Below are 144,179 nucleotides of genomic sequence, written 5' to 3' on the forward strand. Positions count from 1 at the left end.
TTAACTTTTAACTAAGGAAAAATTGGTTTAATAATCCCAACTTTATCTGATTTTCTATAAATAATCACAACTTTTGATTATTTTGGAATAATATCAATTTTAGAGGAATTTCTTTAATAAGAAACAATTGACCAGTAACTTTGTTAAACAAGTAAACTTTTTAAACCACCTAGTCACCACTTTGACCTCCCGCTCAGCCACCACCTCTCTTCATTTTAAACTAGCAACCCACCCTTCCCCTCTCCCTTCCCCTTCCATTCCCTGCCTTCCCGTGACCACTAGAAGACCATTCTCCCTTCCCAATCACCGGATTCCCCTCTTATTCCCTACCATTGCACTGAAAAAGATAGAGAAAGATAGTGTGCATGGTGGCTTCTATTAGGGCTGCATGGTGGTTTTGGCTAATTAAGGTAGGGATGGTTTTGAGGCTGGGGTAGGGGTGGGGTGGTTTTAGAGATGTGGTAGGGGGAAGGTGGTGGTTTCGGGTTGAGAAAGAGGAGGGTCATGGGCTACTTTGGAGTTATGGGTTTCCAGGATGGGGTTTTGGGAGGAAGGCTGTTTTGGGGTGGGGGTTTGGCAAGGGGAGATTGTCGGGGGTCAATTTGGGGAAATCGGTGGTAGGGGTTAAGGAGGGGGCCATCTTTGGGGTGGGCTAGGGAGGGGGGTTGTTGCCGATGGTGAAGATAGGGAGGGGTGGGGGAATATTTTTTTCTTTTTGAATTTGATTATTTTAAAAAAAAAAAATTGTGACCAATCACGCGTTGACAATCGTTGTTACCTGCTATAATAGGTTAATAATCGATTGGGACTGACGAAAAAAATATCCCCTTTTATTTCAAAAAAAATCCAAAGTTGGGATTATTCCAGAAAAAAAATCCAAAATTGGGATTATTTGAAGAAAATCGGCCAAAGTTGTGATTATTAAAACCACTTTTTCTTAGAACTTATTTTAGTTGTAATTTGTACTTGGCTAACCCTTATCAAAACTTATTTTTTCTTAACTGAAAATATCTAGATTTATTAGACATAAAATAAGTGAAAATAAAGGTCCTAAGTTATATATGTTAGGTAAAATAAGTTAAGTTCAACAAAAATAAGTTCAGGTTAGTAAAATAAGTTAATATCAATAAAAATTTAGTAATTCTAAGGCCCCGTTCACTTCACCTTATTTTTGTTGAATTGAAATTATTTTTACTGAAACAAAATTATATTTGTTGAAAAATTATTTTCACTGAATTTAAATTAATTTTACTGAACTTAAATTTTGCTGAACTGAAATTATTTTTACTCATTTTCTATTATAATTTTTCTTTAAGAAAACTGAATTTTACTGAAGTGAACTTATTTTTACTAAACTGAAATTATTTCTACTGAACTAAAATTAATTTTACTGAACTGAACTTATTTTTACTGAACTGAAATTATTTTTACTTAATATTATTTTTTTAAGGTGAAGTGAACAAGGCCTAAGTAACAAATATAATAGAGAATCTGTAAAATTAAATTTTAATCAGTAAAGATAATTTAAGTTCAGCTAAAATTCAATAAAAATAATTTTATTTTTGCAAATTTAAGGTGAAAAGAACCTAGCATTAAGTCCCATTCTCTTCACCTTATTTTTGCTAAACTATTATTATCATATTTAACAAACCCAAATTATTTTTGTTGAACTAAAATTAATTTTACTAAATTTAAATTATTTTTATTAATTAAAACTTATTTACTAATCGTATGTTATATTTATTCTTTGCAGCGCATTCCTGACCAAGTAACCCCTCAAGTATCCCCTAATCGAGTAACCCCTAACCGAACCAACCCCTCAAGTAATCCCTTGATCGAACCATTTAAGTAACCTCTTACCGAGTAACTCGAGTAACCATTGATCGAGTCGAGTAACTCCGGCCACACTGTGTGGCCAACCACATATAAAAATTTGTGAATGTTTTTCTCCCCCCCCCCACCCATCATGAAAAATACTCCATTAATTTTTATTTTCACATACACTTATTAATTTTTCACAAATTTTTGTATGCAGCTGGCCACATGGTGTGACAGGGGTTACTTGTATTTTGAAGTTACTTGTATGGGTGTTTCTGGTTTTGTCAAGGGTTACTTGTAGGTGTTACCTGTATTATGGGGTTACTTGTATGGGTGTTACTGGTTTTGGTCAGGGGTTACTTGTAGGTGTTACTTATATTATGGGGTTACTTGTATGAGTGTCACTGGTTTTGGTCAATGGTTACTTGTAGGGTGTTATTAGTTTGGTACGAGGTTTTGGTTTGGGGTTACTTGTAGGTGTTACTCAACCCATTCAAGTAACCCATACAAGTAACTCTAGAATACAAGTAACTCATACAAGTAACTCCAGAAACACAAGTAACTCCAGAAACAAGTAACTCAGAATACAAGTAACCCTGCCGCACCATGCGGCCTGAAAAGCTGTAAAAAGCTCTATTAATTTTTACATATTTTTCGCAATTTTTTTGTTAAATCATATTTTAATATTTTCACTAGTGTGTGCCCCCGGGCGATGTCCCGAGACCTGGATTGATAGTTTGTGTACTTTTTTTTTTTAGTTTTTTAATTATATGTTTGTATAGTTAGTGTGTGGTTCGGGCATTGCATAAAGTATTACTTTTTTTTCCCCTCATATGTATTTATATTCTATTCTTGTGAAAAATAAATGAATAATATTACCTCTAATATACGTAATAAGTGGAAGGAATATACAATATTGTATGTGAAATTTGAAACATAAATAAAAGTTGGTTGAGATGGTAAATGCATTACTATTATGTATAGGAGGTTTTGGATTCGAGTCTAGCTAACTTATGTGGTGAATATACTATTGGATGATGACATGACACTTATACTTTGAAGAGTGCCACGTGGCACCGTTCCTTTAAAAAGAACGCCTTTTAATAGTACTAGGTTTAGATCCCGTGCCATGCACGGTTTTTCACTCTTGTTATGGAGCATCAATTAAAACTATATTTAAATATAAAAAAAATTTGGTCCAAAGTCTATTTCTTATTTTATCCCAAATCTAGCAACTTAAAATACTACTTTTTTTTTTATGACTACATATTGTACTTTTAATTCAAACTTTCTTTTTTATAATTTTTGTTTCACATTTTAAAAAAATTTCATTAGCTAATTATGTTAGGTTCAAAGATTATATTCATGATTTTTTTTAGTATAAATAATAATTATATACATTAAAAAGCAATTACTTATATAGAAATATAAAGATATGATTAGATATTTAAGTTGGTAAATATATTATTGTACGATTGTTTTCCTAAATTTTGGTAGATAATATTTTACGTATATTCTCTATCATTTTTTTCAAAAGTTTTTATATAAAAAAAAATTTTTTTTTTAAAGACACACCATAAGATGACACGTGTCATTGCTGGTGTGTCTTTTAGTATATAGTTATTGATAGATATTTTACTTACCTTCACTTTTACCTTTTTAGATTTTTTTTTTTAAAATACGGAGGGAGTATGCCTAGGGATGTCAGTGGGGGCGGGTCAAGTAGGAGACCCGCCCCAGTGGGGCGGGGATGGGTCTCGGTTTGGCGGGTGGTGGGGCGGGGATGGGGATAAAAACCATACCCGCCATGGGTGATGGGGCGGGGGTGGATTTTAAGTTGTACCCGCCCCATCCCCGCCCCGCCCCACTTCATACCCGCCCCATCCCCACCTCATACCCACATCTATATATCTTTTAAAGCAAAATTGCATACTTTTATACTATTTATAAAATAATTACGTGAAATACAATATTAATTATAATACTTTGTATGACACTTATATTATAACACAAAAATGTGTGTAGAATGTTATATTTTATAATTCGTATTAATTATGTAAGATTGTTTATTTGAGATACGGAGATTAGGTGGATCTTGGGTGGGGATTAGGCGGGTCTTTGGTGGGGATAAGGTGGGGATGGATATCCAAGTGGGGGGTGGGGCGGGGATGGTTTTGGAGTTGTACCCGGTGGGGCGGGGATGGGGATGAAAATTGGACCCGCCGCGGGGATGGGGATGAGAATGGGGATGGGGATGAAAATATTAGGTGGGGATGGGGATGAGAAGGCCAACATCCGCCCCGCCCCATTGACATCCCTAAGTATGCCCGAATATTGCAAGTATTCGGAAACGGAAGAACAATACTCGTATTCTCACTACGAGTGCTCGGTGGTTTGGTGATCTCATTCCCATATACTAGTATAAATTCCAATATTCTCTCTCCTCATTTCTTTTTCTTGTAATCGATCAATGAATTTTCATTTCTAACACCGCGTTTTCTCACCTCCTTTCATCATCTTCTTTATTTTCTCTCTCTAAAATCCCTAATTTCTCAGCTATAATCCCCCAATTCTGACCTCCTTTCGTGATTTCTTCTCACTTTTCTCGCCGCGTTTGTTTCTCAGGTATAATCCAATTTTATCGCTTTTTTTTTTTTTTAAAAAATCATTTTTTTTTAATTTTTTTTTTTGTCGAATTAATGCTTGTTCTTGGCTCTTCTATGAGTAAATTGTTAATTTTTTTTGATGAAAATTAGTCTTGGTTTTAGTAAAGTTTAGTTTTGATTAGGTTTTTGTTTTTTCTTGTTCAACCCTAATTTGATATTTTTTTCAATGAATCATTTTTCTCTTTTTTCTGTAACGGGTGTTATGTTGTTGGGAATTAAAATTGAAGCGTGTTGTAGATCTGATTGTTTGTTTTTGATGATAAATATACAGAATAATTGAATTTTGAGATGATTAATTAGCTATTGAAAAGTAAGCAAATTCTTGTTTACAAGAAGATTTTCCATTTGAATGATGAAAACCTAACTAGTTATTACTTTTTTCCAGCTTTTGTTTGCAAGAAGAGTATATAACTTGTTGGAAGATTGTGATTTTCCGCTTTAGTAATCATTTTAAAGTAGTAAATGATCGAAATTCATTGGAAAAGAGGTCATTTTAAAGTAGTAAATGGTGCATTTTCATTGAAAAAGAGGATTTTTTGGTATGACTAAATAGTGATCTTGATTAGCTTATCACGAATCGAGGCTGGAAATTTTCTGATTAGCTACCATTTCAGCTTTTTTTTTGAGGGTTTTGTTGTTGGCATATTGTGATTGCTCATCATGGGAAAATAATTAATGCTATTAGGTTAAAATTGGTTAAAGCCTAGGCAATAGTTCTTGTTGAATTGAATTGCTTCTTTACACATTTTGTTTTTTTTTTTTTTTTTTTTTTTGCTAAACCTATTCCCTCGGTTAATGTTTAGGCGGTGAGGATGTCTACTCCAGCAAGAAAGAGGTTGATGAGGGACTTCAAACGTCTGCAGCAAGACCCACCAGCTGGGATTAGTGGTGCTCCTCAAGATAATAACATCATGCTCTGGAATGCAGTTATATTTGGGTAGGCATAAAATGTTTTAAGAGATTTAGCAGGTTTTTTTAATTTGCGACTTTGCAAGAGAGAAGCTTGAATATTGTCTAATTGTTTTCTCTTTTTCAATTTGATTGCAGTCCTGATGACACCCCTTGGGATGGAGGTAATGAGAAACTCTGGACTTTGGAGCAATCTATTTAATGTGGATTATCCATGTCATAGTTTAGTTATTGTTCGTTCAACGTACAATCAAACGTGCTGATTACGTTGTTCACAAAATTTATGCCATTTGTATCTTCTGTTATGTTACTTATTCTTTTCACTTCTGAACCACGATAGCATTACTAAAGACTTAATCTAAAGAGATGGGGTCAGCCACTCAAACCCAGATGTCACAATGTCACATAAACAAATCCTTCTCCATCATTCACTCCAATCCAATGCAATGTGATTTTGAAGACCCTGTTGCTCCATTTACTTTTTTTTTTTTTACCCTTTCCATCCTAGCCATCTTGGTCTATCTCAACTTTTTTTTTTCTATTACCAATTTATTTGAAGTCTCCGTTTGCCAGACTTTTGCATGCTGATCTTGGCGTTGGATATGCCTAAACCACATCAATTTGTTCTTTGTTTCATCCTCAAATAATTGTCCTATGACCTTATTGCAGAATGTAAAAAATTACACCTTAACTTTCGCATCATTACCACATTCATCTTTGAACACAGATGCACATCGGTTTATGGAACTCCTATTTCATAAGAAAGATCTTCTGAACCTGATCTTTCTTCTCTCTTCTAGTTTGTGATATTGATTAGGTTTGATATAGTTCCTAACTTCCTAAACTGCAGCATTCTCATATTGAATGCATGACTTACTCGTGGGACACGTGATGCTGTGCTCATTAAATAATGTTTTATTATAATTGTTGATGTTCGTGTATTGATGGCCGTTTTTGCTGGTCATTTATTGTTTTTGGCCTTTCCTAAATAAAACATCTAGTATATGCTAGATTGTACACGTGTTCTAGTGAGGAGAGGATCTAAGTTGTATCTTGTTATTTATGGATAACACTTTTTCATTCTTGAAGATGTTTGTATTAGTGTGGTACTTCAAAAAACTGCTGAGGTGTTTAGCAGAAGTTTTTGTTTGTGTTTGACCATGATTTTTTTAAAAACTAATCTGTCTTATCTGTGCGCTTTTGCTCATTTTCTTAACTTCATGAATTCTATTCCTACTTATTTTCTGTGATTTGTTTTGAGTATGTCAGGCACGTTCAAATTGACACTTCAGTTTACTGAGGACTACCCAAATAAGCCTCCTACAGTGCGCTTTGTCTCTCGGATGTTTCATCCAAATAGTAAGTGCTAATTTTAAAATTTTTATATTCAAGATGAATGCTTGTCTTCTTGCAGTGTATTACGCTCTGCTTGTTACTGTTAAATCCCAGTTCTGACTGTTCTATCTAAAGGCTTTTTGATGTATAGTTGTATTGTTGTCAATTGTGTTTTAAACTGCCATTTGATGAATCAAATCTATATATTACAATTTATTTTTGGCTGCCTATTAAAAAAATTGTTATATAATTGTTACAAGTAATTTTAAAGCCTACATCAATAGAAGGTATAATATCTTGGAATAATTAGGAAGAAACATAGATCTTTAAAATTAAATTGTGAATAATTTCATTCCAAACAGGGATTTTAGCCTTGTATCACTAATCATGAAAGACTTGATACCGCAATGTAGTTTCGTTGTAATTTGGCCAGCTTGCTTTTTAATGGTTAATTTATAAGATGATCTCTCATAGAGCAAGTAAAAATTAATTTCCTTTTTTTAGTTGCGATTTTGCAAAGCAGCACTAGCAAGCCATTCATATGTAGAGGATGCGAGCTAGATGCTTAATTACTCCCTCCAATTTTGTATTTGGGTGACTTTCACATTTGCCAATGCACTATTTTATCCTTGTATCTTTAATTATGTTAAAAGCTGTAAAAAGGTTGTATTTTAAAAAACATAAATGGAGACATATGACACATTCTATAATATATTACATGATAACATTTATATTTATTTATTAGAAGAAATAAGTGGTCAAAGTGATACGCGTGAATAGGGCCAAAGTCAATATAGTACAATTTTAAAAAGGGAGTATATAATTTTGGTTTGCTGGTTGGGGCTCAGCTTACTAAAGATTATTGTTCTTATCCAATTAGATAGCGTGCCTAATGTTTGTCTGCTCACTTTTTTCTTTTAGTACAATCATGCCATAAAAGATGATTTCTTTTTCATCGTATTTTGACTATATTCTGCATGTTTCTATATGTCTGCAACTGCAATTTATATATATGCTAATAAGCTTGTCGATTTTTTGCTCTAACCTTGCAATGTGTTGGGTGTTTTTTTTTTTTTTTTTTTTTTGGGTGGAATTTTATTAGTCTATGCAGATGGAAGCATCTGTCTTGATATACTACAAAACCAGTGGAGTCCTATATATGATGTTGCTGCGATCCTAACCTCAATTCAGGTAATGAGTTAACCTTAACATTTGTAACTAGTTTATATTTCCTTATTATTATTTTTTTTAATTTTATTTTTTACATTGGTGATCAAACTCTTCTTGTTAATGCTTTTGATCCACTTAAGATTATATCTTCATCCATGTTGAGTAATAAGTGTTGTACCATTTTGGGAGGCAATACAACCTCTTCTTTTGTATCATTGTTGCTGTAGAATTTCATTATTTCTGATGCCACAATACCATGTGTGCTGAAATTTTTTTAGCTGTGCTTTATCTGTATTTTGTGTAGTTGCATTACATTTTGATTCCTTGCTCTGGGGGATGTCGTACTATCTGATATATGCCCGTTCTAGTTTCTAATGAGAAAGAGTTAAAGAGAGATAATTAAATAGAGAGTCAAGAAGTTACTCCCTCCGTTTTTTTTAAGTGATACACTTTGACCGGCACATAGTTTTAGGCAATTTAATTGACTTAAATAAAATAAGAGGTAAGTGGGGTAGTGGAGTATTAAAAAATTGTTAAAGAAAGATAGTGGGGTTAATAGTTTATTGAAAAGTAATGAATGTGAGAGGAAAGATATAACTAAAAAAGTAGTAGTGGGTTTGGGTGGGGACCATGAGAGGAGAGATATAATATTTTAATGTATTTTTTTGCCAAAAAAGGAAGTGTATCACTTAAAAAAACACGGCCGGAAATGGAAAGTGTATCATTTAAAAAAACACGGAGGGAGTACCATCTTTTTAGGTAGAAAGTTTGATGATTCGATCATATGAGTCTCATGTGAGCTCGGTCTTGTAGTATTGGCCCCAATTATGATTTATGAGAACCTCTCTAGGTTCATGTAACAAGATTGTTGGGTCAGAGAGATTAGAATCATACATGTTTTGAATCCTCATTTTACTTAGTGTTTTGAAGAGTTTTGTTGATGAGAAAGGTGTTTGCTTATTTCTTAAAACATGAGAAAGAAGTATGCTTATTATATTTTTTTAATTTTTTAAGAAAAATGGAAAGTAGCATAAAGACCATGGTAATACTGCAGTACATTTCTGATTCCAGCAAATATTTAAGAATCTCATCATCCAATTTCCCATATCCAGCTTCCTTGATACGCTTCTCAAAAGCAAATGCCCTTCTTATCTACTATGTATAAGTATAATAATCACACACCTTTATATAGTTATTAAATCGAGAAAATAAGGGTTTTTTTGGTAAATTCTTAAGCAAATACCCCATCTTTCTCTCCTCTTTCACCACTGAACCACCCACTGGCACCACCTTCTACTGCCGCACAACCACTAACACCATCATCTGACTGTCGCACATCCACGTACTAGCACGACCATTCGACCACCGTACTATCTTTAATTGTCCACTACCACCACCAATCGACCACTGCCACTACCAATCGACCACTACGACCATCAATAGACCACTGTCACACCTCCGCAAGCACCACCCTTTCCCTAAGGGGCTAGTATAGGCCCATGCAACGGTCTAGCGTGAACACACAAAAACAGGGTCGAATGGTTGATTAAAAGCCTCAAGCTTGCAAAAGTGATAAATATGGCTTTAGGCCATAACTCTCCATATGTTCCTTACAATTTTCTGGATACCATTCTATTTGCTAGGCTGCTCTTCTTATACTACTACTACCAGCATGTAATTGGCAATACAAGCCTTAATTACTACATGTACCATATTTGGCACTTTACTACTTTAGGCTATTACAAACAACAGATAAAAGCAACTTGTCTCCTGTTCCCTCTAACGGCCTTCTGCCTCCCTTGCATCTGCTGCTGCTGTGTTGTTGTTGTTGGTGTGTTGCTGTGGCTGTCTCTGTCTTCTACTGTAAACCATGGTCACATGTGGTGGTTGATGGTGCGTTGCAATACCCCCCCTAAAAGCGCCACCTTGTCCTCAAGGTGGAAGGTTGGGAATTTCTCTCGAATTGCTGTAGCGTCCTCCCAAGTGGCCTCAAAAACTGGCAGCCCTTGCCATTGAATAAGAACCTCGAGCCCTTCCTCAGCACCTCTCCTGGTTCCACAATAAGCTCCAACTCGGGTGTGATCTGAGCTGGAATACTTGGAGCACTATGAGTGTTACCCAAAGCTGCCTTGAGTTATGACACATGGAACACGGGATGTAATTTACACTCCTCGGGCAAGGCTAGCTTGTATGCCACCTTTCCCACGCGTTAGATTACCTCGAACGGTCCATAGAAACGCGCGGCTAACTTCTCAAATGGCCTTCTTGCAAGAGAGCGTTGCCTATAGGGCTGTAATTTAAGAAACACCATGTCTCCCACTTGAAACTCTACCTCCCTTCTCCTTAAATCTGAATTTGCCTATATGACCTGTTGTGCCCGAGCTAAGTCGAGCTTAAGCTCATCTAACATCACATCTCTCTCTTGTAAGAGTTCCTCCACGGTGTCCACTGATGTCTGCCCCAACCCCACTCTAATCAGTTTAGGCGGGTCACGCCCATACACTACCTTGAACGGAGAAATCTGAGTCGATGAGTGAACAGTTGTATTGTATGAAAATTCTGCCAGGCAGCCACACAGCCCATGCCTTGGGTTTTTCCCCCGCAAAACACCTCAAATAGGTCTCCAAACGCTTGTTGACCACCTCAGTTTGACCGTCGGTTTGTAGGTGGTAGGATGTGCTTTTCTTCAGATTAGTCCCTTGCATTCGAAAGAGCTCTTTCCAAAATTTACTCACGAAAATTCGATCTCTATCCGTGACTATACTGCTGGGAATACCGTGCAACCTCACCACTTCTTTCACAAACACCTCCGCGACACTATACACTGTGAATGGATGTTTTAGGCCTATGAAATAGGCGTATTTTGACAGCCGGTCGACAACCACCAATATGGTGTCCACCCCTTTTGACTTCGGCAATCCCTCTATGAAGTCCATGGAGATCAAAATCAATCAATCAATCAATCAAAGCCTTAATCCCAAAAGTGGGGTCGGCTAACATGAACCAAATTTGATTATTCCGTGTAGTCATCAACATAAATCTTTCTCCTCCATCCCTTACGATCCAAAACTTCATCCTCACGTAAATCCATGCACTTCATATCCTTCCTCACTCCTTCCAACCAAGTCATCTTTGGTCTCCCTCTTCCTCGTTTAATCCCTCCATGGTCCCACTCTTCCACATTATGAAGTCCATGGAGATGTCCTCCCAAATTTTGTCGGGAATCGAAAGTGGTTGTAAGAGTCCCGCCGGCGATTGTTGTGAATGCTTATTCCTTTGACACACCCCACAATTACGGACATAGTCAGCCACGTCCCTGCGCATTCCGGGCCAAAACCACTCTCCGGCCAACCTCAAATAAGTCTTGGTATCTCCGGTGTGGCCTCCCTCCGGTGAATCGTGATAAGCTCTAAGTAAGGTGGCCTTCCACTTCGAATTTCGCGGGATAGCACGCCTTCCCTTGTAGAGTAACTGACCATTTTCAACAGAGTACCCTGCTCCTCCTACCCCTCTTTCGACTTCCTCTGTAATTTTTCTCATCTCCCCATTTTCGCAAATTTCCTACTCCAGTTCTTCCCAATTCACTCCCTAAACCGCCAATAGCGCACTCAATTCCAGCTTCTCCGCATCTCCCCCTCTTCGCGATAGGGCGTCAGCCACCCTATTCGCTATTCCCGGTTTGTATTGCAACTCAAAGTCGAAGCCGATCAATTTCCGTACCCATTTTTGATATTCCGAACCCACCTCCCTTTGTTGAGCAATGTATTTCAAACTTTGTTAATCACTTCTCACTATAAACCGCAGCCCTAAAAGGTAGTGTTTCCATTTTTGCACGGCCAAGCAAACCGCCATCAATTCTTTCTCATAGATGGATTTGCTTCTACCTCCGGGCCCAAGAACCTTGCTGTAATACGCCACCGGTCTCCCCTCCTGTAACAACACTGCCCCGAGACCATACCCAGACGCGTCAGACTCCACCACAAAGGATTTCTGGAAATCCGGCATCACCAATACTGGAGCAGAGGTCATGGCGCTCTTCAATTTCTCAAAAGCAGAATCAGCCTCCTTGGACCACCCGAAATTATCTTTTCGGAGTTGATCAGTTAGTGGCTGAGCAATATTTGCATATTGCCTTATAAATTTGCGGTAGTAGCCCGTGAGGCCCAATAAGCCTCTTAAATCCCTTAGAGATTTTGGAGTGGGCCAATTGGTCATGGACTTGATTTTCTCTTGGTCAACAGAAACTCCTTCCCTTGATATAACGTGGCCCAGATAGGCTACAACTTCCTTACCAAACTCACACTTTTTCATATTAGCAAATAAGGTGTGCTCTCGTAACTTGGCTAACACGAGCTTCAAGTGTTGAACATGATCTTCCTTGCTAGAAGAGTATACAAGGATGTCATCGAAAAACACAAGTACAAACTTGCGTAAGTAGGGGCGAAAGATATCGTTCATTAACGATTGAAAGGTAGTCGGTGCGTTCGTTAACCCGAAAGGCATTACTAAGAATTCGTAATGACCCTCGTGTGTTGGGAACGCGGTCTTGTGGGTATCTTCCGGCTTGACTAGAATTTGGTGATAGCCGGCCTTGAGATCGAGTTTGGAGAAAACCCGAGACCCGTGCAACTCATCTAGCAACTCTTCAATCACGGGTATGGGATATTTGTCCGGAACCGTCTCTTTGTTGAGGGCCCGGTAATCCACGCAAAAACGCCACGATCCGTCCTTCTTCTTCACCAAAAGGACCGGGCTAGAAAATGGGCTTACCGAGGGTCTAATAATTCCGGCCCTTAGCATATCCCCAATCAACTTCTCTATCTCATCCTTCTGAATTTGAGGATAGCGATACGGACGAACACTCACGGGGTTACTACCGTCCTTGAGCACGATAGCATGCTCGTGTCCCCTCACCGATGGTAGCCCTTTGGGATCTTCAAACACCTCCTTGGACTCACTTAAGACTTCCTGTAAAAATTCAGGAAGCTCTCCGCTCCCACTCCCATCTTCCTTCTCCGCCTGTTTCATCTCAATCAGCACTCCCTCCTTCTCTTTCAGCAACGTCCTTATCATTGCCTTTAAAGTTATGCGTGTCCGAGCTAGGCTAGGATCTCCCTTCACCGTGATGGTTCTTCCTCCCACCGTGAAGCTCTTCACCTGCAGTTTCCAGTTAGTCACGATCGGGCCAAGCTTTTCCAACCACTGTATTCCGAGAATTACATCAGAATTCCCAAGGTGAAGGGGCAGAAATTCTTCTTCGATCGTCAACTCGTCATTAAGCTTCAGCTTCACCCCCATACATTGCCCCTGCCCTTTAATAGTTTCGCCATTTCCCAAGGAAACCCCGAAATTACCGTCTCCGATCACCGGAATCTGTAATTCCTCCACCGCTCTAAGAGAGATAAAGTTATGCGTGGCGCCGGGATCAATCATCACCACGACCGGCTTGCCCCTGATTTCTCCGGTTAGTTTCATCGTCTTTGGGTTAGTCAGCCCCATTATCGAGCACATAGTGATGCTCGCCGGAGTTTGCACCGCCTCTTCCACCGGATTCTCCAAGGCTGCCAAATCCCCTGTCTCTTCTTCATCGTCTTCTTCCACAAGAACACTAAGCCCCTTCGCCGCACATACGTGGGTGGGCCCCGTCCAACGCCCGTCACACCGGAAACAAAGTCCCTTGGCCTTCTTCTCTTGGATTTCCCGGTCAGTCAACCACCTGACTTCACCGCTGAATCGAGTTGCACTTGGGTTGGTTCGGGTCTGATGGTTCATGGTTGGGAAATTAACAGAAGCTGTTGAGGTTTGTTGGGTTTGGCTATTTTGTGGGTTAGAGTGTATTGGGTTGTTGGTATAGTTGGTTTTTGGTGGGTTATGGATCGGTGGAAATGTGGGGGCTGCGGTTTGGGCTGGCCCAATTCTTAAAGTTGTAGCGGGGCTCCGATTGAAATAGGAGTAGGGTCCGGGTCTTGAGAATGCCCCACCCGTCTTCTTGAGTTGGTGGATCCGATTTCTCTCCTCTACTCGGATCGCTAAGTCCATGGCCTCTTCCAGTGTAAACGGATTGAGCATGCGAATCTCCGATCGAATTCCCTCCTTCAGGCCGTTGATGAACTGACCCTTCATGATACTCTCCGGTATATCCGTTAGCGGCGCGGCCTTTTCAATGAATATCCTTCTATACTCCACGACCGTGGTGGTGTGGGCCACCGCCAACCACTGCTCGTGCAAGCTCCCCGCATTCACCGGTCGAAATTGATTCAAGATCCGAGTCTTGAAATCTTCCCATCCAATCAAGGGTCGTCGACGACTTTCCCACTGGTACCACCGGAGGGCGTCTCCGTCCATCGCCACGATCGCCGCCTGCAATTTCTCCGTTTTCGCCAATCGGTAAAATTGGAAGAACTGCTCTCCCCGAAGGATCCACCCGTCGGGATTGGAGCCGTTGAAGGTTGGCATCTCCAACTTCCGATATCGCCAGCTCCTGTTCCCTTCGCGGTTGTCTTGGTTGAAGTGTCGAATCCCACCTCCAGCTCCGGCTTCCCAATTGCCGAACTTAATTCCTCCTCCACCTAACGGCGTTTCACTGAAGTTTTCCCCAAAAGGCTGGTTCACTTCATCCTCCGCTCCGTTTCCCTTGTTCTGCAGCGCCGTCACCATGGCCCTCATCTCCTCAAAAAACTTGTCCTGATTCCTTGTAAGAGTGTTCTGAATCGAGTTTGCACCATTCCCAACCTTCTTGAGAATCTCCTCCACTCGCTCCTCCAACGCGGCCACCCTCTCTGGGTCACCGTCAGTGGCGTCGGAGGCATGTCTGCTCTGATACCAACTGCAACGGTCTAGCGTGAACACACAAAATCAGGGTCGAATGGTTGAATATTTGATTAAAAGCCTCAAGCTTGCAAAAGTGATAAATATGGCTTTAGGCCATAACTCTCCATATGTTCCTTACAATTTTCTGGATACCATTCTATTTGCTAGGCTGCTCTTCTTATACTACTACTACCAGCATGTAATTGGCAATACAAGCCTTAATTACTACATGTACCATATTTGGCACTTTACTACTTTAGGCTATTACAAACAACAGATAAAAGCAACTTGTCTCCTGTTCCCTCTAACGGCCTTCTGCCTCCCTTGCATCTGCTGCTGCTGTGTTGTTGTTGTTGGTGTGTTGCTGTGGCTGTCTCTGTCTTCTACTGTAAACCATGGTCACAGGTGGTGGTTGATGGTGCGTTGCAGCCCACCTTACATATGTCCTACTAGGGTGTCTTTTGTTTGGCGGCCGACCGGTTTAGACTCGTGATGGTGGTCGGATGGTTGACAAGACCATGGGAGGGGAGGAGGGAGAAGGAATAGTGGCCATGGAAGGGGAGGAAGGACAAAATTGAGTGGCCATGGGAGTGGGGGGGAGAGAGAAGTACTATTATTTACGAGAATGCCACTATATTAACAAACAATGTTAATATAGGATATTAATGGGGACAACCTCAATTAAATCCATTTTTCTATAGGCATGATCAGTTGTATCCTTTGAAATCAAGTTTCTAATGATTGCTATTGATGAAGGAGGTGTTTCCAGGTGGAGGGAATGTATTGGCTCCAGATCTGGTGACAAATGCTGCCTGCCATAGCTATTGTTGTTGGTAGTTAATGTTGGTAGTGTTTTCAAACAATTGGATGAAGTAGCCTATTATGTAGTGGGTTATTAGTGAAGCTTATGGAATAAAGGAGATGTGGTTTTCATTAGTGTAACTACATTTTTGGTTAGTGTTCTAAACTATTTGATGAAGTGACCTATTATTAAGTGGGTTTTTAGTGAAGCCTATGGAACAAAGGAGATGTGGTGGTTTTGGTAATTGCAATTGCATTATTGCATGCTGAAATTGTAGTGTGTTGGATTTTTTTTTTAATTTTTTTTTTAATTTAATAATAAAGGGTAGGAAGTTATTTTTATTAGAGTTGCTATGAGATTTAATGCTTCCCTGACATCTGAAGCTTTAGAATTTGTGTATTAAGTGACCTATTATTAAGTGGGTTTTTAGTGAGGCCTATGGAATAAAGGAGATGTGGTGGTTTTGGTAATTGCAATTGCATTATTGCATGCTGAAATTGTAGTGTTTTGGATTTTTTTTTTTGAATAAACGGTAGGAATTTATTTTATTAGAGTTGCTGTGAGATTTAATGCTTCCCTGGCATCTGAAGCTTTAGAATTTGTGTATTAATCTTTTGTTTCCCTTGAGTAATAGGAAAATCACTCTGTATAATGAATTGGAAGTGAATTATCCAGTATAGGTTTCAATGTAATGTTGCTGGGGGGATGAGGTCAGCTATTGATGGTGGCTGGTCTTAGGTACAAGGACTTTGAGCTGTAAAAGGGGTAGGGATTGTTTTGGGTTCAGGGAGATTAAATAAGAAAAAGGCTAGATAATCAATTGGATTCTTTGAGCAGCTAGAATTAATACAAGTTTTGTGAAGGAATTAAGTCATTGATGACGGAGGTTTGCAAAAATTTGCAATAGTAAATGAAAGCGCAACTCCACTGTGGTTATTCCTTGTAAATGCTTCCCATAGATTGCTTGGGGATCTATATTTGTAGGATGCACTCAAGAATAAATGAGTCTAAATGTCAAGAAAAGTAATTGCAGACAATTTAGAGCATTCTAACCTTAATTACTGAGCAGGAATTTGTTCTGGTACTTCTTTTAGATAGGGCATTTGCTAAGATCAATGAAATTATTTAATAATGTATATGAGCTGGTGGAATTTTGAAAATTCTGCTCTTTTCCTTGATTTCTAACATCAAGTGAAAAGCTTTTGTTGGAGCCTATCAATCGATTGAATGTGGTCAACATTGCAAGCTTTGGCTTATGATTTATCTCAGTGTATCATGGTCAAGATAAATATTGATGCTTATCTGAGATAGAAATGTTTACATTTTTTTTGAGAATGTAGGACCAGGAAGCCAAGGTCCTTTTTTTTTTTTTTTTGGGTATTCTGATTTGAAGGGTTTGATACACATTATTTTGAGATTAATAAGGTTGCCTAGTTTTGGTGCATCCACCTTCCCGGGTAAAACTGATTTGGATCACTAACTACACCTTTTATGCTATCCCCTGGGAAAACCAGGGTCTGGTCGTCCTTTTTTGTTGCACCGTTTCGGCAGCAATTGCTGAAAGCTTTTTTGTAGTTGTTTTTTTATTTATTTATAAATAATTTTATTTGGGTGGTTTGAGCTTAATGGGTTCCTAGCATTTTTAGTTCGCATGTGGTTTAATGTGTTATTTTAATTAATGATATGTGAAATGTTAAAATTTTTGTTTCTTCATTTATACGTCACATGTTTATTATTCATACAATTCCTTAAACAAATTATATGTCTTCCTCTCACTCGCCTGTTTTGAAATCTTGTAGTCTTTGCTATGTGATCCAAACCCAAACTCTCCTGCAAATTCAGAAGCTGCAAGGATGTTCAGTGAGAACAAGCGTGAATATAATAGGAGAGTGCGTGAGATTGTTGAGCAGAGTTGGACTGCTGATTAATCCTGTGTTTGAAATGTACAACCTGTGAAGAAAGTTCAGTGTCCTGTCTGAGACAAGTGACTTCAGGAGACTAGAACAAAAGGCTGAAATTGGAAAACAAAAAACAATTTGTTGTGAAACTATCTGATTTATCTTATAATATTTGAACTTCTGAAGTACTTGTTCAGAAAGGAATGCTAGATCTTTGTGGATGTGTCTGTTGAACTTAACATTGCAAGTTATGTAAGTTCTGCTTTAGATTGTGTTTGATTGTATGTTCATGTTTTAGGTTTTAATCTGAGTTTTTAGTTTTTGTCTTGTATATGTGAATGAAGTATTGAGCAGAATCCTGTCATGTGGTTGCTTCTGCTATCCTGTATTTTCATAAAAAAAGAAAGTGTTAGCCTTGCCGTACTTAGAACAAACGCCTTACTTTTGGGATACAAGTGCTATATCCTATTACATCTGTAATTTAATGTTGTTCATAGGATGGAGTATTGTAGTATAATTTTGGCAAAATACGAATTACGACGGTAAAAAAAAGTGTCAAAATTTTGGTTGCTAGGACCTTGTTTACAGTAATTTGTCAAGAGTACATAACAGGGTTTGCAGTGATCGTTATAACATAGTAGAACTGATCCAAATTTAATGTACTCTATAATCTAGAACCTGAAAGTGACCCAACACGTTATGCGACCAACAAATTTGGACTGAAATTTACTACTCCATAGTATATACGTTTATCGGTCTATGCCTATATAAACATAAATATGGCCCTACTGATGTTGAACGTATGCAATCTGAACTAAACCGAGTATGTTTGCCACCTCTACTGTCATGAATTCATGGTACTATGGTAGGTATTAAGTATTCATGTGCGATAATCGTGACAAGATTCAACATATCTAGTTACCTACCATTTTTAATTTTGTTTGTGTTTTGTTTCATAAGTGGCGTAAAGGCTAGTAAAACATTTACAGTAGGTACGGGTGGATTACCCGCCCAGTAGTCTGATTGTGTCAAGACTTAACTGGCCTATATATTCATCACAATCACTAGTACAAGATAGCGTTGATGAGTTCGTAGCAGCAGCGATGATGACTTATTACTGAAACAGACAATTTCTTCAAATGTCTCATTGCTGCAAATTATTGAGGATTCATGTACTGGTAAATTGAATTGCTTGTATTGGACTACAATGCTTAAACTGAACTGCTTGAATTTGACTACAATGCTCTATCACGACGATTTCAAGAAGAATAAACACAGGTTTGATCCCCAATTTATTATGATTGACGAGTAATTAAATAACTAGAAGTATAGGAGTATTATTAACTTTGAACAAGGCTTCCTTTTTTCTTTTTTTTTTTTTTTTTTTTTTGTGGGAGGGGGGTGGGAACTATTTTACAAGGATCTGTGTAGAGAGCAGGAGTCACCATATTTACGGAATTTGACATAAATCACTTATGCAACCCAAGATTTCCGCTGTTGAGAGCAAGATTCCCACTGCTAGTCCATGTTTGTTGTGCCTGAATCGAGTACTGCAAATGCCATACAACATCCTCCATGGGTGGCCGTCTGCTGGGATCACTGCATAAGCAGTTGACAGCGAGTTCAACAGCAGTTTTGATGGACTGGTAAGCATAAGTACCCTTCATTGACAAGTCAACTGCGTGCTGAAGTGCTGATGCAGATTCTGCTAAGCTCCTTTCCAGCTGCAATATCAAAGATGCCCAACAACAAGTAAAAAACAAGTGGGTTATGATTGAATCGACTTTTCACATAAAAGAGCATCTGTATGGAAAGTTCTGGGTATGTAGAAGGGGCGGCGGTGGGGGTGGTGGGGCTTAAAATACCTCTTGCTTTAGTTCATCTACTTGGCTTTCTGATGTGATCTGTCTACTAGTTAGTAACTCGAGCAGGATTACACCAACTTCGTATATGTCATCTTTATCTGGGTGTATCGAAATAGCTGCGTTTTGGCCATTTGGTGTCTCTACCTGCAAATTTCAAGCAGTTTAAACCAACTTACCAAGAGAATAAATTAAAATATCATAAATGAGGCTTGATTACATACACTGCAATATTCTTTAGCTTAAAATTGTTCAGAATAAATTACCTTGAAAGGTAAGGGAATCCTGTAGTTGCTGACTTTTGGAGTAAGGCTTTCATCCAACAAGATATTCTTTATACTCACTTCATTTCCAAAAACTCCAGGTACCATTCCTGTGTGAAGGAAGTGAACTCCTTTTGCAATCCCCATTGAAATTGTCATTCTCTGCGGCCACTTTAGACGATCTTTTCTTCTCCAATCTGCCCGAAAATAAGATGTTATCACAATTCATGTATAAAAAATAATTCTTGGTATAAACTTTTGAATGGAATCTTGTATGAATTTACCTGTCAAATGCTCCCTCAATGAACCATTTGTTACATGCTCGAAAACAACAAAGATGGTGCTACCCTGATGTCGATCCTTGTATGTAACAACACAGTGTCCAAGAACACAAACCAGATTCTGATGTCTTAACTGTGCTATTACTTCTAACTGCTGGTTCAAAATCTTGGATGAAAGCTTCTCTTTCACTTTTATACATCTGACCAAAATCGCGGTACCACTTTGAAGCAAACCTCTGTAAAGCTGTAAACACAATGGTTTCAACAATTAGTTGATCATTTTATTTTAGCCAAGATTCCAACCTAGAGTGTGAGATTATACCTGTCCCTGAGACCCTTCTGCAACCAAGTTTACTCGGTCGAAGTTGTTTGTTGCTTCTTCTAGTTCTTGTAAGGTAAATGACTGATAAGATGGAAGACCAAGGGTTGGCATCCTCATTGATTTCGGCCCATACTCTGTGTAACAAAACATATACACATCAATAACTCCCATTTTATTGATCATTTATGTGGGGTGTGTGTTATCATTGATCCATAATCATATTTTTGAAACAAAATGTCAAAATTCAACATATATCACAGTGCTAATTATTTTAAACTATGTTCCAAACTATATACAGTACAAAATTTGATCTTAGGACACCCAAAAAATTGAAAAAAATTTATAATATTCATAGAAAACAAAATTTTGATCCAAATGCAAAACAAGTGATAATTTAGCAAAGATAGAAAGAGGGAGATCTTACTTGCATCAACAATGGGTGAGGGGCGATTCGTCAATTTCCCACCAACAGATTTATCATATTTGTGTAGATATTCAACATCTCTTGATTTCCTCTTACAAATCAACCACAACAGAGAAACAACAGTACCAGCAAACAAGATAGTTCCACCAATGATTCCAAATATCAGCCCAAATTTAATCCCTGAATTCTTCTCATCATCTTGTAATTTACCGGTACTACTTTTCTTAGGAGGTGGGATCACGGCTAGAGCTTGTCTCTGGCAAAATTTAGCAGGGTGCTGAAATTTCGAACCCGAAAGACAGTTCCACACACTCAACACCTTCCTATACTTGCCAGCTTCCGAGCTAACACAGCTCGGAAGCTGTCCAACTAACAAATTACGTGAAATATCGACGAACCACAGTCGTTTCCCACAGGTTGTGCTCTTAGGGAGCTCACCAGTGAGCTGATTTTCTGCCAGATTAAGGTACCATAATGCAGGAAGAGATAGAACAGAAGGCGGTATCGGGCCAATGAGATTGTTTGAGGATGTATCAAATCTTTGAAGCTTATTAAAGCTCTTAATTTGGGGTGGAATTTGTGATCTTAATGTGTTGTTTCTTAATATGATGCTTACTACGTTGCTTCCTAATGAAGGGAAATCTGGTCCTAATTGGTTGTTACTCAAGTCGAGCTCTTGGAGAGATTGTAAGCTACTTAAATCTGGAATGTTTCCATCCAACAAATTATCAGACAATACAATACTTTGTATGCTTTCCATTGATGAAATTTGTGGCGGGATTTCGCCGTAGACGAAATTCGAGCTCATGTTAAGGACTTCAAGGGTATGAAATCTGCTGATTTTTGGAGGTAAACTTCCCCAAATTCCTAATGAAACTAAGGAAAGTTTTTTTAAACTTGTGAGTTTTGTGACAACAGTGAATAATGAATCAAGGGAGAATTTTTGGGACAAAGTTTGATCAGAAACAGCAAATTTGCCTGATTTTAGTGGGATTGAAGAGTGAGATGGAGATGTTCTGTTTCCAATGACAGTTAATTCTGTTATATGCCCATTTGAACATACAACAGTAACTGAAGGTGATGGTTGTAAGAAGCAGAAATCAGTCCATTGTTGCCATGATTTTAGAGAATCTGGGTATTCTAGATACTTCTGAAGTTGTAGCAGGATTCTTGCTTCTGCAGGGTTAACCTGTGCTTCTGATATTGAGACGAATCCAACAAGAACCGAGCCGAGAAACCATAATCTAAAACAAACCCAGAAATTGAAATTCTTTTCCATCATTTTCAATTTCTGGGTAGTTTTATTTTTTGTGAGTTGCAACTGAAAGTAACTCAAATGGCCATATAAATTGGCCTAAAAACAGAGGAAAACAGAGGAAATTGGTGAAAGAAGAGTAAAAATGTCACCTTTAAAAGAAATGAAAATTCTTGGAAATTTGTTTATCTGGGTATTGCCTCAAAAATTCCCACCTAAGATTTTTTGATCAAAAAATTGGCACAAAATGTGATAGCTAAGAAGTAAATGAGCCAACCAACTAAAGAAGATGTACATATATGAACATTTATTATAACATGTTTAAGAACCAACTAACCCAGTTTGTTTGTTTCCTTGGTAAAAATAAAAATTAAAAAAATTATATGCACAAATTGCAACTAAAATATGGAGAAAATTAGATAGCACAAAAATCTAAACAGAGCAAAAACAGAGGAATTATTATTTATTCAGTGGAATTATTTATAGTTGTTTTATTAAATAAATAAGAGTAGAATGGTGAGTTATTTTTGCCAATCTGTCAATGCACTAAGAAGGTAGTGGAGCAGTAGCTAGATTTGATCCTCTGTAACGCAGCCTATTTTAATTAACATGGATTTGTGTGTTCATCACCGTTGATTTAAGGAAGTCAAACATTGGGTTTTGTCAAGTGAGATCTTAAGGGGTTGACTAAAATTACTATTGGTTGATCTTGGAGGTAGTGGTATCTCGAAGCACGTGATATGATCATGGATATATCATGAAAGCTATATAATAATGATTGTATTTCTTACAAAAAATTAATTAAATAATGATAGTAGTAGTACTCCATTTGTCCCAGTTTACTTGCAACATTTTGACTGGACACGCTTGTCGATGCATATCTTTGACCGTCTATATCTTTTATTATATATTTATAAAAGGTATAAAAATTTTATATTAAGAAACTATACATTAAAATAGAGTCAACATTATCTTACATGATTACATTGACTTTTATATAATAGCTAAAAAAGATGGTCAAAGTGAGATGTGTAAATAGTGCAAAAAGTCAAAACGTTGTGAGTAATTTGGGACGAAGGGAGCACATATTAACGTTATTGTTAATGATTCAGTGTGTTGACTATATAGACTTGAAAGAGCATACCAGCAAAAAAAACTCATTATTTGAAGGTGGCAATTAGATCGTTTTGAAATGGATTAATTCAAGTCAGGTCATGTTTAATGAACAATAGTATGAGTTAGTTTTGATTTTTGATTTTTGATTTTTGATGTGTTTGAGTCCGATTATATTTGGTTCTCTTATCAATACACTAGTTTTGATAAGATGATCATCATGAATAATTGTGTATTCATGATCAAGTATGTCTATTCATTAATATTGTAAATTCATAATGATAGTGAAACAACATTTGGAAATTTCGATTAGGACATTTCAAATTAATATTTATATAGTACAAAATTAAATGTCATTTCGTGTTGAAAATAATTAAATAAGGACTTAAAATTTTATTTATTTATTTTTGAATAACTTAAATTTTTTAAGAAAGACGCTTAGCTTAATATTGAATGATAAATTGATGGTAGTATTATATTTTAATAGCATTCCATTAAAAAAGAAATAAATAAATAAAATAAATGAATAAAACTCCTACTTTTGTATTCTCCAACATATATTCTTGCACAGTATATACTCCAAAAATTGTACTTTACTCAAATTAAATTGATCTGATCTAATAATGTGAATTGTCTACTGAAAGCTTTAATTAAAGAGAAAAATTAATAAAGTGGACATGTCTTAAAGAAATTGTCCTTTTATGTGTATTAATGACCTATTAGCGATGGTGGTGACCATCGTACCACCTTATACTGTCAATTTATCAAGGGATAACTGGCTAAGGTTTGTTCTTGCCACAATTTAAAATATCTTAACTAATGGATTTTTTTCCTCTTATTCATTTCATGTTACATACGAAAAATAAAGAATAGAGATAATCTATTCAAGTGTTACGGAGTATAAGCTCATATATTACATTTATTTTACGATTATTCATGAGTTCGGTATTGTGGTAATCTATTTTCATTACATGATACTCGTATAGTCGTATATACATAAAGAGTATTGTATATTTGTATTTCACAATACTACCTCTGTTTCTTTTTAGTTGACACGTATTCCTTTTTAGGAAGTTTCTTTTTAGTTGACACGTTTCCTTTTTGGGTAAATTTTTTACCTTGCATTTACAAGCTACCCCACTTGCTTTTTCATTCTCTATTACTCTCTCTCCTCTCCTTAATATATGTGCCTAAATCAAACGCGTCAACTAAATAGAAACAGAGGAAGTATATGATATGAAAATTATTGAGAATTGTTTATGGATCCCAAATGATAATGGTAATGTAACAATAATGTGAAAGATGATGGGATTTGGAAAAAATGTGATTAGGACATAACTCAAATAATTGGCATGTAGTACAAAGAATGTCATTTCATATTTGATAATAATAATGGATAGACAGAAGACAGTTAGTGTGGGAAATAGTGCCGTGTCGGTGCTGTGCTACAAGTACTTTTTTTTACTCGTTAATTCACTTTTCTAATCGTAGTGGCTCAGTAATTAACAAGCTTTCCATCAATATAGAAACGGTAACTTTTGTCTCTAACATGGTTTAATCATCATTTGCTGATAGCTTAATAGTAATATCACTACTTTTATTCTTTTTACAATTATACTTTTTTAAACAAGACTTTTGTGTTTTACCTTACAAGTTACAACATTAGTTTTAGAGCATGTTAGTGTTAACAAACTATACTACTACAGGAGTATAGGGTGACTTTTAACCTACATTGATTATTTTAGCACATTATAAATGATTTTTTAAGAGAAACGTTTATTAAATAAACAACTACAAACTTTGTTCAAATGATAATTATTTGACAAAGTTGTGAATGGTACCAGTGGCGGAATCAGAATTTTTTTAAAAGGGGGCCAAGTGTAATATATGTACTAATAGGTCTCGTATAAAAATAGTATGAGGTATATTGAAATATTAAAATAGAATGAGACCCAAAAAAAATGTTAGGGAGAAGGTTCGTTCTAACTTGGAGCTAGAAATTAAAAAGATCTCTATATTCTCACCCAAAACCAATTCATTTATGTTACAACTAACATAAATTAATGCAACATTTATTAGATAACTAAAACCAAGGGGGAGGTCTTTTAAAATAATACAAGTATAATGTTTCACAAAATCTTTTAGAGTAGTGTTTTATCAAAAGCCATTAAAATTTTTCTTTATATTCTATTACTAAAATTTGTTTTACTATTTTAACAGCTAGTTTGTGCCGAACACATTTATTAAACAAGTTAACATCTATATACTTACACAATTATTAATCACTACAACAACTAATTTTACCAAACACGTATTTACACGCTAATTAATAGATTACTGTAACTGTCATTTTAAATTGGGGTGACTTGATCTTGTTTAGGATAACTTTACTCCAATTATGCAATATTTATCACACAATTGCCTTAGTGAATTTTTGCTTTTTAAACTACTCTTATCTTTACTCTTTTGTATTTTGTTTTGGCATCTTCACATTTGTGGTTATTACTAATAAGGATTTTAATGAAAAGGACAAGCATAATTCTCCAATAAGCTAGCTTAATAAAGAGGGCACACCACAACATCTGACAGATATGTTGTTGTGGATTTTATAATTAATGTTGTGGAGCTCATTATAAAATGATAAATATGAACTAATATAAGAGGGGGTGTTTTTGAGCAAAGGTAAATGAAAAATAAATACAGTAAGACCAAATAATTTTTGTCTATCTTTAAATTGGTGGCCTTAGTATTCTCTTCACTACTTATAACATATTAACATATATACAAAGTATTTTTTATTGAAGGAAATAGTACCAGAGTATTGGAACTTGAATATTTGGTATGTTACACATACACAACAATATTAAAACAAAAACAAAATAGGATAAAACCAATATTTTTGCTAAAATATTTAAAATAATACAATCTGTGTTATGGCCTGTATATGTACTTTACTACGGAGTAATATTTGTACAAATAGTGCAATATTTTAGAATAATAAAATTAAAATAATTTAAATAAATAACTATTCATTTTAATTTATATATAAATAAAACCATAAATCATTTTTTTTTACTCTTTAATATTATGAGCATTTCAAAATTTATCTTAAATGATTCGGTTACTATCTATTCAACGCAAGCGATTATTTGGAAACAAACAATGCCTGATCGAAACATGAGGCGATCAGTTACAATTGCTTGAACAAGATGTCGGATAATGTTCACAAAAGTTTTCATGTGCAAACTATTAATAACTTTTCCGAAAATATTTTATTTTAGAAATTTTCTTTTATGAATTAGGTTCACAATAATGAAAATGCTAGAGTATAGAGAGTTGAAGTCTAGGTATTTGGATTACTTAGATGACACATTACAACTTTACAAGTCATCTTTCTTGTTTTGATTTGGAATCTAGTGAGGAGCTAAATTTTTAATTTTGTAGTTTTAGAGTAAATGAATTTATATAATCGCAAAATTTGTAAATTTACACATTAATTAAATTCAAATATATTGTGCTAAATTCACTAAGCTAGTAGCAATTGGTGTAATTGGTAGGGATTTCATTATATGACCTTTAGATCACGTTTTTTAAGAGTTCAGTCCCTATCAACCGTGATTCAATCTTGGGGCAAAGATTTTATATCCTTTCATGATTTTAATTAAATTCCATTGTTATTAGGTAATTTTTATAAATTTCATTATTAATAGGTAATTAATTTATTAAGTAGCTTTGCATGGTGCGATTGGTGCCCAACCAAATATGATCTATAACAAACTCCATTTGGTATCCTTGAAAATTACCACATGAACTAACTTCTTCCTTTGCAAATTTCTTATGGAACTAACTTAGAGAAATAGGAACACCAGATTATTATTAAATTATATCCACATTCCTCCAAATAAAGGAATGCAATTAATAACTACTTTTTAAAGTTTTCAAAGTGGATGTTATTCAAAACAAAAAGATTTTAAAGTCATAATAGTACTAATTAATAGTCCTAAATTAAGTAAAAGTAGAACTAGGTAGAATTTAGTATTAACTTTTAGTGATAATAAACCTACAAGTCAAAACTTTTGAAGGCTTTGACAGCAAGATTAGTGTGCATAGTAGTATAAAATAAGGTTATAAGCATGGACTCACCTTTTCGTAAGATACTAAGCCAACGAATATATCACATGGTAGACGTAAACTCACTAACTGGCGCATCTTTATCTTATATTATACGAATGCCATAAATAAATACAGAGAATCTATATAAAATTATGTTATATGATATGGAGTTTACATACGAGTACAATTTTCTCAAACCATAAAAAAGACAAAGTATTATACTAGAAAAAGAAATAATGTTTGAGTAAAGGGTTGTTAAATGAGATATAACAAGGTTTATTTTATATATTATTGGGTACGGTTGCTAGGATCCAAGCATTGAAAGTGGGTTTTGTTAGCCAAGATAACGACCGAGTGCCTTCGAGGCTACGGCGGCGCTGCCTCCATGGCATATGTAACTATGCCTGAGTATGAGCTTGTTTGAAAGCGTTTGTTGATAGATGTTGAACGTCGATTCGAGAGCTTTTTTGTAGGCCTTTTTCGGTATTGAGTAAAGTTTAGAGATGTACGAGCGAGTAAGATTATTTCACCATATATTTATAGTAAGGCTTAAAAAGTTATACTTTCTCCATTTCTTTTATTTGAAATAACGCTTTGACTTATACACTATATACATGTACTTTATGTTGAGGTTGACTAGATTTGATGATTTATATTGTGTTAAAAAAATAGTTTCATTGAATTCTTTTCATTTTCTTTAGTTCATCTTTTAATACCCATCATTCCTATTAAAACATTATCCCCAATGTAAGTATGCCCTTAATTATAGTCAAATGAATCAAATCAAAGAGCTTAGTTATGTTTATAAATGTTAAAGTAACATTTATAAAGCTTTTACATTTAAGAAAATCTAAGACAAAATTATGCTCAAAGTAAACGTCTTGGTTATACCGTACCAAGTAAAAGGTAAAACTGATTGACAAATAAAATTGCTATGCTCAAATATAATTGATATGATTAGCTTGAAACTATGCTAAGGAATTGGCTAATTGATAAGGCGATTAATTGGCGATGTGCTCTAACAGAGTAACAGATGGTAGATAAATTCTAGGTTTTGCAAAGGAATTTGAGGGAGTAATTGATTGTTCATCATAATAATGTACATGCATAAGCATAAGTGCATAACTCTAATGTACAAGTAACTGTGCATACGTAATAACCAAACAGGCCAACAGTACACCAAAGGGAAGTACAACACATTAGCAAGGCCCATTAAATAAGGTAGGTGGACATAGAACAACAAAAACTTTGGGCTGATCGACACTCCTGACTTCCTCAGTCCTGATTTATTTGAACTTAAACTTCCTAGGATTGTTAAGGGATACAATGTACATTGTGATTGATGAATTGATATCAAGGTATTATGCCATTATTTAAGCAACTTTTTGGGTCAGCTGATCGATGCTGCTAGCGTCTTCCGTCTTTCAGAATCATACTTCAATGATCTGCACAATTGCAATTCAATTTCTTTGTCTTTTTTACATTGTATATGACTGGACATTGTGAGGATTTATCTAGGAAAACTGTTAGGGGGCGTTTGGTATAAATTCCGTAAATGGAATGGAAAAGATTTATGTAAGTAAGGGAAAGAGTAATGATACACGTTACCTTTGATATATGTTTGGTATCTTTATGGAATGGAAACAAATTGAGGAGTTTATCAGTGATCCCCCAACTCTTCAAGAGTCCTATAGAATTGAAGAGTCTAAGGGAGTTCCAGACTTCCAGGTTGCATATATTTAATTTAATGGACTGCAATTTTACCTTCCAAATATTTTCTTTCTTCGAAAACGCAATGCTTAGTTAGGATTAGTATGGATTAGCTTTTGGTAATTAGCCATTTCTGGACTCACTGATGATTAATTTACAAAGAAAGTTATTTATTAATTCATCTTACACAGCACTTTTAACATGCAAATGTGAATTTGCATAGTTGAGCATAGATTGCCATTAACTCTGTTGAAGATTTAAGCCCTCCAGCTTACATAATCCTTAACATACAGAGTAATAATTCTTAATAAACTGCCACATGATTCTACATATCAATTTTTGTTCCTGTCTTATTGTAGTCGCGTTTATTCTAAAGGGAGCGTCTTATTGTAGGGGCATATCATATCAGATATGTTGGTTCCATCATGGAAGATGGGGAGTCTGCACCTTTCGATGAGAAGTTGGTGGCACTCGTGAGTTTATCCCTGATGTTTGTGGCTTCGGTGGCACTCGTGAGTTTATATTTGCTGTTGGTGGCACTTGTGAGTTTATATTTGTTGTTTCGTATGAGCATTTACACTGCTGATCAACACAGGGACAGCCTGTTATTCTGCAGTCATATGAGCTGGAACACGATTGAACCATTGTTTCTGAGGATCTGACTGTCTTCAGTCTTCTATTTATAGAGGATTGGATTTAAGGTTGCAGTACATCATAGTAAGTTATTTTTACTTGTTTGGAAAAGCACCCGAAACGTGGTAGAACACTACTCTTTCACGTATCTTTTAATTTAGGCTTGTAAGTTACATTGGTAAATACAAGTTTCTGGTATGTTATGTTGGTTTAGGGAGATGGGAACTTCTCGTTTTGTATAAAAGAGCTGTTTGTTGGTGAACATCAATGGAAAAGTGGGTTTTGCTTTTAACTCATGTCTTCAGAATTCTGTTAGGAAGTGAGAAGAACGTGAAGTATAAAGACTTGAGAGGTCATATGTGTCCTGTGCAGATTGGACTTTAATCCTACTTTCTACACTAAGATACCGGCTTTCGTTGTCAGTAGAAGATATAACCACCACAACACCCCTACTATGAGGTCCGAGTGATGAGAATCGAACCCCGAACAATGGAGAAAGTTCTATCATTGAGTTCCCTCTTGAGTACTGTCTATTCCTGTAAGCTAGAGCTCTTCACTTCTAACCCTTTGTCCCATTGTAACACAACAGAATAAGACTTAACCTCGGAGAACACTCTATCATGGAGCTCCCTCTTGATTCTCTTACTGTCTTGCCCTGTAAACTAGAGTTGTTTAATTTCAAAATTTTAACCCTTTGTCCCATTATAGCACAACAGAAAAAGTACCATTGGTTTGTAAGTGCTCTTCTTAGCCTTATTTGACCAAGCTTCAATCCAAGAGGGACCGCGATTGTGGGTGTGCTAGGCCGTTGCAACAATTAAGGGTCAACAAAGAAAGTGTTTTCTAACTCGATGTGGTTTGTATGAGCTAGTAGAGCTCATTTTAGTCGCTTCATATGTCTGAGGGATTTGTATACCCCTCAAAGCTTAAGAAGTGCTGTCTTATTGTACATTGTCCAAAAATAAAAAAACGAAAAAAACACACAACAGAAAAAGATTGAACCTTGTTAATGTTGACCATCATGAGTGATCGATCACTAAGAAACACTTGTATATAAGTTTGAGATGAATTTATGATGTTTTTATTTTTTAAAAATCCGTATATTTTTTCGGAAATTGATGTTTAAAGTTAATTTAATTTCAAAACAGAATTCTTTGCAAAAATATACTGATACAACAACTTTCCCATGCCAAAATTTGGTTCAATTTGTGTCTTTTATTGTCTTTATTATTAGCCTAAACGATACTTAATGCCAGAGTAGTATACATGAATCACAAAATAATTTTACAACAATGTGAATACATGCATATTGTTGACGTTCATTGTTCAATGTGAATATTGATGTAAAACACGTATCGATTTCTTGATCTAATATTGCCTTTCGTGTTCAATGAGGAAAGGTCACAATGTTAAACCAAAATTCCAAATCTATCTACAAATTCAGCTGATCAAATCTTGTTAAGATGTAATATTTTGTCTGGTGGCTCACATCACAATTGGCTGTACTGTTGCAATGCAAATGTGCAGGTATAAAAGCTGGAGATTGTGATTTGTGAATAAAGACGCATCGGCTTCTTCTGATGTAGCAACTTATTTTCCTTCTTCTTCAGTTGAATGATGCAGAGTAACTGTAATTGATCTTCTGATAACGCAAGCCAAACATGAAAAAAAAAAAAATGAAAAGTAAAAATTAAGCTGCTGATATTCATCATATCTCTGCACATTACTGTAATGCCTTAGCTTTACCTACTTCAGAGTGAGCTGAATGCTAGATACTTCACCAAGCCTTGATACTTTCGATTAATATAAGTGTTATCAAATGAACCCGGGAGTTCCCCCAAACGCTTCAGTAGGAGTAAAGAATTTTTCACCTAATGAAGTGCTCAGAGGAACTCTAGGGAACACCTGATGTGTTCAACTGCCAATGCTTGATGCATGAGATTTTTTTGCTCTTGCTATTTATAGCAACTTGTTTGATATTTTGTTCAGTGAAATATATATTCTGATTCGACGATCCAAAGAGAACCTAGCCGTTTTCCTGGGCCAAGTTAGACATACATAACCAGAACAACAGACTTACAGTATTGAGTGGTCAATATACTCATCTTTATTTTATTTTTTATTTTTTTTTATGTTAACTTGATTCACATTTTTTTTTTTACCTTTCTGTTTTTCTTTAAAAACGCGACTCTTAATAATTTATTTATTTTTGACAGGGACTCTTAACAAATTGTATTGTTGCATCCTGTTTTCTTTAAATTGTTGAACAATGTGGTTGTGATATAAAAGTTGCACGGTTAATGTTTCCTTACAAGTACTTTCCGTAATGCTAATATTTGGTATGTCTCTTTCCTGTTTGCTAGTGCAGATTTTCTTACTTGTATAATAATCAACATTAAACGCAAATGTCATTCAGTAATTTTTCGAACCTATTTGAAGCCAATAATGCCATTAATAGATTACCATGTTGGGTATACTTCTATATATCTCATTATTCACTTGGATAGATGTTAAGGAGTGATATTCTGTCACTGTATTATTTCAAGAACTTCCTTGGGTTCTCCCTAATTAAATGGCTGTAGCACTATTCAAGTGTTTTGAGGACCTTTCGAGAGCTCTAGGGGGCACTTGATTTATAAAACTAAAGGATTACCAGAAATATGTTTATCTCTTCTTTACAGTTCAGATCACGCTCACTTTCAACTTGGAACCTATGGTTTATTCCCTCCGTCACAAATTTAAGGCCACAGTTGGAAATCAGCTCGGAGGGATTAGGACCTGTTCTCATTGACTGAACTCAGCTGAACTGAACTGAAATGAGCTGAAATGAACTGGACTGAAAATAATTGTATGAGAACAGGCCCTTAGAATAGTTGTTATGTGTAAAAATTGAAATGGAAAAGAGTGGAAAAAACAACAAAGTTATAAAAAGTGTTGGTTTAGATAGAGGAAAGGACAAGGAAGAATAAAACAGAAGTGTCAACCTTTTTCTCTCGAGACAAGCTGAAATGAAGTTGATTTTTGGATAGAATTAGTATGAATCTTGTTAGAAAATACATGTTAGATGAACTAGCCGATAAGCTGCCTTGGCAACATGGACAAAATAAAATTCCTTTAGCTCTTCACCTTGTAACCTTTTTTCTTTTTTATGTAGCTTGGTATTTGGTCAGAACTGTGGGTTATATGAGTAACAGAATAAATCAACTTTCCTAGAATATTATTCTGAATTTGTTTGGATGAGCTTTCGCATAGCATGGAACAAAATCATGCTTTTTCTTGATGGATATTCTTAGTGTAAGACTACCTAAGATATTTCCCTTTAATTCTGGTTTTGTATAAACTGCATTGATTCAAGTATTAGTGGAATAAAGATGAAGAAAAGGACAGGAGATATACAAGGTGGAAAAGTTTTATGTACATGATTCTCTACATTTTACTTTCTGTTCTGTACCTTTTACCAAAGCCGTATTACTGACTAGATACAGTTTTTTTATGATCAATGAGCTAAAACAAAGCCGTATTACTGACTAGATACAGTTCAGAAGAAACAATGATCAATGAGCTAAAACATAGTGAAGTCTTTTGCCTTATAAATTTGTTGTTGCGATTCTTCTGGTATCAGCAACCAATGAAGTCAGGTATCCTCTGGAGTTCCCTCGAAACACTTCAATGGAGACATTAATGGCTTTTCGAAAGGAAGCTTTTATCTACTGAAGTGTTTGGGGGAACTCTAGGTGGTACTTGACAGCGTAAGGTGGCATTGCATTTTGATTTTTGAGGCAGAGCAGCTATATGTTCTGTTGTAGTATTAAGCAACTTTCAAAGATTTACCATGAAACTTTGCCTTTAAAAATGTGGTGCATTCAAATGCATTTGATATTCTCAAACAAAAGAAGTCAGGTGTCCTCAGGAGTTCCCTCGGAACACTTCAATGGGGATACATGGAATATGGCTCCTCGAATTGATGCTTTTTCTCTACTGAAGTGTTTGGGGGAACTCTTGGAGGTACTTGACATTGTAAAGTGGCAATTTTGAGGGCAAACCAACTATCTACTCCTTTCGTTTTTATTTTTATGTTTTATAAGTGACAAACTAGCTTTCATGCGGAGTTGAGTTGGTGCATTTAACAAAACATTAACAACTTTATTGAACTATGTGTGTAGTAAGAATATAAGATATTACTTACCTATTGAAATTATGGTTGCTTATAGTGTGTCGAATGATAATGAGTGTTAGTGGACTTGTGGTGAGCTTTCTTTAAGCAAAATGCCTATTGCTTGAGCTTTAAATTTATGATTATGCGTCGTAGGGTAAGATATTGATGTGAGGAGTTTGATTTATAGACAAAACATTGTTGGTGTTTGGGGTGTTTCTCGTGAGCAACTTCAAATTGGTCCCTTTGTTTGCATGCATGAAATATAGTTGGAGTTTCTTCTGAACAACTTCATATTGATCTTACACGCTACCAAACATTATTCTGTTTCAAATTAAGGATACAAGACCAGTAAAACAACACTTAACTAATAGTTTCTTTTTTTAGGCTTATGAGTGTGATTAGGGTGGTATATTAAGCGACCATAACAAAAATACGAAAGGGACTAGAAATTTACAAGGTGGAAAAGTTGCATGTATGAGTAAATGCATGCTTTTCTTTCATTTATCATTGTTAGTACTGGTATTATAAATTTGCTATGAAAAAGCATTATTGCACACATCGCGTATAATCTTTGCTTCTTTGAGTGTCTGTCAAAGGCAATACAGTTTATTTTCTTTCACATGATTGTACTGATCCAATTGACATGTACTACGTCTCACCTCTTTATTCATTCTCTTATTATACAATTCATTTCCTTTTATTTGATCATACTATACATACATGATGCAATAGTAATATGGACTGTCAGCTGCAACAGACTTATATATCGGCGTAGACAGTGACATAAAATAGTTTAGATTCCGGGAGAAGGTGGAGGTTGCCCGGGACACGTACAATAACCATGTAAACACAATGGTGCTCTGCACCCTGTAACTCTACAGTCATATTCATTGAAGCAAGGTACCTTTTGCACATCATTGTTTGGATTATTACCGGACTTGAGAACTTCTGATGTCGTTGCTGTGCTTGATATGATCAGTGTTGCCAATAACAGCACCAGCACTGCTTGTTTCGACGAAGCCTGCTTCCCCATTTCTGCTAGCTAGACTGCTATTCTATCTTTGTGTTTTTGTTTGATTTTTTGATGCAAGGTATAGATTAGACGGATGTCACGTTATATATAGGGTAGATATTGTTGGGTTAAATTCAACAAAGAGATGTATTTTTTTTTTTTTTGTGGGGGATCAGTAACTTTGTCAAAATGTATTGTTTGCATGAGTACGAATTTGTGGTGTTTGTAAGCAACTAAATAGGTCATTGATAATGTATGATTTGCTTTCAAATTGAAAATTTATCACAACACAATTGAAATTCTTTAGGAAATATTGTCACCCTTTTGGAACACATAAGTCGCATACTCCTATCTCACAATTATTTTTATGAAATCTTCCTAAGACTCCTAACAAGTGTACCCTATCACGAAAAAGTATTCAAATATACAGATTATAAAGTTTTCAAATGAAATTTGTTATTTTCAGGGGGTTTTTTTTTTTTGAATAAAATCAAATTCTTTGAAAAAGTTAAACGACGTCTACTAAGGAAATTTAATTAAATTAACAAATACATTGAAAGATAAGTCAAGCAAAGATTTCTATTATAGGACAGACTATAACTGCTTTGTTTTTTGGTGCTTGACTATAATTTCTTTGTGAATATTATATTGTGGTACATCTCTTGTACATATTGTTGTGATAAGACAATACGTGCTCCATTAACAATATTGTTTGATCAATTGATGTCCTGAATAATATAAGTCGTTACACCTTGATTCAAACAACAAACTCAAACAAATCAAGCCGGTTAAGGTTAATCCTCTATGATCAACTAACATCAATTGTCAACTAAGATTCCAGGATTATAAGGAGGGCATCTGCAAACATGATAAACACAATTAGGAGCAAGACAACCAGCAAATCTGCAGTCATGTTCTGATTTACAAGGCATTACAGGCTCACGCCATCCGCCTCGACGCCATTCATGATTGAATTCATTTGCCAAGCCTCTTGCAAACACTAGTAGAGGTGAATATACTAGCAATAGTAATGCCAATACTAGAGCCCAAAATGCTGGTTTCAACAAACTCTTCTCCATGCCTTGTAATATTTAATCTTTTTTTGTCAAAAACGTTTTTCTTAGCTTAAGTAATATAATTGTGAGTTTGTGACTAATAGTGGATGGTATTTATATATATATATGCTTTATTAAGTGTTATGAAGTGTAAATTTGTAATTTTTCTCTAAAATTATTACAATGTATGTGGTGAAATTTTGGGGCTCAAGAGTAAACTTAGGAATGATTAAGAACACTAAAATAGGTGAAAATGCGGTGCTCTTGTGAGTGAATTGTGGAAATCTTACAATTATATGTTACTTGAAAAAGTCAGAGTGTTTCTTTCTTCTTGGGAATTCAATTATTTTTCTTATTTCCCTTTTACTTTCTAGGTCATTCCATCATGTGTTTACTTTGATCACATTTATATTGACATTAGATTTATGCCCCGTGCGATGCCCGGGTTGTTTATTGAATTGTAAGATAAATTTATAATCTATATGTCAAAATTTAAAATATATCACTGATGCAAAATTAGTTAAGAATTAATGTACTTTTTCTGACGATTTGCTATCAAGTAGACATGTAATGAATAATAATAATGTTGGTGAAAATGTTCAATTTAATACATTAAAAAAATAAAAAAAAATTAGCAAAAAATAAATGAAATAAAATAAATGTTCAAAGCACGTTGGATTGACCCGAACCCAAAACTTTGGGCAAGGATTGAACATTTCTTGACTCGTAACCTGAAGTGACCCAATACGAGATGACTCATGACCCAACCCTAATCAACAGGTCTCCATTCTATTAGATTGTGAAGTATAAAAGTTTAACCGATTAGTATATAGTAGAAATGGATGTTTTATGCTTTGAACTACTTTCTTCGCTCCAAAAAATATTATGATATAAAAAATAAATTTATATGATAATTTTTGAGCTGTATTTTATCGATAATAAAACTCTAAAATAACAATTTTATCCTAAAATTCTATCTAAATAGAATTCTAAACTAACTTTTTTTTTATATATTATAAAGTCTATTTAAATCTATCCAATGTGGCGCGACACTTGACGAAAAGTTAGAACGCTAAGTGTTGCAATCTCGTAACCTGGCTAAAAGTTTAGTTTTATATATTAGTTATATGATATGATATAAACAACAAATATTATTAAATTAATCTTAATTTGATATGAAACCTCTTTTGAGCCTAAATCATATAATTATCACTTACGCTAAATAGCAAAGAAAACGTACGTGTAAAAAAAAAAGCACTTAGGTTAAATAATCATACGCCTCTACAATTTGCCATAATAATCATACGCTAAAAAAGCACCGTTTTCTTTTATATTTTTGCGTTTTCAGTGTATAATTTTCTTATCAAATTTTTTATTGTGTCATGGTAACTAATGATCAAGATTGAACAACAAAACATTAACCGCTAAGATACAAAGAATTACAATTCATCGAAAAGTCATCCAATTATGGAAAGATTACAAAAATTTACTTTTGATCAAAGATTTTTTCATATATAAAAATAACTAGTTTAGTCCCCGTGCTTTGCCCGGATTAAGTAGCTATTATTTGTTTAAATAATTGTCCAATTTTATATTCAAAAAAAGTGTAATCATAATCTCATTAATTAATTTAAAAAGAAGTATTGTATTTATTTAGTTTAGAATAGTCCTAAAAAAAAAGGAATATATGAGATAAAAAAAATAAAAATAAAAATAAAAGAGAGAAAAAAGGATGATGTCAAAAATAGTTGAGGCGGGAAAAATTTTAATAAAAAAGTGACATGTGTCTCTTTATGATGTCAGCGAGTTTTGTTTTAGTTATAGTTAATAGATTAAAATAAAAGAAAATAAAACCAATCTAAACTTAATTCCATATTCCTTTCACAATACAACTATTAGATTCCTTCAAAAAAAATACAACTATTAGATTCTTAATTGGAAATTCTAAACTAACCTAAGTTAGGAAATAAATAGCTAGATTAATTGGGAAGCAAGGCTCAATATTTACATCATCTAGAAATCTATATATACATATTATGAATGTTTTCGACATCGACTTTTCTTCGTTGGTCTCAAAAAATAGTCTCATGTTTAGCACATACAACAAAGCCTAATTTCCAAAACGATTTGGGTTTGCCTAAATCAAATCTAGCACGTAGTTACTAATTAATGGCATCGTACAAACTTTTCGAGAAGAAAACCGAGTGGAGAATAATAGTAGGTGATGAACAAACCAAAGAAGAAGCAAAAAACCACCCTAGTCCGTTTAAACAAAACAAATTTCACATCAAATTGCAACACTCTAAGCAACGCCGATGCTACGTCCGCACCATCGAGGATCGAAAGCGTAGAAGTAACGTACCTCAATTAATTCATGTGGATAATAGTGACAAGCAAGTTCTTACTCATAGGTTTTTGCACGTCGACCCGAGTTTTAGGTACATGACTAAGGAAGAAGTACAAACTACAATTACAGATGCTATCTCTAGATTATGTTCAAAGGACATAAAACCTAATGATGGTATTATTATTCGAGTTATGGAACATTGTTGTAATGCTCGTCGTCTTTGTGATCATCTCTACATGTGCGTTGAATTCGTTTCGCTTGATGTTTTTATCTGTAATGAAATGGTTGCTGATAATTTTTGAATATTATTATCCGACCAAATTTGTAAACGGGTTATTAAAATTGATTTAAAATTTTGTATAACGAGACCAGAGTTTGAACAAGTATGAAAGATTGTTCTACGTAACATATATTGATTGTATTTTTTTTTTTAAATAAACATATATTGATTGTTTTATGAGGGGATGTCCTAGTTTCTCATAGCATTTTCATAAGTAAACCAACAACTTTATCACAAAGTTTCATATGCGGCTGGCTGCACCCATACAGCTAGCCACAATATAATTTTTTTTTTAAAAAAAATTCTTCTCTCTCTTCTCCATCTCTTCTTTCTCTCTCCTCTTTTCTTCTTCTCCAGTTCGCCCACCCAAACCCCCCCCCTTCACCGAGCTCTCTTCTCTCTCCTCTTTCTCTCTCCTCTTTTCTTTTCTCTAGTTAGCCCACCCAAACAAGCTAAATGGAGCAGCGGTGGTAGGGGGTAAGGGAGCTCTCGTACTCTGTCGCCGAAAAAAAAAAAAAACCCCCTAAAGGTTTTTAAGGCCAAATTCATCCATGAAAACTCTAGGAATTCATGGTCGAATTTGGCCTTTTTAGCCATATTTGAAGTGAAATTCGAAGCCAATAATAATGTTAAGGTATTTGTTCGATATAATAATTTATTAACGATTTTTAATTTATTTTTTTATGGTTGTGGGTTCGGTTTGGTTGGATCTGGGCGTAGTTGCTAGTGGTACAGGAGTTGGTGGTGGCATGGTATTTGTTCAATTTGGGCGTGGTTGCTAGTGGTACAGGAGTTGTTGGTGACATGGGTGCTGGTGGCGTGGGGCAACGGGTACAGGAGTTGGTGGTGGTGTGGTGGAGTTTAAGGCTTTGAGGGAGGCTGTTGAGAAAGGTTGGTGGTGGTGGTGGTTACGGTGGGTTTTGGGTTACTAGGTCGGGGGTGACTAGGTCGGTCAGGGGTTACTAGGTCGGGGGTTACTAGGTCGGTCGGGGATTACTAGGTCGAGGGTTACTAGGTCGGTTGGGGATTACTAGGGGTTACCAGGTTGGTCGGGGGTTACTCGGTCAGGGTTTACTAAGTCAGTCAGGGGTTACTGTTTTGGGGGTTACTTGTTTGCTGACGTGGCACCCTGCCACACCGTGTGGCTGGCCGCACCAGAAACTTGCTGCAACTTTATTCAATTGTAGAGCCCATAATAATGAAAAAGTTGTTGATTAATCCACAAAAATGCCCCCATGAGAAACAAATTTCGTTTCTCACTATGACAAAAGGAAAATTTTCCCTTTTATGAGTCGTCTATCTTGAAATTGCAGTATTATTTAATTTCATAAGTTATTTTTTGAGTAAAGAGATTGAACCAAGAAAGGATTTAAATCTTACTTCTATAAAGTATAGCGAACTTACACAATACAAATTAAATCAAGTGAATTGTCGATTAGGGTTTTATTTAAACATATTTTTTATTTAAACTACCAACAATTATTAAATTTGTCTTATGAACAATTTTAGATGAGTAATTTTAGATCTATCTTGATAATCAGTCTACGTAGATGACGAATGAGAATGAAAGGGAATTAGACTGTTGATGCTAGAAAGATATTTAGTTGCAATATTATGAACCTTGATCTAATTTGATATAATCTTACAAAATCCTACAAAATCATACATATTTATTACAAACCATCGTCGTAAACTCATAATCTACTATTATTACTTGTATCAAACTAAGCTAGTCATTAATCGAAGTAAAATTAACATATATAAGAGACAAAGAAAATAATAATGGAAATAAACACAAATTAAAGTACCTGATTTCAAAATATTTTAGAAGGTTTCCATCAACGCGCTAAAGCTCCATCGATTATTCAAATAAATCAAGTGAATCCAAGAGTTCCCCCAAACACTTCAATTAGGGCAAAATTTATGGCTATATATAGCTTGATTTGTTACCCTTAAGAAGTGTTTGGAGGGAACTCTAGGAAACAAGTGATGATAGACATTTACGAACTCCATTTACTGATGAACCCTAGATTCATATAATTTGTTAATAGAAGCAAGAGCCGCCAATTCAATTATTTATAGCAACATTTTTTGATGATAAAATTTAATTTGTTGTTAAAAAAAAAAATCATTCAATTCACACCAAAGCTAAGTAAAAATCTCAGATGTGTGAACCTAGCCATCATAATAGGGTAGGTTAATTTGGGATACAACAAAGAATAACATGCCATTAATTTGGAATCAGGGTTCATTTGCTAATAAGTGGCTCATATGCATGCCACATTTTATTATTTTACCTTTATGTATAAATCCTCTTCTTATTGTCTTTTTCAAACTTTACTTTGTTCAAATGTTCAATGTAGAATGAAAAAGACCTTAGCTTGCATTTACCCTAATTCATCGAAAGCTTAATTAATTATTAGGTACTTCGTACTACATCTCCTTAATTGGCTTGTTCTGTATGTATCTTTTTTTTTTTTTTTTTAATCTCTTATGTTAGAAGGCAGCGGCAATTATCGATCAATGGCATAAAATAAATAAGGGTGACAATATGATTAGTTAAGGTTGAGTTTAATTTAAGCATGCTCAGTCCATCTTAAGAGTCATGGCTAAGTTATACTGAAGTCGTCGAGCTCTATCGATTATAGACTAAGTGACTAGCGTGCATTGATCTAATATTGTTGTTCTAGTACATGTTTGATTAATTTAATACATTTTGGGGTTTTTTTTATATTTTATTTTTACCTAAGCTAATGCAATCATACATTAATAATTAGAAGTGTTTACAGGAGTATATGTAACAAGTTAGCACAACATAACATGGCTAATTAAAACCCTTACACACTGATACTACATACCATCACAAACTTTACTACCTCTTATAAAACATAAACGCGTAACATTAAAAGCCAACTTGCATTGACCCTAGATCATTGAAAACAACTTTTACGCAACAATATTAGAAATTTAGTGTGCCAAAGTATGCAAAACATATGCATGCATTCCATAGTTCCTACCAATTGGGATGACCCCCCATTCCCCCAAAAAGCTATGGAATTTGAGAGGCAAAGAAAGAAATAAACGAACGGGTAGTAACATACATGTATATATGTTGGTTGTAATAAATTGATCACAAACAACTTGAGTGACTCACTGACTCGGTACCCTCTTCAAAGGACACTCGATTCTCTCCATAGAATTGAAGAAAGTTAAACTTGGGTGACATGCTATGAACCCTCAAAGTTTGGTGACATTTTCAAGTCTCTGTTAAATCAAACTCACTGCAGTATGATTTTACACATTATGCTTGTCATAAAATATGAGCTGGTTATTGGTATATCATTGCTGTATGTGTTGGTTTTATTGAGTCCAGTTTAAATTGATTTATTTTCATTTTCACATATATATATATATTGACACATATAATTGATTAAATGAAATTAAACTTGGTATTAGAGTACAAGCTAATAAACTAAAGTCGTTTTGAATAGTGTTTCATTCGGAGTCAAATTGCATTCACGTGTAGAATGGCTTGTACGTATATCAAACAGAAATTGTTGCTACAATCACTTCTTATTACTCTTATACAAGTATATATATTTCAAAATGAAGGGAGTACAACAAATTTTAACATGACATATTGACATACAAATATTTAAAAATGTACAGTTAAAATAAGTAAATATAATTGTATAAAATTGACAAATTATAAATATTACATTGGTATATTAAGCTCATAATTTATACAATGTTCAAAAGCTACTCAAATTAGTTTTTTTCGCTATATCATGCATGCATTTTATGTCACAAATCAATTTGTTGCAATTTGCCCCTAAACCAATTCTAATTCTTACAAGATATATATATTGAATTTTAATTTATTATTTGTACCTTAGTTTATCATATACTACCACGTACTTTTTATACAATTACAATGTTAATGTTTGTGACAATTGACAAAACTGACAATGCAGCTAGATGGTCTTCAGCCTGGTGCGCTTTCAATTAACCTTGCCTTGGATCTGACCAGGTTCATTCTACACATGATATGTGTTCGTTGTTGCTTTATAAAAGAGGAAAGTTTAACAAGAATCAAATGTAACTTCACTTCTTTACTGAAACTATGATCTTATATGACAGAGTATAAAACATATTCCTGGGTATCAACCATCAGCTTAACCTTTTGGTTGAGTTGGTCCTCTAACATGGTATCAGAGCTAGCGTGACACAAAAGTCACGGGTTCGAATCTCATCCACCCCTCCTTTAAAGTGGAATTAATTCGCACCAGGTATAGGTGGGCCTATGTTGCATCCACATTTCAAGCCCAAAGGGTCTTTCATGTGAGGGGGAGTGATAAGAGTATAAAACATATTTCTGGGCCTCAACCATCAGCTACTATATGTACTTTCTTTGATACTATACCCTTAAGGTGAATAGGTGATAGTGTGATACCATGCGTCTATGCATAACACTAATTAGGTTGTTTTTTTTTTAAACCTATTTTTTTTTTACTAATTTCAACTAATTTGAAATTAAATGAATCATTAGAAGTTTAGAGCCTACTCCGTTTCTTAATTAGTATAAAATTGAACTTGGTTAGCACCATTAGAGCAACTCCAATGGTTGTAGCTAGAGACTTGCTTGCAATTACAATAATTCCCTAGCTATTAGCTTGACCATTGGAGCTAGAAAACTTAATTAGCTTGGCTAAGCAAATTAGCTTTGCCAAGCTAATTTGCTTGGGAATTAAACTTGCCAAAATGAAAATGCTCATTGCACCAATTAAGCTCTTTATATGTATTTTCTATCCAACAAATCCAACAACTAGTACCTAAGCTAATAGCTAGCCATTGGAGAAAAAAGTAGCTAAAATGATAATTAGCTTAAAAGCTTATGTGGCATGATAAGCTAATTGTCAAATTAACTTGCCATTGAAGTTGCTCTTATTTTTAACTTATTAATACTCTGTATATCTGGACATTATTTATTCCTTGTGTTTATTTTATTCAAATTTATCTACACTTATTAATTATTAACACATACCTATTTGAACTAATGTAAACTTGGGGTGTGTTTCATCATATCCATTCGATTTTAAATCATCGATTAAATTCTAATATTATACACTCAGTTTACAGTAATATTAGTGTACATCGAATATTTTTAGGGAACTTTTTAGCCAGTTTGTGATAATATAATGTATAACCTTCTTTTGAGGAAACTTTAAACTTGATATGATTTTAATGTAAATAGGCCATGGTATAAGTTTCCCGTTATTAGCCAATTTGTGTACATCGAATAGGTCATGAAATCATCTCCCAATCCCTAGCATCAACACTCTGATCCCCTTTCATTCTCATTCATTCATCTTCGTAGATTGATTACTTATCAAGACGACATATCTATAATTACTCATGTATAGTAATTACTCATGGAGTAGATACTCCGTCCCTCCCTTAATACAATAGTTCTTTCTCTTTATCATGTGAGAAATAAATGCTCAAAAGAGGCATTATATTAAGGGACGGAAGGAGTAGTATATACTATACTATATCGATATAAGAGTATAATAGAAAAGGCAAAAGTTTCATTTATATTTGGAGAAGGCGTCCCATGCATGTCTCAAACCCAATGTGACGTTCAACATGCATGAAAAATTGAAGACATAAAGAGGCGAATCTTGAAATAGAAGCGAAAATGACACAACAAAAAGAAAAAAGCTAAGACAATTTGCACTAAATACATACATAACCTTGCCAACAGTTGCGGCTAGGTTCAACTATACTGAGAGCCTCTTGGCTTGATGCATAGCCAGATACCATTGACGTCGAAAATAATATTTCATCTCTTCTGAAAGCGTAGGAGAAAAATGCTTAGCTTATTATAAATAGCTAGACATGATACGTGCTAGCTTAGCTTAAGAGAAATCGACATAATATGTGAATAAGCTAAGCCTTAAGTTGGTAACTTCAAGTGTTCCTCAGAATTCCTCCGAACACTTCATTAAGGGGTCGGATTTTGCTGGCAATAGACTCTTACTGAAGTGTTTGGGAGAACTGACAAATTAGAGAGAAATAGAATATAATGGCTTTTGTATTGCTTGTTTATTATTCATCAATAGGTTGAGTATTTATACAAAACCTAGGCTCATAAGATAGGAAACAATCTTCCTAAAGATATACTAGCATAACAATAAACCATAAAAATATATTTTCTAAATAATATCTTAACATAACATAATACTAAATATATTATTCTCATAACAATATCTATATGGAAAATATATCACACATATATTTTCCGATATTATCTCTAACACCCTCCCGCAATCGTAACGGCAGTAACACGAACGTTGCGATTGAAAATTCTTCAAATTGTTGAAGCCGAGATGCACACTCTTGTGATGTCGCCTTCAATTTTTGGTTTTTCTTTTTCATTGATGAGAACGTTTATCTTTTCGAACTCATCAATCATCAATCAAGCAGGAATGTCATTCTTTTCGAACCTGCAAATATAACAATTTTGGTTTTTCTAGAGCAAAACCGAGCTCAATCAAATATTGGTTTTTTCAGAGTAAACCACACTCAAATCTTTTATTGGTCTTTCAGAGTAAACCACACTCAAATCTCTTGGTCTTTTAAGAGTAAACCACACTCAAATCTTTTACTGGTCTTTCAGAGTAAACCACGCTCAAATCTCTTGGTCTGTCAGAGTAAACCAAGCTCATATCAAAAGGAGCAATGTTAATGCTCGAATCAAGTCACAAACCTCGTCTCACGGCACAAGGAGAACCAAATATATTTTGTCTCACGACACAAGAGAGCCGAAAACCTTTTTGCGTTAAGCATAACGCTATTTAATTTCTTCATCTCCAAAGATGTGTTATAGTGGAGGAAGTCCACTCACATACTCCCAAAAAAAAAGAAATTCACATACACATATATGATGATTAATCACGTGTACCAACCAAAAAAAAAAAAATAAAGAGTATTAATATTGCATAGCGGAAGCAAAATTTTGAATTCCACCGGTGGGTTAAACTTTCTAACCCACCGGCAGGGGGAAAGTTTATGTGAGCGGTCCCAAGACTTAACCTGCTTTTGATACCATGACAAATTAGGGTGAAGAGATAATTGAATGGCTTGTATATTATTGATCAATAGGTAAAGTATTTATACAAAACTTAATCTCATAAGATAGGAAACAATCTTCCTAAAGATATACTAGCATAACAATAAACCATAAAAATATATTTTCTAAATAATATCTTAACATAACATAATACTAAATATATTATTCTCATAACAATATCTATACGGAAAATATATCACACATATATTTTCCGATATTATCTCTAACAAGAACTCCCAGGTTCATTTGATCCATGTTATTTAAGATTACAATATCTATTAATAATTCATTATCATCGTCTTATCATTATACTTGATAGAGTATAAAACGTATTCCTGGGCCTCAACCATCAGCTTAAGCTTTTTGGTTGAGTTGGTCCTTTTTTAAAAATTTGACTAAATGTTAAAATTTGATTGTTCAACTATAATCATGTATACTCTATGCATGTAATTCATTATATTCTCCGCTAGTTATTATTAATTCGTGTTGGCTCCATTCCACGTTTCTTAAATTAATCTATAGATTATAGTATATGAGAATCTACTGATTTTATATATGCTACGTATGGTCTGCATTTTCCCCAAATTAGTATTGCTTCTACCAGTAAGGCCCTGGCATGTTCCTCTTCACCTTAAAAAAAATAATATTAAGTAAAAATAATATCAGTTCAGTAAAATAAGTTCAGTTCAGTATAATTAATTTCAGTTCAGTAAAATTCAGTTTTCTTAAAGAAAAATTATAATAGAAAATCAATAAAAATAATTTCAGTTCAGCAAAAATAATTTCAGTTCAGTAAAATTAATTTAAGTTCAGTAAAATTAATTTAAGTTCAGCAAATATTATTTTGTTAAGGTAAAAATAATTTCAATTCAGCAAAAATAAGGTCAAGATAACGGGGCCTAAGTCTTGTATAAGGCGGGATTGCTAAAATTTTATTGTAAGACGGTTAATTTAAAGATAACTTTAACAAATTTTATTGCAATAATATTTAAACACGTTCTCTCATTACCTACCTACACTGCAACAATATTACCTATTTACTATAATATTTACATAATTCCAAAGCAACTATTCTCATTTATCAAAATATTTACCTACTCTTAAAGCATTTTTTTTTTTCATTTACCAAAATTTTTACTTTTTACTCTCAAAACAAATATTCTCATTTTACTTACTTCCAAAACAAATATTCAATTGATCAGAGACTTCACATGAATATATTAATAGATATAGACATGTGTCAAAAAAAAAATATTAATAGATATGGACATGTGGGAGATATAAGCATGTGTTGGGAGTAACAGATATAAGTACATATCCCAAAACAAGTATAAGGCCGTCTTATACAAATTGAGGGCCCTGTGCTATCTTTATTACAATGTTTTACAATAACGTTTTAGAGTTTAACATATCAGTAGATCGGTAAATATAAAACGAAAATGATATAAATATTTAAGTTTTTTAAGTAGAGGATTTGATGGTATATGATTAAATAGTATGTAATTTTGTAAGTGATATACAAGTAGGACATAAGAAAAAAAAATCATTAAGGTATTAATTTTTTTTGGTAAATTATGTGAAAAATGGTAAAAGTAACATGATAATTTTATTTTTTTTTTATATTTTATTAGATAGGAAGAGTGAAAATAATTACGGTATGAATGAAGGCAAAAGATAGAAAAATGAGAGTGCATTAGCCCAAAAAAAAAAAGAAGAGGTTGACTGCTTTAAGATTCGAACCTCACAACCAAGTGTCATAAAACAACTAAGTCTATCTATTCCACCACTAAGCCATCAAGGTAGTCTATTCAATATTTGCTACAAATGTATTATTGTTATACAATGTATTACAATTTGGGGCCCTTGAAATATATTGGGCCATTGGGGCCCTGAGGACCAGCTTGCACAGGGCCTTAGCCGGCCTTGAGTATATGCGTCTCAATTTATATCTTTCATTGCATACAATTGAATACAGTATAAATAAAGTATTCATTGAGACTAACTAAACAAGACGCCACGTGACTATACTATGTCTTTTATGTATTGGGATAAATTAGAAGATTCCCTCATCTTCTGAAAAGTATAAAAAATCAAAACATAACCAAAAAAAGAAACATAAAGAGTATAATTATAAAAATGTGATATATGCAAGTATAAATCAAGACGAATATACTACATATTTCCATACATGTAAATCACCGTAGGCGGTCAAATGTAAGCATTTGAATAGTATTACTAAGGCCCTGTTCTTTTCACCTTAAAAAAATAATATTAAGTAAAAATAATTTCAGTTCAGTAAAAATAAGTTCAGTTCAGTAAAATTAATTTCAGTTCAATAAAAATAATTTCAGTTCAGTAAAAATAAGTACAGTTCAGTAAAATTCAGTTTTCTCAAAGAAGAATTATAATAGAAAATCAGTAAAAATAATTTCAGTTCAGTAAAAATAATTTCAGTTCAGTAAAATTAAGTTCAGTTCAGTAAAAATAATTTCAGTTCAGCAAAATTAAGGTGAATCAAACAGGGCCTAAATTGTCAATATTGCAGCTAAAATTGAATGCAAGAGGTTACATACTTATGTGAAGTATAAAGTATTTTTGGAAGAATTTTTGCAGCCTAAGCCAATGTTGTTCTTGTACTTAATTTATTAGTCATTTAGGCCATGTTCACTTCACCTTAAAAAATTAATATTAAGTAAAAATCATTTTAGTTCAGTAGAAATAAGTTCAGTTCAGTAAAAATAATTTTAGTTCAGTAAAATAAGTTCAGTTTCGTAAAATTCAGTTTTCTTAAAAAAGAATAATTATAGAAAATCAGTAAAAATAACTTCAATTCAACAAAAATAATTTCAGTTCAGTAAAATTAATTTACTCCCTCAGTGTTGTTTTTTTTTTTAAGTGTTACAGTTTGAACGACACATAGTTTTAGGCAATTTAATTGACTTAAATAAAATAAGGGGTAAGTAGGGTAGTTGGAGTAATAAAAAATTGTAAAAGAAAGATAATGGAGTTAATAGTTTATTGAAAAGTAATGAATGTGAGAGAATATATATAATAAAAAAATAGTAGTGGGTTTGGGTGGGGACCATAAGAGGAGAGCGATATAATATTGTATTGTACTGTAGCTTTTTGCCAAAATAGGAAGTGTAACACTTATTAAAACATGGCCGCATTTGGTAAGTGTAACACTTAAAAATACACGGAGGGAGTAAGTTTACTAAAAATAATCTAAATTTAGCAAACATAATTTTGTTTCAATAAAAATAATTTTAGTTCAGCAAAAATAAGGTGAAGTGAACGGGGCCTTGGTCTTTTATGTGATATGAGGCTGGTAGATTCTAATAATCCTTCCATGAGGATTATTAAGACTTTTATCTTACTTTCATAAAATAAAAAAAATATATATATATTGTAATAAAGTATATTTAGAAGTTTGATTTTTTTTTAATTTTTTTATCAATGACCAATTTTTATTTACCTAATTTCAATTTATTTACCCATGTATTAATTTAAAAATCCGAGCATAGAAGACGGTCCAAAAACCAAGTCAAATGAACTTTCTTGAACGAAAATAGTGAAATATTTAGATACACCTATGAATCTATGATTAACGAACAAAAAATAAGATAAGTACTCAGTATTAGATATAGACATGTGGGAGATTTAAGCATGTGTTAGAAAATGCAAAAGATAAAGAAAGTAGTATTAAAAAAGACAGAGATCAGAAGCATAAATAATCCCAAAAAAAAAAAAGGGTTAAAGATGGAATATTGACCCATTACATAATCAGGAGTAGTATAGATCTGTTAGTTGTTCTGTATGATGATATGTCTAACTTAGCCCAAAAACACGACTAGGTTCTATTACTTCTCTAAAAAGCCTTAAAATGTGACAACCAGAATATATTTCTTACCAACTTGCTATAAATAGCATGACTATGTTAAGTATCATGTATTGCTAAATTCAACACATTAGATGTTCCCTAGAGTTCCTCTGAACACTTCATTAGGGAAACGTTTTTTCGACTCCCTACTGAAGCGTTTGGGGGAACTCCCGGGTTCATTTGATTTCGGGTTATTTATTTTTCATTCCAAAAATATTCATGTTTAAAATCAACGTGAGGTGAAATGTGCATTGTAGATTTGCAGTTTAACTACAGAGATGAAAATTTTTTGGCAGCTAAGTTTTGTTCTTGTTTTTTTTGTTGCATGTAACAATATTAACAACATGGGTACCTGCATTCTGCATCCATAAGCCAATGCAGGTTTACTCATGTTCTTCTGTGTTTCTTCTGGATCCGTTTATTCTGCTATCGCCTATCGCGTTCTTCGGGTTCTAGGTTCATTTTTGTATAACACTTGCAAATATGGTCTACAAAACAGAAGGTAACATCTTAAGAAAATTTAGTTATGTAACATCATATAATGAATTACTTTCAGATTGCAACACTAATTATAATTTTTGTCAGGCAACATATTTAGTTTGTTTCCTTGTTAAGACTCCTAAGAAACAAACTAGAAAAATCTTAAGGTACATTTTAGTCTCCCCTTAACGCGATAGTATATACAAAAGAAAACATTTTAGTAACACTACACCAGACTGTAATGGATGAATGTAATTCTATACAACACTTTAAACCGAGCACAAGCCCGAAAAAGTTTCGAAAAATAAATGTTGAATCAGTAACAAACCAAAGGCAGAGTCAAAACAGAGCAATTGTTAACCAGCAACGCCATCATCCTAAAGAATACATATCAAAAACACTATAATTTGCCTGCACAGCATCTTATATATATTCCCTTATATTATCAAAAACACTATAATCCGTTGTAACAAAAATAATAAATATGGTGCTAGGAGTCTAAGAGAAGAAACTATCAGCTCTCTTTGATGTTCAGCTATATGAGTAATACTGGTATGACACCAACTAGAGTCAAACTGTATTGTGCTAATGCACGGGATATATCTTATCAACAAAAATAGAAGTTATTAATATAAATTATTTAACGATTATGCAGCCTAAATAAGATGTATGGAAATTGGAGAGTTTCTTATGTATTAATTTAAAGACTTGTGGTTATAAGTTTATTGGATATATCATAATAACATTTATAAGCAAAAATCTTCAAAATGTTATATTGGAGGAAATCATGCAAAAAAAAAAAAAAAAAAAAAAAAAAAAAAAAAAAATCAATTATGTGATGACCATGTAAAGATGTAATAGAAGCTAAACAATCTAAAAGTTAAAAAGCAAAATTTTATGAAGTTTGGATAACAAAAGGCAGAAAGTTGGCAATCAAAAGAATGGTTAAGTCAGGCACTAAATGCAGAATCTGCCTCTAGACCCTCTAACCTGGCACAAGGGCATGACCAGGTTCAAAACAATCCTAGATTTGGTTTTTAGACATGAAATTGTTGATGGGAATATTCCAAAAAAGAGTAGACAACCCCAAAAAAGAAACTGAATTTGATGCAATTTTAATGCATTTTACCAAATCTCACCTCTAATTAGTTGTATAAATGATATGTTATTTGTTGAATTTACTTCAAGAAGTGTTGATTAGTTGTAGATTTGATACACTATTTGTTAAATGCACTGCAAGTAATCGGATATGTGCTGCTTGTTCTGATTTGGGCTGGTTTAAGTCAAGTAATTTGGACCCGCAGCGGATGGCACAAAGTGATCGAGGCCAAACTATAGGGTGCATGTGTTCTGGTTCCGAAACACTATTACAGCAAGTTTTAGCATAGCCTAGACTTATTTCCCAGCACCCAAAGGCTCATGCTGTTTATGGAGGGCATAGCACAGTCTGTGTTCAAGGTTTTAAGATGATGGTACTTGTCAAACTGTTGATTAAAATTTTAGGATGGGTTCGTCTTCATTCCTTCCAACCTAAACATCGCCCTGAGAAAAACTTGTAACCAAACTTAACATAACTGATTTTACTTTACAAATATTACAATATTGCAAATCTTAGCTGCAGTACTTCAGAACGGAACTTTACAGCGAATATCTTGCTTACTTTCACCTCTGAAGAGAAAATGCAGACAGGAAGCATGAAAATTTTAGAAGTAGAAGAATGGGATATTGACACTCACGTCTTCAGCATAATCGTTCCCTTTCTCGAAATGCCTCTCTAATATAGCCTACAGTTGCAGCTAGGTTCAGTGATTCTCTGCCCAGAATATTCCTACTCGATAATGTGAGGGTATGGTTTGGCATCAACCTTCAACAGTAAGATATTTACCCTGTCCTGTCCTGTGTGTAGTGACTGCAAATTTTATCATGAACATACTACAGAGAAAGGGGGAGGGGAAAACCTCTTCATGTCAGTCAGCGAAAATTAAATGTGATGTTTGATACTGATGAATGTGATGATACCTTGTGAACTAAATCGTTTCAACAATAATCAATTATTGCTTAAGAGAAGCTATATAATCTGTGTACTTAGATAATGATCGTTTACATTTATTCACCTCTGGGCTGGACTAAAAGACCGTCTTTTGCTGCACGTAAATGAGTACAAAGATGCATGGATAAAATGGAAATCTAGCATTTCACTCAATATAGATATTAATATAGATACAATAGAAGCATTCTAGAAGCATAAGCTCCTAAATACATGGCGAATTTCATAAATACATACAACAGAGAACTGGCACCACACCCCAAAACTATTAAGAGATTTAAAAAAAATACAAAACTTTTCTTTCTAGACCAAGTCAGAAAAATAAAGGGGGCAGGTGACAAAAACATTACCTAAGATTGAAGCTTTATGCCGCCTTCTACAAGGATGTACTACCAATATTTACACACTTTTAGTAAAGATACATCAACACTAAAGTACAATCTCACCATAATCAGCGAACACGGGGAGATTGTCGATTAGATGACAAAGGGGATGCCGAGGGGGTATAATGCATGGGAGAATGATGGTTTTTCATTGGTGACCTCATGGGGCTGGAAATGTTTTTGTAACCACCCAGGGAGCTTTTATTTGCATTTTTGAAGTCCTGCAGCTTCTTGAGTTCCTCTAAGACTTCGGACATTTTAGGCCTTGATCTTGGTTCAGGATTTAGACATCTTAAAGCAAGTGTAGCAACTGTATAAGCAGCTTTTTGGGGATATTGGCCTTCCAGTTTGGTATCCATGATTCGAAATAATTTTCTTCGGTCCCCTAAATATGGCTTTGCCCAATCAACCAGACTCTGCTCTACACCAACTCTTGATTTGTCAAGTGCTCGTCGTCCAGTTAATAGTTCAAGCAACACAACCCCATAACTATAGACATCACTCTTTGCTGAAAGGCGACCTGGTGAGAAGCCAGTTGATTAGTATTAAGCTATGCAAATTTGTCAATATAAATAGTTACATGGAAAGCTTTTGCCAACAGCTTATTATTTTTAAAGCTCTTGAAATAATGAAATAAAATAAAAACTTTGACTTTGACAATGACTATGAGTATGAGTCTATGACTATGACTTTGTAGCTCACACCAACTCCTTGTACTGAAAATGACATATACATCCCTCTTTCCCAACTTTCACTTGATGATACAGGGCCTTTTCGTCTATTAAGAATTATTTAACAGCCAATTAGTCAGAAGAGGTATCTTATGACATACCCTTTAACCAGATGAATATTTACATAATTCCGGCAACGGCAGGATATCCAACATACTACAGCCTCAATTTAAGTTCTTATCCACACCAGACCTCAAGTGTTTCATAACTTTATTGCATCAGGGGCTCAGGGGGGTATTATAGAAATTCAGAATGATTGGAAGACCTCAAAAATCTTTAGAGCCAAAATTATGTAATTTTGTGGACGGATTTTTATAATGGTGATTGGTGAAATTGTAATCATAAGATCATATTGGTTCAGGACATAAGAGACAATACAGATTTGACAATTTGAAGGCAGTCAAGGGAAGAGATGTAATAGCCGAAACTAACTGGAAGGACAAAGATTATATAATCAGGAACAAAAACCAACCCCAAATCTCCTTCCCCTCGCCCAAAAAAGGGGGGGGGGGGGGGGGTGGTAATTTTTTCAATAATGTAAGTTATGTGACTAACAATTGCATAAAATTGAATCCGGTTTTAAAAGGGGACCGACATATACACACTTGGTTATCCTACCAGATTTTAAACACCTGAAAATTGGTGTTTGACAAGTTGTAAAAAGAAAACATGTGGCTGGTCAAAGGAAAGCCAGAAAACAAGGGGTGGTTTTGTGCAAAGTGACACAAACAAGGAGTGAACTGGATAGGTTATGTCATAGATTTTCAGACAATAAGGATAGACAATCTTGAGATCAAATAGGTAATTGCCAAACCTGTAGCTACATATTCTGGTGCTGCATAACCCTGAGTTCCCATGACCTGAGTTGACACATGAGTACGATCTCCGGTGGGCCCAGCTTTTGCTAAACCAAAATCTGATAGCTTCGCATTAAACTCCTGCAAACGTGAGAAGAGGTATCAGAAAATTGCTCAGCATATGTAATGAGATAATACAACATAAATGCTGAAGTCTGAACATACAGCATCTAGCAAGATATTTGATGCCTTGAAATCACGATATATGACTTGTGACTCAGCATCATGAAGGAAGGAGAGTCCTTCAGCAGCACCAATTGCCACTTTAATCCTTGTTCCCCAGGAGACTGGCTGAGGACCCCCTGCAGATAGTATACTTTCCGTCAGATCATCAAGACATCAAAATAGCAAATATAACACTACAATTTTATAGGGAAACCTACATTGATAAGTACAATTATGTGACTATGTCTAGGACCAAAATGCAAGTGGAGCAACAGCAACATGAAGTAACCTGATGCACAAAATTACATAGCCAACAACCAACCTAACAAATGGGCTTAAAAGACAATGCTAAATAAGATGCAGAGAAAAAATAAAAAAACAGCAGATGCAAAGTTGATCATAAATTCATAATCCAATGGAAACTATGATAGGCTAAGAGAATTGATTGTAGCTTTTATAGGTATTAAAATCTGCACATGCATGTCAGCATAAAGTAAAGAGTAATCTCGCAACCCACCGAAAATGGCGAAAAATAAACCTAAATTGCTACTCAATCTCAAGGGATTAAAAATAACTGCATATAATAGTTGTTAATGAAGTAAATTCAGGTAATATCCCAAGACATTTAAAGAAATATTTCTTAAAAATTTGTAAGGATATCTTTAATATAAAAAAACTATCACCCAACTAGAGCCACTTACGTCTAAACAGATGATTTTCTAGGCTTCCCTTGGGCAAAAATTCGTATACCAAAAGCCGATTTTCACCTTCAACGCAATATCCAATAAGTTTCACCAGATTAGCATGATGTAGTTGGCCAAGATAGTTTACTTCTGTCTGCATAAAATTAGCTATAAGGAAACAGGCTAAGAAGTACCACTGAGACGTGAACGGATGTTAAAGGTGGAAAAACTCACCAACCACTCTTTGTGACCCTGGAAACCTTCAGGTTTAAGCTTCTTGACTGCAACAACCATTCCAGATCCAGGTCTTGAAGGACAGAGAGTATTCTCATCAATCCACCCCTTGTAAACATAACCAAAACCACCTTCTCCAATTAGGCTGTCAGAACGGAAACTTTTGGTGGCAGTCTTAAGGTCATTGAAGGAGAAGGCCTTCAAACCGGAAGAAGACAATATTTCATCTTCAGATCTTGGATTCGGAAGACTTTGATTGAAAGTTTTGACACTTGCTGCTGAGACAACCGAACTAGACAAGTTTGAGGAGTGGGTTATCCCTCCACCACTACCAACTTTTGAGGCTCCTGAGGCTGAAAACAGAAAACACTTAGCATCAATTTTTAAAATAGATCGATGAGGAAAAAGAGAAAGAAGCAAAATTAAAAGCTCTAGGATAATTTTATACACATTTGATGCAAACTTTCAAATTTAGCTTCATTACTCATCAAAGTAATGTCTGTTGGTATCAAAATCCATCCTTTCTATAGACATTTACTCCAATTTAATGTCAGATCTGTTATCTTGGGATGGGTGAGATGTTGTCATGTTTTGTTATGATATATAATGAATTGTGTTTCCTAGTTTGCTAACAAATAGCTTTTGCTTAAGATTAGGGCTTTGTAGCCTCTCTTTCTTATTCCAGCAAGCAGAAAAGCTCTTGGCAAAGCAAAATTTGTTAAAAAAAAGTCTCTTTGTACCATATATAGATTGCGTGATGAATGAAATATAACACAACTTTTCTATGACACCTGTACACCCCTATTTGAAATAAAGGAAGGAGAGAGGATGAGAGAAACAAAACATACTGTATATAGCTTGTATCTTAATGAAATTATGTTAGATCCTTAAGCATGATAAGATAGGACATGACAACTATATCTAGAGTCTAGACAGAGAGATAATTTCATAATGCCGCCTGAAGATTGATGTATATGTTTGTATCACAGTCCCTAAACTCAGATAACGGTTTGCATTAGGCATTTAGGCAGGCACAGAACTCAAAGAACAATACAAGAAAACATAAAAGCCTTGGTCAGAAGTCCGAAGCTTGGAAACAAAGCATGGAATCTACGCCAAATTTCTTTTCTGGATGAAATTTAGGCAACAAACCAGAATTTAAACCAGTTAACACCTTATCAGCAGGAATAAGCATCGCAGTGATAACATCTAAACATCAAGCTATACAGTTGATCATCATTGACCTTATTTGGTACATTAATTATTTCCAGCCTTTTTCTTAGTTTTAAATCCATTAACAAGGTCGAGCAGCAAGTATATAATAGGAAAATAGTTTTTGCAATTGACCTTTTACTATCAAAGCATCATCAAACTACCCAAACAATGCCTGAATTTACCAAACATCTAAGAAAACATCTGATGACATTAGCAACTTTATACAGCAAATGAAAAGGTCAACCAATACTTGAATGCAAAGCCAGGCCATTGCCTTTGAGGAAAACGACGAACATACTCTAATGAAGTAATAAGATTTAACCCCAAGCAATTATTCTACACTCGATAGTAAAATCAAACTTATTGCACAATCATCACCACTTTGCCGTTAATCTTATCAACTTATGACTGAATGATTTGAAATGAAAAGCAATGCTCCAAAGTGTCAAATACTATTAAGATATAGATTGCTTAAAGTTCAAGAACAACACCATAACATATAGTCAACGAGTCCCGAAACAATAACCGCCTTCTCAACAATCAATCATGATTCATCACAATTCACAAAGTGAACACTAATAATGGTAAATAAGGGTGGAATTAGATCAAGTTGGTAACTAAGCGTCACAATCCCGCAAGGGTGAGCTAACCCCAAAAACCGGTCTTTGGTTCACATTGGACACCTGCTTCAACTAAGAGGACTTCAAAAGCAAAATACTTAACAATTTTTCTGGAAAAAATGTCAGGAAGGTACCAATTTAATGACTAAATCTGGGTTATTGAATTCTATCCCTAAAAATTAAAGGCACCAATTTTCAAAGCAAAACACACCATCAAAATCAAACATGAAAATTCCACACCCTAAATAAAAATCTTCAAGCATTTAATAGAGCAATAAAGAAAAAAAGCAAGATTATAATCAGCAATTAATTATTATCAGAAACTAATTTACCATACATAGTAAGTAAACAAGATTCTAAATTTAATCAAAAACCCATAAATAGAAATGCAATTAACAACACAAAATTAAAGCATACCAGAAGTAGGCATAGAGTTGAAATTATCCACTTGTGCAGAAGAACCAAAGCAATTACCCATCTGAGTTTTTGCACCCAAAAAAAAACAGAGGAAATTGAACCAAGATCACAGAGCTACTAATTATAGCAAGAACAAAGTTAAACCAAAAAAAACCCAATTAAAGCTACTAATGAAAGGAATTGAGAAAAATTAAAGTATTAACACATGGGAAATTGACAAGTTTCCTAGGAAGGTGAAGCTAAGAAAAGAGAAGAAGAAAGAGAGAGCAAAAAAAAATCAGAGGAATTAAAAAAAACAAATTCAAATGATTACAAAGAAAGAGGAAGGTCTTTAGAGGGTGCCTGGAAGTCGCACTGCAACTCTCTTTTATCAAAAAGTCTTCCTTTATGGGGTACGTTACCCGATAATCAAAAGTCTGTTATAAACTTAGGGTCTGTTCTCATACGTTGAAATTCAGTTCAGTTCACTTTAGTTCAGCTCTTAATTTTCTTCTCTTATAAAATATTCATTTTATTTCAGTTCAATCCAGCTGAGTTCAGTCAATGAGAACATGCCCTTAGACTATTACACTTTGATTAATTCTAATTTTAAGCCGAAAATAAGCCCTATATTAAGTGAAAGTTTTTGTATTTACTGATAAACGTTATTGTATACTAGATGCTGGAACACAAAATAAATGATTAAAGCGAAACAGTTTTTATTGTCACATAAACATTGTGTATTCTAGATGCTTGAGCACGAAACTAATTGATTAAAGTGAAACAACTCTCATCTCTCAATAAAAATTATCATGCTCTACATGCTTGATCACGAAACCAATTAGTTAAGGTAAACTATTCTCATACTAATGACCCAACTTTACCAGTGAGTTGTTCGGACTTTAAACTATTTAATTTTAATAATTAGTTAATGTTTGTGTTTTCTATTGTATGTTCACAACTTCACACCAACACACATAGACAAAGTCACATGAGAAACAATTCATGGAATTGGATTAGGCACTTCCGTGTGTACCGCACCCTCCTTTGTGTTGAAAAAATGCTTTGTTTTACTAGTCCTAGATATTATTATGTCTTCCTAGATTGCAGTCAATTTCATACAATGGTTTTGTTTGCATCTTTTATCTACCTTTAGATCTAGTGATATATTCTATTGTTTTCCCTAGAGTCCATGAGAGAAAATATAGGTGGGATTAAATTTAGTGAGTGTGACTGTGTGAAGATGTAGAATACATAAATGATACGTACTCCGTGTTCACAAAATTTATTTAGTTGGTAACAATTAAATTCATGAATAATATAAGCACTAATAAATCCATATAGCTTAATTTAAATTAGTTTTGATAAATTAAAATCAAGTGAATAGAACATGTTATTTATATTTATTTTTTGAATAAAACATGTTATTATTACATCTATGTGGTAGTCGATTATAAATTGTGTGATGACTTATATGAATTTTAAGTGTAATTTAGTGTTGAAAGAAACCTGTATAATCTTCTTGAGAAAAACTTCTTGAGAAAACAATCTCATCCTCCAATAAGCTTGTGTTTTTCTTCGAGTTTTCCATTACCATCCATTATCAATTGGGATGCCTACCTTCATTGATCGGGCTTGGGCACAGAGGCAGCCCGACAAAGGACGAGCTATGACTTTCAGTCCCAAGGATTTATGAAGTGGTATTACATAGTTATGAAAATTTATGAAGAAAAATAAATAAACTGGGAGTTATCGATCTTGTATATAATCATTGAAAAGAACAAATTTTGTTTTCCAAATTTACATACAATCCAAAGTATTGTTCTTTTGCTCGAACGAGACTCTATTTCTCATTACTACGGATTATAATCGATTACCAAACGAGTTATATTAATGCATATCATTAACTTGCACCTACAATAAATGCTAATTTTTTGTTCATACTAGCAAAGTAATTTATAATAATTAAGCCTCAAAACATAATAAGTTACTATGGAGTACATAATTTGAAATTTTGGGTTTACATCTAACAAGTCAAACTATGACAATCGAAACACTATACTTTTTCAATCGGAAACTTTATCAAGTAACTATGTACCATTCGTCCATTTCATAGTCCTTTTAATCTTTTATATTAACTTGAGTTGCTTTTAATTGGCATAGTTTAAGTAGAAAAAAAAAAAAAGGAGAAAATGTCTCCTAATTCTTAATTATACGACTCGTATGTTGTACGTGCACTTTATTTATATGTCAAATATTGCACGAGTTTTGACTTGTGAAAAAGTGAGTGAGAATTGGTCCAAAAGGTAATTTTATAAGTCTTTGTCTACTACAGATTAATAATATATTTTTTAGTACGAAGTATTTAAGGGTCTGTTCTTATTTACTGAGCTAAGTTAAACTGAACTGAATTGAACTGATCGAACTGAACTGATTATAGCTGAATTGAATTGAACTGAAATTATGTTGAAGAGAATAGGCCTTAGTACCCCACTACTGCGGTACTGCCCCTTCATGTAAATATGTATTGGTCAAGTTATTTTAAATATTGATGATCATCATTTTATATTACTCTGTATTAGCTAATGTGAAAAATGAGGGATAGTTCAAGTGATTAGAGCTTTCCTTCCAATTTTAGGGGATTCTGGATCAATAGTCATTATTTAATGAATTAGATCATAATCATGTAATGCAAAAGGCTTATATATTATTGTACAATTAAGAGGTTGTGAGATCAAATCTCACAAAATCAAATATATATATACATATATGTATATATATATATATATGTGTGTATATATATATATATGTATATATATATATATGTATACATATATATGTATACATCTGGTTTATACTAACATTACAAAAACTTTTGTATACATCCGGTTTACACTAATATTAGTCTACATCGAGCAATATAAGGGTAACTTTTAGCTAATTTTAGGGTATCTTTTTTGTTGTTTTTGGGTAACTTTAAACATAATTCAATTTTTATATAAATAGACAACAAGAAAAGTTTTATAAAGGTAATTTAATTACATTCAATCACTAATAATTGATTCTTAGTCATTTTAAATGTGATTCTTTACTAATAAAGTGTAGATAATTTTTATTTGAATTGGGTTACTTTTACGCATATTGGGACCGGGTAACTTTTATTCATTTCGGAGGTAACTTTTAATCACTTAAAGCTATCTTTATAATGGATGTACAATAATTATTGTACACCTGATTTTTTTTAAAGTTTGTGATATTCAAAAGAGATTGGAAAAAAAAAGTATTGTACTCCCTCCGTGTTTTTTTAAGTGCTACAGTTTGACCGACATATAGTTTTAGCATTTTAGGCAATTTAATTGACTTAAATAAAATAAGATGTAAGTGGGGTAGTTGGAATATTAAAAAATTGTAAAATAAAAAGTGGAGTTAATAGCTTATTGAAAAGTAATGAATGTGAGAGGAAACATATAATAATAATAAAAAAAAAGTAGTAGTGAATTTGAGTGGGGACCATGAGAGGGCATTGTGGTCAACGTCCTTGTTCAAAATGATCAACGTCCTTGTTCAATTACTTTCATACTACTGCAATTACGGTTACGAGTCCTCGCAAACATTGTGGACATTATGGTGTTGGACTTTTAAACACTTTATTTGAAAAACATTACCAAAAGTCCAAGCTTGAAAGCCATCATTAAAGTTATACTCCCGTTATTCCAACTCAAAGATGCTCATAATTTCATAATTAGAATTGGCTGTAACAACTTCTTTATGAACATACATGTGTAACAACAATTTTTTAGTCTAATATTTGTCCAAGTGTCAGACTCGACTATTTTGTGAAAACTATCTATATTTTTGGGCCAAAATGATAATCAAAGTGTCCTACATAAACTTGCATAATCAAACATAATAAGTAACATACATAGAATACCGAGAATGAAAAGTCCTAGTAACATAACGTGAAATTAGACTTCAAAACCTACTACACACTTGGCCAAAATTAAATCAACATTTGCTCAAACAGAGAGGCAATTGCAAAACTATAAGCAAATTGTCAGAAGCATAGTAAGCAAAGGTGTGCTAGATTTTTCACTGATGTAGCAAATTAAATGACATAATGGAGAAGACACAATATACTTGGTATCAATTAAGGCAAGTGATGACACTAGTTTAAGGGAGTCTTCTACAGAGACGATAAACCATCAAAAATTGAATTGAAATTGTAGAAATATGTATAGTATTTGTATAATATGTGTATAGCTATACTTAGTGCAGAGTAGCTTTTATTTTTTGTCTGTTTCTTTCCTTGAATTGACAGCAGCCATGAGCTGTAGCTTTGTCTTGTAGTGATCAAGGTGTGTATATATTAACGAGAAGCAGATCTTTCTAGGGTTGAGAGCCCCTGAAATTATTCTTCCACCTCCATTCACTAACAAAACATTCTTGCTGGACACACAAAACCAAATACACTCTGATTTTCTTCATGGTATCAGAGCTCACCAGGTTGTAAGATTGAACAAAATCGAAGCTTTCTGAAATAGAAAGTTTGAATCTTTAGCCAAACACTAAACTGAATATCAAAGTTTTAATCTTTGATCTTAAAAGTTTAAATTCCTGAAATAGAAACACATAATGGAGGGTAAGCAAGTTGTACCTTATGCTGATCCTTATTATTTGGGAAGCTCGGATAACTCGAACGCACCATTGGGAACGATTGTCTTCAATGGAAAGAACTATGTCAACTGGAGCAGAAGCGTGAGGATGGCTCTAGGGGCAAAGAACAAACTTGGATTCATCGAGGGTAAGATATCTAAACCAAATGTTTCTTCTGACGATTATAATCAGTGGATAAGGAATGATTGCATGATTAGATGTTGGTTATCTGCTAGTGTAACACCACAAATTGCTGAACAAATGTTGATAGTGAACTCAGCTAGAGAGTTTTGGACTGAATTAGCTGAGAGATTTGGGCAGTCAAATGCTCCTCAGATCTATATGCTTAGGAAAGAATTGAATGGGTTGAAAAAGAACAACATGAGTGTTTCAGAATATTTTGGGAAGCTTAAGGCTGGATGGGATCAGCTTAGTAGTCTGGAAGGAATGCCTGAATGCACATGTGGTATTTTTAATAAATGCACATGTAATGTAATGAAGAAGCTATTGGAAAGAGAAGAGAAGAAGAAAGTGATGGATTTCTTGATGGGATTGAATGTTGGTTATGATAACCAGAAAGAAAACATCATAGGCATGGATCCATTGCCTAGTGTTAATAGAGAACATCAGATGGTTTTACAAGTTGAAAAGCAGAAGGAAATATCAGGTTTGGATGAAATAGGATCAGAAGCAAGTGCTTTACTAGCTGCTAAGCCATTTCATGGAAATAGGCAGAACAACAATCAGAATTACAGGAATAATTATCAGAATGGTAATCATCAGAGAAGAGAGACCAAGGAAGAAAAAGAAAAGAAGTGGTGTGAAAACTGCAAAATGAAGGGACATACAATAGATGGATGCTTCAAGATTTATGGGTATCCAGATTGGTTTAAGAACAATCCAAAGGGAAAGACAGGAGTGAAATATGCAGCAAATGTGTTTGGAACAGGACAGTGCATTGAGGATGATCCTCTTGAATCATCTTAACAAGGACAATTTTACAATGGTGAGAAACCAGATTCTGAGATGCTGAATGCAGTGGTGCAGCAGGTAATGAAGGTGATGAATCAGAAGCAGCAAGGTCAGGCAAGCAGTTCAAGTAATGCAGTGAGTATGAGCAATTTTGCAGGTATTGTCTCAACCTCAAATGCTTGTGCACTTTATGAGAATGTGGATAAAAGTTGTTGGTTGATAGACTCAGGAGCATCTGATCACATGGCTAGTGATAAGAAATTATTTTGTGACATAAGAAATTTAAGAAAGCATGTTAGTGTTGGAATGCCTGATGGAACAATTAGAAATGTGAAAGAAATGGGAACTGTGAAATTGAATGAACATATAATTCTTAGAAATGTGCTGCATATACCTGAGTTCAAGCATAATTTATTGTCAGTGAGTAAGTTGATGGAGCAAACAAAATTGAAGGTGATGTTCACTGATTATGGGTATCTATTTCAGGACCCTTCTAGTAGAGAGGTAGTTGGATATGGAGAGAAGAGTGGAGGACTTTACAAGCTAAAGCTGGACAAGAGATCTGAGAGAGCTTAAGAAAGAAGAAATGGAGCAGAGAATGAGCAAAATAAGGCTAATGTAATGGCATGTAAGAAGAAAGTTTTGAGTAGTAAATCTAGAGGAAATTTAGATTTATTACATGCAAGATTAGGACATACTTCTTTATCCAAGATGAAACATTTGAGTTTTTGTGATTGTAATGGGGTTTCTGAATATTTTTGTGATACATGTTGTTTAGCAAAACACCACAAATTACCTTTTAATTCAAGTTCTTCAATTGCAAATGCTATCTTTGATTTGGTTCATATGGATTTGTGGGGACCATATAGAACTAAGAATGTCACAGGGGCAAGTTATTTCCTCACAATCTTGGATGATTATTCAAGAGTGACTTGGACTTATTTGGTCTCAAATAAGGAACAGGTTAGACAGGTGCTGCAAATGTTCATTGCATATGTGCAGAATCATTTTAATACTTCTATTAAAGTGATAAGAAGTGACAATGGGACTGAAATATTTCAGTCAGAGTGTTCCACAATAATGAAAGAAAAAGGAATTTTGCATCAAAGGAGTGTTGCAGGAAACCCTCAGCAGAATGGGAGAGTTGAAAGAAAACATAGGCATTTGATAGAGACAGCCAGGGCAATTAGAATACATGCTGGATTACCTAAGAATATGTGGGGAGAGTGTGTGCTAGCAGCAACTCATATCATCAACTTGTTGCCTAGTGCAGTATTAAAATGGGAGATACCTTTTGAGAGACTGATGAAGAGAAAGGCAAGATATGAGCATTTGAAAGTGATAGGGTGCCTATGCTATGCTAGTAACAGGCATAGAAAAGGGGATAAATTTGTTGCTAAGGCAACTAGATGTGTTCTGATTGGATATCCTAGTGATCAAAAAGGATACAAAGTATTTGATCTAGAGTCAAAACAGATATTTGTAACTAGAGATGTAAGTTTCAAAGAAAATATTTTTCCTTGTAAGTGTAGGGAATATTTCAAGCATTACGATAACCCCAAACTTGAACCCCACTGTGATCATACACTAAAGTACGGTGGCGTTCCAAAGGGAAAGACAAAGAGCAAAAAGAGTCGCCAACAAGTTTTAGGAACTTGTAAACCCAAAAAGACAATCCAAAGGACCATCAACTACTCCATAAGGTCTTGAACCAAACAGGGTCCGGGGATGAAGGTACGAATCCAATCTACAAAAGAAAGGACCCGCCCTATAAAATAGGCCTCTACTTTGTTCTGCTCGTATTCATGTGCGCTTTTCGAATAACATACAAACATTATATTAAACCTACCCTGTTTATCTATGTTGGTTGAAATATTAATGCACAAATAAGACTATTATTGGCGATCACTTGACTTAAAATCACATTAGCCTAAACCAAATTAATAATTATCTTATTAAGCGTGATTCCAAGTACAAATTCCCTTTAAACCTGCATAAAAGGCGTGATCCAGCAATAACAATAAAACATATCAAGCAACATAACAATAAAGCAATAATAAATAATAATAACATGATAAGGCATAATAAAGCTTAATAATAATAGCAAGATCCTAGGCATGATACTAACAAGATTAATAACAAATCCTAGCATGTCACTAAACGATAAAGATCAAAGCTTCAAACCTAACATGGTACTAACATGATATCATGATATTAGAAATAAGTAAAGGCACCCTAAACATGATACTAGAAAGCATTAAAAGCATCCTAACATGATACTAGGAATTAAACATTAATAAACATGCTTTCTACATTGAAAGAGAGTAATAAGATTACATACTTTGAAGCCTCGTACCTCTTTCTAATAACAAAATACACAAGTTAGTAAACTTCAATGAAAATAAATAAAAATAAACAAAGAATTAAAGAATCAAATTAAAATCAAATTAAATAAAGTTTAGACTAGTTTTGGACCAAACCCTCAGAAATTATCAACCTTTCACGTCTAGGGCGAAGGCAACTTCGAACTTGGCTAAGAGACTCTAAGTCTTGTGAATGCGGAATATTGTGTTTGAAAAAAGGAGGGAAAGAAAAGAAAATAAGCTATATTGCTCAAGAGAGAAAATAGAGAGAATTGAGAAAGAGTTGACGAATGATGAATGATGTTGGTATATGATGATTCTGAAAACAGGGATTCGGACGCTATTTATAATGAAAATAATCCGGAAAAACATAGAATTTGATAAGGAATAAAACTCCACGCTGTCGCCAGGAATTAACTCTGTCGCGACGCGACAAGGTCTGTCGCGCGGCGACAGACTTGTCGTTTGGCGACAGCCTGTATTAGCGCGTTTTTCTTCACGCGGAATCCGATCTTTAATCAAATTGATCTACGGAATCCGTACAGAAGATAAAATATATTTTTAAGATAATAAAACCATATTTTATTCCAAATAAAAATCTTTTAAAAATAATTAATTATTAAATCTAACAGTATTAGAATTAAAAGGAACTTTCTAGAAATTTCTAGAAAACTATAATTAATCCTAATAATTTTGGGAATAATAATTAATATCGGGCCCTCCTCTAGATCATTGGGCCGTATTAAAATAAATAACCGGGCCCAGTTTAGTATTTTGGCCATAACTTCCTCAATATTCATCGGAATCGGGCCTATAATATATCGTTGGAAAGGTCTCTTCGAGCCCCATCCATCTACACCATTATTGGACCCTTATTATGGACCAAAATAAACTGAAATGGACGTTTTCAAATAAATAAAGTCATTTTCAAAAACAGAGAGAAAAGAATTTAATTAAAACTAAACCGCAACACTTGACTTTCGAACCACTTTCACCTAATTCGATAATAACACAACGTGCAAGGCATTCATCACTGGGTTTGGTTTTGGGGAGACACAAATGGGTGTCTACAGTAAGCAAAGTGACAAAGAAAATGCTGAAATTCCTAGAAGCATTGATCTGAATTTTGAGACATCAGATGAGATGTCTACTGACAATATTTTGCAGGAAATTCCTTTAAGAGAAGAGGAAGAGCAAGCTGAAGTTGTGCCTGAAGTGCAACATGAAGTGTTAGAACAAGGGATTCAGATCCTAGAAGAAGACATAAATGAAGAGATGGGAGATCAAGAGCAGGATGATCATAGAGATCATGAACAGAACATGGAATAAGAAGCTTTAAGGAGATCTGTAAGGGATAGAAGACCACCTTCAAAATTTAAGAGTTTTGAATGTGATAAAAGGCTGCAACAATTCAAAGATATAAATCAAGAAGCTGAGCCAAGAAATGCCAATCTAGTGCATATTACTCTTGATAACAAGGAGTACTATACACCAGATTACATTGTGTCCCTTAATAATGTGATGAAGATAGATCAACCAAACACATACAGAGAAGCTTAAAAGGATCCAAGATGGGTCAAAGCAATGCAAGAAGAGTTACAGGTAATAGACAACAATGGAACATGGGAGATAGTTGACTTGCCAAAGGGAAAGAAAGCCATTGATAGTAAATGGGTTTATGCTATGAAATTGGATTTAAAAGGGAAGATTGTGAGACTGAAGGCAAGGTTAGTTGCCAGAGGAGATAGACAAATGGCAGGGAAGGATTACAAGGCCACATTCTCACCAGTGGCTAAATTTGCAAGTGTAAGACTTATAATTGCACTAGCAACTGCAAGAAACTGGAATTTACATCAATTGGATGTAAATAATGCATTTTTGCATGGATACTTAGAAGAAAAGGTATATTTGAAGATACCAGAAGGATATATGAATGGAACAAAGGATAAAGTATGCAAATTAAGGAAGAGTTTGTATGGGTTGAAGCAAGCTTCAAGGCAATGGAATATTGAACTCAAATCATTTTTGATAGAAAATGGTTTCAAGCAGTGCAGAAGAGATTACTCCTTGTTTGTGAGAACAGAAAATGGTAAATCTTGTATCATCTTGGTGTATGTTGATGATTTGATTATCACTGGTGATGATGAAGAAACAATTGCTTCCATGAAAAGCAAACTGGATAGTGCCTTTACTATAAAGGATTTGGGATTTTTGAGGTATTTTTTGGGAATTGAGATAGCTAGAGGTGAAGGAGGTACAATGATCAACCAAAGAAAATATGCTCTTGACATTGTCAGAGATAGTGGAATGGAAGGGTGTACACCATGTACGTTTCCTTTTCCAAAGGGAGTTAAGTTATCAACAGAAACAGGAGAATTGCTTGAGGATCCTGAGAGTTATAGAAGATTGGTGGGAAGGCTGCTATATTTGAACTTGTCAAGACCTGATTTGTCCTTCTCAGTTCAACAACTAAGTCAGTATTTGAGTTGTCCTAGAAAGCCACATATGCAGGCTGCTCTGCATGTTGTGAAATACATTAAAGGAACGATTGATCTAGGATTATTTTATCCTAGTAACACTGATCATACATTGTTAGCCTATAGTGATGTAGACTGGGGAAGTTGTGCTTTTAGTGGAAGATCTTTGACTGGATTTTGTGTATTCTTGGGAGGTGCTTTAGTTTCATGGAAAACGAAGAAGCAAAAGGTAGTCTCAAAATCATCTTGTGAAGCAGAGTTTCGAAGTATGTCACAAACCACAAGTGAGATAGCATGGATAGTTGGTTTATTTGAAGATTTGGGACAGGATTTGCCTCTTCCTATCACCTTATTTTGTGATAATAAATCAGCAGAGTATATTGCACATAATCCAGCACTCCATGATAGAACAAAGCATCTCAAATTAGACTGCTATTATATTCGAGATAATATTGAAGATGGTACCATTACTACCTGTCATGTTAAATCTTCTCTTCAATTGGCTGACATTCTTACTAAATCCCTTCCTGCACATCAACATTGGTTTATATCGTCCAAGTTAGGACTTGCTACTTTGTCCCAAGTCCAACTTGAAGGGGGGGTGTAGAAATATGTATAGTATTTGTATATGTGTATAGCTATACTTAGTGCAGGAGTAGCTTTTATTTTTTGTCTGTTTCTTTCCTTGACAGCAGCCATGCATGAGCTGTAGCTTTGTCTTGTAGTGATCAAGGTGTGTATATATTAATGAGAAGCAGATCTTTCTAGGGTTGAGAGCCCCTGAAATTATTCTTCCGCCTCCATTCACTAACAAAACATTCTTGCTGGACACACAAAACCAAATACACTATGATTTTCTTCAGAAATCTCTATAAAATGATCAACGAACACAAATACATTTTCGATAAGATGAAAATGAGGATGCCAAGGCCGGGGATTGAATGATCAATGATGAGTAGCTGTTCGTGTTGGAAAATGATTTTGGCACACCCTAAATTGATTTTGGCACACCCCCTATGTGAGAAGAGCATAGAAAACTGTGCTCTCACATAGGGGTGTACCAAAATCAATTTAGGGTGTGCCACAATTAGTTTCCGTTCGTGTTGCTTGCATTGTTGGAACTTTATATGCATTTCGAAGGTCTTACAGATTTTTTTAGTTTCTGTAAGACCTCTGACATTTCAGGCCTGGAACTTGCTTGAAGAAGTGTACATTGTAAGGCAAGTGTAGCAACTGTGAATGCGGCCTTTTTCGGATATTGGCCTTTCAGTCTAGGATCCATCATCTGCAATAACTTTTTCGGAACGCCTTTATCCAATCCACCACTGTGTCCTCTCCCATCATTGTATGTTTAAGTGCAGGCCGTCCAGTTAACAGTACAAGTAACAAAATCCCATAACTGTAAACATCGCTCTTTGCTGAAATGCTACCTCTCCGTAACACAAATAAAGAAGCCAACTGATTAGTATGGACGATTTCAAGCTATCTAGCTCTAGGTGTACTCGGATGTATAATTAATTTTGTAAAGGTTCATTATTGGCATTTTCTCACCTGTATTTACAAACTCTGGTGCTGCGTAACCATGTGTTGCATAACTCTTAATGTCCGTGACCTGAGTTGACACATATGTTGATAACTTCGCATTAAAATCCTACAAATGTATACAAACAAGAGATCAGATATTTTAAGAAACATCTATCACAATAAATCAATGACAAGAGTACAACATTTAGTTAGCTGAGGGGAAATTCCCTGAAACAAAATTTGTTTCTTATGGAGATATTTTCGTGAATAAATCAAATTAATAACTTTTTCATTATTGTGGGTTCCACAATCGAATAAAGTTGTTGGTTAATTTACGAAAATGCCATGTGAGAAACAAAATATTTTTCTCACTATGAGAAAATGGGGGCGTTCCCGTTAGTTGGGTGTATGTCGCCGTTTGAAGAATGAACATACATCATCTAGCATGATATTTGATGCATCCAAATAACGAAATATGACTTGTGATTTGGTATCATGAAGGTAAGAGAGTCCTTTGGCAACTCCAACAGCCACTTTCATCCTTGTTTCCCATGAAAGTGGCGGCGTGCCCACATTACCTGAGATAATAACGTAACGCATATATAGTTGTATGTAGAAACTCATAATTATCAAGACGACTAATTAAACTTAAGTTACTTACAATTGAACAACTGATTTTCCAAATTTCCTTTGGGAAAAAACTCAGATACTATAAACCGATATTCATCCTCAAGGCAGTATCCTATCATTTCCACCAGATTAGGATGATGTAGCTGGCCAAGAGTGCTTAGTTTTGCCTGTATTATATAAGACATTAGGCCAGGAAACATGGTGGCTAAGAAATCCGATACATGAGAACAACTTAAAGCGTACCAACCACTCGTCATGGCCAGGGAAACCTTCAACATTGAGCCACTTAATCGCGACAACCATTCTAAGACTTTGAGGTATTCTACCAAGTGTTGCCTTGCTTTTATGCTTGTTTGTTGTTAGACCTTTATAGATATTGTGTCTTACTTGCATATTAGCTCCCCTCCAACCCAACTTGATGCGCTAAGGACTCGTGGTTCGGACCCGCTTGTGCCCGCTTTGAAGTATCGACCGTCACAAGCCCCGACCACCTGCACTCCGTCGCCCAGATAGACGCGAGTGCTCCTGAGATTCTATTGCCCGCTTGTGTTGCTTTGTGCTCACAAGCCCCTCTTCCGCTCAAGGCTAGCGTTCTTGCCGCCAAAAGGCTAGAGCGCGCCGCACGTTTCGGGGCCCAAACTCCCGGACCGTGACAGTTGCTGGAGCTTGCTCATCAATCCAAACCTTGTAAATACTACCAATACCAAAACTACTAGTGGTAAGGTTGACAGGACGAAAATTATTGGTGGCAGTTCTAAGGTCTTTGAAGGAGAATGTCTTCAAGCTTGGAGTAGGAAGACTTTGATTGCTGCAATCATCTGTTAGTCATGTGAAAATAGTGAATTAGATAAACTATCTTTATGCATACGTACCACGAGCTAAACAATAGCGAGAGCAACTCTAATAGTTGTAGCTCTAACCACTTGAGCTATCTATATATCACTCTCAAAGTCTCTAGCTATTAGCTTGATCATTATTAAAGTTTAAAAATACAATTAGCTTGACTAAGAGGCAAGCTAATTTGCTTAAGAAAATAATTTCCAAAATTTTATAGATTAGTATGTTGATAATTAAATTTTTAAAGCTAATTGAAAAGGTTAAACTTATTTATATAGCAAGTTATTAGCTAATTAACCATTTGGGCACAAAAAAGCTACAAAGAGAATCAGCTTAGAATTTTATGTGGCATGCCAACCGTATTTGAATATTAGCTTACCATTAGAATTGCTCTTATGAAATAAGAAAAATTTACACATCTAATAAAATATATGAACATTAGCTTTTCAGAAAGTGAACATAAGCATAAAAATGTGTGATTTTCGATTTCTTATGTGGTGACTTTGTGATTAACTTTGATTGATTAGGTTATACTACCTTCGTTAACATTTAGTTGCAACTTTGGGGTATTATTTGAGAGACATAAAATATTCCAAACTTGCAACTAAATGTTAACGGAGGTAGTATATGATTTTCTTAATTCTAACGAATTGAATTGCAACTAAAGGTACACATCTAATAATACCCCAAACTTATGAAAAAGAGCCTTTTAAGTGTTCTCATTTGTTTACAGTCCCGTTCCGTAACTATTTTTCGTTGCTGATAAATGGGCCTGTGCCACTCGTCACAATTGTCCACTTCATACGACCAAGGAGGTTTCACCTCAAAACCATATGTCAATGAGCGGAGTAACCCCTTAGCATTATAAAGTGGACACAAGTTTATTGTTTCTTCGATGTGGGATACAACATCCCAATATAAACTCTCACTTAAACACTCAACTAATGTGAGACAACACACCACTCACATTTGGGTTTTCTCATGGGCTCAACAGTTGCCGAACCAACTGTTGTTCTGATCTTATAATTGAAAGCAAAAACAAATGAGTAGGTAACACATATTGAAGGTGGCCTGTTACAGATAAGATAAACATTGAATTGAAATCACTATAATCAAACGAACACAAGGAGATTTTTGAGATGACAACGAAGATACAAAGGGGATCGAATACACAGGAGCTGAGAATGACAATTTTTTCGAATTTGGAAGCAAATCCCATGGACTAAAGGTGTACTGCATGCTCTTGTAAGCTGTAAGTTGTGCATTATTTTTTAGGCCTTACAGCCTCCTCAAGTCTCCGCACGACGTCTGACATCTCTGGCCTGCCGTCTTCAAAACCATAAGTACATTCTAAAGCAAGTTCGACCACTGCAACTGCAGCTTCATGGGAATAATTCTTCATTTTGGTATCCATAAATTTTTTTACATCACGACGAAACTGCTTCACCCAGTCCACCAGAGTCTTCCTACCAACCATTCCACTTCGTCCAGTTAATAATACAAGTAATAGAACCCCAAAACTGTAGACATCGCTCTTTGCTGTAACAAGACCTAGTGTAAGAATTGAAGATGTCGGTCAGTAAAACCAAAACAGAAGAAATTGAATTGATTAAAAATAGAAATGTTCTGTTAGTTGCACCTATATTTATAAACTCTGGTGCTGCATAACCCTGTAATGAATAGCCCTCTGTATCAAATCCCCGGATGTCCATGACTTGAGTTGACAAATGGGCTGATGACTTGGCGTTATATTCCTGTTAGTATGAGAAGAGATATAATAAAACTGCACATTAAATACAAATGGCTAGAATGAATTGAACATAGTAATATTTTCAAGTCGTCGATGAAAAAGTGTACATACCGCATCTAGCAAGACATTTGATGCATCCAAGTAACGATAAATGACTTGTGGTTGAGCATCATGAAGGAAACAAAGTCCTTTAGCAGCAGTAGTGGCACTAGAGATGTTCATGGGCGGGACGGCCCGCTAAGCCCGCCCAACCCGGCCCGTAAAAAGGGCGGGCTTGGACAACATTTTTGAAAAAAATTGGATATTTGGGCGGGCTAGGCCCGACCCGTTAACATAAATGGGCGGGTATGGACAAGAAATATGTATTGCGAGCTAGCCCGCCCGGCCCGTTTATTAATATAATAATAATAATAATAATAATAACATTCTTATTTTAATAATTTTATTTAGTTAGTTAGTTATGACATACTTTGTGTATTTTTGAAAATAAATACAAAGAGACTATATTGAACTATAAGCATTTATTAGTTACAATTATTCATTTTAATTTTATATTTTTATCATTAACACTTATTAAATAAGTTTTATCTTACATATATTTATAACATATGTCATAATTTCAACCTTTTTTTTAAATTTCTATTACCATTTGTGAACAAAAAATTATAAGACAATTATACCAAAATAATTTTAGCACTAGTAAATAATAAAAAGATTAGTTAGTATTATAAAAAATAAAACAAAAATTAAGGCCCGTTAGCCCGCGGGTAAGCCCGGCCCGTTTAACAAGCGGGCATGGACAAAGTATCAAGCCCGCATAAAAGGGTTCGGGTTTGCCACATAAAGCCCGTTGGACAAAAAAATAAGCATAGGCCCGGCCTGCTACCCGTCCAAGCCCGCAAATGATCACCTCTAAGCAGCACCTATAGCCACCTTCATCCTTGTCTCCCATGACAGCGGCGGATCACCCACATCTGATTTAAAGTTAAGTATGATGAAACTAGTATATATGCATAATTTACGCGTGTTTTGTACAATTAATCAAGTATAATGATCACTGGAAATAGGCTACTTACTACCGCGTAAGTGATTATCTAGGCATCCCTTGGGCAAAAACTCGGTTACCAAAAACCTAAGTTGAGTTATTTCATTTTCAAGGCAGTACCCGATTATTTTCACCAGATTAGGATGATGTAGTTGGCTAACATGTTTTATTTTTGCCTGCAATGGTATCAGGCCATCAGCTTATTAAGAATTCATCCGAATTGAAGCAAGCTGTATGAAGGACGTAAATTAAAACGTACGTACCAACCACTCATTTTGACGGTCCAGGACATGGACATCAAGTTGAAGCTTCTTTGCAACTAATTGAAACGTACGTACCAACCACTCTTTATAATGACTCGCCGGGACATCAAGTTCAAGCTGCTTGACAGAAACAGGCATCCCAGATTCAGGTTTTGACGGAGAAAGCGTTTGCTCACTTATCCATCCCTTGAAAGTTGAATAAGGACCTTCGATGCGAATGAGGTTGTCATCATGAAATTTTTTCGTGGCAATAATAAGTTCCTTCCAGGAGAAGGCCTTCAAACCATGAGTAGGAAGAGGTTTTTTGCTCTGCTCAACTTTTTTTTTCTAAGATTGAAACAAAGACTTTCTTATAAATAATTGCTACGGAGTACAGTATAATACTACCTCCGACTTTTATTAGTTGCAACTTTGTAATATTTTATATCTCACAAATAATACCCAGATAAAAATCAGAGGTAACGTAGTATAAGATTCCAAGTAATTGTTTAGAGTATAGTTCGTTGTATATGATAATTGTAGTGCTTAATAAACAAGGGAAAACAAGGCATACCAAAAGGAGCGAGTAGTGGACGAGGAGGAGGAGCTGATGAAGATTTCAAACAATTACCCATCTCAGTATTTGTTTAGCAATTTAAAAGAAGGAAGATAGATATAATCAAGATTTTTGCAGAGTTCAATACTTATATACTACGTAGCATGGACTGCTACTTGTTCTTCTCACCATAACTTTTTATTACTATAAATTGACCATTAAGTGGGAATAGGAAGATGCAGACATGGAAGGACTACCAACTCTTTCCAATAAACACCAATTTAAAGGCAACTCTTTTGCCTTTGATTGTTTCACTAAAATAACATAAATATGTGTAATTTGCATATAAAATAAGGAAACTTATGGTTAGGTATAATTACATTCAACTTAATTTCATTTCTTTTTTTTTTCTTTTTTTCTTTTTTTATTTATTTATTTATTTATTTATTTTTATACAAGTATATATATATATCTGATTTGGGTAATTTCATTTTTCTTTTACCTTATTTTATCTTGTTTGAACAAATTTTATATGGAGTACTACATTACAATATTATATTTAATTTTACTATGATAAGTAGTAATATGTAATAATTAAGTTATAAACAAGTTATCATATGTTTTGGGGGTAATTGTGTTATGAGTCCAGCTGAATTAGTAGTGTTAGTTTAGATGAACTACTACGAGAGGGGAGGTGAATGGTAGTAGGTTCCAATCGCGGAACTTAAGCGGAAATAAGCAATAAAAACATAAACAAACTTAAAGCACACATCAAGTTTTACGAGGAAACCATCCAGTGCCTAACTGGAAGTAAAACCTCGGCCCTATTGGGACTTATAAACAAATTCCACTATAATAGGCAACTCTCCTAGTACAACCTATTACACAGACCTTTGCTTCGCAAGTTCCTCCTAAGACACTTGCTAATTGACAGGAACCTATCCTATCAGACCTAAGACAAACTCAGGCACCTTTTTCAACCCAAGACACACTCAGGTTCCTTTCTCGACCTAAGACACACTCAGGTTCCTTTCTCCCACTTGCAACCCAAGACAGACTCGGGGTGACTGACTACCACTCGAATTTTAGAGAATTCAAACTCATACACTCAAACGTGAATTTAAGAGAATTCACAATCTCACCCCAAAACCAATTACAACTCAAAGACACACTCTAACACATAAATGGAAAGCTACACATGAAACCCGAAATCAAAATGATAAAGCTTAAACCTTTGGCAAACTTACTCTTAAGCACTAAGTGGTTTTCACGCTTAAAACTCTCATTTTGCTAAGCTGAAACACTTCTATATTTATAGGAGTTTCTCAGCTTCTCAAACTAGGGTTTTCGCAAATAAGATAGATCAAACAGAAATCTGATCTTATCTTCTTTAAAACCGAAACCAAACAGATTTAATTTCGCTTTTCTGAAAACCAAATTTTATCAAATTCGTTTTTGTTAAAAGATAGAATTTTATGAAAAAGATAAAACCAAGTTAAACCAGATTTTAAAAGATAAAATCAATTAAGTACTTTTTCATAAAACTTATAATTATCTTTTACGAATTAATTAGTTTGCCAAGCTTTATCTGATTTCTAATAAGTTCCATGCATATCTATCATTTATATGTTTACATCATCCTACGAAAACAAACTTATCTTTTACACAACTATAAGTTATGAAGTTCATCTTCTTCGGTTGATATCTTGATCTTTGCCTTGATCCTTGGTTGTTGAGGCTTGCCCCAGCATTACACCGGAACCAGGTCGTTACAACCCGTTTTGAAGTTCCTGTTGAGAAACTTCGGGAAGTTCCATTGCTGGAACTCTTCTTCTGTTCTTTACTTGTCCTCACGGATCTTCTAAAGTTCCTTTGTCCCAATTCCTACTTCAGCCCTCTACGCTTACTGAACCTGCCAACATCACAACACTAGAAAATCCTTATTAAAAGGAAGTTTGCTCAATTCTTAGCATCATCATCAAAACCTCATATTCAACTTCTGCTGCTCTTTCTATTTACTAAATCACCTGCATAGTCAGCATCTGTGTATCCAACTAAATCAATTGATTCATTCCTTGGATAGTAGAGACACAAGTCATCAGTTCCTTTGAGGTACCTAAGTATCCTCTTAACTGCCTTGAGATGAGATTCCTTTGGATTGGCTTGGAACCTCGCACATAAGCCTACACTGAACGATATATCAGGTCTACTAGCAGTTAGATATAATAAGGAACCTATCATACCTCTATACATCTTCTGATCTATGCAAGTTCCAACTGTGCCTTCATCCAGTCTGATGTTAGTTCCCATAGGTGTTCTTATAGTTTTAGAACTTTCCATCTTATATTTCTTTATGAGTTCCTTCACATACTTTTGTTGGTGAATCATTATTCCTCTCTCATTTTGCTTAATTTGCAATCCAAGAAAGAATTTTAGCTCACTCATCATGCTCATCTCGAACTCACCACTCATAAGGTCAGCAAAATACTTCACCAAAGATTCGTTAGTTGCACCAAAAATAATATCATCTACATATATTTGCACAACTAAAATGTCAGTTTCTTTAGATTTCAAAAACAAGGTTTTGTCTATTTTACCTCTTTTAAAATCATTATCTAACAAGAACTTGGACAACCTCTCATACCATGCCCTTGGTGCTTGTTTCATCCCATAAAGAGCTTTATCAAGTTTATAGACATGATTTGAGAATTCTGGATCTTTAAATCCAGGAAGTTGTTCCACATAGACGTCCTCTTTTAATAGACCATTTAGAAATGCACATTTGACGTCCATCTGAAACAACTTAATTTCCATAAAAGCTGCAAAAGCAATAAGAATGCGTGTAGCTTCTAACCTGGCAACTGGAGCAAATGTCTCATCAAAGTCTATGCCTTCTTGTTGATTGTACCCCTTGACAACCAGTCTAGCCTTGTTTCTTACTATGATTCCATGTTCATCAAACTTGTTTCTGAACACCCACTTTAGACCTATGACTTTCTGATGTTCCGGTCTAGGAACTAGGTGCCAAACTTTGTTTCTCTCGAATTCTCCTAGTTCAGCTTGCATGGCTATGATCCAATATGCATCTTGTAAGGCTTCATCACAGTTCTTTGGTTCCAAAGTAGATAGGAACGAGAAAAATGCACAGAAGTTCCTTAGCTGTGACCTAGTCTGAGTTCCTTTGGTTATGTCACTCATAATCATGTCCACTGGATGAGACTTTTGATGTTTCCAACGTTTAGGGGTAAAGTCTTTGATTGGATACAACTTTTCCGGTTCAGCATCATTGTTTCCTGTCTCTTGATTCAGTGGTTCCTGATTCTCAGGTTCTGGATTCTCAGGCTCAGGGTGTTCCTCTTGTGGAACTTCTATTTCAGTTGCGGTTTGGTTTTCAGCTACTGGATTCTTGTTTGGCTGCTTCATGGATATTGTTGATTCCTCATCAGGGTCATGTCTTCTTACTAACCCTATTTCGAAATCATCATCATCCTGTACATCAATCACATAGTCAGTTTCATCAAAAATTATATGTAGAGACTCTTCAACACACATTGTTCTTTTGTTATAAACTCTGTAAGCTTTACTATTTGAGGCATATCCTAAGAATACAGCCTCATCACTTCTTTCATCAAACTTTCCCAAGTTTCTCTTTCCATTATTGTGTACAAAGCACCTGCAACCAAAAGATCTAAGATAAGAAATATTTGGTTTTCTTCCTTTAATTAGTTCATAAGGTGTCTTGTTGGTTATTGCTTTAATAGAAACTCTATTCAATATGTAACAAGCTGTGTTTACTGCTTCTGCCCAGAAGTTCCTAGGCAGTCCACTTGAAATCAGCATAGTTCTTGCCATGTCTTCCAAGCTTCTGTTTTTTTGTTCAACTACTCCATTTTGTTGTGGAGTCCTGGGAGCAGAGAAGTTGTGGTCCATCCCATGTTCATCACAGAACTCATCAAATTTTGAGTTTTCAAACTCAGTTCCATGATCTGACCTCAGGTGAATTAATTGATGACCTGTTCTTCTCTGTTCTTTCTTCACAAAGGCAACAAATTGATCAAACGTATCATCCTTGCTTACAAGAAAGAAAACCAGGTATATCTGGAAAAATCATCTACAATAACCATCACGTACCTTTTTCCACTCCTGCTTTGTATCCTCATAGGACCACACAAATCCATATGGATAAGTTCCAATGGTTTTATGGTGCTTACCATATTCTTAGATTTAAAAGATATTCGCATTTGCTTACCTCTGACACATGCACTGCAGACTTTATCTTTTAGGAACTTGATGGATGGAAGTCCTTCCACAAGTTCTTTTGACCTAAGTTTATCAAGCAAAGAAAAACTAGCATGGCCAAATCGTTTGTGCCATAATAAGGGATCATCCTCAATGACACTAAGACAAGTCAAACTACTACTTGGAACTTCATTGAGATCCACAATATATGTGTTCCCCTTTTTGGTTCCTTCAAGAATAATATTGTTAGTGTCATTGTTAATGATTCTACAAAGATTAGAAGTAAAGCTAACTGAGTTACCTTTATCACAAAATTGAGAAATACTTAACAAGTTGTGTTTTAGACCCTCGACTAAAAAGACATTTTCAATAGCATGGGAACTTGACCTTCCTACCTTACCTATAGCAATTATTTCACCTTTCTTATTATCACCAAAGGTCACAGTTCCACCATAGTAGGCATCCAGTGAGAGAAATTTAGATTTGTCTCCAGTCATGTGCTTAGAACAACCACTGTCGAGGTACCAAGTGTTGTTCCCCCTCACTGGAACCTGCATGAAAACTAAGCGTTAGTTTCTGGACCCCAGGTTTCCTTGGGTTCCATGTTTTTGGAAGAAGATTCAGATTTCTTCAACCAGACCTGTTCAGCATGCTCAGTATTCTTAAGAGTATTTTTATTTCTTTTAGGACATGCAGCTCGAAGATGTCATGTACTACCACAATAGTAACATAGCTTTTGACTAGGTAGATCTACATATTTCTTGTTTCTCCTAGACTTCTTCTTATAACCTAGTCCTTCTTTATTCTTGTTATGAGTATTAGCTATCCAAGATGGAATTCCATTATTAATCACTTCTTTGCCTTTCCTGGCTCTAGCAAGTTCCTCCTCCAAGGTTTGATTTTTTATTTTAACTTCTTCCAAATCTGATTTTAATTTTTCAAAATTTGGAAGCTGGCTTGCGATAGGAACTTCAGAGTCAGGAAAGTCAATTCCAAGTTTTAGCTGGGCTAGCTCTACATTTAACAGAATATTGTCATGTTTTAGTTTTTCAACTTGTTCTTTTAGAAGGACATTTTTGTCATATAAATCAAAGAATCTAGTTTGAACATCAGTTTTCATATTATCAACCCATTCACTATGTTCTTTGTGGATTTTTAAAGCTTGATCAGTTTGGAACTTCGACCTATTCAATTCTGTACAATCTTCTTGAAGTTCCAGAATAATGTCCATAAGATTTTCCTTTTTTAAATGTTTGAGTTGTCGATAGTCATACCATACCTCAGATTCAAGTTCCTTCAGAAGAGCTTCATCATCAGCTTTAGCCATTAAACATAAGTTGGTTGTTTCTTCTACGGATTCTCCTTCTCCTTCATCTTCTGAATCAGAGTTTCCCCATGCAGCCATCATGGCTTTTCTTACATCTTCCTTGGCGAATGATGGTTTGTAGTACTTGTTCTGTTCCTTGCCTTTGTAGTTGGCTTTCTCGTCCTCCTTAGGATTTGGGCAGTCTTTGAGAAGATGTTCTTTGGAACCGCATCTGTAGCATTTGAACTCTTTGGAACTTGGTTGTCCTCGTCTGTTCCTTTCTCCTCTTTTTCCTAGCATCCTCCTGAACTTACGTACAAGCATGGCAGTCTCCATATCGTCATTTTTAGAGTCGCTTGATTCATAAGCCTTTAGAGCAAGGCTCTTATTCTTGGAACTTTCAAAGTTTGCTCCAAGATGAAGTTCATGAGTAATCAGGGAACCATTAAGTTGTTCAAGGTTGAACTTGGTGAAGTCCTTGGATTCCTGCAGAGCAGTGACCTTGGATCTCCACCTCTCATCTTGAGGAAGACTTCTAAGAACTTTCCTTACCTGTTCATCAATGGGTATGGACCTACCTAAAGATTCTAACTCATTGACAATGTTAGTAAATCTAGTGAACATATCCTGAATGGATTCTTTGTGTAGCATTTCAAATCTTTCATATTTTGACATTAATAAATCGATTTTGGAACGTTTAACTTCATTCGTTCCTTCATGTGTTACTTGTAGTAAATCCCAAATCTGCTTTGCGGACTTACAACCCATGATTCTATTGTACTCATGAGGTCCTAGTCCACAATGCAAGATTTTCACTGCTTGAGCATTCAACTCATATTTTTCATAATCTTCTTTATCAAATTCAGCTAGTGGTTTAGGAATTACCTCTTTGTTTGCATTGGTTTTCGTTACCTCGAAGTCACCACTTTCAATGACTCTCCATACTTGGTAATTTTCAGCTTTAATGAATATCTCCATTCTATTCTTCCAGTATGAATAAAACTTGCCATTGAACATCAGTGGTCTTTGGGTGGAATACCCTTCTTCAAGTTTCTCGTGAGCATTCATCTCTTCAGGAACTTTACTCTACAAGGTTGCTTGTAATTTCGTGAGAACCTGCTCTGATACCAATTGTTAGTTTAGATGAACTACTACGAGAGGGGGGGTGAATGGTAGTAGGTTCCAATCGCGGAACTTAAGCGGAAATAAGCAATAAAAACATAAAGAAACTTAAAGCACACAGCAAGTTTTACGAGGAAACCATCCAGTGCCTAACTGGAAGTAAAACCTCGGTCCTATTGGGACTTATAAACAAATTCCACTATAATAGGCAACTCTCCTAGTACAACCTATTACACAGACCTTTGCTTCGCAAGTTCCTCCTAAGACACTTGCTAATTGACAGGAACCTATCCTATCAGACCTAAGACAAACTCAGGCACCTTTTTCGACCCAAGACACACTCAGGTTCCTTTCTCGACCTAAGACACACTCAGGTTCCTTTCTCCCACTTGCAACCCAAGACAGACTCGGGGTGACTGACTACCACTCGAATTTTAGAGAATTCAAACTCATACACTCAAACGTGAATTTAAGAGAATTCACAATCTCACCCCAAAACCAATTACAACTCAAAGACACACTCTAACACATAAATGGAAAGCTACACATGAAACCCAAAATCAAAATGATAAAGCTTAAACCTTTGGCAAACTTACTCTTAAGCACTAAGTGGTTTTCATGCTTAAAACTCTCATTTTGCTAAGCTGAAACACTTCTATATTTATAGGAGTTTCTCAGCTTCTCAAACTAGGGTTTTCGCAAATAAGATAGATCAAACAGAAATCTGATCTTATCTTCTTTAAAACCGAAACCAAACAGATTTAATTTCGCTTTTCTGAAAACCAAATTTTATCAAATTCGTTTTTGTTAAAAGATAGAATTTTATGAAAAAGATAAAACCAAGTTAAACCAGATTTTAAAAGATAAAATCAATTAAGTACTTTTTCATAAAACTTATAATTATCTTTTACGAATTAATTAGTTTGCCAAGCTTTATCTGATTTCTAATAAGTTCCATGCATATCTATCATTTATATGTTTACATCATCCTACGAAAACAAACTTATCTTTTACACAACTATAAGTTATGAAGTTCATCTTCTTCGGTTGATATCTTGATCTTTGCCTTGATCCTTGGTTGTTGAGGCTTGCCCCAGCATTACACCGGAACCAGGTCGTTACAACCCGTTTTGAAGTTCCTGTTGAGAAACTTCGGGAAGTTCCATTGCTGGAACTCTTCTTCTGTTCTTTACTTGTCCTCATGGATCTTCTAAACTTCCTTTGTCCCAGTTCCTACTTCAGCCCTCTACGCTTACTGAACCTGCCAATATCACAACACTAGAAAATCCTTATTAAAAGGAAGTTTGCTCAATTCTTAGCATCATCATCAAAACCTCATAAGGGTCAACAAGTAGTAAAATGTATTTTTCTTTGGTCCGTTTACTAGTTCGTTTACTAAATCCTACTTGGGGGCTTATTTTTGTGGCTTCTTTTAGAAGCCTTTGAGTTGATATCTTGTGGTAAACAAGTCACCAAGTAATCTAATTTCCACATAGCAAATACACACTCAAAATAGAGAAGAGAGGGTTTCTAGAGTGCTTCCATTTTCAGACTTTTATGGATATCTTTTACATATCTGGTCGTTTCTAGAAATTCCACCATTAGTTGGATCGTGCTCAAATTTTAACAGCTTATTTCTGAAATAAAACGCTTTATTTTGGATGGTTGGATTGTTATTTTGCTTTGGTTTGGTCGGAATCGTCTCTAGACAAAACTAATCTATGTTTTTAATTTGGACGTGAATTTTACTCTTTTCACTTTATAATTTCAATCTCTTATTGTTAGCTATTGTTGGTGGGTTGTGAATTTTACTTTGTCACAGCAGGGCAAATACATCTCAGCTTGGCTTTGGGTGGTCCCTATTTCAGGGGTTGAATTAGACAATGAACTCAAAGACCTACCGTTGTGTGCTATGCTACTAGTTGGGTATTCCATTGCTCTCTATCTCAACACCATGCTCTGCTTGTTCAAGGGTTTTTACTAGAAATAATATTTTCGGTGATCACGCTGTGTTGTATGCTGATATTGTGGGTATTAAATACCGGCATAATGTTGTAGTATACATTATGGTTGAGATGAAATATCCATTGTTCCAAAGCATGCATTTTAAGCATCTCTTATAAACACATCATAGATAAAATTCATACAAGTAACCAACTAACCAAGCATTTTAGAATAGAAAGCACACCCCAAATATTGATGTAGTATACAATACAAAACTGAGATTGAAAAGACAGATGTGTATATAGAATAGGTGAAGCACATAGAAGCCTTTGAAGGCAGTCTTCTACATAAAAGATAAATCAACAAACAATGAATTAAAATCTCTACAATTAATCAAACAAACACCTCCGATCCTATGCACTGGAGGATGACATTTGTTTCGAATTTGGAAGTCCAATAGCCGGAACTAGAGGTGTTGTTTGTAACAAGAATGCCATGCATAGGAGCTTTACTTATATCCATTTTTGAGGCCTAACAGCAGAATTCTGAAGTGTCTGTAAAACCTCTGACATATCAGGCCTTAAGCTTGGATCAAATTGAGTACAATTTAAAGCAAGTGTAGCAACTGCAATAGCAGTTTTCTTGGGATAATCTTTCATCACTTTGTTCGTATCCATAATTTTGAGTATGTTATTATTGTGAAATGAATTCACCCAGTCTACCAGAGTCTTATCATAAATTGTCATTCCTTGTTTTCCAGTTAGTAGTGCAAGTAGTAGAACCCCAAAACTATAGACATCGCTCTTTGTTGAAACACAACCTGGTGTAAGAATTGTAGATGCATGCCATCCAGTTGGTTAGTACTCTGTATCAAGCTATGTTAAAGATCGACTTTATTGATAAATACATAGACTGTATAAAACTATGAATGTTGCACATGTATCTAAAAACTCGGGTGCTGCATAACCCAATGTTGAATAGCGAGAATAGCCCTTTGCAGGATAACCCTGGATGTACCTGCCTTGTGTTGATAAATAAGCTGATAACTTCGGGGTATAATCCTGCAAGTTTGAGACGAACATAAGAAAAGATGTCTCTTGGTACCATGTTAAGGGATTGACTCAACTTTGATTAAACCCATAACTGGTAGGACATACATACATCATCTGATCTAGTAAGACATTTGTTGCATCTAAATAACGATATATGACTTGTGGTTGAGCATCATGTAGGAAAGAAAGTCCTTTGGCAACACCTATAGCCACTTTCATCCTTTTCTCCCAGGACAACGGCGGAGTGCCCTTCCCTGTATTCATCAAGTTAAGTATGAAGAAAATTTATATATAGCTAGTAAGTACATAATATATATATATATATATATATATATATATATATATATATATATATATATATATATATATATATATATATATATATATATATATATATATATATATATATATATATATATGTATGTGTATATATATTATATGTATGTATGTGTGTGTGTGTGTATATATATATATATATATATATATATATATATATATATATATATATATATCATGATCATATCGATCACTAGGATTAGGCTACTTACATTGGTATAAGTATTTATCTAGGTTTCCCCTACGCGGAAACTTGGATACCAAATACCGGTGGTATGTACCCCATTCATTTTCAAGTCGATATCCAATAAGTTTCACCAGATTAGGATGGTGTAGTTTGCTAAGATGGTTTAATTTTTCCTGCGTGCATCAAATAAGTCATAAGAAGTCAGAAACAAAAAAGGAACTACGTACTAGCTCCCATATGTATGTCATTTTTCTGTTTTTCAGGGTAAGGAGAATTTCCTTGCAAAATAAGGGGGAAATTGGGGATCCCACTTGCTAGAGGTGAGAATCGAACTCCTCTCACAGGGATGAATCGAAACGTACGTACCAACCACTCGGTATGATTGCCTGGGAAATAGTCTGGTTGCATCTTGTTGACTGCAACAACCATTCCAGTTTCAGGTTTTGACGGAGCAAGTGTTTGCTTATTTATCCATCCCTTGAAAGCTAAATAAGGAAAATATGTTCTGATTAAGTTGTCAACATGAAAATCTTTGGTGATAGTATTAAGTTCCTCGAAAGAGAAGGCCTTCAAACTAGTGGGAATAAGATTTTGAGTGTTGCGCTCTAGTCTTGCTTCTGAGAAAATAGAATTTAGTGGCACATGAATTTTCACCAACAGAATCACGTCAATCATCTTACTACATAACGTTTCACATAGTTAAATTTATAACTTATAGGAAATTTTGCATTAAACCACCTTTTATAACCCTTTAATTGCAGGAAACCACCTTATAAAAGTTTTTTCGCAAAAACACACCTTAATCGTAAAATTATTTGCAATCACACACCTTTTCCCGGAAAATACCCATTGACTTGGTTTTCAGGGGTAGACTCGACCATGAGACGCCCTAAAACCGCTAACCCTCCCTTTTCCCCAGCCACCCACTTCCAGTGGCCGGCGACCACCTCCCTCCTTCGTCGCCAATGACCTCATCCCCTCCCTTTCCCAATTCCCGTCCTTAAATCCAACCCTCAAGCCCTAAACCCAATTCTCGTACCTTCGTGAAGTGCAACATCCATGGCGGTTGACGAACAACGGAGTTTGGGTCTGGGCAATAAATCGAACGACGACGCTTTAGGAGGAAGAGGAGGAGAGAGAATTTGTGGGCGGCGCTTTAGGAAAGTGGGTAGTGGTGGTGGTGGATCTTGGGTTCGGGTGGTGAGAGTGAAGGAAGTGATGGTGGTTAGGTGGAAGAGGAGGAGAGAGAATTCGTGGGTTGGGGGAAAGGGAAGGGAGCAAGAACGCCGGCGCTAGGGTAGGGAGGTGGTCGCCACTGCGGGGTGGGGAATTTGGTTGGCCGCCGGAAAAGGGAGGGTTAGTGGTTTTAGGGTGTCACGTGCGAGGCACGTGGTCGAGTCAACCCCGGAATACAAGGTCAATGGGTATTTTTCGGGAAAAGGTGTGTGATTGCAAAAAAATTTACGATTAAGGTGTGTTTTTGCGAAAAAAAATTTATAAGGTGGTTTCCTGCAATTAAAGGGTTATAAAAGGTGGTTTAATGCAAAATTTCCTAACTTATAAGGAACATCCGTACATGTTTTACGATATGGTGGCACGTGGACTTGGTTCGTGCATGGGTCAACCTTTTAAAGATATTGACACAACACATAGATTGTGAGTTAGGCTTAGCTATTTCTAAAGCACATGTCCAGCTCGGCATGGCATAACCCGCAACCATCTTTTATGTATAAGATTCATGTTATATAGTACAAGTATGATTTTCTGAAAAAAAAAATTATTTGATATAATTTTTAATATTGAATTATCGAGATGTATCCATTATATATACATGGTTTCTTACTATATTCTCAATTTTCTACTCTCACTAATCCTTTTTGAAGATAAAATTCTATGATAAAAAATAAATTAAAAAAAAATAATTGAAGTTACATGAAAATAATAAGCAACAAAAACTAAGCCATACCTTCAGGGTCGAAATAGTCCGGTGGTGTAGGAGAACCCAAACAATTGCCCATTTGAGTTACTTTTAGCTTGAAAATTCCTTAATAACAGCAGCAAAAGGTAGAGAGACGGATGAAAATATAACCAAGATTTAAAGAGTACAACTATAAATAGTAAGGTGAGCAACTTCTCTAATCTCCGTCTATGTTGACTAGAATATTATACGAAGTATTTGTTAAAATTGACGAATAAATGGGAATACAAAGATTAAGACAAAGAAGGTTAACCAACTCCCTCCAATTTTTATATTTAATAAGGAGCAATTCCTTTGCTTTTTAAGTCTTTCTTTTTTTTTTAAAAAAAAAAAAAAAAAAAAAAAAAAAAAAAAACCCAAAAAATATTGATTGCAAATAAAGTAAGGGTGTAATCCCTCAACTTGAATTAATTTTTGTATTACAAACAAAATCGGATGTTAGAATTGTTGGTTAGCTTTATGATTTTGAGAGTGAGAAATGATCGAATTTTTAGAAATCTCCCCTCCTATGATGGGTCTGCTTCTTGTTAAAAAAAAATGCATTTCAAATATTTTGAAATAAACATCGGTTAAGATAAGATAAATCAAACTCCCTAAAAATGAATTTCGAACACTCTCTATCTATTGGTCTTTGGATTTGACTTTCATAAAAATTTCTACTTCGGTGACATGAATTTTGAAATAATCTTAATTGAATAAAGGATTTTTTTTGTCAGAAACTATCAAATAAAACTTAAATTTTGTGAGAAATTGCTTAATAAAATAATGTTATAAAAAAAAACATCTGGCCAAATTGCATCGTCGACCTAATTTTTCGGCTTTGACCCACCTCAAAACACCCGTAAACCGTTGTCCTCAAAATACACATAAATAGATTTGCTTTTCTAAATCAATTAGAATGCATGATCAAAGTTTTGTTCCAACAAAATAACAATATATAGGACAATTGTTTAGAGATGGAGGAGTAATAATTTCATTTTGATACCCTAATTAAGGCCTAAGGTTTATATTAACTTTCAATTTGATACATTGAGACATAGAGCCCTAAATTTTTTGTTAAGAGCTCCACAGAGAGGATACGATGATCATCTAACCTGTCAAGGCATCAAGACGCTAAGGTGCGGCCAGCCATGCTCCTAGATCGAGTAAGAAGAAAAAGGGGAAAAAGGAACATCAGCTCATTAATTTATTACGAAGTATTTAAGACGATAAAAGGATAATAGATACTTCAATCTTGTCGGATCAAGTCTATTCTATGTTCAAATCTACTCTTGTTGACAACTAACCGATACTCTCACAACTAACGTTCACTACCACATCCTATAGCTAACCTCTCAAACTACGTCTTGCCGAACAAAGTCTTTACTAAACACGACCAATCTTAATTCTTAAATGACATACATTAAGCTCAAGAACATACAAGTAAAAAAAAAAAAATGCAAAATAGATCTCCCTTCAATAAACAACCGGGTCCCATAACCCATGACCCACCCACTTCTCGGACTCTCTTCTGAAACCTCCGCGTTCAACTAACCAATAGAAATCCACCATTCTCTTTATTCCTCCAATCAAATCGCGCCACGTCAGAATTTCTACGTCATGGTAAAAATATCACCTTCTCTTTTCTTCCATCAAATTCAATACAATACCAACCAAACTCAGTTCAAAAATACCAGATTTAACTTTAAACAATATTATACTTGAATTTAATTTAAAGCGTCGGTAATTAAATTAACCGGCGAAGTAAAAGTCGCCGGAAAATGGAAGCTCATGCGTCGGGATTAGGCCGTGTGTTACTTCTCTGCTTTTGCGTCGCCGGAATCTGGACTGCTTACATTTCTCAAGGCGTTCTTCAAGAACATTTGTATTTTCTCTTTTCTTTCTCAAATTTGAAGATTTATTTTTTTTCTTTTAGGGTTTTCCAAACAATTATTAATTTCAGACTGATATTTGATCAAATTGAATCATGAATTTGTGAAATTTTGTAAATTTGTTGTATTTTTTTAATGAATGTTGAATAAATTTGCAGATCGACGAAGAGATTTGGGCCAGATGAGAAGAGATTTGAGCATTTAGCGTTTTTGAATTTGGCGCAAAATGTTGTCTGTTTCATTTGGTCTTTTATCAGTGAGTATTTTTTCTTAAATTAATCAACACAGTTTTTGAGTTTTTTTATTTTTTAAAAAAAATTGTATTTTAATTTGGAAAAAATAATGTGGAGATTTTAATGTATTTGTTTCATGTGGGAAAACAGTGATTAGTCTTTGGTCAAGAGGAAGTAAGGGAGGAGCACCATGGTGGAGTTATTGGAGTGCTGGTATTACTAACACTATTGGTCCAGCAATGGGTATTGAAGCTTTGAAGTATATTAGCTATCCTGCTCAGGTATTGCTTCGATCTCTCGTTGCGTGTTTCGTTGTTTCGGGTTTTGTTTATGTGGATTTTGCAATGATAATGTGGGTGTTGTAAAGAAGCAATATTCTTAATTCAGAATGTTAGTCATGTTCATGTATGCTATTTTGAGACAATCATTATTGTGTACGGTATATTGGTGAAATGCAGTGATTGTTTAAGTATAATGAGCTGGAGAAATATGACGATTATTTGGGTTAAAGAGGAAGTAGTGTGCTTAGTGATTGTTTGGGTGAAAATGTGTAATGACTAAGGGCCTGTTCTCTTCAGATTATTTTCAGTTGAGTTCAGTTCTTAATTTCCTTCTCTCATAAAATATTCAGTTCAGTTGAGCTCAATTCAGTCAATCTGAAATGGCGCTAGAGGTGGTGGAATTGTTGGTTGGTAAAAATGCTAAAGTCTGTAGGAAGTTATAGGTAATGCTGAAAGCTACACACAATGTTGTATTGGTGGAACTTGAAAGAAGAAAGCTGATGATGAAAGTTTTGTTGGTTTTCGAACATGGGAATCCGCTGGGTGGTAATGTTTGTGAATATCCTTTCTATGCTAGTTTTATAGGTGATAACTCTGATACTCCTAAGAAATGACAATCTAAGGAAAATCTTATTCCAAAGTCCACGATAATGCAACTCCAAGATCTCCAACCCTAAAATATACGCTATGTTTCCATATATTTTTTGCCACACAAATACGCAATTATATCTTCTACAATTTTAACGCGTGATGATGGAATTCTATGATGAATTTACATATTCGTGTGGAATCATTAGGTTTATGATCATTGTAGAGTTTCACTACATGGTGTTCAGCTTTCCCTGTAGAAGTACAACACATGACTACCAATTAATACCACCTACCAAACCATTAGCCTGTAGCTAATCTTTGTTATTGTTCTTATGGTATTTTGGTGGGAACCTGTTTGGATGAAAGTTTCATTCTTTTCACTTGAAGATCCGTTCTATATGTATTTCTTATTAACCTTTATGAACTTAATAGCCCTTTAAAGAACTTGTATCTTAAAACTTTTGTGTCTTAGGCAAAAAGAAATAATTCGTAGGTGATTAAGTTCTTGATGTTCATCATGTATGTATAGGTTCATTGTATCAGAAATTTAATTAATGGTTTTTCCCAACATTTGTTGTATTGCTTATAATGTCCCCAACACAATGATAATAGAACCTTTTTCTTTTTATTGGGGTAAAGGCTACATATTACCAACAAGCTAATGCGATGCAGTGTTGCTTGTTTTAGGATTTTGAATGACTTCATTTCCATGTTTCCAAATAATGGTTTTGTATCAGAAACAGTGTTGATTTGTTGTTCTAATGGAGTGTATTTTTGCAGGTCCTTGTGAAATCGTCAAAGATGATTCCAGGTAGGAATGACAACTGTATCCTGCCTTGCTATCTTACAATTAATTTTCAAGATATCAATGAATTGAAATTGAAAGATATTAGTAATGGGAAAGTATCAGTTTTCCATATCGGCTCTATGAAATTCAAAAGGGTTGATCTGTTAATATCTTTTCCCCACTCCTTGCTATTTATTGAAGTAATAGTCATTTTAAGGAGCTTTAGTGAATAAGATTATTTTTGTAACTACTTCCTGCCTTGCTTGATGCTTGAGAATCAGCAGCCGCTGTCTGTATTCTTTTAACACGTTCATCAAGTTGCGGGAGTATTTCTTGCTAATTTGTTGTTGTGGTCATGATGTAGTTGGAAGGGAGAAGGATTGAAGTTGCGAATGTGATAATGAGTAGCTGCCTGTTCCTGTTGTAGTCTTTCCTACTAATTAGGGCAATGTGAACTTGGAATATTTGAGTTAGGAATATTCCATGTTGGCGTTGTCCTAATTAGTAGGAAAGAACAAATAATGACATTACCTTGATTCCTAACTCAAATATTCCATGTTGGCTATTTCACGAACAAATTTGTCCAAGTTCGTGAAACAGCCTACATGGAATAATTGAGTTAGGAATCAGGGCAATATTATTATTCAAGCTTAGGATACTTGACTGCGTCACGTACTGGAACTCCTCGTCTTTTTTACTAGACGAGATTTTGAAGATCTTATACATTGTTTCATAGTAAATACATTTTGAAAGTATCAAAAAGATATCATAGCTTGAAGGGAAATGTGTATTAGCAACAAAGTGAGTAGTGGCTACAGTTATAAGCTGCAGAGGGCAGGACATTTATTTGTAGTGCTGCACAAATCTTTTCTTTGTTGGAGATGTAGATTATGTTGTAGGGTGAGCATGAATACAGTATGAGAGACCTAATTGATGGATAATAAATCCACTGTTAATGATGTGATTGATTTCATATTCCATGTTTTATTTATTTATTTTTTTTTTTTTAATTTATTTTTTTTTTATTTTTAGAAAAAAAATTGTATATTGAATCATGTCAATATTGCTTAATTCTCATAGTAACCGTTTTCCACTTTGGTATGTATACTTTCTGCAGTGATGGTTATGGGCGCTCTGGTATATGGCATCAAATACTCATATTCGGAGTATATTTGCTCAATTCTTGTGGCAGGAGGTGTGTCACTTTTTGCACTCTCGAAGGTGAGATGTACACCGATTTTCTAATGCTAGCAAGTAGCAATATTTTTTTTGGCCTTTTGTTTACTTACCATTTCTTGGAGAGTGCTGCTGCTATTGTGGATATATTTGATGATATGTATTAGAATATACCTGAATCTTATACTTTCTAATCTGTTGCTCTACAGACCAGTGCAAAGACCATTAGTAAGCTGGCACATCCTAATGCACCTCTTGGATATGGGCTCTGTCTTCTGAACCTTGCTTTTGATGGGTTTACAAATGCCACACAGGATTCAATAACAGCAAGGTATTTTAGTGTTTTCTTCCTCCTTTAGTATTACTTGTGGCCTGTCTGGTTCAATATCATATACTTGTGAACATGAGACGCCTCAGAGTTGTTTACCTTAGTTTTAGGATACTTCACTGAATATTTCACCTATATGTGTGTATGTCAGTGTGTGGGGTTAGGGATTTAGGGAAATTTAGAAGTATGATATCAGTATACAAAATCTTTTCCGCATTTCTCACATTGAACAAATGGCAGCTCTTGCCTAGAGTCCCAGATTTAATAATTCCATCGTCTGAACTGTAGCCTAATGTTGTTCCCTTGCAAATTTGATGTACTACGTACGTCGAATTTTAATTTTTTCATGTTTCTTATTTGATCTAAATCATTTTCAACACCTTTCAGGTATCCAAAAACAAGTGCCTGGGATATCATGCTTGGAATGAATCTCTGGGGCACCATATACAATGTGGTCTACATGTTTGGTTGGCCCCAAGCCAGTGGTTATGAAGCCATTCGTTTCTGCAAGCAGCATCCTGAAGCAGGGTGGGACATCCTCTTTTACTGTTTATGTGGTGCAGTTGGCCAAAATTTCATCTTCCTAACCATCAGCCGCTTTGGTTCTCTTGCTAACACAACTATTACTACCACCCGCAAGTTTGTCAGCATTGTTGTCTCTTCTCTCTTGAGCGGCAATCCTCTCTCCTCAAGTCAATGGAGCAGTGTTGTCATGGTCTTCTCTGGGCTGTCCTACCAGATCTACCTTAAATGGCAGAAGCTACAAAGATTGCAAAAGAAGCGGAAAAGCACTTGAAAGAAGCTATACATAGTCTAATCTGGGCTGTCCTACCAGATTGACCACAAATGGCTGACGCTGCAAAGATTACAAAAGAAGCGAAAAGCCAATCGAAAGAAGCTATACATAGTGAAGATTCTTTAACAGGGTCCTTTTTTGTGCCTCCCTACAAGTAATCTAAAAATATACCTTTGTTATGCTAGGTTCGGTTTAGATTTCAGGAGATATGATCAGGGAGAATATAGAAGAATGTAACTAGAAATACTACTGTAGTACATTTGAAGAACAGTAATCAATGAAGTTTTGTCATGATTTATGCGTATGTGTGTAAAATGCTGCAAATTAAGCTAAGTCCATCTTACTTCAAGAAGAAAAGCTTTACAGTTTAGAGTTTAGACTACACAGTACATTACATTATTCGGTTAATCATGATCCTAATATGAACTTTGTTCATTGGTTGAACTTCCATAACACATATGCTACCATTATACTATCAGGGCTCACTCGGTCGCACCGATTCTTTTCGAGCTCAATTGCACTTAATTACACCAATTAATTTATCATACCATAACATCAAAGTTGTCCCTTGAGATAGGGAGACCATCATGCTTCGAGTTGCATTGTTTCTCATTCTTGAGATGTTATCATGCTATCGTTTCTAATCGAATTGCCAAAACAAGACCAAAATTTTGGGAATAATTAGTGACGATAAAAAAAACGACACTAGATAATTGCACAGTTGGGTCCATACACAAGGATTTGAAGTGCATGCTACAACATTTAGCACAGGAACAAGCAATGCATATTACTATTTTGCCCTCTTGGGGAAGAGATGTACTATTGCAGTGGATGTGTATTAACAAAAACAAAGGTCAAAACAAGTAATTTATCAAATAAGTATAATTATTAACTTTTAAATTATAGTTGGATTGGAGGGAGAAAAGTCGCATTCAAAGGGTACACTTTAATTTGTATAGTGTTCCCTCCACCTTTTTATTTTACCTCCCTTAAACTTTTATGGATTAGTTATCATCACTTTTGTCCTCCATTATCTTCATTTTTCAATCTTCTATACTCAAACAAATCTTCACCTTCTTCTTCTTCTTCTTCTACTCCTTTTTCTAGCAAGTACACACAGAGAGTACTCAGAAGAACAGCTTTTCGACAGCTCGAGTTTTCTGTATGCTGGCCTTAGCTTAACTGAAACTGTAAGTATTATCTTTTTACTTCATCTTTCTTATGCACTCGAAACTACGATTTATGTGGGTATTTGAGTTGTTTTTTATGTAGTTGTGCAATGATATGACCTGTACATATGTTCTTAATGAACTTGCATGTATCTTTTTTCTGCAAAGGTAAATTAGAAAGATAAACAAATCTGCACACAAATCAGACTTTTTTTTTTTTCTTTTCTTACTCAAATCATCTTGAGTTTACAGTACATTACATCCAGTGAGGAAGATCGAAAACCTCGAACAAAAAGCTTATTCTATACTATCTTCACACCAAGATAGAAAAGAAAAACAAAAAGGACTACCATTACATTTGTAGATCCTCCATAACTCTTTCTTCCTGTTACTTATATCTATTTGGGATCGATGAGATACCCAAGTATAAATGATTATACACTCTACGATAAACTAAGGTTATGTGTTGCAGGTTGCTGTACAAAAGATGAATAGATGCCAAATACTGGCTGAGGGATCGAGTTACCCTTAACTCGAAACCCCATAAAAACAAAAGAATGACACACACATCATAGACAATTAATTCACACCAGGGTAAGCTTTAGGCACCCTGAGGGCGAATCGGTAAACAAAGAATCAAGGGGATGCAGACCGCGCATAGTTTGATCTGATGGAGAAAGAATGTCGCCTTATTTGACATTCTGGAATGTGGATCTTGGGTTGCAGATCTTAGAAAGCCTCTCAAAAAAAATTCGGGCCTATGTGGCTGCAATGCTGGAAAAACCGCGAAGATTGACTATAATCCTCGACTTTATAACTGCAACAAGTATATGAGATAGTTGTTATCTGTAAGATGGGATCAGGAAAATTTTTTGTTGTTCAAAGGCCTTGAAGAAGTGCCTTTCTGCAAGGTGGTGGTTGCATAGGATTGGTGATCGTGCTCTGAGTAGGAGAGTCGATTCCAAGTGTTCTGAGTAGAAAGTGCCTCTCCTGCAATAACATAGAGATTAAAGTGGTCAGTCTGTATTGCTTTCAAAATATTAAGGAATAATAACTAAGATATAATAAGGGTCGAAAAATTTAGATAAGTTCAGATCAGTTCAAGTAAGGAATACCAAAGTTCACAACAAAAATAAGCTCAGCTACCTAACTACAGTTCATATAAGCTGTAAATTTTTCAACTTTCATGTGGACCATATTAGAGCACTATGTCAGCTGATATTGGTCCTTGACCCAAACTCTGCCTGCTGAGTAAGGCAGACTTAAAAGAGGTTGTTGCCTCTGACCAAAAATTAGCAACAATGTTGAAGCAGTCAAAGAAAAAAGTCAAAAAACCAGTCCAATTAAAGAGTCCTGTTATAATGCCTACAATCATCTCAAACATTATATAGCACAGGAAACGATCCTAGCAAACAAAAAATACATAAAGAAAGCTTATAACATTTCGTTATATCTTAAATTTAGTCTTCTTCAGTCTTCACCCTTACACTTATTGCTAAACTGAATCAGTTGCATAGTACATGAGCAATTTGTTTACCTGGCTTTTAAAATGTCAATGTTACATTGGGTAATTTTGATCTGCAACTTGCATTAACACTTAGCAGCTATGAAAGTTTCGCAAAGCACCCTATTTGTTGATTCTTCATCCCCATGAAATTATGATTCATTTATCATATTGATTCCCATAGTAACATATTAGTGTGATTCCCCTACTTCTATTTGCATAAAAATTTTAGTGTTCTTCAGAACATACTGTGCCACTTCTGCAGTTCTGCATTGGTAACATATCCTAATATACTATAGTTCTTAGATTCCAAGAAAAAATCATACACATTGTCACTGTGGTTCACATGTTTTAACTGGTATTATGATGGGCTTAAACTGAACATAGGAACTAGGAAGTCTGTGTGTGCTGCTATCATCAAATGCCTTGACAATTGACTCAACACGTGAATTTAGAAACTATATCCCTCCCTACCCCCACCCCGGGCACTGGTGTAACATGTTCAATTACTCAGGTTCATCATTTAGGTTCCTTAGCCATGTCCTCTGCGTATCTGACATCATTGGATAAAAATGAAGGAAGAAAGGGGTTAAAGTGCCCAACTTATGTACTTTTGATGAGTCAAGACATCTGCCAACAGTTCAAGTTTTTAAATTCTTGGATGAATTAATAACGAAGATGGGGGAGGAGGGGGTAAACATCACCTAGCTCACATTCATGTTGCTAAGATTGTTTAGTGCAGGTAAGTAGCATTGGCTATTTTAAGCCATGTTTCCAATTTTCCATCTTGGTTGCTGAGTTGTGATGGAAGAATATAGAAAACATTCCACTGAGTCAAAGACTGAAGATTTCCTACCATTACCATCATTACGAAGATCATAAGCAAGGAACTCATGATCTGCATTCTGTAAAAGGGACTTGAGAAATGTCCTCAGGAGCCAAAGGTGCCCGAAAGAGTAGGAGGGAGATGAGGATTATCTATTCAAGGTTGCTTCCCAAATTTTAACTCTCCTTATACGCTCTTCACCTTTCTCAATCAATACACACCCCCCCAACCCCCCCCCCCCCCTGCGGCTAATTGTAACTTTGTAAGTTGAAAATGTGACTCTTAATGCTTCAGCCAAACCAAGCCTTTAATTCCTTTTGCTTGAGCCTGAAGTATTACAGATTTCAGATCAATTTCCTAACATAAATGCATATATAGCACTTAGGATCTCTTATTTCATGGACTAGCTAAGTGGAGGAAGTGACTGGGACTGGAAAGTATCACTAAGACCCCGCTTGGTTTGATGTAAAACATTTTCAAGGAAAACATATTTTTAAGGAAAACCACACTTGCAAGATAGTTTTCCTTTGTTTGGTTCCTATAAGAAAAGGTAAAGAGAAATTAAAAATAGGAGTGAAAATGTGGAGATGGATGAGAGGAAAGTAAAAATGAGATGAGAAGGGAGGAAATTGTGGCTTCCCATGTTTTGTGAAGGAAAATGCTTCCAATATTATGGATGCAATTTTCCACCATTGGGAAAATTATTTTTCACCCCTTCACAAACCAAATAACGGAAAATGAGAAATAATGGGAAATCACTTTCCATGAAAACATTTTACATCAAACCAATCGGGGCCTAAGTGAAAGCATAACTTGCTAGTTGCTACCAAGTAGTCTAAGTGGATTTGCGGTGCAACTTTGAATTTCAATTCAACATCGGGAGACTGCAAATTGTAGACACAATGGATTTTTGTGCTACACACAGGCCCCCTAGTTGTAGAATACTTGAATAACTCAATCTTCAATATATTACTGTAAATCTGGGGTTGTAGATCCTTGAACTGTGTTTAGCAGCTCAAGTTGGTTACAGCAGATTGATAATCAGAGCCTTGAATACCAAAAATTCCTTGTAATATATCAATTGAGCACCCAAGAATAGGAACAGAAGCTAAGGTGAAACATGTATTTAAAATGAGATAAAGAAGAGATAGCTTACACTTTCTGAAAATTGTGGGCTCGGTATTGTAGATGCTAGAGTTCTGAACAGAGGAGTTACTTGAATTGGTGAATTAAACTCTGCAGAAAACAAGCCAAAAAACAATCTGAGATTTCAATTTCAGCAAGGATTAATAATGTGAATAATAGCAAATACTCCTTGAAGAAAATTTATTCCATCTTTATGCATTTTGACTACATGTATCATAATCACACTGCATATGAACATTTGCTGCCATCATGAACAAATTTTAATCACCTTGATCTGCAGTTGCACAGGACAGGAACTTGTTATGTGGCATGTCAACACAACCATCATCTGCTATTTGTAGTGACCGTGAAGTTGCTACAATATCCTCGTGCATTGTGGATGTCTCACCTTGAGAGTGTTCCCCTTGATCACAAGCAGACAAGTTTGTTGATCCTGTACTGTACTCGGAGCTGCTTGGTGACTCGTACACTTCATGCTGACTGCAAATTTCAGGATTTCATCAGATAATTTCTAAAAGTTATTTAATGTCAATCAGGCTCCAGTACTCATGGCATGTGTATGTGTCCAAGTTCAAACTTGTCTATTTTTTAAATTACCGTGTTTTTAGTTCAAATTGAGGTATTGAGCATCCATAACCATGTTGTAGCTTTGAATTCAAGTTCAGCTCTATAGTTACCTCTGAGATAGTGGAATGCCATCATTGCTACTTCTCAAACTCTCCACCAAGGCTTTGAAATCATCAAGCTGCAAGTCTGATTCCTCTATTTTGTGTCCGAGCTCCTCATTCTCTTTGCTTCTACCAAAGAAATTTTGGAGCACCTGCATGATGCTTACTTCATCAATATCATCATACTGTTAAAATAACACAAGCTTAGAGCATCTTCGATCAGGAAGAGAGTTTTCACCTTCCAAGCATTCTCAAGGTTATGCTCGGTGTTATCCATGTTTACTTTTACTGCAAGAGAGCTAAGTAGCTCGGCTTGTTGCATTAATGCAGCTACCTTAGGATCATCCTTTCGGAGAAATGTTCCATCAAACTTTTTTTCAACTGTAATTAAAGCATTTCATTGATTAGTGTAACAAATTCAAAGATGTATATTCATAAAGAATTAGTATTAGATAAGGCTTCCATGCTCGTAAAGTCAAGATCAGTATCCACAGATTCAAAAGTAAACAGCAAAATTTTGACAAATGGTTTTTCAAATGCTGCTGTCAATGTCATTACCATTGATCAAACCGTCCTTAGTTGTGGAAACTAGTGATTTATCAACATTGCGGACGCTTTGAGCCAATACTGCGAATGGGGGTCTCGGATGCTGCCTTGTTAATCCATATTCCTTAAGCAACATGTTTCCAGAGTTGAAATTAACTGCCTGATTTGGAATATGTTCCCTCCTGTAATAACAGCAGCAAGTCTTAGTATTATCAAGAAAAACCCTTTCAAGTGGAAACAAAATCAGATAGCCATTTGTAATGTACCTAAATTTTTTTAGAGGTGATGCAATACCATCCACTGATTGCGAACGAAACCCATTACTATCAATCAAAATCCTCTTGTTGTTAACATTGATAGCTGCATTGCTGTTCTCCTTAGCCAAGGCTTCACGTTTCGCTTTCTTCTTGCACAAGGTGGAGAATCGGTTCTTCACAGCATTATCGGTTCTGCATACACGATTTACAAACACGAAATAAGCTACATTCCAAATACAAATGCAATTAGAACAAATGCCTAACGAACACAACATACCTCCCTGAGACCACCTTGGCTATTTCAGTCCATCTATTGCCAAATATCTTTTGAGCCTGCATATAAGCTACTGTTATTTTACAACTTCATTTCAACCTGATATCACTTTTATTCCACACTAAGCTTTTCTTATCAAGATTTTTAAATCAAATCAAATTCATAAATTCAATATTCAAGCAGCATATACTGTCAAATTTTCAGAACTCCTGCATTATTATCAAACAGTAACATTCGAAGATTAATACACACTTCTTCGGACAAAAACGTTGCAACTAATAAGAAACGGAAGGACGTATAAATCAATTACCTCACATAACAACATATCTTCTTCTGGTGACCAACCCCCTTTTTTGAAATCAGAATTCAGATATGTATACCATCTGCAAAATTGTAAAACGTTTTTAGAGTAAATAAAAAAGGGTTTTTTGGGCAAATAATCAGAAACAGCATATCAGAATAAATTCCTGCTGATTTAAATCTAACAGTAAAAAGAAATTGAGGGGACCAATAAAAAATTAAAAAATATAAACTTTTTAGCAAATGAACAAATCATTAATATCAACTTTTATCACCAACCTTCTTCTACACTGTCTCGTCGTTTTATCCTTAAATTTGGATGCAATAATCGTCCAACTGCCAACCAAAAAACAAAAAACCCAGAAAATTCAAACCTTTTTATTAATTTCAACAAACCCACAAAAAATTAATTAATACCCAATTCATCTGACAAATTAATTCATAAATTAAATCAGTCAACATAAAATCATATGATTATGAATATATGATAAGAAATATATTGAAATCAATTCATACTTTTCAGTTCCATGTATGCTTATTTGCTCCCTTAATATATCATCCTCCTGCAAATCCAATCCAATCCAATCCGATACAATCCGTTAATTCAATAGACATAATAACAATATCAAATACAAATAAAACTCACTTAATCGGGCCGATTAAGTGAGTCGTGTTACTAGTTCAAATTACACTATCAACGTGAATATTAATCCCGAACTCGGAAATAAGAACAATACCTCTTGTGTCCAAGTGACAATACGGCGTTCTTTAGGCTTAGAAGAAGTATTTGAAATACTATTATTATTATCTTCATGAATTTGCGGCTTCTTCTGCAACGTTGAAGTTGTCATTTTTGTTGCATGCTCAAACCCACCAAAGATTATAACTTTCCTTTGATTTTATTTACAAAAATCTCAATAAACTTCAATTTTTTACACAATCAACCAACCTCTGTTTCAATTCAAAATAACAAAAAAAAATAAAGACCCAGATAATTAGGTGAAAACAAAAAATGAATTTGAATTAAAAAAAGGGTAAGAACAAAAAAAAAATAGAGAGAAAATTATGAAGGTGAGTTGGGTAAGTTAAGGGATTGATTGATCATCAATTTATTCATATGCAATGTTCATCGATATTAGCAAAAGTGGGGTTTATAATTACTGAAAAAAAAAGTAAAAAAAATTGACATATAAATAAAAAATTAATAAAAAAAATTGATAGATCTAAGAAATACAGAGTATTGAAAGCTTACAGAGTATTTGGGTATTTAGGAAGAGAGAGAAATCAAAAAAAAAATAGAAGAGAAGATGGTGAAAAATGAGTGAAATGGGTAGTTTTTGTTTGTTTATATATGAAGTAATTTTGTGTTTTTTTTATTTTTATTTTTCAAAAAAATAAAAAAAAATTAAAAAAAATAAAAAAACAAGAGGGAAATTTTTAAAATGTCAAGGTGAATTTAATGCAATAAAAAGAAAATTAAAAATAAATGATTTAATTCTAAATTAGGAGTAATTATTTGTAGTGTATGTATGTATAAATAATTGTAGGGGTATTTGTATAACGGATGCATTGGAGAGTGGGCGGGGGAGTTTGAATGGTAACGCTGAAATCCATGTTAGTCTTCTTGAGTTATAATGGGGGACGCTTGTGTCACATGCACTTGCACTTACTTACCCATCTCATATTCTCATGAGATGAGAGAATTTTTTACGTTCTTTAATACTTCCCCCCACCACTTATTAACGGATTTTTTGCTTTCTTCTTTTGTAATCATGCTCTGTCTACACTCAGGCGTATTATGTATTATGTGCATTAGATTATTTTTACGGCCTGTTCTGATTGATTGAACTGAACTAAACTAAATTTATTGAAGCTGAACTGAACTGATTATCTTATGAAAGAAGGAAATTATGAATTGAACTGAACTTTGGAACTGAACTGAACTGAACTGGAAATAATCTGAAGAAAAACAAGCCGTTAGAGTTTTCAACAGCTGATCTATTTTGAAAAATCAATCTAAACCCGGATATGATCTGATTTGATAAATTGATGATTTCGATCCAATCCTAACCCGGACATCCAGTTTGATCCAACCAAATGTAAAAAATGACAGCTATTTATGTGTAAACTAGCGTAAATATAAATATTTCTACTACTTTTGGATTTTTATATCATTCCCTTTTTGTTTTGTACTCTGAATTGTAAATTATAAGATGTATATGCATGATACACTCGAATGTAAGGAACATTCTCTTTATGAATAATGAAAAGTTACATTATATGGCAGATTATAAACTTTAAAAGTATATCTTGATACTCTACTATACGAAGAAGTATTTCCCAATATATATGATAATTACAACTTCGTACACTTGTTTGTGTAAAATGTATTACTAGAGGTTGAATGAGAAGTATAATTTGAAGTTAAATCAGAGATAGGTCATGTTCTTTTGATTCAATTTCATCGTATTGAAAATACTTTTACCAATTAGAACCTGTTCACATTTACTTATATTCAGTTCAGTATAGCTCCAATCAGTTCAGTTCAGCTCCTACTTTCCTTCTTTCATAAAATATTCACTTCAGCTCAGTTCAGTTCAGCTCAGTTCAGTAAAGGGGGGCTGCTCTTTCCCAATCCGAACCAGTGAATAGGCCCTTAGACATCATTTTTATTGTACACTTTTTAAATAAAAAAAGCATCATTAACTAAGACATGTTTTGCGCAAAACCTTAGAAATTACAATGACTACTATTCCAAATCAACACAAAATTTGAATGGTTTCAAGAATAACCAATCAAGTTATGATCTACCTTTGAGTTTGTCACCATGAATAATATTATTCACAATTAAGATAACTTGTCTCATATGACCTAGAGATAAGCAATAATAATGTAAATGAAGTTAACATGCAAGAACAAATGTGGGGATTCATGCAAATAAAGAGTGGAATGATCGAAGAATACATGATCGATAGATGCTTCCCTCTCTTTCTCGAAAATTCAATTTTTGAGTTTGGTAGGTTGGTGACTTAAACTATAAAATATGCATGATATAATTCGTGACCTTTAACACGCACCACCTAAGCATGTGTTTTTGTATGGGATAGTTTAAAATTAAATGCCCATATGTTTGTGGGTTGGTAGTATATCTCTTGTTCTTATATATATTGTCTTTAATTACAACATCATGATATGATTATACAATACAACAACAACTTGGACCATTCTAGCTAACTCGCTACTTGACACAATAGTTTCATCACGCGTTGTTCTTATTGTATGTTATATAGGACTAAAGTTTAATTTTCTTTCTTTTTCACTATTCGAAGTAAGGTGAGAATCTATAACAAAATGATAATGTGTTTTATCTTTTTTATGTCATGTAGTGATATCCAATATAAAATAGAGATAGTAATCAAACAAGCTTGGTGGTCATGGTGGAGTTGGTGGGGAACTCACCTTGTCACTTTGAGTTCACGAATTTGAGTCCACCAACACTACAAGAAACATGTCTTTTCGTAGCGATTATTTTGTCGCGATTGTACATTCGCTACAATAGGGAAGTATGTTTGTGAAATAATTAGGGAAGTCGTATCATTTTACAATCACCATGGTTTTCCCATATAAAATCGTTACGGGAAACATAATAATACATATCCACACTATTTTTACACATTTATATAATTTTGAGAAATCGTATCATTTACAATCGCCACTAAATCCAAAAAATCGATACGAAAAACCTTTTTTACACTAGATATATAAATATTGCATTGTTTGACAAAGAATACAAAAAATATGTCATAGCTTATTGGTGAAACATTTAATATAAGAGTTTGAGGTTGCATGTTCGAATCTTGTAAAGATCATATGCATGCTTTTTTTTTTTTTTTTTTTAAGAAAATGAGTTCAACATTTATAGCGATTGTAATCGCTACAATAATCACCACGATGGGATGTAGTTTTCGTATCGATTATTGAGGCCAACCCCAGCGATATTGAAAACCACTACTAAAGGCTAAGGCAACGGGAGATATTGTATCGAATGACCATTCGTTGGGAAAGTTTTTTGTTGCAATTACAATCGATACTAAAGGTTAAAATAATCGCTACGAAAAGGTTATTTTCTTGTAGTGCAACCACATATCCTTGGGAGTTGGGGGATTCTCTTACCTCTCTCTTTACTCTCAAGTGTTGACCTACATATCAACTAGCTAGACTTATTGTTCAGATCTCATAATATTCTCTTACCTGTGAGAGGTTAAGCAATCTGTGCAGTATGGTCCTATAATTCCAACATTCACTATTGTTCAGATCTCATAATATTCAAAATTTTGAATGTATATACACAAAATTAAACCATCTATGTTGGTGGTTTGTATTCCTCAATTTCGAATGTTTACACAAATTAAACCATCTATATGTTGGTGGTTTGTATACTTGAGGTGACAAAATTTCATTGCTCCTCCATCTCGGCCCCACCTACCCAAATTGATCTCCACCGTACCCTAGCCAACATCATGTAAATAATTGTCACTTTCTATTTAACTTAATTTGACTTATTCCAAACAAAAATAATTTAGATTAGTGTAAATAATAAAGAAACACACACTCGCAAATAAGTTCTGATAGTCTAATACAATGAAGATATATTGTATAAGTTCATATAATAAAAGTACACAGAAATAAATAAGAAGAGCGGTGAAAATTACTACTCCATAAAACGTTATGGTTATTTATTTATCCATTTTTAATTTGTTTGTAAAGGGGTAATAATGTGGGGACTTGTAGTCCACGTGATGAAACGAAAGTGGTTGTGAAATGATTTAGAAGGTTGAAAGAAGTCATTTATGGAGGATACTGGATACCATTCATGCTATTGGCTCCTCTCTCATTTTCCTGTATGGTTTGTCTATGACTGTGTATATGTGCTTAAATTCCCTTTCACTTGTGTTTTGGTGATGAACTACTACTTGTGATTGTAAGTTTGTGGATTTCTCTTTCAAATTTTTGAATAAAAGTAATGCCTATTTTTTGATTGGATGATGTTATCTACACCTTTCTTGTTGGATCCATTACAATTTCACTAGGATATTATTATTCACTATCTAAAAGTACATCAATGTGTAAATATTAAAACCTTAAATTATAGCAAAGATTAATAGGAATTATTCATTGTATGACTTCAATTAGATTGGTTTTTTTATAAAGACTAATGCCATTTTGACCTAGATATTTTTTATCAAAGGTATGTACTTCCCATTTAATTTTTTTTCTTTTTTTTAAATGTATGCTCTAATACTTATATATAGACATAATCTGATCATGTGTGTAATCTTGCATTGTTATGGTTGACTCAAATTGTATCTTCTAAGTATCAAGATAGCAATGATAATTCAATTGATAGAGTCAACTAGTCATTATCGAGTAAAGATTACCTTAGTTGAATGTTCATTATCAAGGTCTAATAGGTTCAGAAAAGTTCAATTCAAACATATTTAGATATGTAAATATCAAAAAAATGTTCTAAGTATGTGTAACGTCAAAACATTATTTATATTTATTTGTAGCTACGATCAATAGCTACTCCTAGTTATTTTTCCACCCAAAAAATCTAATTTACTAATATTATCTTTTTTCTTTCCCTATTCTATTTTTGTCATGTTACTAGATTGCTAATAGTGTTACCATTAATTAATTAATACCAGGTCAAACATATAGTCATAGTACTAATAGGCTGAAAAATATATTTGTTTCGGCCAGTTGTTCGCCAACTTACATAAAGCTACCCAATCTTGCAAGAATGGTAGCTGCTTGGCCAACAAGGCATTACTCAAAAGTGTTTTATATTTAGGATTAGAAGAGATTAATATTTAAAATAAGAGACATAATAATTAGCTTTTATACATCTCCGTATCAAATGATAGAGTATAAAAACATATTCCTGGGCTTTAACCATTAGCTTAAGCTTTTGGTTGAGATGGTCCGTTAACATGGTATCGATGCCAACGTGACATAGAGGTCACGGGTTCGAATCTCATCCACCCCTCCTTCAAAGTGGAATTAATTCGCGCCGGGTATAAGAGGGTCGGTGCTGCATCCACATTTCAAGCCCAAAGGGCCTTTCATGTGAGGGGGAGTGATAGAGTATAAAAACATATTCCTGGACTTCAACCATTAGCTTAAGCTTTTGATTGAGATGGTCCGTTAATAATGGATCCAAAAAGTATATATTGTAAATTATATATACATGGAGCATTGGAGTGTTTTATAAGCATATACCTAAACCAATTAATATAACAAAACATATCATATTCACAAGTACCTTATTACAGGGAAAAAAAAAATAAATAAATAAATAAAATAATAAAAAAATTAAGTATTATAAAGGAAAATTTATCAGGAATCATCGATCTTATAAAAACACAAATTTCATCACAAATCACCTAATAATTTTTGTTTTATTTTTTGTTTGTTAAAGGAGACTTAATTTCAAAATTAATTGTCAAAAACTACCTTTATCCGGTATATGATCATTGACCCACTATTCTGGTATAAACCCCTTCCTACCACCTTTATTTACTTATTATCAATTAACTTATACTAAAAGCGAATCTAAAATGACACTTGTCACAATGTCATTAATTATTTTCCCGCCCATTTCACTTTCCGTTTTTACAAAGATTCTTTAAGGAAAGCATTTTATAATAATGAAAAATATCTTTCTTCCACTTAAAATTCTTAACAATAAAAACTCTCCATATACCCAACTAATTTATTTTTATATTTAATTTTGAATTAATATCATGAGTTTAATTTTTTTATAAAATTCAATACAATAATAACTCTTTAAGAATTCAATAACAACCGTGCATTGCACGGGATTTAAACTAGTTACGCAATATTATAGAAAGTTGATACTATGACAAGAATATATAGTACTCCTATTTGGACTAATCAAACAATCATTTACGTAACTAACTCGACTAATTTGATATTATAGATATATTTATGGCTGGTCAAATACACTTATTAAGTAAATAGTGCAAAAATCAAATTGTTATTATTTTAAGGTAATGAAGGATGTATCATGTTATTCGATCTACCTCCACAGAAATACTTGTGTGGACCTGGTCTACAATAATATTATTGTGGACCCGAAATTTATACACACGCAACTAACATTATATTGAACATAATGGACCCTTATTTTTAACATACTAACCTTATTTTTCACATAGTAACCTTTATTAAAACTAGTATAACATTTAATAATATTGTGAACTTGAAATACGATGTTATTACCCTAATTTTAACATAGTTGTCTCTATTATTCATATTGACCAGTATATAAAATATTTCATTAAAAAAACTAACCACTTAGGCCTATATATTATCATTTCAACATAGTGACCTTTTTTATAATTATAATGATCCTTTTTTTATATAAATAAAACAATCACGAATTCTCTAATGTTAGTGGTCCACAATAAATTAGTGTGAACCACGTCCATTTAAGAATTTGTACTACCTCCATGTCAATATAGATGCAACGTAATCAACTATTCATAAATTAGCTTTGGCTAGATTTTTTACATATATATAAAAATTGCAATATTTAAGGGAAGATTGACGTTGTGAATCCATATTAAAATTGTTATTTTCTTAGTTGTTCAGTCAACTTCCATCCATATTCAAGTTGAATTAACGAGCTAGGATTTGACACTAATGTGACATGATATCAGAGTCAAGCCCACGACTGGAACCCTTAATGACTTTAATGAATTTTTGGGCCAAATTGAATGGGGGAGCGTGGATAACACACTTTGACCCCGGTGATATATTACATGTATGTGATGGAAATAAAGGGACATCACGTGTTTAGGGGAGTGTGATTAAAATTTTATAGATTGAAACTTAATTTAATTGATTGAAACTGATCTATACCTAATCTAATACGGCGTTTCTAAATCAGTATACGTGACATGTGTTACTCTCCTCATTTCGATTCTCGGTTATATGTGACACGTGTCAGTCTCCTTATTTCGATTCTCATTTCATGCATGTCTTCAACTTATTAAAAAAAATATACCCATACAAGATTTGAACATGTGACCTCTAATTCAACACACTCAATGTCTTACCACCAAGCTATGTCATACTTTATGATATTTCATGATCACCGCAATATATTAATGTTTAGTGAAAGATAATATAAATACCAAGTTCAATTACAAGATTTCATAATTGATTCATAGATTAAATATATGTATAATTGTATATTAATAGTTAGCTATGTGCGATGACCCAGGGCATTGCCTGGGCCCAAATACTAGTTAGTTAATTACAAGTTTACTTAGTATTGTATTTTTCATTGGAATTAATTATTTTTATTGTTGAAATCCCTATTTCTAAACTAAAATGGACTTTCACTAATTAATATTTTTAATAAAAAGAATTCAATTTATATTTATTTTCAAAGTATCAATTTTGCATTGTTTAAAGTTTTTATAAATATATAATTAGAATTATCAATTTTCTCATTTATACATTGTCAAATATATACTCAAGTGTGAAAGTCAATGTGTAGCAAGTATTTTGAGACAGAAAAAAAAATGTCACAACCCACTTAGGGCCTGTTCTCATTGACTGAACTCAGCTGAACTGAGCTGAACTGAACTGAAATGAACTGAAATGAATATTTTATAAGAGAAGGAAATTAGGAGCTGAACTGAACTGAATTGAGCTGAACTGAACTGAACCGAATTTCAACGTATGAGAACAGGCCCTTAATATATCCTTATATTATACAAGTACTAGTTAATACTATCTTTGATTGTCATATAAACATCCGATCTCCAGATTTTCACATAATAACATTTTAGGATCATATAAAATTTACCATCGGAGATAGTTTCCTATACTTAGGGTCTGTTCTCTTACGTTGAAATTCAGTTCAGTTCAGTTCAGCTCAATTCAGTTCAGTTCAGCACAGTTCAGTTCAGTTCAGTTCAGCACAGTTCAGTTCAGTTCCTAATTTCCTTCTCTTAATATTTATTTCAGTTCAGTTCAGTTCAGCTCAGCTCAGCTCAGTTCAGTCAATGAAAACAGGCCCTTACCCTCCCCCCCCCCCGTGATGGTATCTCATGTGTCTTGCCTATGTTAGTTCCCAATCATACTCTTATATCCAAACATATCAACATCTTACATTACATTATAGGTGAATCATATTTCTTGGTACATACATCAATGATCAATGATTCAATGCACAATTTGAATCAACCAAAACAAACTAAGAATGAGATAGATTGATGTGGTCCATTTTGCTTGTTAACTCCTTACATCATATCCTTAGATTCTAATGAATAGTACTTGTAATTTGTAATTTGTGATGTATATATATAGGAAATTTCTCAAATGAAACCAACCAAAAATAAAATAAAAAAAACTAACGTTTACCTAATAACGGCCCCTCAATTTCTTTTTCTCTTTTAACATTATTATAAGTTTATAACTATCTGAAACTTCCATGTGGAAAGTGGGACATATTAAACTATATTATAATAAACTTTTTAAAAATTATTAGAAAATGATAAAAGAATTTTTAAACGTATTTGATCATAAGATAACAGAACAGAACAAAAGCCAAATCCACAGTTCTAGGAGAACTGTTCCATTTAACGAATTTCTTCCCCAAAAACATGCCTGATTTTTACCCTCACTTTTTTTAAATAATTATATACTGTATAATATAAGCTAAGGTTAAATATGAATTTACAATGAATTAAAATCCTCGAATTCCATGCATTATTCAAATAATGTTGGCTTTGTGATAATTAGTCTACTAAACCTATATGCTACCTAGTAGTAGAATTATAGACTTGTTAATGAATGTTTCAAAGTTGAATTAATCATGTCCTAATAAAGTTTTTTCAAGGCTTCTTATCACATTTGTCAATGTTTTTGATAAGTTGCTATTCATACTTTGGTGGAATCCAATTAAATTACAACATTATCTACTTCTTTAAGTCTATACTCTAGAACCTTGTAGTAGGTTTTATGAGTGAAAGTTATAGTGTTATCTAATGCAAATTGGATGATTTTTAATCTACATAGTGTGAAACTGTCCTATATAATTAGCACGGTTCCACTATATTTACCGTTAATATTCTGCTTATAGGTTAAGCATTTAAGTTTTGGACCATGCAAATTTTACTTATTAAGATACTGAAGGGGACATTTAATCTATCATCAATAAATTTAAGTCATCGTATAAAATTTCAATTCCCCGACAACCTAATTAAGAAAAACCGAATTCGATTTTATCAACGTGTAACACCATATACACTATAATTTGGGTATGTATAATGTACCAATAGGAAGAAAACTTAAATGGTGGCCCTAGAACCCCATTTATAGGTTCCTTTCAAAATCTGATATTTACAAAATAGTGGAACCATGCCAAACACATACCATTTAACAAATTTATCGACTGTTGAAGTCCTCTATCGTCCCTTTCTTGATGGTGATATTTCCCGCAAAAAAAGGTGTACATATCCATTCAAGCATTACAAATATGTAGCCCTCTAATTTTATTATATGTTTGATGTTATGTTGATCATATATAAGCTGTCTAATAATGACCACCATAAAATTCATGGATAACCTAGTAAACTTATTATAAATTATTATTGGTATGAAATCTTGTTAAATGTATTTCAATGTTTATTTTTATTTTGTCACATTTTGTAATCTCTATTGGACTTGCCACTCGTGTTCATAAAAAAAAAAAAAAAAAAAAAAAAAAAAAAAAAAAAAAAAAAACATAATTTGGAATTGCGGAAAATCAAGTAGTGCAAAAGAATGATAAATAATGAATTTTTTTTTTTTTTTTTTTTTTTTTTGGAGACCTACAGGGTTTAGTATGAGGTCAAGATCACAAATGATATTTCACCTAAAGTATTGCTAGTTGGATTCTTTATTCACAAATGTATTAATTAATAATCTAATTACTTAAACTGTAGTGAAAATTAATCACTTATAAGTTATAACCATAACATCCACAAGTAGAGAATACAATTAGTTGGATGACCAGTGGGGTGGACAACATGGGTAATTTACAAAGGAAAATGATATATGAAGCCCTATGGGCTACATAAAAATGAGCTAAAAGTGAAAATACTACGGAGTACTCCGCAAAACATTACGGTGTTCTGTATTAAACACTAATTGATCTGTGATTTTGTTATGCGTGTCTACGTCAAAATCAATTTAGGAAATGTATTAAGTGTTTAATGACCTTAAAAGCTACGTATATCATTATCCAAAAATCAATGCATGAATTTGCATTTCTTCTTAAGATGATGAAATTTGAAAAACCAAAAAAAAGGAAAAGAAAATTTAATTGAATACTGTAATTGATGATGCCATTTTAACAAGGACTTCACTTCACAGGTCGGTGCTATATTTGTCCCACAAGCAGCCACCAAAAGGTCCGGATGACCTGAGCAGCCAAATTATTTTTTGAAAAAAAATAGAAAATTAAAAGACTTTCTTGTAAATACTGTATGATTTATTTTTTATATTTAATTGGAACCCTATGCAAGTATAAAGATTCTCTTTGCTAGAAATATTTTCCTACACAATACAATACCTACCTCCCCTTTTTCAGAAAAAGAAAAAAAAAAAAAAAAAAAAAAAAGAAAAAGAAAAAGAAACAATTAACGGATCTTCCTATTCTCCACCTTCCATGAAGCCTAAAATTTTGTCAAATATTTGATCATATGTCACTCTTCTTGCTGGCCATGCAAGTCTTCCCTTTAACTTTCTCTATCCGGAAATAATAATTCCGTATTATTAAACTATTTATAGTAATCGGACCGTTCTACGTGCTTAACTTTTCTTATAGCATGAAGGGTACAATAGTAAAATTAAGTATAAATTATATGAGTACTTATTTAGAAAACGTGACATCTTATTAAGTTATTCTGATGAACATCTTAAACTTATACGTACTTGTATGTTATATTTGTACAAATGACTTATTTTTGTATAGAAAGAGTAATTCTTTTGATCATCTTAAAAATTAATATAGTGCTATGTAGCTCTCTCATTAAGTCTATCATCCAACTAATCATCATAACTATATACATCCTATTGTTAGTCTTGTAGATTCTACATGTACAATGACTTCTAATTATATTAATATATAAATTTGAGTAAAATCCTATTGGGTCCATTTGATTAAGGATTTAAACAATAAAGGACAAAATTTATCATCTTTTTGATTAATTTCCTTATTTTTTTTCGTATAAACTTCGTTTTCTATTCTCATCTTTTATAAAAAATGTGGATGTTTTTGTGTTGCCCGCGCCATATATAATGATGATCAACTTGAAGGTGTACACTTTTTGCAAGCATATTTTATGTATAATATTTATTTATTTAATTTGTGTATGTTACACTAAAATTATCATCATTATATTTCTTTGTTTATGATATATTAATAGATGAACAATAATTATGGAAGATGGCAGGGAAATTGGTGGGCTAAATATTTTATTGCAACAATCTTAGTTATAAATCATGGTCAAATAATCTTTGATAATATCAGACTTGAGTTTACTACATCTAATAAAATTGTAGGGCACCTTGTTAATCATCTTGTCACATTTAAAACCTCGACTACCTCGTCTCTTCCAAATATTAAAGCTGATCTTTATGATTAATGATGTAAGAAAATAATATAGCTAATCTTTACAATTTTAAACGAGTGAAACCAGTAGTCCTAACAAAGTACGTAGGGCCTGTTCTCATTGACTGAACTGAGCTAAACTGAACTGAGCTGAACTGAAGTGAAATGAATATTTTATAAGAGAAGGAAATTAGGAGCTGAGCTGAACTGAACTGAACTGAATTTCAACGTAAGAGAACAGGACCGTAGTTCATGCATGTTGATCAAGTTGGGTTGAAATTATATATATATATATACACACACACATCAATCAATAAATGTGGATCATTAAACTTTACTCCGTAAATTATAATTTGTTTCGGATAAATTTTACAATAATTTTTCTTTTTTACCAAGGAAACAAAATAATACTCCACATGAAGTATTTATTTATACATGTTTTTTTTAAGGACATACATAAATTGATTTATATATGCTCTATGGATCCAACGTAGAAAGGGTACTTTCACTCTTTTTTAGGGGTTGTTTGGTTGTCAAAGAAAACATGGGAAGTTGGAAATCCTAGGAATTGAAATTCTTTGAAGTTGTTTGGTTGACAAATTCTTGGGAAGTGGAAATTCATGGAAGTAGAAATTCCCATGAATTTCCACTTCCCACAAAATGGGGGAAGTTAATTACCTAGGGGGACCTAGGTAAGTGCAACTTCCCATGGGAATTTCTACTTCCCTTAGTTAACCAAATACTTTCTAAAATTTCCTAAGAAGTTCAATTTCATGAGCCCGTCAAAAAAAAAAAAAAAAAAAAAAAATTCATGAGAAATCAATTTCCAAGAAATTTATAATTCCTACATTCAACCAAACAAGCACTTAGTTATGATCTATAATAATGTTCCTTTCATCTAGCCTCTAGACAAATTTATTGTCAGTTTGTCACGATCAAGATCTCAAACAATTATTTGACTAAAGAATTAAAATTACATTTAGTAAGGTATCTAAGTCTAGTTGAAATAGAAGTAGTATTCAACTGATAACTATCCTTGTCCATACTTCCAGAAATAGAAAGATGTATCTGATTTTCTCTCTCAAGTTTAAAAAATTAAGGAGTACCTTTTTTTTTTTTTTTTTTTTGGAACCAAACGGTGTTAAATTAATTAATGGACAAGGATAGTTATATATAAAGTACAATATTGATGAACTATATATTGTAAACTAAAATAAACAATTGACTCAACCCTAATCCATACAATGCACAACTAGTGTTACTAAAATAGTCAATCTATCGATCATTCACATCATGTAACTTAATTATTTTCAAATTAATTTGATACCTCTTGACTACTACGAAGTATATTACAATTTCATTTCATGAGTAGTTGTAGGTCACTAGCTCATAACTATGTCAAATTTAATGTTTACAAAACTTTTTTAATGTTATGATGTATATCTAACTAACTTCACCATTATTTAGAAATTCATTAGTACATTATATTTATATTGTGATAGAGATCGAAGATTAATTGATGCCTTGGTATAACTAAGGGATATACATGAGACCTAATTATACAGCTTCAAGTCTACTTCTTCAAATTAGGGAGGAAAAATTGTAAGAACGGACAAAATAGTTTAAAACGGTAAATTCATGATAAAGTGTACTAGTCGAGCATGCAATTATCATGTAATAGAATGCAAAAATGTAGCATAAAAATTGCACTCTTTTGCACCATAGGATATAAAATGATGACTAAATAGTACAAATTGATGTAAAGACTAAAGATGTATATAATCCATGTAGTGGATGAGTGGAGCTGGTAAGTGAGGTCCAATTTCCAAAAGAGATTGATAGATGGCAATTTGAAGCTATTTTATTTGTGGGACTAATATTATTTTTTACTATAGAGATTTATTTATTTATTAATAAATTTATAGACTATAGTTTTTATTTTAGTTATATATAGTCATCAGCTAAAGCTCATTTTTTTCTTTTCAGAAGAGCTTTCATGATGTCAAGCTGCGCGGCCACCCCTCCAATTAGAACTTGCCAACTGTACAATTACATGCGCTCCTATCCTTCCTTTCTACTTGTCAAAATTACATTTTTAGGGATTATTATACACGTGGGCCTTTTTCATGGCTTATAGTGGGTTATATAGCATGTTCAATTAGTCTAATATTTAATGAGTTTATCCTAAATTAATCATCTTTGTTTTGGTCTTAGTTACCATTGTTGAACTTACGGTGGGCTCTATATATGCCAATTTGCTTTTTTATAATTGAGTATTCAAGTGTTTAGCTATAAGCTATAACTGTTACATGGATTAGAGTAACAAATAATACTCTGATACGACTCCGGTCATCATATACAGGGTACGCTATCATGATCATTATACGTAATCAATTTAGCATTACATTATACTTATGTATTTTTGTCTTATAAGTTGATATTGATCATATCGAGCTATTTAATCAACAGTTAAATATGTTAATTAATGATAATAATACATATATGCAATTATTAATTTTTTTTAATGATTTTAATCAATGTGTCTTAACATAAAGTGTATTAAAATACAGTACCTACATTATTATCAATTTATCATTATATATCAAAATTAAACCTTAATGATACTTATATATATAGATTGTCATATAGTCAATCGGCTACAAGGTAGGTTAAGCAATATTATATACTTATATAGGATGACCTTTACTCGTGGGGAAAGATTATTCCCCACTTTATAATAAACGTTGATCAATCACAGGGTCCATGAGCGTTATCTTTTGGACCTTATTTATACTTGAATGACAAAGGCTGGAGAAAGCCAAATTAAAGATAAAGAAGGCTGAAGAAAGATATAAATTTATAAAAGGCAATTAAAGAAGCAAAACGAAGAAATAAATTTTATGCAAAAGTTTGTCTACAAACAGCTTATTAGCTTTGTGCTAATCCAAAAGATGTATGTAAAATTTCTAGCTTTCATATTATAATAACTTAAGAAAGTAACTACTACTTGATTTATATGCTGCTCATTTGACCACTAAGATATTATATCCTTACTTCATGCTTATTTTTTTGAATTCAAATTAACTAATAAAATAATTTACTCCGTAACTCAAATATATATGTATATCGTTTCAAGCTAATTGATCGAATGTTTGATAATTTAACTCAGAAATTTAACCAATAATCCCTTGTGTTAATCCAAAAGAAGTATGTACAATTTCTAGCTTTCATATATTATAACAATCTTAAGAAAGTAACAAGTACTTAATCTAATTTTATATGTTGCTCATTTAACCACTAAGATATCCTTACTTAAATGTTTTTTTTTTTTTTTTTTTTTTTTTTTTTTTTTTTTTTTTTTTTTTTTTTTAATTCAAACTACCTAATAAAATGATGTACTCCGTAATTTAGAAATTTATGTCATTTCAAGCTAATTGATCCAGTATTTCATAAATTAACTAACTCGAAAATTTAACCACTAATCTTGAATATTACATATACTTTTTTTTTCCTAATATGCATGTAATTGATTGAATAATACTGATGATTAGATAGATTAAGGGTCTGTTCACATTTACTGAACTGATTGGAGCTGAACTGAACTGAATTGAGCTGAAATGAATATTTTATGAGAGAAGGAAATTAGGAGCTGAACTGAACAAAACTGATTGGAGCTGAACTGAACTGAATTGAGCTGAAATGAATATTTTATGAGAGAAGGAAATTAGGAGCTGAACTGAACAGAACTGATTGGAGCTGAACTGAACTGATTGGAGCTGAACTGAACTGAAATTAAGTAAATATGAACAGGCCCTAAAGTTGTGTGATCAAGGCCACACAAAATGCAAACATGAAAATATTCTAGAAATGGAAGGAGCAACTTATACTGTTAAACGTATTGAGCTATATTGGCTTATTTTTTACGAGTAGATGATAATAGGGAGTGCTTATAAGAGGATCGAGGTGAATTATAAACTAAAAAAGGTTAATATATAGTAAAACAAATTATTTGGTAGAAATGAAGAACATACAAAGACAAAGAAATCAATGCATGCGTGCGTTTAATGAAGATTGAAAACACGTCGTAAAGTGTAAATGATCTTTGCTAGTGATTGCTAATGTGTTACATGGCTAGATCACTTTAGTTTATTTTGTCCATCAATTAGCACCACCACATACTTTTTATACATATTCAACTCATTTAATCATTACCTAATCTAATGCAAATGTGACAATATCTCGACAGCTTACTTCATTGTCGATTAAATGTTACTATATATACGGTTATTTATTTTGCTTTCAAAACAAAAATAAACAAATCTACCATAATCTCTTAATAAAGTCTATAGACAGTATTTAGGGTGCAATTAAGTGTTGTATTCACCTAATTTCACTTGTTGTAGTTTGTACTTGAGTAACCCTTATTATTTTTATTTTTTTTTTCTAAACTGAACTTATCTAAATTTATTATACCTCAAAATCTCAAATAATTAAAATAAGGACAACTGAACATGCCCTAGGTAGATATTATCACTAATTTGCCACCATAGACTATCTGTAATCCTTCTGCACTAATAACACTGTTTGTTGAGAGGTAGTGATGAAGACAAAGGGTCTGTTCAGTTCACCTTATTTTCACTTATTTCAGGTGTAATAAATTCAGATAAGTTCAGTTAAGTTCAAATAAGTTTAGATCAGGTTTAATAAGTTCTGATAAGGGTTACCCGATATGATTTACAGCTAAAATAAGTTTTAATAAGGTCTAATAAGTTCAGATAAGTTTATGTAAGTTCAGATCAGTGAAAATCAGGTGAATAGAACACACCCAGGCCCTGTTCTGTTCAACTTATTTTCACTTATTTCAGGAAAAATAAGTTTAGATAAGTTCAGATCAGGGTACAGTTAATAAAAATAAGTTCAGATAAATTCAGATAAGTTATGATAAGGGTTAATTAGGGCTACCTAAGTTCAATTAATAACTAAAATAAGTTTTAATAAGAGCCAATAAGTTCATATAAGTTCAAATAAGTTCAGATAAGATCAATTAAGTTCAGATAAGTAAAAATCAGGTGCATAGTTTGCACCCTAAGGGTTCGTTCCATATGCACATTTGATTTAATTTTTACTCACACACCTGAATTTATAAAACTTATCAAAATTTCTTAGAGCGAGTTTATTATACATAATTTTATGAAAATGCTTTAACCTTATTCAAACTAATTTTAATTTATGTTTTTTTTTTAAATAAGTGGAAATAAGCTAAACAAAATCGAGCCTATACAAGATACTAGAATAGGGGACGGGTAAGACTATATATAAAAGGTTTTAACCCTCTAAAATTCTTAGAAGTTGAACTATTAAGCCAAATACTCACCGGCCAATCAAGAAAAAGAGAATTTTGTGAGATAATTGAGAGGGAAGGTCCCAGAGACATTGCTTGTATATTCTTTTATTTTTATTATGCATTTATGTATTAAAAATGATTGGTAATACAAACCCAAAAAGTGTACATAAAGCTAATTTTTTTTCCGTCTTAATTGGGTAATTAACATGATCTAACACGATCTTTACAGGAAACTAAAAAAAAAATACAACCTTCATTAAAACTAAAAACATGCTTTTTCCCTGGTACAATGCATCATATATGGTACACTAAATCTTTTTACTTAAGTGCACAGTAATTTTCTAGTTGTTTGTGCATAAATAAACCTTCTATAATTAATAATTAATCAAGAACACATTGACAATTAAGAAGATTAATGCCCTACTTTGTGTTTTGTTGCCCTCCTTTTCTTTGCTAATAAGGGCCCAATCAATGATGTAAATTGCGCTCCTAAATGCAAGCTTTCCGTTAATTTGTTGAACTTGTAATCGAAATGTTTGACATACATACTAGTAGAATTAAAGATGATAGAATTTTGCCCTACAAATAAAGTTTATTTTATGGCAAAAAGAGTACGCATAATTTAATATTTTTGGAATAATAAAAGACAATGAGTACAAAACCACTTTCTTATATTGTCTACTCATTTTCATAAATAGTGAAATAGCTTTTATAATTTAGGTTTTACATAAGTATAGAATTGAAGGGGGAAAAAAAAGATCTACAATTAAAAATAATTTATATATATAAAAAAAAAATGATAGAATTTTTCCCTACAAATAAAGTTTGATGGCAAAAGGTGTACCCAAAATTCAATAATTGAGCAAGAAAAGACAATTTGAGCACAAATCACTTTCTAATATTGTCTACTCATCTAAATTGTATATTTTATAAGTATTATCGATCGTATGTAGTTTAAGATGCTAAAATAATTTACGTACATAGTATTCAAGAAAACATATACGTAGTATAATACATCAACTTCATGGATCATTTTTTCATCAGTTAAATTTTTGTTATCTTAATTACTTGTAAATAAAGTTACACAATTCTTAAATTAAATTTCATAATTCACTTAATTGAATACATTACATATTAAATCCATACATTATTCAACTCATTTAATTTTCACTTATTTTAGAAAAATTAATTCATAAGTTCAAATACTCGTCAATTAGTTCACATAGCCTCAATTTAGTTTGTTCAAACTAGGGATAAACCAATAAAAACTACATGTGTTCAATTTATAGATAAAACGAGCTATTTTTTTTTTTTTTTTATATAAAAAATGTTGATTTAAGTCATACAAATAAGATCAGGTTAATAGAATTCACCTGTAAACTCTTTATACGAATACTACTCTATAAAATATAACAACGTGTATTATATCTCCATGCAATGATGCAATACAAGAGTACAAGACAATGCTCTCTACATAAAATTATCATGTAATAATACAAAAGTACATCCACGCTTATAATCGATGGGATACGTAGTACGTACAAGGTACAATTGTATAATACGGAGTACGATGAAACTTCATCCCAAAATATCCAAATTGAAGTTAACCTGGCCTGTTTAACTGTTGTACTGTAAATAATCAGTAAAAATATAACAGTTGTAGCAAGTACCAACGTGTACTAGAATAACATGGTTTGGTTTGAGTATTAATACACAAACAGTTCACCAATTCAAGGAAATGTCAGAGTCAAAATCTTGTTAACCGATAAAGTTGGTCAAGTACATGTCTTTCTCTTTTTAGATGCTTCTAATTATTTAATATAATACCCAATTTATTTTCCTTAATTCTTTGCTTAGCTATATAGATAGCCACGGGTGTCACCAAAGGACAAGAAAAAGCAAATTGAAACAATATAATAATTATCACTAAAACACAAAATTAATACTGAGTAATATATTTAGATACTTTATTTTAATAACATTGGCTAGTTAAATGAAGTATATAATTATGTAGATTTGGATTTAAGTTCATATTAAGAATTTGAATATACACCAACCATTAGCATTCATTGATGCATCAGATGGCATGCACCTTATACTTAATGATGGATAAATTTATTAATATAAAAGAATATGTAGTAATAAAAATATTAAAAACATTAAAGGGAGACTGGGAGAGGATTATAAGGATTAGATAGTGCTAAATATTTTACGGAGTATAAAATATGTAAACTGTAGACACCGATTTCAAATTCAAAATATTTTATTTTTAGATTATTTAACTGACAACGAGAGAATTATCTGGCTAGATGTACTACCAAATCAAACAAGAAGGATCATTTTTTTAATAACATGGTTTTCATTAAACTATTATGGAGACCATTTTTCCAATTGATCCACAATGTGTCAGAAAAAATTCGTATCACAAGTTAAGAATGAAAGTTTTACAGCATGTAAAAGTGTAAAATAGAATTGAAAAGCAATTAAACATAAATTAATATTTCGTAATGAGTTTTTTTTTTTAATTAATTTTGCCTTTTCTAAACAAATCTGATTTTAATTTATCTTAAATTAGACCTTTAAATTTTGTTTTCCTTTTCTTAATTTCAATGACGTAAAAAAATAAATGTCGGTTAACATACAAAGATAATAAACATTATAATTATGTTATACTATTGAACTACTCTTAAGGGTACTCCGTATTAAATAATAAAAATATTCTTTATTATTCCATCTGTATTTACTCAACGTAATTTTTGTTTTTTTTAAACACTCAACGTAAATATTAAAACAATCCAACTTAAATTAAATGGATATATGTATTCAGAAACCGTCTTTTTTATTGGTCTATATATGTATTCATTTTTATAAAGAGAATCTAATAAATATTTATGTATTAATGTATATATAATTATATGTTGAATTAGGGATGTATTGCCTTAACAGAATTTTAAAAGCCTAACTTGATTTTTTTTATATTTAAAAAAAAAAAACTAACTTGAAAAAAAAGTATTAACAAATTGTTTTCGTTTGGACTTATTTTTCATAATTTCAGTTCAATTAGCCATATTAAGTTTTATTATCCACTATTCAAAAAAAAAAAAAGTTTTATTATCCAAATCGATTTATCTTTATTAAGTTCAATTTAGTTCATTTCAGTTTATCTCAATTTAACTTCAATTTGTTCTAATTCAACTTTAACTTCAACAGTTGAACTTCATTACATATGCTTCAACTCCATTAAATTTAGTTTAGCTCAGTTCTTTTGTTACCAAATCACAAAACCTAATTTACTCCCTCCGTGTTTTTTTAAGTGATACATATTGACCGGCACATAGTTTTAGGCAATTTAATTGACTTAAATAAAATAAGAGGTAAGTGGGGTAGTGAAGTATTAAAAAATTGTTAAAGAAAGATAGTGGGGTTAATAGTTTATTGAAAAGTAATATATGTGAGAGGAAAGATATAATAAAAAAGTAGTAGTGGGTTTGGGTGGGAACCATGAGAGGAGAGAGATATAATATTTTAATGTATTGTTTTGCCAAAAAAGAAAATGTATCACTTAAAAAAACACGGCCGGAAATGGAATATGTATCACTTAAAAAAACACAAAGGGAGTAACTTATTTGAACATTTACCAATTAGATTCGTTCATATCCACGGGCAATTGGGAAAACACCAAAAGAAAATGGAATAAAAAAGGCCCACGTGTGGAAAAGAAAAATTGGATAGATTATGAAATTATGACATTCAATCTTTACAATTAATAGAATTTATTATTCAATTTTTATTTTATTTTTTTTAATAAAATTGCTTTTTAGTCATAAACTTTGTAAAACTTGGGATACCATTTTCTTTGCATTCCGTGTGGGCGCCTTACTATGTTCATTGAAATTGGAGCCAATTTCTACAACTTAAGCCTACCATTACTTCTTCACTTCCTCTTTTCTTCTGCAAAGCACGCTCTCTTAAAAGAGAGTGAAAACAGCTAAATTTTACAACAATTTTCATTTTATTTTTTAATTTGGGAATCCTATGCTTTCTTTCATCTTTTCTTATGTCAATTTTCATCTATCTTATCAAATAAAATTCACTTAAAAAATCTAATTTTTATTGGTGAAAAAGTTTTGATTTGAGTTATGTTAGATTCCTACACCATCATCACTATCTAATGGTAACTGTTCCCTACTTTACCATCTTTTTGGTTTTTGTAATTTGGAGTTTACAACTTACAATGTAGATTATGCTCTCTACTAACCAACCAACCAAACATACTAGGACACAATAGATTACCAAATGTCATCAATCACCAAGTTTAAGATTGATCATTTTTAACATCCATATAATCTTGCCCAAGTAAATTACCCAAAATCGAATTTATTAATATGGATTGATTTAATGGGAGTCAATTGTCATATTCTTTTCACATACGTATGAATATATGATCTGGCCTAAATATAATCAAAATCGAATTAATATATACTAGTGGGCAATTAATGGAAGTCATTTATCATCTTCTTTTTAGTATATTGTCGTATTAATATTTTGATTGTAATAGTTCTGTTTTACACCACAAATTCATTAGATATTTGAATATTTCCATTGATGATATGATTTATCTAATGTGGTGCCTATTGAAACCTTCTAAAACATAAAGGGACTAAAATGAAAGCAACATTGATAATCTTTTATCATACATTGATAAAAAGTTAATCATCCTAGCTAATTATATATCTTTCCAGAATAAACAATAATGTTAAGGAGAAAACTCAAAGAATTACCAGAACATCAACAATCATCTAAGCACGCATTAATCTATCTACATCCATTCACCTAACTCTAAGTCCGGTTAATGCAAGACAAATATGTAAATCAACAAATTAAAGACAACAATTATTTTTTGCATTTTTAGGGTCCTATCATGAAAGCAAATAAAATGATGCAAGCAAAGTCTATAATATAGTAAAAATGGTAGGCATACAGAAAGTAAAGAACAGATAACAAAAAGACTCAAAGCAATATACCAAATATAACTAAAATGGTCAGATTTCATTCAACACCTTTCAATAAAATTATCATGTGCTCTTACAAGAGCTCATACACTCTAAGGGCCATGGTTTTGGGCATGCCTATGAATAGACTCCAAAAAAAAAAAAAAAAAGAAAAAAAAAAGGCAAGAAGAGGGAATTTACAGAGTAGCATGGTCAAAAGTTTCATAACAACAAACAACTAGGCCTAGCTTCTGAATCATCCCAAACATAAAATAATACTCCCTAATTCTTATGTTTTTCTGTTGTATGGCATACACTTTGAGAAAGTAATTAGAGAATATAACTGGACAACAAACTTAATCAAAATATTTAAGACCATAGTTCGTACTCTTACCTATATTTCTTACATGTGTTTATATTATCTAATTGGTTTCTCAAAGTGCATGCGTGTCATGAGAAAGTGTTAAGAAAGGATGATTCTATGACACTCATCCTTAAATTGACTACCATTATGTATACGTATATTTTTGTTGACTGGCTTTGATTTATTTTTCAATGTCAAAATTAATTATAAATTGTTCATCTAATTTTTTTATTCTTTGATTAATTTTGAAATATTTTTTGAATTTTTTTCCTTATTAATATACAAAATTTGGTTTTTATTATTAGTAAAATTTAAAAATAATTCATAAATCAATTATGAAAATATAAAAATAAATAAATTTTAAAAATAAGAAAAAACATTTATAATTAATTTTGATATAATAAACTACTTCGTAATTAATAAAAAATTAGTATAATGGTAATTGTTTTAAGGATGACTACCATAGAATTTTATGAACGTTGAGAAAAAGGAAAAAAAAAAAAAAAACAGAGAAAGTTATAAAATTAAGGGTTGGTCCATTTGTACAGTATATTTGTTATGTCTTTCCCTTTTCATCTTTGCCAATTTGCAAGAGAAAGGGGGGTAGCAAATTAGCAATTGATGGACTATCCCAAATTATATGGGGCATGACCCTTATGCATAGAGGCCATACCCTCCCCAGCTTTTGAAGCACTGACAAAATTATAGCTTAGGCCTTAAGGGGGGTTAAGGGTATCAATTTAATATCTTTACATATATGGTGCTACCATAATAAGGTCCCATATGAAAATAAATAAATAGTTATTATTAACATAAAATACAAAAATAAGATGTGTAATCATATAAAATATCTCTTAAAAAGGACAAGAATAATACACTATGTACTAAATCTTATAGTATATGGTGTGATCAGTATTTAATTTAGGAGAATATATGTATGTATGTATGTATGTGATTATTTATAAAGATTATGTAATGTAATCACATGACATGATCTAGAAGGGAGCCCAAACTTGGCCATCTCCATAATCTAATCATTCTCTTTCTGAATGTATAATCTAGCATTATCCTCAAGCAGCATCCATCATGTCATGTTTGTGGAAGCAGGGCTCACAAAAGAGACGTTGAGGGGGATCATTTATCATTCATTTAGAAAAAGACGAGGAGTACAAAAATACTTTCATACGTTCTTCCTATTCAAAAACGACGAAGGTCTGTATACATTTGTAAAACCATGTCATATCCTTAAAAGAAAGCGATTATCATAACGTGATAGCTAATTCCGTCCAAAAGGAGTAACATTTACATTGTTGCATGGCCATCTAGTATCAAAGGATTGAAAGAAGCATCCTATAAACTACAAATCATAAATTTGAATTGGGATCGATGAGGGTGAGGCACAATCAATTGAAGATTAAAAGTAAATGGAATACAAGGAGTAATTTACCAATATTCAAACCAAAACATGTTTTAATGATCAAGAAGGGTAAATAAAACAGCTTAACTAAAAATTAATCATATATAGAGGCTCCTAATAAAATGATTACCTTCCTTAATTGTAATACTTTGACTGAAATTTGAACAGCAAATTTGTCAATTTTAGTAAGTAAAAGATCCTAACATAATGACTACTGTGTTTACTGTTTAAGGATAAAAATTTGATTTTGATATAAACAATATTAAATATTTTTAACCAAACAGCTTTAACATCTGATAATGATTTACTCCAAAGCTCCAAAACAGGACTACTATGACAATGGTTGATGAAAGATGCTACTAATGAGTGTTTACTCTGTACTTATGAAATACAAAAGTAGCATAAAACAGAAACTGCAGCATCACATTACAATCACTAGTTACAACAGCTGAATGGTGGAGCCACTAGGTTCAGCTGTAGTAAGCAGTCTAAGAACTTGACCTGTCAAAGCGGTCGGCTAGATTGGATTCTCGTTGGTTAATTTTATGCTCGATACTGTTCCCGTTTTGTCTTCTATCTATACTAATATATTAAAACGCATTCTTGAATAAGTTTAGTTGCTGTGTTGTACCATCCCATTACTCCGCATCATACGTCTATATTTAAAAATTAGATATATGATCACTATAGGTCTTGTACTCCTGTACATGCAATCTCTAAGTTTGAATAAAAATAGTTGAATTATGTAATCATATGTTCTCATTTTCAAACAAAATATAAAAAAATCAATAATTGAAAGAAATAAATATTTTAGTTGGTGTCACTCATAAGTAGAGGTGTCAAAACCTAATCCGACTTGAAAATTTTCCGATTAAAATGGAAAATTTAGGCCTTTGCAATACTAAAATTGTCTTGATGCTGCTGTGCATATTATAACAACATAAATATATACCCCTTTGTTGCACATAATAAAAAGCGAGGTAGTATATAAGCTTCTTTACCTTCTCCAAGCAGCTGGTTATTGGATTAACTGTAAAATGTCTCTCCATAAAACCAACTGTTGTATCACTCAAGAACATCATCTGCATTTCTTTGTGATTTAATGATAGTTTCCCACGAGTTATGTTACTCAGACTTCAATTCATCTCAAGTATCTCATGCCAAATCGAAGATAATCTGGCATGTATGATAGACCAAACCTAGCACTAGGGCACACACCCGTGTTCTAGTAACATGATTCTAGCTTATTCCAGGGAATGGATCTTCTCAAGCTATAGGCTAAGTTAAACTTTCAGTCACGCAACAACCATTTACTTGACAACAGACACTACTAAGAAAATTTGACAACAAATAATTACATGCTTCAGATGTTTAAGTTGGATCATAATGCTGCAAAATTCAGAGATGAGATACCATTTCAGCTGTTCATTTGTTACCGAATGGTGTTTGCTGCTTATTATTGCGAGTGATTTAGACTTGCAACTTTGCAAACGTGCAGGACGATCAGTCCTCACACACGCTCCATGATCTACACTCCATTGTACCAACAATAGTTGATGCTAACTTCCCTTATTCAACAAATTGCATCAGACTTCATACTGACTGTATTTGTATCTGTTTTCCACAGTAAGCCAGAAACCCGAACATAACAATTCTCAGGATAATCTACATTCAACAATTTCCAGTTGCTACAATTCTCCATCAAACACACAATACAAAAACTCATCTTCCATATATATATGTATTAGTGAAAATTTCCGCTATTGACTTCTAAATAAACTACAGCCAGAAACTCCGAGTAACAATTCTTAAGATAAGCTACACTCAATGATTTCGAGTTTCTACAAAGTCTCCAACAACCATGAAACACACATACGTATGATCAATCATGTTATGGTTTGACACTGCAAAGGTGAGAACCTACAACTGCATCACAGCATAACTAACAATAGCTTGTACAAGGAATAGCCTATACCTTGTGATATTCTAGTTTGCTAGTTTTAATGATCTAGAGAAAGAATTCCAAACAGCAACACAATTTCATTAGTCCTTTTGAAATTTACCAACTAAAAAATATTGGACAATCTAAAATTCTTAATTATGCTTAAAGCTTATTCCTTAATTCCCATACTTTGGGAAGACAGTCTAAAGTACAAATCCTAAACTATTTCAATAGAGCAAATTCTTCGAAAACATGATGTTTAAAAGGCAAAGCCGCGGAAATTTTATTAATTCAAACCAAGTTCTGCCAAATTATGTAGCATATATGAACCAATTGGTAGCTGGCTGTAAATTATGGTAACGAGAATGAAATTAAGTATGATTTGACAAGCAAGGTAACATCCTAATGTCCATAATATTGCAATCTATTCCATAACTTGTGTATTTCTTCATAAATTTCTATTGCCACCACCAAGTACAACATTCTTATAAATTTGGAGTGAAATAGCATTACCATGGTAGTAGACTTTGATTTGATTTTTCTTACAAATATATACTCTATACAAATCCTTTACCATTATCACACCATTTATTACCACTTACCAAACGGACATAGGGGTAATAACTAATAAGTTCAACCAAAGTACAAAACAATCATAAAACCCACCATCCAATCATCAAAATTAAAATTTGCACATTAGATTACATAATTAGACCAAATTGATGCATAAATACCAAAATCTATTCAAATTTCTTTCAATTCACAACAAAATTACAGTATATTGCTAACAATTAACCAGTAAAACATGATATAAAACCTCCAAAACCAAAAAATTTACATACCTCCTCATATTCCTGAATTAGTCCAATGAATACAAAGTAATCATTCAAAACCCTTTAGTACCAGTTTCTTTAAGAACAACAGGCTTCTGAGCTTTAGAAAGACAATACTTAGCAATTTCCCTAAATTTAGGAACACTCCTTAAATCAACTTTAGTCCCATCTTTTAAGGTAATAATAATATCACCCCATTCCCCAATAAACCTAGGAACAACTTGAACATCCTTAATCACATTATAAGAGAAATCACTCCTATCATCCCCTGTTAACCCAGAAATTACAGTAACCCTTAAATTTGTAAACCTGTACCTTAGAAAAAATGCCCTTGAAACTGCTGCTACAGTTAAGGGAAGCCAAAACAGAGTGAAACCCAGAATAAGGTTTGCAAGTAAGTCTCCGTAGTGTGCACCTCCGTCGAAAAAGATGGTTTCTTGGGTGGTTTTTGAGGTGGGCTCAGTGATGGGCTTGTTGGTTGGAGAGGAGGAGACTTGGATTCGGGTTATGGGCCGGGTTACGGGCCGGGTTGAGAGGGAAGTGGGTTTTGAAGGGTGAGGAAGAAGGTGGTGGTGTTTGGTGGTGGAGGGAGGAGAGAAAGTGGCGGTGGTTGCGGCGGAGAAGGACATGGTTGTGGTGGGTTTTAGTGAAGGAAGGAAGTGGATGAGGTTGTTAGAGATGTTTTTTCAAGCATTTTTTTTGGTTTTTTTTGTGTTTTTGTGGATTATGGTGTTTGGAGGAATGAATTGACGTGGCTTATGATTAACCAATCAACGTGAACTTTTAAGGTTTGATTTTTCAATGTATTTTCCGAGTGAGTCTGTTCATTTAAGCTTAATTTCAGTTCAGTTCAGCTTCAATCAGTTCAGTTTAAATTCAGCTTCAATCAGTTCAGTTCAGTTCAGCTCCTAATTTCTTTTTCTCATAAAATATTCATATCAGCTCAGTTCAGTTCAGTAAATGTGAACAGCTTAAGCCTCGGTTTATCTCCTTTCGTAAGCGAACTATGCAAATTAAAAGGCACTGTAAATTTATACAGTTTAGGATAAAATCGATAGCGCCATTAGTTATTTTATTTGTATCATTGTTACCTTCAGCAAATTAATTACTTGATATATACTTGGTTTTTATCGCATTTTCCTATTTAGGTTTTTTTTAGGCAAAGGACTGATGATTTTCCTTTGCTAAAGTTTTTTTTAAAACCTTTATGTTTTTTACTCCAACGTTTTAACCACTTTTTTTATAACTTTCTTGAATTTTATTATTATTATTATTATTATTATTTTTTGAATGGAATGGAGAGGGGTGATTTCATTAAATAATATTAGCCATTCGGCACTTACAATCATCCCTTAAGAGATCTAAATTCTCAATACAAGAATTAAATACCCCTAAACTAATGGCATCGCTTCTGAACTGCTCCTGGATAATTTTAGATGTCTTTGCATCGTTCTTGACGGAGCTCCATTGATATATAGTCGCAAAAGAGATATACCTTGATTGATCATCAAGATCTGCAAATTTGTCAGACGAATCTTTTAAATCTGCACCCCTATACCAACAGACGCGCAATTCCACAAATTTACAAGACAAATCTTCTAAATTTGTATCCCTGCACACACCAAAACCAAACAAACAAACAATATTAAACCCTACATGGAGGGACTGACAAAACCCTACATAGAGGGACTGACAAAACCCTACATGGAGGGACTGACTATAATCACCATACTGATGGTGATCTTTATTGGCCAAAAAATTAAATTAAAGAAGAATTTGGGGTTACCATCGATAAAAATCGATGGCAGCCCCTAAGTTTTAACATGGTGGCTAGGTTTGAAGAGAGAGAACAGAGAAAATTTTAGGGTTTTAAGGATTTTAATCTTTACCAAGTTATTCTTGAATTTTATTATTGGTTCTCTTTTAAAACACCCTTAATTTTTATTGAATGTTCTTTCCTTTGCTCACTTTATTCACCTTTTTCAAACTCTTTCAAATGATTATTTTGTTATGTCTTTTTCTTTATACTGTGCAATTTCTTATGATGATTTATGTTAGCTAATCCCAAATTATTTTGGGACTAAGGCTTTGTTGTTGTTGTTGTTGTTGTTGTAAAGGATTGATGATTTTATTAATCTATGGACAATTTATATTCCATAATAATATATGGAGAATCTATGGTGACTATGGATATGTTGTACACAATAACAAATGTAGAAACCTCACACAAATCAGGATTTTTCCAATATGCTCAACTATGAACAACACTAATCTATTAAGAAGATGAGTTACAACATTATCATCTCTTTTACTACCTCCGCTCCAATTTACTCGCAACAAAGGTAGTGGCGGATTTAGGCCATTTGAGTGGGGTCCCATGACCCCACTTGAATTTAAAAAAAAAAAGAAATTTTCTTAATAAATTAATTTTTTTTCAATAAAATTAGTTATTTTTTATATTAAATGACCCCATTAAAATTAACTAAATGTATTTTGACCCCGTTAAATATTTTTTCTGGATCCGCCACTGAACAAAGGGGTATTATTTGTGAGACATAAAATATTCCTTCGTTGCGAGTAATTTGGACCGGAGGTAGTATTAATAATAAAAAGATATCCGTCAGAATAGTGCCAACTGTCAAGGTCGGAAAGGAAGGTTGTAGCTTTGTTGAGCCAGGAAAATAGGACATGTGAACTTGTAGACTGCAAGTAATTAGCCAAACAATTATTTTATGAACCATTCAAAAGCCCAAAACTTATTTCAACGCTGCACGTTTAAGAAATGGCCCATTTATTTTATAAGCCAAGTTTGGTTAATGTTTGTTTCAAGCCCAATTAATTACACTAAAACTAAACCCAGACGAATCTAGCTCTTATGATTTATGAAAATGAACAATTTCTACAAGTAGTAGTCTTCCAACCTCATTAACTTACGGTATCAACCTTTATTATCTTCTGCTTCTTTCTCCCCTCCTCTTAGTCTGGTAAAATGGCGTACAAAGTAAGACAGTTTCGACGAGTAATTAATACGGATCAAATACAAATAATTATGAAATAAATAATCTGTTTAACTATGAAAAGCAAATCAAAATTTATTAGAACAATTTCGTACAAAGGAAAACTCATAAACTTACCCTTGATTGCTATTGTATTAATTAACATCGTAATTCATCGTAACCAAACACTTTAAGGGCCTGTTCTCTTATGTTGAAATTCAGTTCAGTTCAGTTCAGCTCAATTCAGTTCAGTTCAGCTCCTAATTTCCTTCTCTTATAAAATATTCATTTCAATTCAGTTCAGTTCAGTTCAGCTGAGTTCAGTTCAGTTCAGTTCAGTTCAGTTCAGTTCAGCTGAGTTCAGTTCAGTTCAGTTCAGCTGAGTTCAGTCAATGAGAACAGGCCCTACATATATTTTGGTATAGTGGATTAACACTATATATGTTTGAATTTTTGTCATATATTTATAACATATGCCATAATTTCAACAAACTTACTACCAAATACTTGTATTAGCTTGAAAATGATGGAAGTAATATATTTTACAAAGGGTTGAGTATGATATGTTCTAGAAACGAGAAGAAATAATCATATTCTTTTGGCTTTACTGCACCAAAGATTATCAGAGAGTAATCATTTGGTTAAAGTTATTGGCACAAATTTCTATATATATGTTTGTTCTAATCATACCCAGTAATTCTTGGTCTCAACCTACTTGAGACCAAGATTGTCTCTACCAATATTTTTAAAAAAAAAAAAAATTAGCTGGAATTGAAAAAGGAGGAAAAAGCCAAAATAGCTGAATGGAAGAAAAGAAAAGGACAGCAGGTGGGGTTCCATTGCTTTTGTACTGTACAAATTGCAATTCACACATATTTCACCCCTGAAATTTCCCCCCCAAATTAATGGCGGGATCTAATTCCCTAAAATTTTTCCCTCCTCTTCAAATGTTTTGGGAAAAATTAATGGATTCCCATCCATTATTTTTTAAAGGCTCGGCTGCAGCAATATTCAACAAACAAGCTGGGAGGAGTTGGAGTATATTTGGAGCTGCATTTGTTCATTGCGAGAGCTCAAACCCTATTTTTCTCATAAATTAATTCACGCAATTTGACTCAGATTCTTCATCAATTAGTAACTTCAAGAAGCTTACCGGCGGCGAAATGATCAGTAATCGTTCGAATAAAGAGATTGAGATGATTGAGGTTAGTGTTTCGATCAATGTATGAATTGGTTTAGTTTGCTAGTTGTATTGAAGTAATTGAATTAGTTTATATTGAAAAATGAATTAATTAAGTGAATTATATTTGCTAGTTGAACTGAAGTAATTGAATTAGTTTATATTGAAAAATCAATTAATTAAGTGAATTATATTTGGTGGTAGTTGTTCAGTTGAAATAAATCAATTAATTTATTGGATAGTAGTTTTAATTGCTGGTATTGCTGGTATTGCTGGTGCAGGTAGTAAATGTAAGTGTGTTTTGGATTGTAATCTAGATAATATGAAGATGGTAAGTAATCGATTTAATTGAAATGAGATGATAATAAGGACATGTTTCCAACATAGTTCATGAATTGAATTTGAGAAGGTGGATGTTAGTTAATGATATTAACTTGTTTTATATATTTGTGGTGTAGTCGGATTGTATGTGTGTTGGGGTAATTGATTTGATGAATTATGAAATAGATTACTAGTAAGATTTTTGTTTTGTTAGCAGTTGTGTTGATTGTGTTGAGCTATTGGAGATTGTAATTTTGTGAAGATTGTTGCTTTGTACTTTATTATAATGTATTATAATGTGAGAAGAGACAGTACTAAATTAATAATTGGATTGTTTGGGTAGGATTGTAACGTTGATAACCAGCACAGTGTCATGGAGGGGAGTACATATGTAAACTCCAGTTCAGATAGCTCATCAGATAGTGATAATAGCTTGCAATTTGATTTAAATGAAGATTTAAATATTGATGGAGGGGATTTTTTTGATTTGAATAAGGACCCTGCTGAGTGTAGTACTAGTCATTTGAATAATGACCCTGGTGAATGTAGCTTTCCCAGGGATGTTGGTGAGTTGAATAATGATTGTGGACACTTACACAATTCGGGATCAGGTAGAAGTGTAGGTGCAGCAGCTACGTTACCTCATCCAGAAGTTGGGATGGAGTTTAGTTCTTGGGATGACATGAATAACTACTATCGTACATATGGAGAGCAAGAGGGATTTGGGGTTGTGTGTATAGGTGGGAGAAAGAATGATGTTTTCAACAAAGGGGCATATAGCACTTATGTTTGGAAGTGCGAGTGTTATGGTACTACAACATACAAGAAGAGGGTGAATGGGAAGAGGGTTGTGGTATATGATGAGCCATCGAAGAAGAGGAAGAGTAAAAAATGTGAATGTCCAGTGATGTTGTATGGGCAAGGCCACAGTAACGGTGTGTGGCAGATTAAGAAATCCGTTAATGAGCACAATCACACTGTGAATCCTGAGCTATCAAGGCACATTGCAATGTACAGAAAGTAGAAGATTACGAAGCATTTGGAGCAAAGGATTGAAACTGACCATGCCTCTGGTGCCTCGGTTAGTCAGATTTTCAACAACATGGCCGGCCAAAGACACGGAGTCGGAAATGTTGGTTTTACGAAAAAAGATATTCATAATTTAGTGAATAGGAAGAGGAGATTGAAGTTGAAAAATGGTGATGCATCTGCTATGCTTGAGTATTTTGATAAAATGACTGCCGATAACTAAAATTTTTTCCACATGCATCGGCTTGATGACAGGGGCCGATTGAAAGACATCATGTGGGTTGATGCTAGAAGAAGGGAGGCCTATCAGTATTTTGGAGATGTTGTCTGCTTCGACTCCACTTACCTTACTAACCAATACGAACTTCCCTTCTCAAATTTTGTGGGTGTCAACCACCATGGTCAGACTATCTTATTAGGCTGTGCTTTGGTATCACATGAGAATGCAGAGACATTTGAGTGGCTATTCAAGACATGGCTGTCTTGCATGAGGGGAAAGCGGCCGGCGGCTATCATGACAGATCAAGATCCAGCGATGAGGAAGGCAATAAGAGCCGTGTTCCCTATGCCGGAAACACGTCATAGGTGGTGTATGTGGCACATCATGAAAAATTTTGGTACGAAGTTGGGTGCTATAAAAGATTACGAAGCTGTGAAAGATGCCTTGCAAGGTGTGATCTACAACAGCATTACACCTGATGAGTTTGTTGAATCCTGGTGGGAAGTGATGAATAAGTTCAAGCTAGAACAATATGAGTGCTACGACTGGCTGGAAGGTTAGTAGCTCCTTAAATTCATTTTTTATTTGTGATTCTGAAATCTTCACTGTTAGTTACTGAATGAGGATTCAGTAGTGGAAGTTGTTTTCTGGAAAAAAATGCAATTGACTACCAATTTAGCTAAAGATGGTACCATTCTGGTTACAGATGGTACCATTTTAGACAGAAAAGGTACTAAAGAGTGATGTATGTATTACCATCCTACTCAAAGATAGTACCACAGGTGACATTTAGATAAATAAACAATCTGGAAGTGGAAAGTATAATTATGCACTTTTGTGGACTGATTATTTTGATTTGTTGTACATAAGCATTTATTGTGTTCGTTTTGTCTTATTCCTTCTTGGGTTGGTTTTGTTTGATCTGTTTTGTTTGATCTTGTACATATAACCAAATTTGAATGGTGATTTTTTTTTTCTTTAAGCTGCTGTGTCATAACCAAATATCTGTTGTATTTAAAGCTGGTGGGTGAGCTCACTTTAGTACCATTTGCTTGGTTTTCTTGTGTTGAGGTAGGTCTATACGAGGAGCGAGAGATGTGGATTCCTGCATATGTTAAAGGGGTATTTTGGGCAGGAATGCAGACTACTCAACGTGTTGAGAGCATAAATAGTTTTTTTGATGGTTATATTAATTACCATACCCGGCTGTGTGAGTTTGCTCCTAATTATATTAAGGCGATGGAGAGCCGAGCTAATGATGAGCAGGAAGCGGATGCTAATTGTGCACGATTTGTTAGGCCTCTAATATCGGAATTTGCCTTAGAACGTAAATTCCAGAAGGTGTACACGGATGCAAAGTTTGTGGAAGTTCAAAACCAGTGCAACCGTGTAGCATATCTCACCCTTGTGTCAAAGAAGTCATTGTCACAAAAGGAGGAGGAGTATGTGTTTTTAGATCGTGTGTGGATTTATTGCAAGAGTAAGAAGAAGGAGACTCCCCTAAAAGGGCGGTTGAAGGAATATACTGTTGTGTATAATACAGAAAGGAAAGAGGCAAACTGTGACTGTCGACATTTTGAATGTCATGGAATTATTTGCAGGCATATAATAAAGGTGTTAGACATGAGTGGAGTGACTGAAGTTCCATCCATGTATGTTGTGGATAGGTGGAGAAAGGACATAAGTAGGAAACATACGCTTGTCAAAGTTGCGTACCACAACGCATCAAAAACAGAGGATGTGCGAAGATATGATAAGCTTATGTTAGCACTTGAACCTATTGTACTTCGGGCTTCTGCATCTAATGAAGTAGTGGAAGTGCTCATGGACTTGATTCAGCTTATGAGCCTAAAAGTCCAAAGTTGCAGGTGTTGGCTGAGGGGTCAGTCCAAGGTTCGGGTGGTGAAGAAAGGCCTAGTGGTGAAATGGTGCCTGCGAAACATGGTGTACCTCCAACTTCCTTAATCCCAAGCTCAGTTAATAAGGGCAGTGTTGTAGGTTCAACGGATACACCAAATACTTCTACATGTGTGAAAGATCCAGAACCTCAGGGTAATAATAAGAAGGGGAGACCTCGAACAACACGTTACGTATCTCCAGCGGAAAAGGCCATGGCTAAGGTACCGAAGACATGGGGCAAAAAGAAACAGGGCAAGGGACATGAGAACGAAGTACAATACGGTCATGGGAATCCCTATCCACCTGAGTTCATGCAACAAGTAAGTTGAACTGCTTTAAGTGTATTATTATTGTGCCAAATCTTTTCCGTTTTTTTTTATTATTCACTATCTAAGTGATTACATTAATACAGGTTGGTTTCCCAAATGTATTACCTTCTCCGCACCATATTGGGAATATGTTCCCCAATAGTCAGGTAACTATAATTTGAGTAAAGTGTATATTTTAGTGTGTTGTTAAGTGTTGGTGTTGGAGATGATTGTATTCATAGTTGTGGTATTTATATGAATATATAGGTGAACAACCAAGGATTCTTTGCTGCTGGTGACCCGTTGGTGTTCACCGGAAGTGGGAGTGGTCCTTCCCCACCGTTCAACAGGAGGGTGCTGGCTGGTGGGATACATATGAGCCAGCATAGTGAGGCAGTTGGTTACTTCACCGCCAACAATGCGTATGGTCAAGTCCAATTTGGTGATGGCAGCCATTTTATCAACCCGGCACATGTGCCCAACACTAGCATACAAAATCCACATTCGCATACGCTCATGCAAAATCCAAATCCACATTTTCGAAATCTACATCCCCATCCTAGTTTCTCCTTAAATAATGGTTGACTTTATCGAACTTGGTTGTTCTGCTGTTATGAGTCGTTGTTATGAATTATTGTGTTTTTTTTTGTGTACTGTTGTAATATTTAATTACTATTTTAAAATGTCTTGGTTGTGGTACAAAAGTAGGCCCTAATGGTATTTAACAAACATGTGATGGAATGCATTACATACCATCCAGCCCTTGGAAAGGTATGCCAAACCACAACCATCAAAACCAATGAGGATGTCAATTATACCATCATAGGACAGGCTTAAATCACGGTTGTGTGGGTGTTTACGTGTTGCATGTACTTGCATGTACTTGTGGATAATGTAATCCAAAGGCATTATCCACATATATATCCTAGTCCCCCTCTATATATAAAAGTAGTGAAAAAATTATACCCACAGTTATGAAAATGAATAAAAAATGTAAGACCAAATGTCAAAGATTAGACTTGGTCTTAGAAGGTGGTGTACGCACCGGTGAGGTAACTGAAATTTACGGTGAAAGTGGCGTGGGTAAAACACAAATATGCTTGCAGTTGGTATTGAATTGTACGTTGTTGCCGGAAGATGGTGGCTTATATGGATCCTCTATTTACATACAAGCGTGCCCGGTGTTTCCGGTTAAGAGGCTTAGTCAGATAAGTACACATCTGTTACAACACCACTCCATTGATGAAAATCCACTTAGTTTGGTTCAAGTGAAGAAGGTTGACAATCCTCAACAAATTCTATTAGTGTTGAACCAAGTGGAGCAAATGGTGTTGCAGTCACATGAAGGATGTAGGCACACCAGGGTAGTCGTGCTTGATTCTATAGCACATTTATTCCGCGACGACCATGACAACACATCTAAGGGATATTACGAACGGCACCGAACGTTAGTGGCCGTAGCTAGAAAAATGAAACAAATTGCTGAAAGTTACAGCATTGCACTCATTGTCGTGAACGAGGTCACAGATGTGTTCGACGCAGCGTTTAGTTCGGGGAGCTCGTCCTTGAAAACCTTTACGTCGGGCCGGGAGGTCAAAGAATCCTTGGGGACTGCCTGGGGGGAGGGTTTTATTTCAAATAAGATGTTCATTTCAAAGAAATTCAACACAGACACTCAGTCATGGTACAGGGAGTGGATGGTAGTAAAGAGCAGCTCCCCACACCTTCAAGGGAGACGTTGTCCCTTTAGTGTAACAACTACGGGTTTGTCAGATTAGAGACATTGCATGTTATACTATCGTAGAGGTTGAAGGTACCAATAGTGTCCCATACTATACCATCCTGACTGTGGATGGCACCTTTTTCAATAAGGATGGTATCATTTGGAGGTCAATAGTACTTTCTTATACATGGTGGGTAATTACATACCATCCAGACCATAATTGGTACCACACACATTAGTGTCTTTGCTGTAATAAAAGTGATTTCAATTATTTGAATGTGTTACCTATGCGAGGTATACTAAAAGTTTGTGATTCATGTCTTTTACGAGTTAGTGTGATAATACTCAGTACCATGTTTATGCTAGATGGTATACTATTTGAATTTATTACAAATACCAATCTAGCTTAGGATGGTATTCTTAAATGTGCAGTACACTAGCACATAAATCCGTACATGACATTAAAAGCATACCAACAACTTGAATTAAAGAAAGTGCATCAGAATTAATACATTATACCCATATTGTACTTGCAACCTAAACAAAATATAACAGTCTACTCTCCAAATGTTGAATTGAAACATTGTTTGCTAAATTGTTACATTTTATATTTTATCAAATTTGATCATGGGAAAAAAAGAACACGGTGAGTCTTCGTCAACCCATAAAAGAGTCACAAGGAGCATGACCCGCAGGTACACGTATGCCGAAAAGGGAAAAGCTAAGGTTGAAGATTTCGACATATGCAAGGAACTGGAAGAACCGGGAGAGAGGGATGTCAAAGATTCCATAGGTGCCATAGTTCTCGAGAACCAGTCAAAGAATCTAATTCGGCCATTTCAACTAGCTGTTTACAGTGGTAAAGGTTCGGGTGCTATACGCGGTCTAAGGTTTCATCCCGATTATCCTTACTTGACTCTACTAGAACTAGGGCCTGGGAGAGAGTTTAGAAAGGATGCATATTGCTTGTTGTTTTACCTACTAGATGTTTACAAAATGGCTTTTATTTTTGATGTTGTGAAGTTAAAAAAAATATTGCCAAAATGCATGCTAAATAAACGTGCATATATTTGGCTAGGGAAATTATTTACCTTGTTTAAGCCAATTGAAGCATGGTTGGAAGATGTTCATGATATTGTTGAGAAGAATGCGCCGGAGTCGGGAAAATGGGGTATTATTATATTAGGACGCAAGTTTTCTGGCGAAAGTGGTGTTGGTGTTCATGTTGCCGATAAGATCAACATCACATGTGAGTGGGTGAACTTTTCCCATGAAAATTTGAGGTTTGAGCTCCAAGAAGACGATGAAAACTTCCTTATGTTCAAGAACATGATGATGGAGGCCAATGGGTTGGATGTTATGGAACACATGGATGTCCTACTTACTAATCCATACATCACTGATCTCCATCCTGAAGACTACAAGAACCAAATGGATTTGGCTGGGAAGAAGCTCACCGACCGGCTCTTTTGGGATATGGATTTAAGTTCCGGAACGGAGTATACCACCTCAGAATCGTCCGACACGGATGGTAGTGAAGAGATCTGAGGCCCTCCAGATTTATGTTTACATGTGTCTTCTAGGTAGATTAAGTGTACCAGCATAAATTAAGTTGGTATCATTAAATATAACTAGGTAGATTAAGAGTACCAACAGAATGGCATGTTTCCATACCATTCTATTTATTGTTGGTACCATGGGTAATTAATATAACTAATATAACTAGGTCTAGTTCAGTATGGTTGTCTTATTATGTGGATGTTTTAAACAACAAGGGGTAATAGTATTATTAGTTCTAAGTTCAGTATGGGTAATTCATTTAGCCATGTCTAAGTTCAGTATGGGTGTCTAAGTATATTTGTCTAGGTATGTTAGTTATTTAACTATGTGATGTGTGTTACTTGTTGTATTTTTTTGCAACTATGTGCTTAGTGTGCTAAAGTATATCGGTTATTTAACATCTATAATTTGATGGTATCATGTTGTTTATTTCTATTTTTATGTCAACTCTATTTGAGGGTTGGCTGAGAACAACGGTAGTTTTAGCTTATTTAACATCTTTACATTTATTTATGTGATACCATTTGCGGTCTTAATTATACCGTTGTATGTGAGAATGGTGTTTCTCCAACACCAACATAGGTGGTGGTAATTTCTTGAACACCCGAACACATATATCAATGCATAAAGAAGTAATGCATTTATCATTTATGAACGATCAGTTTCATTTACTTCATTTAATGGAAGTGACTGAAAGAGATGAGCTTTCTGATGCTTTTATTCCCATCAAGAGTTATTGCATTGAAGGAAATACACAGGAAGAAAAGTAAAGTAAATTAGAATCTTGTTAAGGTGACTTCTCATTTAATGAAGTGTGTACTCCACTTTTATTACAACACATACACTAAATTTAGTCACTAGGGATTCTTTCACCCTCCTCACCTTATTTAATTATAACAATTACACATAACCAATTATACATTATAAAAAAAGGAATAAAAATGGAAAATACCAACGAACACCAGGTTAGTATGAATATATTACTAACAATTGCCTAGATGGTACCTTATTTGCCAAACATTAATTGAGAATAAAGATAGGTTTTTGATAACACAACATATGATCAGTGTTTTCCCCTCTACTGTTCAACAGCGTTTGGTAGTCTTTCCTCATTGGCTGGTGAAAATATGCGTACGTAAAATAAAGCGCCGGTGGCATAATAAACCTTTAGTGTCTCACCTGCAACAATGGCGTTATCAGCGACAAATGTGTCCCACCCAAGGTGGAGAAACACTGGATTTTGCGAAGTAACTTCAGTCCCAGAAAGAGTTACATCCCATACCCGACCCTTATTACCACGCATTACCCTATCCACGTCTGTGGGGCGACGTAGCCATGGTCTCCATGCGGCCGGTAAAGGCTGAACAAATAAAGATTTATCGTTACATGCACAATAATATAACCACATAGTAACGACGAAATGATTGAATGAATGATCATGTTAAATCTTACCAGCTTGTCTTTCATGCCATTTTTGAATATTATCGTCGTGCATGAGAGATTTTCGTACTCCATTTTCAGCTTGGAGGATGATGATAATATGGTATGATTTAACTAAAACCAATGGCCCTTTTATAGTGGCTTTATTCAACTAAGTTGAAAATTTGTTGAAAGTAGGTCCAAAAATAGTTGCAAAATTTATTCAATAGCTCTACAACTCCTAAAAAGGAGGGGCAGCATTAAGTTGTGTGGTGTGAACAATGTCCTCCATAACGTTGAATAATGGTGTGCGAACAACGTCATACGTTATACCATCGTATACATGATGCAAAATGATAACATGAAAAGTAACACCATCATACAAACAAATTCATTACGTGATACCATCTACATGCTATTACCACACTGATCACATCTAAGATGATCTTACCATTACAAAAGTGATCACATACCATCTAAAATGATCTTACCATTACAAAAGGGTTACTTTAAAATGTAATTGAAAAACAATAATACATTGGGAAACCAACAAGAATCTACATGGTATTGTCTTAGCTGACCATCAACAAGAAACATGGTATTATCTTAGCTGGAAATGAACGCTGAAAAGATCGAAATTGTTAAGTAGCTCGGCATCAGCAAAACGTGGGATTAGTCTTGGATCCCACATTACAACAGCGCCTCCAGTGCATCCCCTTGGCGCAAAAACCGAAACCCTATAACCACCCGGAAGCTGACCAACTACATTTAACAACGCAGTTCTACTAACTCGAGATTCAGTGATAATCCAAACCCATGGCTTGAAGTTATTGTATAGGGCCTTGAAATGGGGTATGAATGAAGGACGGTCTAAACCAAGGGCATTCCAATGAAGTGCTACCGTCCCCTTTAGAATGTATTTGTTATCATTCGCATCATAGTCTCTGCGCTCGGAATGGATGTCAACCTCATGATATTTTCCTTTGCGAAACCAAAACCACCTGAAGGTCACCTTAAAGCATAGGTAGTGTATAAGTGAGTCCACACGCATCACATGAATCGAGTCCGCGTACTCGGCCACAAACAAAGGGGCAAGGAAATCTGGGAAGCTATAGATGATGGGATTTTCAACGTTAATACTGGGTTTTGGATCTATAACAGGAATTAGCTCATCGGAAAACATCTTGGGGGAGTTTGATTCTTTCAATTTACAAGACATCCAGTCCAAAAAATCCCAGAAAGCAGGATGCATGTTAGGATGATCTTACCTATATGGAAGGTGCGCAACCGCTGGACTCCCGCTGCCAGGCTTTGACATCCACTTCGGCTCAAACCCATCTCTATCATACTCTTGAGACCGTATGACTTTCTTGACATACTCAGATGCAATTGGTCTGCCTTGCCGGTAGTCGATGTTGTCGTTGTAGTAAAACATGTCGTTGTAATCCACCTCTGCCCTTCCTGTGATCGATGACGGAGGTGAGAAGTATACCATAGCCCGTGGGTGATAAGTGAGCAATTGCCCCCCCAAGTTCATTCATGGACAGTTGTTGGTTGATGGGTTTGTTTTTACCATGGTGACCAAAAACTCTCTTGAACATTGGTGACCAAAATCCACACTGGTATTAGAACTACAAAATTGGAGTGGCTGATTATACCAACTACTTCGTAGTTTGTATTTCGCAATTCACATTTCCTGCACATTCCATGGTTCGAATTTTTTAGAGGGAATTTTCCCACCCTTTGCTTCCGCTTCCCAATACACGTATAAAATTTATTATGTCATTTACAGTGGTGCTATGAACTTAGTATAATTGAGGTACACTGAAATTAATTTTAGTTCCCAAATAAATCACCATCACTAATCTTCTTCCTTTTCCACAAATTCTTTCATTTTCCTTTTGATTTTCAAAATATAAACATCCATACCAGAACATGTCAAGGAATTCGTCCGCAAGTACTGGGTTTAGGGCTCAAACTTGTCACCCAAATCAGAGACCCGTGTCGTGGGTGGAGATGATAACTTGTCCTAATTGCGAGGCCATTGTAGTTGAGATTCGTGTTTCAGACACCTCGACTAACCCTGGTCGTTTATACTACAAGTGCCGTCACTGCTCTTTTTTCAAATGGGTTGAAGAGGAGGCCATGATTCGACCAGAGAACATGGTTCCGGGGAAGCTAGTATGGTTGGGCATGGAAAAGATGGCTGCTGCTGTGGCTGAAGTCAACGGGGGTGTCCGGGTCGTTAAAAAGATGATTGCATTTTGTCTCATTGTAATATTAGTTTACGTACTAGGTCGTGTATGATAATAACCTGTACTAATTTTGATTATGTATGTGCATCCCAGTTATGTTAAATTTCAATATCAAGTGTCTTTGGAATATTCTAAGAACATAAACACGAGCGTAAAATATAATTCACTAATATAAGTACCATAATGCATCAGATGGTTCCATAATGGTACCATACTCATGTTTACAATAATTTATATTCAAAATAAAGCACCATCACAAATCATATTGGTACCAAGTACTTTCTAATTGGTATTAGCAAACATGGCAATGAGGTACCATCTAAAATAAGCTTAGATTTTTTTGGAACTCTTATTCCCATTGACTGACTGTCCGAATAGTTGTTTCAGTGACCTCCTGCTAGTGGGTGATGCACCACGAGCTCCCTGCAAAAGTTGATAAAATTCGTAGTGAGACAACTACTAACCACAAATTGGATGGTATGAAGAATGCACCAATAAATAATTTTTAATCTTACGTGGAACAAAAGGTTAACAACTTGCTGAACTATCTGTGGTACATCCGGGTGTTTGAGTGGATGGGCCATAGGTTGAACTTCACCTTTGCACCAAAGCACCACTACACCACCCGGTGAAGCTATAGGACCATACAAGTCCAACTCATAAGTCAAAGGGAGTGCTAGTTTAATAAGTAGCAGATCTTCATACCTGTTACGGCTTTCTGTCACTACCATTATGGTTGGTTGGTGACGTTGATAAAGTTCATAGAAATGACGTACAAAACATGGACGGTTCATTCCTCTAGCATTCCAGCAAACAATTTTTTCCCCTTTTGGAATGATCGGAGTTGAGCTGGAGTACGGTGAAGTTGGAGCAGCCTTAATTTTGTGGACATGGAAACGCAGTTGCCGCTTTTTGGAATATGAAAAATACACTTGGACATGCAACACCACCGCGACAGTGGCCAATTCCATGACATGGATAGAATCAGTGAAAGAACAAACAAAGATCGGAGATGTCTTCGTTGGTACAGCATACATAGCCAAATTATCAAATTGGTATTGGGGTTTTGGATCAAATGTTGGTAGTTGACAGGCTAAAGTCGTATCACCTAATCAAAAATAATTACCTAAGTCCACTAGCTTATGCAGATAGGGAAGTAGGGTCGAATCCACAGGGAAACAAGTCTTTCTACTCCTAATTAATTATTATAATCTAAATTATTAAAGTAACCAATATTTGTTGTGATTATAAACTATACTACGAAGATTATGAGTAAGGAGAATAATTAAGGAAGAAATCAATAATAATAAAGCCTAGGGCATAGGTTCACTAATAAACAATATTCCAGGGTAAAAACACAATAATCAATCATCAATGCATTAATTAATCAGATCATAAAGGGCTTTCGCTACGTATTACAATCACAGAATTAATTTACCGGTATTAAATCTCATCTCTCGAATCTCGACCTAACCATTTATAAATTAATCTGCCTATTGAAACTAAACCTAAACATCAATTCTCATCTCTCGAATCTCGAATCAATATTGCTAAACTCATACAATTAAATCTGGCCAAATCTAATTGCATAGCATTAAAACAATCAATAGGAAATCAATTAAGCATTAATAATCAACAATCATAAAATTACCCTTTCATATTATTTATCAGATCCCCAAAAACCCTAGAAGGAAAACTACTCAGACATAATTAAAACTAAGCAAAACATAATATTTAAACAAGACATGAAAGAAAAATAGAATGAATAAAATACTGAGATTAATTAAGAGAGAAATCGTACCAAGACGGCGGAATTACAATAGAGTTGAGGAACAAGAAAGAAAATAAAGTCTAGAGAGAGAAAGTTGAGTAGAGAGAAGGAAGAGAATAAAAACTAGAGTAAGAATAATGAAGAAGACTCCTAATCTTGCCTAATAAAAACACATTAATACTAAGCAAGACAATCACCGCTAAACAAAACAAATCGGAAATCAAAACTCCCTAATTCTACACGCGCCCGGTCGGGCGAAGGGCTCGCCCGACCGGGCCCGCCTTTTTTCCTCTCAAATGCTTTCTCGCGCCCGGCCGGGCAGTGGCTCGCCCGACCGGGCCCGCCTTTTTTTGCCACTGATGATTTCTCGCGCCCGGTCGGGCGCGTGCACCGGGCGCGTGCTGATCTGGCCCGCCCGGCCGGGCGCGCCTCCGGGCGGAGAAGGTAGCCTTGGGCGAGGCTTTTGGGCCTTGAAACCTCCAACTCTTGGGCCTCCGAACTTGGCCCGAGTCCTCAAATCTTCATAACCGAGCCCTTAATCACCGATTTGATCCCTCCAATCGGCCTTGGGCTATCGAACGCGGTCGCGGTCTTCCAATACTTGAAGATGCTCCTCGAAAAACCCGGGAAAATGCTCCAAGTACACAAATTCCTACAAAACTCAAGCAAAACTACCAAAGCACTGGAAAACACAAATTAGTAATAAAAGTGGCTCGTAGGAGCCAAAAACACTACTAATTACGACCAAGGGACGGGGATAAAAATATATATAAAATGAACACATCAAACTCCCCCAAGCCAAACCTTTGCTTGTCCCTAAGCAAAGAGCTCCTCAATGAACAAATAAAACATGCCTCACCCCAATATAAAAATCAAGCACAAACGATTCA

At 34.2% G+C, this 144,179-nt stretch overlaps 12 protein-coding genes, 2 long non-coding RNA genes and 2 pseudogenes across 14 annotated transcripts; 8 read left to right on the forward strand and 8 right to left on the reverse strand.

Moving 5' to 3' along the window:
* Positions 1-4,282: 4,282 nt before the first annotated feature.
* On the forward strand, positions 4,283-17,739 carry LOC145601162 (ubiquitin-conjugating enzyme E2 2). The gene is made up of 6 exons (XM_081657113.1): positions 4,283-4,443; positions 5,288-5,421; positions 5,532-5,557; positions 6,663-6,752; positions 7,831-7,919; positions 17,310-17,739. Exons 2-6 carry the CDS (start codon positions 5,297-5,299, stop codon positions 17,436-17,438), a joined length of 459 nt encoding a protein of 152 aa, XP_081513239.1. The 5' UTR covers positions 4,283-4,443; positions 5,288-5,296; the 3' UTR covers positions 17,439-17,739.
* A 926-nt stretch (positions 17,740-18,665) lies between these two features.
* LOC145602332 (putative LRR receptor-like serine/threonine-protein kinase At1g14390) lies at positions 18,666-22,299 on the reverse strand. The gene is made up of 6 exons (XM_081658519.1): positions 20,561-22,299; positions 20,137-20,270; positions 19,818-20,058; positions 19,537-19,730; positions 19,274-19,417; positions 18,666-19,132 (listed from the first exon to the last, which is right to left on the reverse strand). The coding sequence occupies exons 1-6, from the start codon at positions 21,840-21,842 to the stop codon at positions 18,878-18,880; spliced, it is 2,250 nt and encodes a 749-aa protein (XP_081514645.1). The 5' UTR covers positions 21,843-22,299; the 3' UTR covers positions 18,666-18,877.
* Positions 22,300-30,679: 8,380 nt separating this feature from the next.
* Positions 30,680-31,302, reverse strand: LOC145603060 (uncharacterized). Its single transcript, XR_014104678.1, has 2 exons — positions 31,135-31,302; positions 30,680-31,026 (listed from the first exon to the last, which is right to left on the reverse strand). It is a non-coding gene; the product is annotated as an uncharacterized LOC145603060 (long non-coding RNA).
* Positions 31,303-51,897: 20,595 nt separating this feature from the next.
* LOC145601373 (putative serine/threonine-protein kinase PBL3) lies at positions 51,898-57,421 on the reverse strand. The gene is made up of 6 exons (XM_081657381.1): positions 57,079-57,421; positions 54,827-55,179; positions 54,611-54,746; positions 53,910-54,046; positions 53,702-53,825; positions 51,898-52,676 (listed from the first exon to the last, which is right to left on the reverse strand). The coding sequence occupies exons 1-6, from the start codon at positions 57,137-57,139 to the stop codon at positions 52,225-52,227; spliced, it is 1,263 nt and encodes a 420-aa protein (XP_081513507.1). The 5' UTR covers positions 57,140-57,421; the 3' UTR covers positions 51,898-52,224.
* A 4,268-nt stretch (positions 57,422-61,689) lies between these two features.
* LOC145600811 (uncharacterized) lies at positions 61,690-62,697 on the forward strand. The gene has a single exon (XM_081656674.1). The coding sequence runs from the start codon at positions 61,690-61,692 to the stop codon at positions 62,695-62,697; it is 1,008 nt and encodes a 335-aa protein (XP_081512800.1).
* A 5,948-nt stretch (positions 62,698-68,645) lies between these two features.
* On the reverse strand, positions 68,646-69,979 carry LOC145600812 (putative serine/threonine-protein kinase PBL3; annotated as a pseudogene).
* Positions 69,980-71,777: 1,798 nt separating this feature from the next.
* LOC145600813 (putative serine/threonine-protein kinase PBL11 pseudogene) lies at positions 71,778-72,485 on the reverse strand (annotated as a pseudogene).
* Positions 72,486-73,175: 690 nt separating this feature from the next.
* On the reverse strand, positions 73,176-80,719 carry LOC145600814 (uncharacterized). The gene is made up of 10 exons (XM_081656676.1): positions 80,378-80,719; positions 79,371-80,137; positions 78,238-78,612; positions 77,956-78,178; positions 77,047-77,595; positions 76,704-76,899; positions 76,134-76,289; positions 73,572-73,777; positions 73,343-73,484; positions 73,176-73,237 (listed from the first exon to the last, which is right to left on the reverse strand). Exons 1-10 carry the CDS (start codon positions 80,717-80,719, stop codon positions 73,176-73,178), a joined length of 3,018 nt encoding a protein of 1,005 aa, XP_081512802.1.
* A 2,510-nt stretch (positions 80,720-83,229) lies between these two features.
* Positions 83,230-84,967, reverse strand: LOC145600815 (putative serine/threonine-protein kinase PBL11). The gene is made up of 5 exons (XM_081656677.1): positions 84,659-84,967; positions 84,318-84,465; positions 83,875-84,023; positions 83,655-83,778; positions 83,230-83,537 (listed from the first exon to the last, which is right to left on the reverse strand). Exons 1-5 carry the CDS (start codon positions 84,965-84,967, stop codon positions 83,230-83,232), a joined length of 1,038 nt encoding a protein of 345 aa, XP_081512803.1.
* A 2,955-nt stretch (positions 84,968-87,922) lies between these two features.
* On the forward strand, positions 87,923-92,631 carry LOC145601776 (UDP-galactose/UDP-glucose transporter 3). The gene is made up of 7 exons (XM_081657844.1): positions 87,923-88,134; positions 88,300-88,397; positions 88,525-88,655; positions 90,027-90,057; positions 91,151-91,254; positions 91,419-91,540; positions 91,925-92,631. The coding sequence occupies exons 1-7, from the start codon at positions 88,031-88,033 to the stop codon at positions 92,331-92,333; spliced, it is 999 nt and encodes a 332-aa protein (XP_081513970.1). The 5' UTR covers positions 87,923-88,030; the 3' UTR covers positions 92,334-92,631.
* Positions 92,632-93,391: 760 nt separating this feature from the next.
* Positions 93,392-97,592, forward strand: LOC145600958 (uncharacterized). Its single transcript, XR_014104334.1, has 2 exons — positions 93,392-93,523; positions 97,259-97,592. It is a non-coding gene; the product is annotated as an uncharacterized LOC145600958 (long non-coding RNA).
* Positions 93,701-100,611, reverse strand: LOC145600957 (transcription factor MYB124-like). The gene is made up of 13 exons (XM_081656838.1): positions 100,276-100,611; positions 99,761-99,974; positions 99,540-99,586; positions 99,303-99,359; positions 99,034-99,106; positions 98,727-98,782; positions 98,459-98,641; positions 98,205-98,374; positions 97,885-98,027; positions 97,656-97,798; positions 97,247-97,458; positions 96,989-97,068; positions 93,701-94,492 (listed from the first exon to the last, which is right to left on the reverse strand). The coding sequence occupies exons 2-13, from the start codon at positions 99,872-99,874 to the stop codon at positions 94,382-94,384; spliced, it is 1,389 nt and encodes a 462-aa protein (XP_081512964.1). The 5' UTR covers positions 99,875-99,974; positions 100,276-100,611; the 3' UTR covers positions 93,701-94,381.
* A 29,901-nt stretch (positions 100,612-130,512) lies between these two features.
* On the forward strand, positions 130,513-132,281 carry LOC145603063 (protein FAR1-RELATED SEQUENCE 6-like). The gene is made up of 2 exons (XM_081659185.1): positions 130,513-130,809; positions 131,449-132,281. The coding sequence occupies exons 1-2, from the start codon at positions 130,768-130,770 to the stop codon at positions 132,127-132,129; spliced, it is 723 nt and encodes a 240-aa protein (XP_081515311.1). The 5' UTR covers positions 130,513-130,767; the 3' UTR covers positions 132,130-132,281.
* An 88-nt stretch (positions 132,282-132,369) lies between these two features.
* On the forward strand, positions 132,370-133,098 carry LOC145600816 (protein FAR1-RELATED SEQUENCE 8-like). Its single transcript, XM_081656678.1, has 2 exons — positions 132,370-132,910; positions 132,986-133,098. Exons 1-2 carry the CDS (start codon positions 132,370-132,372, stop codon positions 133,096-133,098), a joined length of 654 nt encoding a protein of 217 aa, XP_081512804.1.
* A 203-nt stretch (positions 133,099-133,301) lies between these two features.
* On the forward strand, positions 133,302-134,730 carry LOC145603101 (protein FAR1-RELATED SEQUENCE 5-like). Its single transcript, XM_081659221.1, has 2 exons — positions 133,302-134,573; positions 134,666-134,730. The coding sequence occupies exon 1, from the start codon at positions 133,450-133,452 to the stop codon at positions 134,317-134,319; it is 870 nt and encodes a 289-aa protein (XP_081515347.1). The 5' UTR covers positions 133,302-133,449; the 3' UTR covers positions 134,320-134,573; positions 134,666-134,730.
* An 811-nt stretch (positions 134,731-135,541) lies between these two features.
* LOC145600817 (DNA repair protein XRCC3 homolog) lies at positions 135,542-136,339 on the forward strand. Its single transcript, XM_081656679.1, has one exon. It carries the CDS (start codon positions 135,542-135,544, stop codon positions 136,337-136,339), a length of 798 nt encoding a protein of 265 aa, XP_081512805.1.
* The last annotated feature ends 7,840 nt before the right edge of the window (positions 136,340-144,179 follow it).

The sequence above is a fragment of the Chenopodium album genome, chromosome 21 (genome assembly GCF_948465745.1).
Source record: "Chenopodium album chromosome 21, dcCheAlbu1.1, whole genome shotgun sequence".
Classification (NCBI taxonomy): Eukaryota; Viridiplantae; Streptophyta; class Magnoliopsida; order Caryophyllales; family Amaranthaceae; genus Chenopodium; species Chenopodium album.

Bases quoted from the DNA above. Each gene is read 5' to 3' on its own strand.
- LOC145600817 (XM_081656679.1), top strand. From the start codon at position 135,542: ATGAATAAAAAATGTAAGACCAAATGTCAAAGATTAGACTTGGTCTTA.
- LOC145601373 (XM_081657381.1), bottom strand. From the start codon at position 57,139: ATGGGTAATTGCTTTGGTTCTTCTGCACAAGTGGATAATTTCAACTCT. The intron at 54,747-54,826 runs GTGAGTTTTTCC...AATTTTATGCAG, and splicing joins AGGGTCACAAAGAGTGGTTG to ACAGAAGTAAACTATCTTGG. The intron at 54,047-54,610 runs GTAAGTGGCTCT...TACTATCTGCAG, and splicing joins AGAAAATCATCTGTTTAGAC to GGGGTCCTCAGCCAGTCTCC.
- LOC145600815 (XM_081656677.1), bottom strand. From the start codon at position 84,967: ATGATTGACGTGATTCTGTTGGTGAAAATTCATGTGCCACTAAATTCT. The intron at 83,779-83,874 runs GTATGTCCTACC...TCAAACTTGCAG, and splicing joins TACTAGATCAGATGATGTAT to GATTATACCCCGAAGTTATC. The intron at 83,538-83,654 runs GTGCAACATTCA...TTCTTACACCAG, and splicing joins ACCCGAGTTTTTAGATACAT to GTTGTGTTTCAACAAAGAGC.
- LOC145602332 (XM_081658519.1), bottom strand. From the start codon at position 21,842: ATGATGGAAAAGAATTTCAATTTCTGGGTTTGTTTTAGATTATGGTTT. The intron at 20,059-20,136 runs GTATAATCTCAC...TTGTGTTTACAG, and splicing joins CAGAAGGGTCTCAGGGACAG to CTTTACAGAGGTTTGCTTCA. The intron at 19,418-19,536 runs GTAATTTATTCT...TGAAATTTGCAG, and splicing joins GGATTCCCTTACCTTTCAAG to GTAGAGACACCAAATGGCCA.
- LOC145603101 (XM_081659221.1), top strand. From the start codon at position 133,450: ATGTGGATTCCTGCATATGTTAAAGGGGTATTTTGGGCAGGAATGCAG.
- LOC145600957 (XM_081656838.1), bottom strand. From the start codon at position 99,874: ATGACAACTTCAACGTTGCAGAAGAAGCCGCAAATTCATGAAGATAAT. The intron at 98,028-98,204 runs GTAATGACATTG...CTTTAATTACAG, and splicing joins TAAGGACGGTTTGATCAATG to TTGAAAAAAAGTTTGATGGA. The intron at 97,799-97,884 runs GTGAAAACTCTC...AGCATCATGCAG, and splicing joins ACCTTGAGAATGCTTGGAAG to GTGCTCCAAAATTTCTTTGG.
- LOC145600816 (XM_081656678.1), top strand. From the start codon at position 132,370: ATGCATCGGCTTGATGACAGGGGCCGATTGAAAGACATCATGTGGGTT. The intron at 132,911-132,985 runs GTTAGTAGCTCC...ATGAGGATTCAG, and splicing joins GTGCTACGACTGGCTGGAAG to TAGTGGAAGTTGTTTTCTGG.
- LOC145601776 (XM_081657844.1), top strand. From the start codon at position 88,031: ATGGAAGCTCATGCGTCGGGATTAGGCCGTGTGTTACTTCTCTGCTTT. The intron at 88,398-88,524 runs GTGAGTATTTTT...GTGGGAAAACAG, and splicing joins TTTCATTTGGTCTTTTATCA to TGATTAGTCTTTGGTCAAGA. The intron at 90,058-91,150 runs GTAGGAATGACA...TACTTTCTGCAG, and splicing joins ATCGTCAAAGATGATTCCAG to TGATGGTTATGGGCGCTCTG.
- LOC145601162 (XM_081657113.1), top strand. From the start codon at position 5,297: ATGTCTACTCCAGCAAGAAAGAGGTTGATGAGGGACTTCAAACGTCTG. The intron at 5,422-5,531 runs GTAGGCATAAAA...ATTTGATTGCAG, and splicing joins TGGAATGCAGTTATATTTGG to TCCTGATGACACCCCTTGGG. The intron at 7,920-17,309 runs GTAATGAGTTAA...GAAATCTTGTAG, and splicing joins CGATCCTAACCTCAATTCAG to TCTTTGCTATGTGATCCAAA.
- LOC145603063 (XM_081659185.1), top strand. From the start codon at position 130,768: ATGATCAGTAATCGTTCGAATAAAGAGATTGAGATGATTGAG. The intron at 130,810-131,448 runs GTTAGTGTTTCG...TTGTTTGGGTAG, and splicing joins AAGAGATTGAGATGATTGAG to GATTGTAACGTTGATAACCA.
- LOC145600811 (XM_081656674.1), top strand. From the start codon at position 61,690: ATGGAGGGTAAGCAAGTTGTACCTTATGCTGATCCTTATTATTTGGGA.
- LOC145600814 (XM_081656676.1), bottom strand. From the start codon at position 80,719: ATGAATGCTCACGAGAAACTTGAAGAAGGGTATTCCACCCAAAGACCA. The intron at 77,596-77,955 runs GCAAGAACTATG...ATTGATGTACAG, and splicing joins ACAGAAGCTTGGAAGACATG to GATGATGATGATTTCGAAAT. The intron at 73,238-73,342 runs GTAGTAAGTAGC...ACTTTAAATCAG, and splicing joins CCTAGATAATCACTTACGCG to ATGTGGGTGATCCGCCGCTG.